The sequence below is a fragment of the Microtus oregoni genome, unplaced genomic scaffold, assembly GCF_018167655.1.
Source record: "Microtus oregoni isolate MIOR12 unplaced genomic scaffold, Mior012 000027F_ref0000203, whole genome shotgun sequence".
Lineage (NCBI taxonomy): Eukaryota > Metazoa > Chordata > Mammalia > Rodentia > Cricetidae > Microtus > Microtus oregoni.
In genome coordinates this window covers 17,595,829-17,717,724 of record NW_024543086.1, presented here as the reverse complement: position 1 = coordinate 17,717,724, position 121,896 = coordinate 17,595,829, and the positions used below count along the sequence as shown (strand labels likewise).

General features: G+C 49.4%; 8 protein-coding genes and 1 pseudogene across 16 annotated transcripts; 3 read left to right on the top strand and 6 right to left on the bottom strand.

The window, feature by feature from the left end:
• Positions 1-3,791: 3,791 nt before the first annotated feature.
• On the bottom strand, positions 3,792-4,869 carry LOC121463749 (hemoglobin subunit theta-1-like). 2 transcript variants are annotated; one of them, XM_041676201.1, is made up of 3 exons: positions 4,563-4,869; positions 4,248-4,452; positions 3,792-4,136 (listed from the first exon to the last, which is right to left on the bottom strand). In XM_041676201.1, exons 1-3 carry the CDS (start codon positions 4,655-4,657, stop codon positions 4,008-4,010), a joined length of 429 nt encoding a protein of 142 aa, XP_041532135.1. In that variant the 5' UTR covers positions 4,658-4,869; the 3' UTR covers positions 3,792-4,007. The 2 variants fall into 2 exon arrangements, with proteins under 2 accessions (XP_041532135.1, XP_041532134.1); XM_041676200.1 differs by having other exon boundaries at positions 4,248-4,869.
• Positions 4,870-7,425: 2,556 nt separating this feature from the next.
• Positions 7,426-8,283, bottom strand: LOC121463913 (hemoglobin subunit alpha). The gene is made up of 3 exons (XM_041676479.1): positions 8,128-8,283; positions 7,807-8,011; positions 7,426-7,661 (listed from the first exon to the last, which is right to left on the bottom strand). The coding sequence occupies exons 1-3, from the start codon at positions 8,220-8,222 to the stop codon at positions 7,533-7,535; spliced, it is 429 nt and encodes a 142-aa protein (XP_041532413.1). The 5' UTR covers positions 8,223-8,283; the 3' UTR covers positions 7,426-7,532.
• Positions 8,284-14,137: 5,854 nt separating this feature from the next.
• Hbz (hemoglobin subunit zeta) lies at positions 14,138-15,641 on the bottom strand. Its single transcript, XM_041676234.1, has 3 exons — positions 15,547-15,641; positions 14,375-14,579; positions 14,138-14,266 (listed from the first exon to the last, which is right to left on the bottom strand). The coding sequence occupies exons 1-3, from the start codon at positions 15,639-15,641 to the stop codon at positions 14,138-14,140; spliced, it is 429 nt and encodes a 142-aa protein (XP_041532168.1).
• A 10,043-nt stretch (positions 15,642-25,684) lies between these two features.
• Positions 25,685-64,541, top strand: Nprl3 (NPR3 like, GATOR1 complex subunit). 4 transcript variants are annotated; one of them, XM_041676129.1, is made up of 14 exons: positions 25,685-25,898; positions 31,316-31,385; positions 35,170-35,208; positions 38,550-38,679; positions 40,273-40,347; positions 44,521-44,674; positions 46,836-46,917; positions 52,743-52,880; positions 54,795-54,951; positions 59,769-59,875; positions 60,249-60,378; positions 62,095-62,284; positions 62,904-63,096; positions 63,760-64,541. In XM_041676129.1, the coding sequence occupies exons 1-14, from the start codon at positions 25,781-25,783 to the stop codon at positions 63,923-63,925; spliced, it is 1,749 nt and encodes a 582-aa protein (XP_041532063.1). In that variant the 5' UTR covers positions 25,685-25,780; the 3' UTR covers positions 63,926-64,541. The 4 variants fall into 4 exon arrangements, with proteins under 4 accessions (XP_041532063.1, XP_041532064.1, XP_041532065.1 ...); XM_041676130.1 differs by lacking the exon at positions 35,170-35,208; XM_041676131.1 differs by lacking the exon at positions 52,743-52,880.
• Positions 64,542-64,686: 145 nt separating this feature from the next.
• Positions 64,687-70,706, bottom strand: Mpg (N-methylpurine DNA glycosylase). The gene is made up of 4 exons (XM_041676133.1): positions 70,463-70,706; positions 69,216-69,413; positions 67,083-67,287; positions 64,687-65,124 (listed from the first exon to the last, which is right to left on the bottom strand). The coding sequence occupies exons 1-4, from the start codon at positions 70,646-70,648 to the stop codon at positions 64,736-64,738; spliced, it is 978 nt and encodes a 325-aa protein (XP_041532067.1). The 5' UTR covers positions 70,649-70,706; the 3' UTR covers positions 64,687-64,735.
• A 4,308-nt stretch (positions 70,707-75,014) lies between these two features.
• On the top strand, positions 75,015-87,676 carry Rhbdf1 (rhomboid 5 homolog 1). 5 transcript variants are annotated; one of them, XM_041676597.1, is made up of 19 exons: positions 75,015-75,133; positions 81,215-81,355; positions 81,425-81,555; positions 81,813-81,917; positions 82,364-82,577; positions 82,873-83,082; positions 83,168-83,290; positions 83,363-83,520; positions 83,964-84,221; positions 84,304-84,415; positions 84,518-84,592; positions 84,678-84,839; positions 85,430-85,530; positions 85,659-85,722; positions 86,077-86,171; positions 86,363-86,438; positions 86,507-86,557; positions 86,747-86,866; positions 87,042-87,676. In XM_041676597.1, exons 2-19 carry the CDS (start codon positions 81,239-81,241, stop codon positions 87,459-87,461), a joined length of 2,592 nt encoding a protein of 863 aa, XP_041532531.1. In that variant the 5' UTR covers positions 75,015-75,133; positions 81,215-81,238; the 3' UTR covers positions 87,462-87,676. The 5 variants fall into 5 exon arrangements, with proteins under 5 accessions (XP_041532531.1, XP_041532530.1, XP_041532535.1 ...); XM_041676596.1 differs by having other exon boundaries at positions 86,507-86,607; positions 86,713-86,866; XM_041676601.1 differs by having other exon boundaries at positions 86,713-86,866; positions 87,042-87,428.
• Positions 87,677-88,541: 865 nt separating this feature from the next.
• On the bottom strand, positions 88,542-91,650 carry Snrnp25 (small nuclear ribonucleoprotein U11/U12 subunit 25). The gene is made up of 5 exons (XM_041676419.1): positions 91,437-91,650; positions 90,330-90,420; positions 89,756-89,861; positions 89,127-89,201; positions 88,542-88,837 (listed from the first exon to the last, which is right to left on the bottom strand). Exons 1-5 carry the CDS (start codon positions 91,476-91,478, stop codon positions 88,780-88,782), a joined length of 372 nt encoding a protein of 123 aa, XP_041532353.1. The 5' UTR covers positions 91,479-91,650; the 3' UTR covers positions 88,542-88,779.
• On the top strand, positions 91,477-106,867 carry LOC121463990 (interleukin-9 receptor-like). Its single transcript, XM_041676582.1, has 11 exons — positions 91,477-91,655; positions 96,355-96,465; positions 97,844-97,971; positions 101,894-102,007; positions 102,330-102,441; positions 102,532-102,713; positions 103,475-103,620; positions 103,965-104,175; positions 104,612-104,717; positions 105,618-105,702; positions 106,433-106,867. The coding sequence occupies exons 1-11, from the start codon at positions 91,477-91,479 to the stop codon at positions 106,865-106,867; spliced, it is 1,809 nt and encodes a 602-aa protein (XP_041532516.1).
• Positions 106,868-112,098: 5,231 nt separating this feature from the next.
• LOC121463989 lies at positions 112,099-118,820 on the bottom strand (annotated as a pseudogene).
• Between the last annotated feature and the right edge of the window lie 3,076 nt (positions 118,821-121,896).

The following is a 121,896-nucleotide window of genomic DNA, read 5'->3' as shown; positions in this document are numbered from 1 at the left end:
TTTGTTTAGTTTTGTCGTTTTGTTTTTGTTTGTCTATTTAAAAATTTGTAATAGGCAGAGTTACAGAGATAGCTCAGCATTTAGGAGAATTGACTGCTTTCCACAGGACCTGGGTTTGACATCCAGAACTCACATAGCAATTCACAGCCATCTGTAACTCCAGTTCCAGGAGATCCAAGCCCCTCTTCTGTGCTCCAAGGACACTGCATGCACATGATATGCAATAGACAAACAAAACACCATACAAGTAAAAAACAAAACAAAACTCTATCTATCAATCAATCCATTTATCTATCTATCGATTTATAGATATAGCTGGGCATAGAGGCACACACCTCTAATTCTAGTGGTGGAAAACAGAGACAGGTGGGTCTCTAAGTTTGAAGCCAGCCTGGTCTATATGGTGAGTTCCAGGCCAGCCAGAGCTAATTATAAGAAATAGGTATCAGTCTAAGTGTTGGTCTGTGCACATGTGAAAGCCTATGGAGTTCTGAGGGGACATGGGGTCAGTGCCTTTGAATCTGGAGTTATAGGTGGCTATTGAGCAGCTGATGTTCAATTCTGGGAGCTGAACCCAGGTCCTCTGCAACAGCTGTCCAAGCTCTTCACTGCTGAACCATCTCTCCAACGCCCTCTCCTGCCATTTTGACTCTGTGATTATCTAAGTGCGTTTGTGCTACAGACACAACTGTATCTCTGTGTAAATGAGTTCAGACACTTACTTAGATGAATATAGTCGTATAATTCCCCACTGCTGGTTAGGAGTCTCAGTTAATTGTATTTTATTCACTAAACTGTGTGGGTGTCCATCTTTTGGGGAGTCTCTTGGTGCCATTCCAGTTCCTATGGATACTCTGTATTTATATGTCCCTGGAAAAACCACACTAGAGCCTTAGTGTCAGAAAATGGCAACAGTCACCTGGGTACCGGCGCTGGGGACCCACAGCTCAAGAGATGCACCAAGAAGGAAAGATACTGTGCTTTGAATTTCCCAGAAATACCCGTTGCTGAGGCCAGCCTAGCCTCTCTCTCCCAACAAGCTGCTCTACTCTCTGGGGGTCAGTGTATTGGCAGGTCCTGGACTTGTCCAGCTGAAAAAGGCACGAATCAGAGAGTATTTCTGGCACTGTCTCTGTGTCTTCAGCAGTCTAGTTTGTGGTTGTGAGCCTGGCCTAGGTAATGCCTGAGCTAAATGTCTAGCCAACAGCCTATTTTTATGTTTTTACTTTGCTTTTTGTTTGTTTGTTATTTTGTGCTACTAATGATCAAACCTTTGCCTATGCAAGATAGGGACCCCATTTCTGAGTTCTATCCCCAGGCCTGTCTTTGTGTGTGTGTGTGTATGTGTGTGTGTGTTTCTGTTTCAAAGGTGAGTGTGTTTACAGCTCCAGGAGTTTTTGTACCTAAGATTTCCCTGACTCATGTTAGGAAGTAGCTCGAATCCAATGTTTTGATCTGTGGCTGTAGGTTTAGCTGGTACTGGTCAATCTTGTTTCTTCACAGCATGGAAAGTCCTAGGATTTGCTACCTGTGACCTGGGTGGCCAGGAAACCTTCTGACAGGATCAATTCCATGTGAACCTGAAGGACCACGAGCCAGGGGCCGATGATATTCATACTGCTTCATGTCAGAGTGCCCAAAGCCATGGCACAAGATATGGAAGGGTTCCTGCTGGCCTGGTACCAGAGAGTTAGCAAGCACTGTCCCCCTTTACCGCCCCTACCTGTGTGTGTGTGTGTCTGCTGCTAGTCATAACCCACCCACACACTCGGCCATACCTGGCCTAGCTATGGAGTTAGCACCCAGCCCTAATCCATCCTGTGTGTTGTAGATGTGAATCTTGTCGTAGAGTATCCCGTGGATACAAAGCCCATGAAAATCTTGGTTGGGGCAATGGGCAAAATGGTGTTACCTCCTGAATCAGGTATTTGCACTTAGCATTATAATTTTGGAATCTTCATTCAGATTTTTTTGAGCATACGGACATCTACTAGATAAAGTGTAAATATAGGGAAAAATAAAAATGCCATGGGTTGAGGGAAAGCTTCAGTCCAGCGAGGCGGGGACTCCTGAGGCCACAAAGGCTCAAAGTGTCTCTGAGTCTTCATTTCAAGGACCCACACGAACCCACACATGTGTGCTGCAACATCCACGACACACAGATGTCCAGGTTAGGAAAATATGACCCTTTTCTTCTTCCTGGCCCCTGGTGGAATGGCGAGCGCCAGTATTGTTCTAGGAAGTGTCACTATGGGTGCCAGTTCAAATGCTTCTGTTTTGGTCCTTCCCAGACATTCTAGAAACAGTTCTTCCTCAGCCTCCTGCGTCTACCCGGTCCAGGCGGTCTCAGGTATGACTAACCATTATGTGTCTATGGTTTGTTCTTGATGTAGTTCCACTGTCAGTGTTTCCCCCATGTCAAGGAACGTGTGTCCTGCATGTGCTTTGGGAGATGAAGTCACTGTGTCTTCTGTTTAATTCAGGAGTTTCCCTTATGTCGAATAAGAACTAAAAGACTGAGAGACTTAGAAAACCAGTGAAGGCCAGGTTGGAGGTATTCTCGTTCCTTTTCTATATGACAGGCTTCAGTGCAATCATCTCATCCCAAGCAGTTGAGTCTTGCACGGAATGCTTTAACCACAGCCTCCCTGATACCCGAAATTACACACCCACATACCCACACACCCTGGGCATGGCTGGGCTGAGCAGGCAGGAGTTCGTGACTGTGAGTTTCTCTGGCACAGTGCCCAGTGTATCCTGGGCATCCATGCTCACCCTCATTGACCAGCATCTAAAGCTGTGATCTCCATGTATGTATCTAGGCAGGTGACTGCCTTGCAATAAGACTTGGCCCTGAGCAGAGTCTAGAAACAGACCAGAAGCCTAGGTGGAGGGCACAGTTTTTCTGTCCTGACTGCCACTCTCTGTCCTTGCACTGTCTCCAAATTACCACACAGAAACTAATATTACTTGTAAATGCTCGGCCAATAGCTCAGGTTGTTACTAGCTAACTCTTACATTTAGATTAACCTATGTCTACTAATCTATGTATTGTCATGTGGCTGGTGGCTTTACTTGTCCTCTAGCATGTCTTGCTTTCTGGGCAGCTGGCTGGTGTCTCCTCACTCTGCCCTCCTTCTTCCCTGCTTTCTCAGTTTGACTTTCCAGCCTGACTTCCTGCCCAGTCACCAGCCTGTCAGTTTTTTATTAGCAATGGCGATCGTACATAGTCATAGTGTAGAAAAGGATTCTTCCACAGCACCCAGGGGAGGGTGATGCCTGGGAAATAGGGTTGTTTTGAACATTGTCCTTTATGCTGACCTGTGACCTTTGTACCTGTCACCCCTTTGAGACACAAAAGTGACCATTCTGCAACTGATGCGGCCAAGGCTAAAGGCATGCATTTGTGAGTAGGGGCCATAGATGCTCCAAGGTGGAGATGGCTTGAGGCTCCCCAGATGCTTGGGGACATGTGGAGGTACAGGCCCTCCAGCTGCAGGTGGTCTTCCTGCTACCACCCGGCTCTTTACTCTTCGCAGTGTGTTACACAGATCCTGTCTTCCTGCTCTAAAGATTGAATTCATTCACTACCTGCCCGTATTTTCTCTGGCAGCTACACTTTCTACAGCTTAGAGCACTTCTGCATGCAGGAGGCCCCTCTTCCCACCTCCAACACAGAACACAGACAAAGGGTTAAATTAAAATAAAAAGAGTCTGTGGAGCCAGGTGTGGTGAGGCAGGCATGCTTTGTAATCCATGGTGGGTGGGCATAGGGCAAGGGGTAGGTTGGAGATGGGAGTTCAAAACCAGCCTAGTCTAAATTATGGATCTGAGAGGCCAGGCTGGGTTACACAAGACCATTAATCCTATCAAAAAACAAAAACAAAACAAACTAAAAACCAAACCACAATACAAAGACCTGCCCGCTTTCACGGGAGGTCTATGACTCCAGCTTGGCTGAAATTCCAGCCTCTTGGAACCTTGCTTTGGGATCCCAGGATTCATCCTCAGCGATATTTGGAGACCAGTGCCAAAGTCACAAGGCTCAGGAACTTGTCTAGGGAGGCGTGCATCATTGGGCTGAAGTCCCCAGGATAGTGTCGGGCAAGAGTCACCAGCAGACAGTGGCTGAAGAACTGGATTAGAGAAAGAATCGTCCCGCCTTGCTTTTATCTCTCCCTGACACCCAGACTTGAAGGCACCCTCCTCTGCAGCAGCCACCAGAGCAGCTCCGTCCCAGAACCCACCTGAAAGTTGGCGGGGTCTATGCGGAGCTTGTGAGCATGCAGGTCGCTGAGAGCAGAGAGAGAACCAGGCAGGTCGTCCAGGTGGTGGGCAGCGAGAGTCAGAGCATCAGCCACCTTTTGGCCATGGGCTTTAACCTGCCTAGAGCCGGGACTCAGGTCGAAGTGTGGGAAGTAGGTTTTGGTGGCAGGGAAAGCCATGAAGGTCCTGTGGGAAAACTGAGTTGGGTGCATCCTGGCCGGGAGGTGTAGAGAACCCGCCTTTGCCCGGCCGTCCATTGGAAGGTGAGCCCGAGGGCGCCCGACGGGGGCCTTTACCTCTCCAAGGCCTCGGTCGTGTAGATTCCAACATTGGTGCTCATCTTTTTCCATAGCGCGAGAACCAGAGCGCGCTCAGTCTGGGACAGAGACATCTTCACTGAGCTGTGTCCTCTCTCCAGGCTTCCCGGCTGTGGGCAGATTCCCGGAAAGCCAGGGTGCCGCCAGGGGGCGCCGCTGCGTTCGAGCTCGCCTAGGTGCTGGGTTTATCTTGGACTTACAGCCCTTTGTCCCCCTGAGCCCCAAAGCTCTATGGACAAATGTATCTAATATGTACTACCACATTACAATTTATGTGTATTTTGGCTCTGCCAATTTAACCTGACCCCCGAGTCCTTAGGATATTTCATAGGTGTCCGTCCCTTTCTCATTCAGTAGTGAAAAGGATTTCTTCTTGGCGTAACTTTCCCTCGAGTAGTCCCATAGCCTTACTTGGGTCTACCTTAGTTTTCCCCTGGAGCACGTCTCTTTTTTATTAAATTTCACGTAGTTCAATCTATATTTAAAGGGGCTGGAGAGATGTCTCAGCAGTTGAGAGCACTGGCTGTTTTCCCAGAGGACCTGGGTTTCATACCTACCACCTACAGGGCAGGTCACAATTGTATAACTCCAGATCCAGCGGATATGATTCCTGTTTCTGTCCTCCGCGGGCTGCATTCATGCAGTCAAAACACCCATGCGGATAAATATAGAATATAACAAATTCAAATCTACCTTAAAAAGCCCTTTAAACCTGGTGTGGTGGCAGAGGCACAGGTTAATCCCAGCACCCAGGAGTGAGAGGCAAAGAGATCTCTGTGAGTTCAAGACCATCCCGGTCTACATAGGCATTTCAGACAAGCCTGAACTACATAATGAGATCCTGGCTCTACACTCCCTTCCCCCCCAATGCAATCCCTTTTAATAAATTCCAAATTTATTAAAATTTAAAAATGTGTTCTTCTTAGAGTTACAATAATAAAGTGGATGAGAAGTAATATATGCCTGGATCCCAGGACAAGTTCCTTTGGGGACAATAGCTTTATGGATGCCTATACTGTGTCAATGATGATAGCAAGGGTAGTGGCTCACTCACTTGGTGCTCTGTGTCAGTCTACACTAAATGTGTGTGTCTGTGTGTGGATATGCTCTACCTCCCAAGTTCTGGGATTGCAGGCACGTGCCACAAAGCCCCGTGTATTCTGCTGTCTTTGATGTGTACAAGTCACTGATCTTATGTCATTTCCAATGTTATGCAGTCATCCCTTATACCCATTTCCTGAATTTTTCCTCACCTAAATAGAGCCTCCAGCCCCCTAGCATTAGTTATCCAACCCTTCCTAAAGCCCCTGCCAACCGGGAGGGTGCTTGCTGTCCCTATAGATTTGCTCACTTTGATATTTTACAAACATAAAATCATGTGCTGTGTGGTCTTTGCTCCATTGCTTCTTCTGCTCAACATTTTTTTTTAAGCTCACTCACATAATATACAAAATTTACTCTTTGGTGTCCATGGCTGAAGAATATTTTATTGTGAGGTACAGACATAGCTCTGTTGATAGAATGTTTGTGCAATACGTGCATATGCATGCATGTATGTATACATTTGTGCATGAATGTGTGTATATAGTATCACACACACACACACACACACACACACACACATATATATATATATATGAACTTATCCAGCCCTGAGTACAGTTCCTAAGCACTGCACAGACTGGACATGAAGGCACACATTTTAAATCTCAGCACTCAGGAGTTAGAAGCAAGAGGATCAGGAGCTCAAGGTCATCCGTGGCTACATAAGGTATTTTAGTCCAGCCTGGGCTACATGAAGCCCTAAAAAGAGAAAAAAGAAACCGAAGGAAGGATAGGAGGAAACAAGCAATGGAGAAAAGGAGAGCAGACATTTTTGGATGTAGGCCACCTGTTGCCTACCATCACGGTTGTGGGAGGGTGCTCCATTTTTAGCTGTTGTCTAGTAGGGCCCACCCTGATGTACAAGGGATATTAAGGACATCATTACCTGAGAGGGCCTGAGATAGGAATTCCTAAAACATGATTTCTTGATTCGGAGAGAAAAGCCAGAGCTGTCAGCAGAGGGCTTGGATGGACTGCTGCCAAGCCTGCTGCTGCTCCAGGCTCAGAGCCTGCTCTGTAGGAGAAGGCTTGTGTGTGTGGACACACTCGCTTGTGCTCCATTGCCTCTGAACCTTGTCTCTACTGTGGAGAGGGGCGTCAGGGCGGGGCTGGGAAATGAGTGCCAAGCCTGTCCCAGTGATTAAGTTTTCACCTCTTTATGGTCCTCAGACATGACTGTCCAAAGCGTGGGCATGAGGTGTGGCACCTACCCAGACTTGTCTGGTGTCTGCATTGGCACCATTCATCCCCCCAGCTTCATTCTTGTTTCTGGTCTTCAAGGGAGTCTAAGGGGTGGGTGAATGAGGATTCAATATCACTCTGAAAAAAGGGAGGACTGGAGCAGTCACCTGATGGGGAGTCCTGGAAATTCTGGTCGTGTGTGTGTGTGTGTGTGTGTGTGTCTGTGTGTGTGTGTCTGTGTGTCTGTGTGTGTAATGAAAGGTAGCAGTAGGAAGGACATCGTAGTCCAGCAAATTCATGTTGAACCCGGTGGGAAACCCAGGGTAAGAGTAACCCAGCCAGGGACTGCAGAACAAGAGGTTGTCCAGAGACCCTGGGCAGGAGACTCTGCTTGCCCCTCTTCCCTCCACTTCTCCTTCTTTTTCCTCCCTAGTCTAGTCTGGCATTCTGCCTCAGCACAGGGGACCTGAGTCCCAGGCTGGGCATATGACCTCCCCCAGGCTTCCCCATGTCAGTCGGGCACCTGTGCAGATGCAGACAACCCAGGCACACAGGCTTCTTCCTACTTAGGCTTTATTCAAAGACCAAGAGGTACAGGTGCAAGGGAGGGGAGACTGCCTGTCCAGAAGGCAAGCCTGGCAGGAGACGCCCTGAAGCTCCAGTTTAACGGTACTTGGAGGTCAGCACGGTGCTCACAGAGGCAAGGAATTTGTCCAGAGAGGCGTGCACTGCAGGGGTGAAGTCGGCAGGAATGTGGTTGGCCAGGGTCACCAGCAGGCAGTGGCTCAGGAGCTGTGGAGACAGGAAGTTTCAGACCATGGAGTAGACACCTAGTCCCCTTGTCATGAGGGGCCCCATAACCTCCTTGCTTGTCCCAGATGCTGTCCTATCAGCCGCCGCTCCCCTATTGCTGCCACCATTCAGCCCCAGCCCATACCTTGAAGTTGACAGGGTCCACACGCAGCTTGTGGGCGTGCAGGTCACTCAGAGCAGACAGGGCACCGGGCAGGTCATCCAGGTGTCCAACTGCGGTGGTCAGGGCATCAGCGACTTTCTTGCCGTGGGCCTTGACCTGGGCAGAGCCGTGGCTCACATCAAAGTGAGGGAAGTAGGTCTTGGTGGTGGGGTATGCCACGAACATCCTGTGGGAAGAAGGTGGGGGGAGGAGTTGAGGTCACAGGAAAGCACAGTTAAGGGCTGTCCTCTGTGCACCCTGTCTGCTTTGGATTCCATGGCCCTTACAGAGCAGAGGTCTCACCTCTCTAGGGCCTCGGCGCCATATTCACCAGCATGGCCGCCAATCTTGCCCCAGGCAGTCTTGATGTTGCTCTTGTCATCCCCAGAGAGCACCATGGTGATTCCTTCCTGAGTCTGTCAGAATCAGAAGTGTGTTGGACCTGCAACAAGCAGCACTTAAATACCTGCTGTGTCTGGGACACGCCCTTGGGGTGGCCCTCTTTGGCTGACTAGGGTGGTTCACTGCAGAGCAAGGCAGGCAGGGGGCGCCCGAGGTTGGGGAGATAGCAATAGGCTTCCACTGCCTGTAGGAAATCCTCATCACCCTATGTGGTGCTTCTTGATCATTTTCTTTGTCTTCAAAGATGTGTGTTTAAGAAAGAATTAGGGTCCCAAAGCTTTGTGCAGAGAAGGCAGTTGCTCAGAGCAGCCTGAGCAGTGCCCACTCCTCCACCTTGCTCTGGGTCCCAGCTTCTCACTCTCCTTCCTAACCCACACACTCCCTGCTCTGCCCCACACTCTTTTTTTTTTTTAACTTATTTATTTATTAAAGATTTCTGTCTCTTCCCCGCCACCGCCTCCCATTTCCCTCCCCCTCCCCCAATTAAGCCCCCCCCCCCCTCAGCCCGAAAAGCAATCAGGGTTCCCTGTCCTGTGGGAAGTCCAAGGAACCCCCACCTCCATCCAGGTCAAGTAAGTTGAGCATCCAAACTGCCTAGGCTCCCACAAAGCCAGTACGTGCAGTAGGATCAGAAACCCATTGGGTAGATGCTGGGCACCCACAGAGGAGCCCTTTCTCCCTGTATTTTCTCCCTCCTCTCTCTCATCCCTTTGTCTACTTCCTCCTCTCCTGGCTCCTCCTGGCTTTTCTTTTCCCTCTCTCTCCTTTTCCTTGTTTTGTGTGAACAGGTTTTGCTCTGATGACCAGGCTGACCTGGATCCTCTGGCTCAAGTCAACCCCCTGGTCAGCCTTCTAAGTGCAGGGAACTGCAGGAACAGGGCACCAGATTCTCTGATTTGCATCTCAGCTGCCCAGGGCTCCCATGGATGCAAAGGAAAGATGCTGAGAGCTGACTTTGGTGTTGTACAGGAGGAACCTCGGGTCCTAGCAGGCTGAGGCAGGAGGCTTGTTTGATCCCAGGAATTCAAGGTCAGTCTCTGCAAAGAGAGACCCCATCTTTCTAATATGAGCAAACAATAGCAAAGAAGCTGGGGTGTAACTGGATGGCAGAATGTTTACCCAGTTTGAAGAAGGTTCTGGATTCACTCCCAGCACTGCAAAAATAATTGGACACAGAGCATGAGGCTGTGTCCAGTTGAAACTTCTGGGCTCAGTTCCAACTTCTTTGACTTGGGGTGAGGATGACTGAGCAGAGGGACTGACTTCCTACTGGAATAACACAGAAGTGTTTGTGAAGTTTAAATGACTGTCCATGTCTTCTCTCCTCTTCTCTTCTCTCCTCTCCTCTCTCTTCCTTTTCTTCTTTCTTGCTCTCATTTCTTTCCTCTCCTTCTCCCTTTTCTATGTTTCCCTTCTGACTTGAGACAGGTGGCCATGCAGCCCACTGGCCTTCATAGCTCACACAGATTGCTAAGACCAGATGAACACTTCTTTTCTGTGCTTCCACTGATCTTTTTTTTTTTAAATATTTATTTATTTATTATGTATACAATATTATGTCTGTGTGTATGTCTGCAGGTCAGAAGAGGGCACCAGACCCCATTACAGATGGTTGTGAGCCACCATGTGGTTGCTGGGAATTGAACTCAGGACCTTTGGAAGAACAGGCAATGCTCTTAACCTCTGAGCCATCTCTCCAGCCCTCCACTGATCTTGAATGTATGACCTTCCTGCTTACACCTCTCAAATTTTGGGGTTACAGTTTGCACCAAAACACCTAGCTTAGTTTTTTTTTTTTTCAAGCTGAGCCTGTCCTTGAGTTAGTTATTCCCCTACCTCAGTCTCCGCAGTAGCTGGGACCACTACCCTAACGATGTGTTCTGCTGTGATCTGTGTTGCATGTTCAGCTGCTATTGGTCAGTGACATTTCCAGGGAGAAAGCACATCTCAGAACCTTCCTTCTCAGTCCCCCGAGACAACCAGCCTCAGGAGGCTGGCTTTTCCCAGGCTTTGGGAACGGTTCCAGGGCCCTTCTCTCTGGATGCTCACACTGACTCCCCTCCCCCACTGCAGCTTCAGAAAAGTCCTTGGGCCAAGACAGTAGAAACATGGCCGCTGCTAACATGTCCGTGACAGAGAGAACCCGGACACATAGGTTGCCACTCAGACTGATTTTATTCGGACCAGGGCATGCAGGTGTGGAATGGAAGGAGAGCGAAGAGAACAGGGGTCGGTCCCCAAGGTTCTGATTTAACCTTATCTAGAGGCTTGTTCCTGGCTACAAGTCTCAAAAGCTGTCTCGAACAAAGAGCCACCTCAAGAGAGATTTTAGCTAGGTGGAGGCTGGTGTCATCGGATGCCATGAAAAGAGCTACCATCGATCATCTGTCATCCAGGCCGTGCAGAGCCCCCAACTTCATTTCCTGGAACCCTTGGGGTTGGTTTCATGTTCTGGGACGACCTCTGCCCCTTTATCTTTCTGAGCCCTGCCTGCTTGCTGACTCTGAAGTTGGCCTGGGACACACACAGCTCAGTCCACTCAGGACTGCCAGGAGCCCGGAGAAGCTGTTCATTTGGTCCTCTTCATGGCTCAGCACATGGGCTCGCTTCTTGCCTCTGGTCTTGACCCGGACAGAGTCAGGGTTCTGGGTGTAGCCAGGGAAGTAGGTCTTGAGGGAGTTATTGAGCAGCCTGTGAAGAGAAGTGGTGGTAGTGGGTAAAGGGGCTTGGGAATGGCTAGGGAGAGTTCAGTTAGAGACTGTAAATAGGACTGAGGGGTGGCTTTCATTGTTCAACCCAGAAGTTAGCGCTAGGGAGAGGGTAGGAGAGTCCTCATCTCTGTAGGGTCTCCTAATGATAATCCGCCTTACGCTTTTTAACCTTGACCCAGATAGCCCCCATGTTGGTCACCTTATCATCAACAGAGAGAACTATGGATTCTTTCTGAGTCTGCGTCTGAGCCAGAACTGCTGGATCTGGCGAGCCCTGTGCATTTGTGTGGTGTTGAGGAGACTGTGGAAGGGTGTGAGGGCAGCCAGGCTCCGCGGTGAGCTCATTCATCTGAGGAGGCTCTTTTCTGGGGAAATGCAGATGGGAGGGGTTAGGGCTCTGCTCTCAGGGCTGCTTTAAGTCTTGCAGTACTGTACAGGCAGAGACCAGGCTCTACATGCTGTAAATCGTGTCTCGTGGTTCTTGCACAGTTTCTAGAAGCTGCTAAATGCACAGCCCATCCTTTATGGGTCCCAGACTGAGGCTGGCCTGGGAAGAGGAGTCCAGTATTTACAGTTTTAAATTACATTTATGTATTTCTTTGTTTACTGTGTGTGTACATGCACATGTGCCATGGCACACGCGTGGAAGTCAGAGAACAACTCGTGTGAGTCATCTTTTCCTTCCACCACTGGGTCTTGGGGATTTAATGTGGGTCCTCAGGCTTCAAGGCTGGTGCCTCGACTGGCTCATCCATTCCCCGGTTGGGCAATATTCTATACTATCTTCTATCATGTTTTCCTAAGGACTAAAGCTGTTCCATGTTCATGTAGCAGTGGGGAGGGGGATGTTAACTTCCCCTCCTCTCTTTGCTCAACTAGTGCTTAGGCAATTCAGGGCACCAAACAGGCCCTCAGCACCAGCTACTGGAGGAGTTCAAGCAACCATGGATAGAGCATTCCTTTTCAGATCTGGCATTGTGCTGGACCAGGTCAAGTGCTCCCCACACTAGGGGATATCTTCCTGGAGACTGCGTGCATTCAGTGTTTACAAAGCTCCAGAATGGCCAGGCAGTGGTGGCGCACGCCTTTAATCCCAGCACTTGGGAGGCAGAGATAGGCGGATCTCTGTGAGTTTGAGGCCAGCCTGGTCCACAGAGTGAGTTCTAGGACAGCCTCCAAAACTACAGAGAAACCCTATCTCGAAAAACCAAACCAAACAAACAAACAAAAAACTCCAAGAAACCCCAACCCCAAAGCTCCAGAATCTTGCTCTCTTTAACTTTTCTTCTTTGCCAGCAAACCAAAGAAGCCCCGTGATCTTTGCCCCCCCCCCCAACATGGGAATGTTGAAGCAGCTTGTGGAAAGGAGCCATGAAGTTTAAGTACCCCAGATGGGGTGGGGAGCTACTGTTCCGTGTCCCGCCATGTGCTGTGATCTCAAAATAATTTGAAAAACCTAGTAAGTTCCTGGTTGTCCGCCTGATAGTTCAGGCATGCACAGACTCAACCAGCTTGTCGATGTGATCTCTCTCTGCCACATTGTGGCCACCAACGATCACACTATGAAGTTCAGAGAAGAAGGTCACCTGTTCCGGGTCTAGGACTGCAGCAGGGAGAGCATGCTCAGAAGGAGCCCGAGTGGAAGGGGACAGAAGTGAAACCTGGGCCAGGCCGGCTTTACCAGAGATCAGGTTATGGCTTGATCTCAGGGGCTTGGCTCTGTTTGTTGGTATTTGTTTGCAAAAGACCAGGGGATTTGCTGCTGGAAGTACCAACAAAGGAGGAGATGAAGGAGGAGATGAAGGAGGAGATGAAGGAGGAGATGAAGGAGAAAATGCAGATCTGCTTTGGGAACAGTGAGACTAGCTTTGGTGCCAGATTTGACTTGGGAAAGAATATACTCCCCTGCCCACTTCCAAACTCTCTCTCTCTCTCTCTGCCCAAAGCGGAATGGATATTTAAGAATTCTAGGAGACTCTCTCTGTGAGGGATGCTGAACTTCTTTGTCCTGTAACAGAGATGTAACCAGTCTAGTTCTCAAAAATGTCACAAGGCATTCTGAAGTCTCTCTTAGTAAATATGCCCACACAAGGGGGTCCAGACGGTGCAGAGTACTAACAGCGAGCAAGCGCAGCCTGAGACTTAGCACCCATCTGACAGGCATTTAGTTGTGGGGAAATCTTGGTGTTGGGGTACCACGTGAATAGCCGGCCTCAGCAGGTCCTGAGCACACAGGGCAACCCAAGTGGTTCCCACTAACCCCAGCACTGTTCAGCACCCCGGGGAAACCTCAGGTGAGCCCTGTGCCCCACATCCCTGACATGGTAAAGCGGAGGGATAAGATCTAACCAAAGACCTGTGTGGGCCGGACCTGAGCTGCTTACTAGAGGCCGTGGAGACCCCCGTCACTCGAGTGGCGCAAAGTGAGCTGTAATGTGACCACACTCCTGGGTGCTGAGTTTGGCACAGACCTAGGGTGCTCAGGGGGTCACGAGCCCCGTCTCTTCATCAGAGCCTCCCTACCCAGCTGACCCTGATCCGCTAAGCTCAGCAGGAACGCAGACCCTCTTTGCCTATCCACAGAAACAAGCCCAGAGCGAGCGAAGCCTGCGGATGGGCTTCTGGCTGGGCTCACTCCTGTGTCTGTCTGTACCTTTGTTTCAAACTCTCAGAACCTGTAATTTACTCCTATGAAAGGCAGTTACTGCTCTTGTTAGGAGGGAGCCAAAAAGAATCTGGCCAGGAAGTCCTCTGCTTCTTTAAGGACAGGGACACCCCCTCCCCCAGTTGTTGGGGTGGCGGGAGCTGTGATGTCAGACTTTGGGGAATTCCTGACACCTACCCACCACTCTGTGCGCAGCGGTTTAGGAAGGCAGGAGAAGCCCAGCTGTGCGTCTGACCCCGGGATGCTCTGCTTCCTGCGCGCTGTGACTCTGGGGGTTCTCAAGCGCAAGACCCTCCCCCAACCACCCTAGGAATGTCCTCCAGGCCGTGTGTGGCATTAGGATCCACAATGTTCCTTAGAAGCCCCCGTGTATACTATAGTGTCCCCATCCCCATTTTCCTCCAAGACTGAGAACACAGGACCAGTTATTTCCGTCTTCAACCATTTATTGGGGGCTACGGGAAAGACCTGGGGGGGGTTTCATTGAAGGGTAGGAGAGGGGTCGTAGCCCGTCTGGGAGGCATGACGGTGGCGCTTAGCGGTACTTCTCAGTCAGGACGGAAGACAGGATAGACATGAACTTGTCCCAGGCTTCATGGACCTCAGCGGTGAAGTCGGCGGGGAAGTGTGCGGCCAGGGTGACCAGCAGACAGTGGGACAGGAGCTGCGGAGGCAAAAGGGAGGTTCAGTGCACAGTGCAGCGGAGACCCTGCTTGCTTTCCTCCCTTGTGTCCTTCCCTCCTGAGGTCCCCCTCCATTCTCACAAACCCACCTTAAAGTTGACCGGGTCCACACGCAGGATGTAGGCGTGCAGCTCACTCAGCTTGGTCAGAGCACCGGAGAGGTTGTCGATGTTCTTAACCGCGTCACCTATGGCGGCCAAGATCTTGGAGCCGTGGGCACGCAGCTGCTGGGACCCGTGGTGCAGGTCGAAGTGCGGGAAGTAGGTCTTCGTCTGGGGGTAGCTGCAGAAGAGCCTGGGGGTCGGGAGAAAACATTAGTTTTGGGGGTGGTCGTTAGGTGGACGACTCTTCTTGCCTTGGGCTCAAAATTTAAGGGGTCCTAAAGACTTACCATACAGAAAAACAAAACAAAACAGTATTTTACCGCAGTGTTCAAAGAAATGAAATTAGCGGCTGGAGAGATGGCTCAGCAGTTAAGAGCACTGACTGATTTTCCAGAGGACCCAGGTTCAATTCTCAACACCCTTATGGTAGCTCACAACTGCCTATAACTACAGTTCCAGGGCTTTTGACACCCTTACACTCATATACTTGCAAGCAAAACACTAATGAACACAAAATAAAAATAAATTATATATTTAAATAAAGAAATTAAATGCAAAAAAAAGCACATTGAATAGTGCAAAACACAAAACAAAAGCCAGGTCTAGAGAGATGGCTCAGCGGTTGAGAGCACTGACTCCCCTTGAAGAGAACTTATAACCTCCAGTAACTAAGGTGCAAGGGAATCTCATGCCTCTGGCTTCCAGTGGCACCTGTTCTCACAGGCAGGCAGGCAGGCATGCACGCAACACAACAACAACAACAACAACAACAACAACAATAATAATAATAATAAATAACTTTTAAAAAAGTAGCCCAAGGTAGATATTACCATTTCCTGTTGCCCCAGGCCCCACTGCACCTCCTCACTGACTGTCCCTCGCTCATTCATCCGTTCCTACTTATTCAATAAAGACTTGTGGAGCCACGTGGAGGACTTGGCGAGGACCATGACTGCCAGTTCACCTCCTCTAGCGGCTCATCCGTCCTCCTGGACCCCCTCCTTACAAGCACCGCTCTCTCCGTCCCCTTCATCACCCTGTCTTCTTCCTCATGGCCTCTCTCAGTGGCTTCTCCCCACCAACTTCTCCTTGTCACTCCCTTCCTGTTGACCTCTGGCTTCTGACTCGGTGACTCAAGCCACCGTGCCTGGACTTACCTCTCCAGAGTCTCAGTGCCGATGGCCTCAGCCTGCGAAGCCATCTTGTCCCACATGGACATGATGATAGCTCGCTCGTTCTTCATCAGAGACATGGCGGTGGCGGTGAGGGCTGGAGGCTGTGCTGGATCTGAATGCACTCAGAGCTGGCCTGATGCTGCTTGTCCCCAGTGTCCTCTTATATATACAAAGTCAGGGGCCCTGACAGGCTATGGCCACTGGTTGGTAGAGGGGAGGGGGCTTGTAGGGTGTGGCTTGTTATCAGACACAATGACCAGCAATGGGAATCAGGGCCTGGTAGGACTGAGGGGGTCTAGAGCTATCGCTCCTGCCCATTCTCCTTGGTCTAAGGGAGGTGGGGTGCTGGTCACAGTCCTGCACTGAATGCAGGAGAGATAGGGGCCCAGCCATGTCAGGAGGTCATCTCTGTGTCCAGAGCTACACTGCCTTTCCTCATTTCAGAATCACAAAATTGTCTGTGCCATCTCTGCTACTTAGTTTCTGTGACTCTTGAGTTTCCGCCAAGGAAGCAGGAGTCCCTCTCACTTGGCACTGAGGGAAGAATATGGAAGTCTGCTCCCACCGGGAGGTGACAGGTTAGCCAAAATAAATAAATAAATAAATAAAATCAATAATTTGCACCATAGCCCTATGGAGAAACACATATTTTTTTTAAATGAAGCGCACGATTCTTCTAGCTTAACATGCAGTGAAGTTGATTTGTCCATTGTCCTCTGAACTGGCACATATATAGGCTTATGTATCCTAGTCACAATCAGGATATAGAATAGCCCATCATCCCAGAAAACACCACGGTCACCCATTTGCTGTTTCATCATCCTCTTGTTAATCCATCATTTTCAAAAATGTGTGTGGCTGGGGTCATACAGCATTGTATCTTTTATGGCGGGCTTCTTTCACCGTGTCTACTATCCTGTGGATTCATCTACAGTATCAGCAGTTGGCTACATCTCATTTTAGGATGCGACTATGCAGCCGTTTACCCTTGCAGTCCCTGAAGGACTCTTGCGGTTTCTAGTGTGGGGTTATTACAAACAGACACGTTGACCATGCATGGAGAAGGCTCGCATGAACACAGCCTTCTATTTCTCTATCTCCGTATCTGTAGATATCTTTACCTAGGAGTAGAATTGCTGGCATATGCAGAGGGCAGATTTAGCCTCATAAGGAAGGCCAAGCTTTTCATGAGCGTCTTTGCTGTCCCGTATTCCGATGAGTATCTTTGCCAAAGATTTTGAATCTTAGCTGTTTTGACAGTAAATAGGGATGTAGCATTGTGGCTGAGGGCTGTATTTCTCCGGTGGCCAGTGATGTGGAAGATCACGCCTTGAGACTATTCATTATCCATATGCTATCTTTGGTAGCCTCTTTGCCTAAGTACTTTGTCCCCTTTTAAACTGGGCTATTCTCTTACTGGTGGCTTATGGGCATTCTGTATGATCTGGGTACAGTTGTTTGCAAATACCTTCTATTAGATTTTTTTTTCTTTTTTGAGACAAGAGTCTCACTGTGTAGCTTTGGCTGACCTAGAACTTGCTATGGAGGCCAGGCTCACAGAGACACACCTACCTCTACCTCCCTAGTGCTGGGATCAGAGATGTGGGCTATCACTCCCAGATTAAGAAAGAATTCTTAAGAATTCACTACGTAACTACAAAACACAAAGGTTTTTATCTACATTTTCTTCTAAAAGTTTCATAGTTTGTTTTATGTTTGTATTGGTGATTCATTTTTAAAGAAATTTTGTGTGCGTTTGGGTATGTTAGGGCTATGCTAATATTTTTGATAATGGACATCTGCTCCACAGTTACCTGTCGCAAAGCCTCTAAGCCCTCTATTAAATTCACTTCTCACACTGATTAGTAAAAGCTTGACTGGCTAGGCTGGGGATGTGTGCTTGCCTAGCTTGTGTGAGGCTCTGGATTCAACCCTCAGGCTTGTATCCCCACCCTATGCTAATTAGCTCTCACTTCTCGGCAACTCGGCTGAGACAGAGTGTAAGCATTAATTAACTGTATTTTCATTACTTTTCATTTACTTATTGGGTGTGCAAGGGCCAAGGCTGGAGGCCAGAGGACAACTTTGAGAGACAGTTCTTGTCTTCTACCATCTGGATCCTAGGGATGGAACTCAGGTCCTCAGGCTTGGTGGCAAGTGCCTTTATCCAGCGAGTCATCTTGATGGCCCAACTTAGTCTTGTGTGTGTGTGTGTGTGTGTGTGTGTGTGTGTGTGTTTGAGACTTGAGACAAGGTTTCTCTTTAGCTTTGGAACCTGTCCTGGAACTAACTCTAGTAGACCAGGCTGGCCTTGAACTCACAGAGATCCGCTTGCCTCTGCCTCCTGAGTGCTGGGATTAAAGGCGTGCACCAACACCGCCCGGCTAGTCATTTTTTTTTTTTTCGAGACAGGGTTTCTCTGTGGTTTTGGAGCCTGTCCTGGAACTAGCTCTTGTAGACCAGGCTGGTCTCAAACTCACAGAGATCCTCCTGCCTCTGCGTCCCAAATGCTGGGATTAAAGGCGTGCGCCACCGCCGCCCGGCCAGCTAGTCATATTTTTATAAGACAGTTTTAGGACTCTATTCTGTCCCATTGATTTACATGTCTATGTTTAACCACAATGCGTTGCCTTGATTACTACAGCTTTATAGTAAGTCTTAAAGTTTGATAATATCCTACAGATTGAGAAAAATAACTTTTTTTTTGTTTGTTTTTTGAGACAGGGTTTCTCTGTGTAACAGTCCTTGCTGTCCGGGAACTAGCTCTTGTAGACCAGGCTGGCCTCAAACTCACAGAGCCCCACCTGCCTCTGCCTCCCAAGTGCAGGGATTAAAGGCATGCGCCACCACCGCCTGGTGAGAAAAATAATTTTTATTTACTAATTGATTTTTAGTTTTTTAAAATTTAACTTTAATTTTTTGATTATTCAAGACAGAGTTTCTCTGTGTAGCCCTGGAACTTGCTCTGTAGACCAGGCTGGCCTCAAACTCAGTGGTCTGCCTGCCTCTGCCTCCCAAGTGCTGGGACTAAAGGTGTGTGCCATCACTACCAAGCTATTTTTTTTTTTTTGAGAGAGAGAGGAACTTGTATGTAGTTTATGCTGGTTTGTGATCCTCCTACCTCCATTTCCTAAGTGCTGGGATTACAGATGTGTGTCACATGCCTGGTAAAACAATATTTGACAATCATATATCTAAGAAAGAACTTGTCTAAACTAAGGGACTCGGTATAACTCAGTAATAGAGCCCATACTTAGTTTAGCATGAACAGGTCATGAGTTTAGTTCGTATACCAAAGCTAAAGCAAAACCGAAATTTGAGGCTGGGCTACATAGTGAGTTCTTCAAGCTAGCCTCAACTACAGTGTGCGACATTGTATCAAAAACAAGCAGACAAACAAACATTGTAGAGGCACCACTTCATAGCTACTAGGATGGCCATAATTAAAATGACAAAATAAAGCCAGTGTGGTGGCACAGGATTTTAGTCCCACAACTCAGGAGATCAGAGATAAGCAGATCTCTGAGGAGTTCCAGGTCAGCCTGGTCTACAGAGCAAGTTCCAGGACAGTCAAGGCTACCCACAGAAACCCTGCCTCAAAAAAACATAAATCAAAAAAATAGATAGATACTATAATTTAAACTGGGAAGTGATGGCGCATGCCTTTAATCCCAGATCTCTGTGAATTCGAGGCCAACCTGGTCTACAAGAGAGAGTTCTAGGATAGCCAGGGCTACACAGAGAAATCCTGTCTTGAAAACAAACAAACAAGCAAAAATATAGAAAATAAAAATGCTCGTGGAGATTTAAAGAAATTGGAATCTTGATAAAATGGAACAGGGAGCAATAGGACGGTGCACACTGGAAAGCAGTTTCTCAAAGAGTTAAGGCAGCTGGCTGGTGGCGGCGCACGCCTTTAATTCAGCACTCGAGAGGCAGAAGCAGAAAGATCCCTGCTACTTTGAGGCCAACCTGATCTACAAAGGGAGTTCCAGGGCAGCCTGGGCAATATAGAGAGATCCTGCTTGAAAAACAAACAAACAAAAATACAAGTTAAAGGTAGTGTTGCCATATGGTCTTACTGTTCCATTACTGCATATACACGCAAGAGAAAGGAAGCATAAGTCTAAAATAACAGTGGGAGTATGTTCATAGCAACAGCATCACTTTTTATTTTTGTGAACTGTGAGTTGTTTCATTCAAACATGATAGTCATTCTCTTTGGATAGTTTTTTTTTTTTTTTCTTTCTGAGACAAGGTTTCTCTGTGTAACAGCCCTAACTGTCCTATAACTTGCTCTGTAGACCAGGCTGGCTTTGAACTCACAGAGATCCATCTGCCTCTGCCTCCCGAGTGCTGAGATTAGGCCTCTTTTGAGTTTAGAACAGCCAACAACCCATAAGAAGACAGCTCATTAGGCCTCCCTTAAACCAACAGCTGTAGCATAACCAACTGCTGATCTCCAGTTAGGGCCTTCATAACATTATTATTGATGATAATCTGAAGTGGAAACAACCCAAATGCTCTTTTTCCTCCCTCCCTGATTTCTCCACAACAACTCCAACAGGATCTCACGTATCCTAGCCTCAAACTTTCTAGGTAGCCATGGATGACCTCTGAATTATCTCCTGAGTGCTGGGATCACAGGCACATGCTACCACACCCAGTTTACGTGGTGCTGGGGTTTGAACCCAGGACTTCCTGCGTGCTAGGCAAGTGCTCTGTCAACTGAGCTACACCCCAGCTCTGGCGCATGGACTTCCAAAGTTATGAAAGGAACACCGGACTCTTCCAAATAACTGATCAATTTATATTTCCCCTGGTGATGTGAGTTTCCCTCCCAAATAGCCAGCACTGTTGGTATTCTAGTCTCCTTTGATTTAGGCTTTCTAGTCAGGAGTGCAGTGATTTCTCTTGTGGGTTTCCTGGTAGTGAGTGAGGTTGAGCCTTTTCACACCTTCACTGGCTGTGGGATTTCCTCTTTCTCAAGTATCCTGATGCTCATTTTTCTGTTATGCTGGTCTCACTGATGTATCAGAATTTGGAAAGTATATGAAATTACATATGGATTATATATCGGAAAATACATATGGATATATTTTCTTCGTCAGTTTTTCCTTCCTTTTTATCTCCCCGCTGCTCTGTAGTTTGTAGCACCCCTCCTAGAACCGCACATCAAGCTTCGGGCCTTGCCCATGCCGGGTGGGTGCTCTGCACTGAGATACATCTCCAGCCCTACCTCATTCTGATGAGCAATGATGACATGTTCCTCATCTTAAACCGTGGGTGGTTGCACACAGTTGTAACACCAAGCATTGTAGAGGCTGAAGCAGGAGGACTGTTTTGAGTCTGAGGTCAGACTGAGCTCTATAGTGTGTTTCAGGACAGAGAGCTTGTCTCCAAGAAGAAGAAGAAGGGGAAAATTTGTGTAATTTTTTTTTTAAAGTTTTTCAAGACAGGGTTTCTCTGTGTAGTCCTTACTGTCCTGAAACTTGATTTGTAGACCAGGCTGGCCTTGAACTCACAGAGATCTGCCTGCCTCTGCTTCCCAAGTGCTGGTATTAAAATTGCGCCACCACTGACTGGCCATAAGTTTGTAATTTTGATGAAGTAAATTTGTGAATTTGATGACTTGTTGGCGAATGCCACATATTTCTCTATCTGATATACCCTGAGGCCGGAAACACCTTACTTACCCATCAATGTATGACAAACAAATTATAATTATGATATTTCCATTCAATGAGACACTGTTCAGCCATAAAAATGAAGTGATGACACACATGGTAACATGGATAAAATTTGGAAACATCATCAAAAGTGAGAGAAACAGATTCACAAAGTTATGCCTTGTGATTCCTCGTCCAGCAACTATCTGGAAGAGGCAGATTCTTACAGAGTAGATTATAGTTATCAGGCCTGGGGTGGGGGGAGAGGAAATGGGTGCTTATAGGAAGATTCTTTTTTGGGGTGATGACAATATTATAGCACTAGAGAGGGGTGATGGACATACACTATCATGAATGCACAAAATGGTACTGACTATTAAATGCTACTACCTTTAAAATGTCATATTTTGATTTTTATATTTAAAAAATAAATTCTATCTTATTTGCTGTTTTTTTGGGGGGGGAGGAGGGGTATTGTTGCACGACATGTGTGAGATCAGAGGACACCTTGTGGGTACTGGCTCCTTCCACCATGTTGCTCCCTGGGATTGAGCTCAGGTTGTCAGACATGGTGGCAAGTCCTTGACCTACGAAGCTATCTCACTGACGCTGTTTCTGTGGTTTGATTTTTTTTCCCCTGGTTTTTTGAGTTGAGGTCTTGCTATATAAACCTGACTCCCCGGGAACTTGCTATGCAGCTCATAATGGTGTTGAACTTGCAGCGATCCTCCTGTCTTTGCCTCTGAGTGTTATAGGCATGATACTACCCAGCCTGGCTTTTTAATTTATTTTATTTTTATTTTTTGAGACAAATCCTCACTGTCTACTCCAGACTAGCTCAGAACTCATTATGAAGCCAAAATCATCACTTCCTGCTTTGACCGCTGGGATGCTGAGGTTACTGAGATGTACCTCCCTGACCGCTAGGATGCTGGGGTTGCTGAGATGTGTCCCCTCGACCTCTGGGGTGCTGGGGTTGCTGAGATGTGCCCCCTCGACCTCTGGGGTGCTGGGGTTGCTGAGATGTGCCCCCTCGACCTCTGGGGTGCTGGGGTTGCTGAGCTGTCCGCCATGCCTTGCTGCCTATGTTATTTTTTTATTCACTCACTTTTATTTTTGTTTTTGGGCAGGCAGTGTTTTGTGTGTCTAGAACTGGCCTCAAACTTACTATATATCCAAGGACGGTCTTGAATTATTTATTTATTTATTTTTTTATGCATTGATGTGTGAACTGCGTAACTGTGTGAGGGTGTTGGAGCCACTGGAACTTGAGTTGCAGACAATTGTGAGCTGCCATGTTTGTGCTGGGAATTGAACCCGGGTCCTCTGGAAGATCGGTCAATGCTCTTAATCGCTGAGCCATCTCTCCAGCCAGCCTTGAAGTTCTGATTCTCAGGTATCAAAGCAAATCAGACTATAAAATACATAAAATAAAAGTAAATAAAGAGTAGTTGAGTTTGGCACACACTGTTAATTCTAGCACTCAGGAGGCAGATCTCCCTGAGTTTAACTGGCCAGCCTGATCTACTCAGTGAATTCCAGGACAACCAGAACTATGTAGAGACCCTGTTTCAAAACAAAACAGACAAATAAAAAAGAATAAAAGCATGTCCAAATATCAGGATTAAGAGAGATTCTAAGCGGGTTGGAGAGATGGCTCAGGGGTTAAAAGCACTAGCTTCTCTTCCAGAAGGCCTGAGTTCAACTCCCAGCACCCACATGGTAGCTCACAACTGCTTATAACTCCAGTTCCAGGTGTCTGGCACCCTCACAGGCAAAACACCAATGCATATAAAAATAAATAAATCATAAAAAAGAGAGATTCTAAGCACATTTTTTTAAAGCTTCCCAATGCTATCGTATGTATTTGGCAGCAGGTTTGTACTGGATTGCTTTTGTGTGACCTAAGATCAGTGACATTTATCAAGTGCTTTCCAAGTTCTTCACACCAAACTCTCTCTGTAAGGGCAGTTCTATCATCACTGGGGTTTTTAAGGTAAGGAAATAGAAGCTCAGAGGGATTTAAATGTGCCTATGGTTCCAGCGGAGGAGGGAACCAGCTGTATGGTGGTGTAGGCTGGGGTGCTGCCTGGGGAAAAGCCAGTCTTGGTTTCTCCACCTGTGAACACAAAGAGCCCAGACCTGTGCAGAGTCCAGGATGCTGAAGCTGCTGATCTGCTGTCAAAATTGCAAGCTCCAGGTACATCCTGAGCTTGAGTAACTGGGCTGAGATGTCTGTCGGGTCAGTCAAGTAGAAGGCTGGGGGATCTGTAGAAGCCCCCAAGAAAGGTGACCGTGTTGGGAGGGTAAATTAGCCTTGTGAGTTCAGTTTCATTGTTTAAACCTCTACGATGGAGTAGGCTTAATTTCCACTTCAGTGCGATGAAGGGTCGCCTCTAGTGACAGGAATTCAGGACTGGCATTTAAAACTATCCTTTTGCAATTCTGGGCAAGTGGTGCTTTCTTGAAGAGGCAGGAACACCCAGTGGAGAAGGTGGCTCCCAGATAGTGTCTGTGAGCCCCACCCAGGCCCCTGGCTGACCAAGTGACAGGATTGATAAGGCCTGGCATCCCTATGGCCTCCTACTCGGCTCAAGGGAGACCCTGGGGGCTGGGGAGTAAGGTTCCAAAGTTCGAGTTTCCAAAAGTCTACTTCTTCTATAAAGAAGGTTATGAAAGCACATTGCTTAAATTTGAAATGAGGGCTCACTGGGACTGGAGGGATGGCTTACCATTGGTCATTCTTCCAGAAGACCCAGGTTCAATTCCCAGCACCCACATGGCAGCTCACAACTGTCTCTAATTCAGGTTCCATTGGTTCCAACTCCCTCACACAGACATGCAGGCCAAAGACCAAAGCACATTTAAAAAAAAAAAAATGAGGACTCACTTCTATGGGTCTTAACTCAGCGGAGTCTGAGGCCATGCCCTGCAGAGTGTAGGCTGACCCTGGTGCTTCACTGAACAGTTTCCAGTCCTACTCCTGGTGAGAGAACCGGGGTCCACAGTGGTGTTCATGGATCCACAGACCACAGTGTGACCATAGTTTCGATTTCTGTAATAGCAGATGGGGTTTCTTAGTAATGATGTTGGCGGTGTGTGTGTGTGGGGGTGTGTGTGGGGTGTGTGGGGTGTGTGTGTGTGTGTGAGATGCTGCACCTTGAGATGATGCCCCTGAGGTGGTCCTGGGCTCTCCTCTTCCTGCTGTCAGCGCTGGGTGAGGCCGCCTGGGAAGGAAGTACACCAGACTGCTGCAGTGGTCTGGTCCTTTCCCTGCACTCAGCACCAGTTATTTCCACCGCTATTTTAGAGTTAGCGGTGGTAGAAAAGATTGAGCCCAGGGCTTGGTGCGTGATGGCCACGTGCTAACTACTAAGCAACACCTGCAGCCTTCTCTGTCCTCCAGAAGGTTTCTCTGAGTTGCCCAGGCTGGCTTTAACTTTCCCCCTACGTTGGTCTCCCTTGTAGCTAGAAACACAGGTCTCCACCACTAAGCCTGGCTGTCACTAGTATTTACATAGAAGAGTAAACCACGAAAGCTCCCGTGAAAGTTGCTGGGAAAAGCGGGACCTAAGGTAGTAACAGTGGAAACCCTGGGCTCTTTCATTAAGGCCCTTCCTGTCCCAGAGATGACCATTGGAGTCCCAGGGCCCTGTCGAACGGAGGAAAGCCTGGACCACAGCCCTTCCTGGCCCAAGCGCCTGGACACCTAGTCACTCTTGCCATCTTGGTGGGAAGGTCCCACGACTGTCTTTTAACCGTCCCCAGGAACCCAGTCCCATATTCCCATCTGCTTCCCTCCCAACCTCACTGCCCCTTCCTACTCCTGACTCCTAACTTCCATTCTAGGGACCCCTGGTGGGTAACGTGGGAGACCTCAGTAACAGACAATTCAACAAGACTGGAATAAAGGCTTGCAAAGCGAGCAAAAACGTCCCTTTCACACCACACATCCAAACCATCAAAGGGCAAATGTAAACGCAATTCTCAGACACTGGCAAATAATCTTCTCTCTGAGTAATAGTTGAAAAAAATGTAATAGGAGTACTTTTTGTCTTAATAAATTTTAGAAAACAAATAAAATAAACGAATGCGTCTTTGTTATGTGATACCCAGACTGATATGAGCCCGACCTCTCTCTCTATATATATATAAAATGTATATATATAATGTATGTATGTATGTATGTATTTGTTTGTTTGGTTTTTCGAGACAGCTTCTCTGCATAGCCCCGGTTCCTTCTTGTACTTTTAAGTTTATACGCTCTGGTCAAATCAAGCATATGAACTACAGACACTTCTTTGGAGAGCCCCAGCAGCTCAGAGAAGCCTGCGCTTCCGGCCGTCCACGCCTGCGCAGAGGCCCTGACTGATGGTATTCTCCGGCTCTTTTCCCCGGCACCGGGGAAGTCTCGCGAGAGTGAGGACGCGCGCGCGTTTGGGTCCCGGCTGTGGCGCCGGCTTCCTCCGTGTCGGTGCGGGGCCGGTGCCTGGCTCCGGCTCCTACCCTCAGTGTTCACTTCAGGCCCCCGCCCCGGCCCCCGCAGCATGGGGGACAACACCAGCCCCATCAGCGTGATCCTGGTGAGCTCAGGCAGCAGGGGCAATAAGCTGCTCTTCAGGTACCCCTTCCAGAGGAGCCAGGAGCACCCCGCGTCCCAGACAAGTAAGTGGCGCCCGGCGGCCACCCGCCCTGCCCGCACGTCAGGGCACCGTGCCGAGGAGGAGGAGGAAAAGGGCCACGGCATGACTCCGGAGTCTCCAGCCTATGAAACAGTTTATAAATACGTAAGAATTGCAGGCGCTAGCAGTGGTGCACACGTGTAATCCCAGCTCTCAGGAGGCGGGAGTATTGCCTTGAGTTCAAGGCCAACCTTTTCTCCGAATAGAAACAAAGACACAAGATTTTACACACAAACACGAATTTATTATTTTATAATAATTAATATAAATATAAAAAAATATAAATCATTGTAAGGTCTGAAGTTGCCCTTGAGCTCTGCTCCTTACCTACTGCGGGGACAATCGCTCACCGTTTTGATAATCATCCCCCCCCCCCCCCCCCCGCACATAAACTCCAAAAGGGAACCCACCGAACAATGAAATACTGCGTCGCTCCCTGAAACCCCCAGCAAATCGCAGGACGCTTGTTTTTGTGTGTCCTCTGCCTTGAATCTGCTTCCATCTGTTGAACACATCCTTAGTGGTAGTGCACCTCTGTATGACAATGTAGGCTTCCTCTGGGTGGATGTTATTCTTAAAACTTGGTAATATGATACAGAGGTGCTAAACTACAACAACAAAGCTGGTATGCTCTCAGGACCCCCTCCCATAGCCCCTAAAGGGCTTTACCATTCTCCAGAACCTTCTGGGAAACAAGCATAAGCACATAGTATGTTCTAAGTAGAAGTGAAGCTACACTCTTCATTTTTATTTGTACTTTGTATCTTGAACACAGGATCAACCTTTGTAGAGGCCTTGTTCTTTAATGACTGCAGCGGAGTCCTCGAGATGAGCAGTCTATGAATTGTTCATCTGGTCCTCCGTTACAGTTTTTTCAGTCTTTTGGGGGCTGGGCAGGTGGTTCAGTGGGTAAGAACACTTGCTCTCCAAGAATGAGGATGTCACTTTGAACCCCCAGCATCGATATAAAAAGCCTGGCATGGCTGTGGTGCCAGTAATGTCGCCATTGAGAAATGGGCTGATCCCGAGAGCTCCCTGGCCAGCCAGCCTAGCCTGCAGGGTCATGTTCTGATTCAGTGAGAGACCCCATCTCAAGGCAGTAAGATGCCAATAAAGGAAGACACTTCACAGTTTGTTCTGGCCTCCGCCTGTGCTTTTAGGTGGCACACCATGCCCACTACCACCATCAGCAGCAAAGCCCCCTCAAACTGTGCATGTCCTTTCTGGATGTTATTCTTTTGTAGAATATCTGTGTGAGCAAGTCTCGAGTCACATGGTTGAGTCTGAGGGCTAATGGCCATGTCCTAAACAGGTTCATTTTCAGTCTCTTAGTCAGCTGCATCTGATAGTGTTGGTTTTGGTTTGGTTTTTAGAGACGGGGTTTCTCTGCTTAGCTCTGACTGGCCTGGAACTCACTCTGTAGATCAGGTTGACTTCAAACTCACAGAGATCCTCCTGCCTCTATTTTATGAATGCTGGGATTAAAGGCATGCACCTCCACCGCCTTCCTGTATCTGATAGTTTTATTGTGAGTTTGTCTTATTGAGAACAAGCATGCTTTCCTTTTTTCAGAGCCATTTGAATTTACTTTTCAGGTAATTCATATCCCATGCCTGATTTCCTCTTGAATACTTAGTTTTTCCTTATAGACTTAAGTTATTTATATATTTTAGTTAAACGTAAGAATTTTGCTGGGCTGTGGTGGTGCATGCCTTTAATTCCAGCACTTGAGAGGCAGAGGCAGGCGGATCTCTATGAGTTCGAGGCAGTCTCGTCTACAGAGTGAGTTCCAGAACAACCAGGACTACATAGAGAAACCTTGTCTTTAAAAACAAAACAAAGCAAAGTAAGACTTTTGCATCAGGAGTGGTGGTGCATGTCATGAATTTCAGCCCTGGAGATGCAGAGATGGCCGATATCTCTGAGTCCCAGGCCAGCCTGATCTATATAGTGAGGCTCTGATTAGTCAGAGCTACAAGGTAAGATCCTGTCTCAGAAACACAAAAAGGAATTTTTTTTTTAATAATCACAGTAAGTAGCTAGTTTACTTTTTCAGTGTAGTTTTCCAGAATTTTGATTTTTACAGAGTCAGGTTTTCAATCTAGTCCCTTGTGGTTTCTGAGTTTTGCTATCTCTAAGGCCTTCTGCTCTGCTAGAGGAGGGTGATGTCAGTTTGTTTCGAGTCCGGGCTTAACTCTATTCCAGGCTGGCTTGGAATTTACTGTGCACCCTTTTTCTCTGGTTCTAGGGTGCTAGGTTAGCAAGTGAGAATTTCAAGATTATTATTATTGTTATTATTATTTTGATTTTTTTGAGACAGGGTTTCTCTAGCTTTGGAGCCTATCCTGGAACTAGCTCTGTAGACCAGGCTGACCTCGAACTCACAGAGATCCGCCTGCCTCTGCCTCCCAAGTGCTGGGATTGTATGCGATACCACCGCCCACAAAATTATTTTTGCATTTCAAGATTATTAATAGGAGAAAGCGCTCCTGAGTTTTTCTTTAGGACATTTATTGTCTTGCTTTAAAATGAATTCATTTCCTTACTTAAGATAGGGTCCTGCTGTGTATCCCTGGCTGCCTGGAGTTAGACCAGACTGGTCTTGAATTTATAGAGATCCTCCTACTTCTGCCTCCTGAATGCTGGGATTAAAGGTGTGAACCACCACTCTTGGTCTTAAAATTTATTTATCTTGATCTAAGGTAGAGGCTCCTAAGAGCTGTTAAGAGTTTGGGCACTTGCCGGGCGATGGTGGTGCACGCCTTTAATCCCAGCACTTGGGAGGCAGAGGCAGGCAGATCTCTGTGAATTCGAGACCAGCTTGGTCTACAGAGCGAGTTCCAGGACAGGCTCCAAAGCCACAGAGAAACCCTGTCTCGAAAAACAAAAACAAAAACAAACAAACAAAAAAAAAAGAGTTTGGGCACTTGCTGAGAGTTAAGCGTATGCTGCTTGCTTGTCTCTAGATCCCTATGGAAGGGAAACGGAGACAGGCCAGGATGTGGCCATATGGTTGCTGGATTTCCTTGGATGTTGGCCCTAAAAAAACCAACATAATTCAATTTTCCATATGGCTATATCATCTTATTGAGTAATTCACCTCACCTCTACCATACGCTAAATTCCAGTGTTTATTTTTTCATTTTATTCTTTGACACAAAGTCTCATGTAGCTGAGGGTGACCTCCATGCATCCAAGGCTGACTGCCAGCTCTCACTTCCGGAGTGCTGTGATTACAGGCATGTACCATAACTTGCTTTTATATGGTCCTAGGGCTTCGTACATGCTAAGCAAGTACCGTACCAACTGACTACATTCCTACCCCTTTCTTCTCTCTTTAATGGCCTCTTTACATGTGAGTCTCTCACTGTTTTGTTTTCTGTTTACTACAGATACTGCCTTTTCTGCTTCAGTATTATCCTGGGAAATTTTGACTATTTTTCACCAGAAACTTTGGTATCAATTGTATTAGCCTCTACCTTCAAATGGTTGGTGTTTTGTTGGAGGTGGAAGTAGAGGCAGCTTTCTTCCCCCCTAGTTTTTAGAGCTAGAACATTATTATATGACAGTTGAAATTCGTAGTGTGAGCCAGATGCTGCCATAGCCCCTTCTTGGGTTGAGATGTTGCTCCTTCACAAAATTCAATCCTGAATCTGCAATAGATACTTTGTATTTTTTTTTTTTTTTGACACAGGGACTTCTTCCTGGCCCAGAAGCGCTATGTACACCAGGCTGGCCTCAAGAGAGATATGCCTACCTCTGCCTTCCAAGTGGTGGAGTAAAAGCACAAGCCACTATGCCTGGCTGCTTCGTTTGCCCAGTACTGTCTATGTTTTGTCTCTTAGTCTTGGCACTCTAGACTTTCACTTGTGCTTGGTAGGGTAGGCATGTTCGCCACAGGCTAACTTCTTGAGGTGGTAGGCCTCAGAAGGCAGCACAATATCTGTGTAACAATGTTTGCAAACACTGACAGTACTTTCAACCTCTTGCTTCTGCCTCTGAGATCAAAGAGCAGGGTTTCTCTGTAGCTTTTGGTTCCTGTCCTGGAACTAGCTCTTGTAGACCAGGCTGGCCTCGAACTCACAGAGATCCGCCTGTCTCTGCCTCCCGAGTGCTGGGATTAAAGGCGTGCGCCACCAACGCCCGGCTTTAGTTTATTTTCTTAACAGGATCACACTGAATCTGGAGATTAATGTCTTGGCTTGACTGGAGCCCTGCAGTTCACCTGTCTGCATCCCTAACATAAGGCTATGAACACATGCTGCCATTTCACACTCGCATAACAGGCGCTGCCCACAAAGATGTCTCCTTAGCCCCTGGGGTTAGTTTTTGAGAGAGGGTTTCACTGTGTAACAGCTCTGGCTGTCCTAGAACTCGCTCTGTAGCCCAGGCTGGCCTTTAACTCAGAGATCTGCCTGTCTCTGCCTCCTAAGTGCTGGTATTAAAGGCATGCGTCATCATCCCTGATTTATCATATGGGTTTTAAACCAAGTTTTTAAACCAAAGTGTTCTAGTAAAGAATTGTTTATGTGTATTGTATGAAGGCTATGGTATGTACTTTTAAAAATTCTTTTCTCTTTCCTATCTAATCACCATTTCACATTTAGGATGTTTAAATGTATATTCCCCATGCATATAATTATGTTTATATAAATTTTTATGTAAGAAAATTAAGGGCCATAGCTGGGCATGACAGCCCACATCTGTAATCCCAACACTGTAATATTCAAAATTTAGGAGTTAGTTTAGGAGTTCAAGTCCAGCCTTAGCTGTATAGAGATTGAAGCTGACCCTGGCTGCATAGTAAGATCCTGTCTCAGTCCCCTCCTCCAAAGAGCAGCAAAGCCATTTTCTCACATTGTCATCACTTCTTGGAAACCTTCTTACAATCTTTTCTGTTCTCCAGATGGGCCCTGGTCTCGCATGCTGATTAAGCGCTATCACTGAGCTACATGCATCCCTAACCCTGAACGTTTTTTATTGTAACGCAAGTCTTGCCATTTAAACCACGTTAAGTACGTGATTTCAGTAGCATTAGCTACATTCTTTCCATTGTGAAACTGTCACCATTATGCATTTCCAAATGTTTCATCATTTAAAGTGAAGTTCTGTAATAAGTAATAGTTCATTTTCCCTTGTTCCCAGCCCTTGCTAATGTCCAGTTGCCTTTGTATCCCTGTGAATTTGCTTATTATAGAGTTTTCATATTAAGTAATGTTTGGCATTGTGTATCAGACTTATTTCATTCAACCTACTGTTTTCAGGATGTATGAGTTTGTTCCTCTTTGTAGCTGAATAATAATTGTGTAGACAGTGGAAGCCATGGGTTTTAATAGCCCCACAATCCTGTGTGTGGAGAGATCCTACTTTCTTAGCCTTTCTTCTTTTGCCCTCACTCAGATAAACCACGCAGCAGATACGCTGTCAACAATACGGGTGAACATGTTGATGACCAGGATGGTGACTCCAGGTAAGGGCTCACCAGTCATTCTGGGCAGGAAGCCTGGCCAGAGCTCCACCCTCCTGTTGACCCAGATGTTTGTGCCTCTGAGAAATCTGGTGCCCTTCTCTTCCATGTAGTGAATGCTTTTGGGTAGTGAAGAGCGGGTTGTACTGCCTGTCTCTGACTTACTCAGAGATTTCAGCCCAGCGGCAGCTGTGGCTGGTAAAGGAGTCAGAAGATGGCCAAGGCATGTCCATGGGTTACATTGTTCCCAGTGAGATGTCCACGGGTTACATTGTTCCCAGTGAGATGTCCACGGGTTACATTGTTCCCAGTGAGATGTCCACGGGTTACTTTGTTCCCAGTGAGATGTCCACGGGTTACATTGTTCCCAGTGAGATGTCCACGGGTTACTTTGTTCCCAGTGAGATGTCCACGGGTTACATTGTTCTCAGTGAGATGTCCACGGGTTACATTGTTCCCAGTGAGAGGCTCTGAGAGGAATGCAGATCCCTTAGCTGTCCTAAGCCTGATTCCTTAGCCCATGCCTACTTGGGGACAGTACAGCCTGGGCACATTCTTTCTCAGGTGACAGTGCCAGCTAGGGCTGCCATGACTGACATTCTTTCAGGCCTGGGTGAAAGGCCAGTCCTTCCCCCTGTGTTTGCTTTCTCTGTGTCTGGGAGGACTGTCAGGTCTACATTGTGAGCAACCGCTTTGCCTTTCTTTTTTTAAAATTTATTTTATTAAAGATGTTTTGCTTGCATGAATGTTTGTGTGAGAGTGTCAAATCCCTTGGAACTGGAGTTACTACAGTTGTGAGCAGCCATGTGGGTGCTGGGAATTGAACATGGATCCTCAGGAAGAGCAGCCAGTGCTCTTAACCAATGAGTCACCTCTGCAGGCCCTTTCTGCTTTCTTAGGTGCACTTTAAAGGTTAGTAAGAGAGAACATAAGTCTAGGAAACAGAGAAGATAGTGACTTACTTGCCCTGGATCCCCTGAAGCATAGACAAGGCCTGTGGGGAAAAGGATAGGGCTTCCGCTGTCCCAGGAAAAGGTAGCTGAGACTCCCACGCTGGGTCTTTGGGATGTAGTGAGTCAGTGCTGTTTCCTGTCAGATCTTTGAGGAGGCACCATATTCACCTCTGTGATTGCAGTACCCAAAGTATGTGGACTTTTGTTTCTTTGTTTTTATTTTATTTCACTTTTAGTTTTTGTGGCAAGGTTTCATGCTGACCTCTGTGCAGCTGAGGATGATCTTGAACTTCTTATCTTCCTGCCCCTGCCTCTCAAGTAGGGTGACAACTCACCTGGGGTGACAGGCATGTGACACTATATTTAGTTTAATGTGGCTCTGGGGATCAAACCCAGGGCTTCATGTGTGCTAGGCATGAACAACACAGGAACCATATTGATCTATGAGCCACATCCTCAGCGTCCCAAGTGTGGTTTGTATTCTCTCCTGTGTGCATGGTAGGAGTGGGGGGGGGGCAGGTTGGGGTGGCTGGGGATAGAAAATTGCTGGTCTTTTTAGAGAACATTTTTTTGATAGACAGGCCTATGGGATTCTCCTGCTTAAGGATGGTGGTTTGAAATAAATGTGTCACAGGCACACAGCTTTTGCTTCAGCTGACTGTGATGGTACCTACCTGCGATAATAGCACTTGGAAGGTGGATACAGGGAGGATCAAGAATTTAAGGTCAAAAAAAAAAAAAAGAATTTAAGGTCAGCCTCAAATCCTTAGTAAGTTTTGAGGCTACACTGGCCTACATGAGACTGTCTCAAAACAACAAAACCAAACAAAACCCCTTTGCCCCCGCATACTGCGTAGGTGTGTCTTGTTTTTCATGGGTGCCGCAGACTGCTGTGGAGCAGGACTGCCCTCACGGTCACCTCCCAAGTTCACTGGAGAGGAGACTTTCAACAGCCTCATTTGCTTTTATTTTTTTTTTTCTTTTTTTCCTGGGTTTTTAAGACAGGGTGTCTCTGTGTAACCCTAACTGTCTTGTAATCTCTGTAGACCAGGCTGGTCTCGAACTCACAGAGATCCATTTCCCTCTGCTTTTGCCTCTAGAATACTGGCATCAAAGGACAGCATGCCTGGCTTTGAACAGTCTTTCATAGAGAAATTTCCTAGGGATGACAACAGCATCTAATTCCTGCAAGTGAATTTCAGAGATTTACAAAGATGTTTTCTAGGGACTCATTTCAAAATGTATGTAGCATGATTCAAAAGAGAAAACCATGGGAGGAGAGGGCTTTTGTCTGAATTCTTCAATGAACTTGAGAATTGCTTCATTTGGTAATTTTAACTTTATTGTATTTGCTGGCCCTTGTCTCCGTGATTACAAGATGCAGATGAATTCCCTTTAGGGCCCAGTTCTCTGCCAGGCACTAGGTCCCCCCCAACTCTCCAGCTTCTTTTTGAAGCAGTGCTGCAGCAAAGCCATTCTCTGTCCCTTGGCTCTTCCCAGACGTGCTCTCCTTTTCGGACCTACAGGATATTCCTGCAGTCAGCTTTCCAGGTGCAAACAGCCAGTGGGGCTGTCTGCCTTTGTAATCAAGGACCAGTCAGGATCATGGGCACTGGCCAGTGGGGCTGGATTCCCAGCACTTCATAAACTGGGCATGGTGGTGAGTTCCTGTAATCCCAGAATTTAAGAGGTGGAGGCAAGTGGATCGGAAGGTCAGGGTCATCCTGGACTTTATAGTGGATTTGAGGTTACTTTGGGATATGGGAGACCCTGTCTCAAAACAAAACAAGTAAACAAAACCAATAAGTCAATAAACAACTGTGAAATTAAAGAAAAATAAAAGAGTCCAGCTCCTAGTGTCCTGTCCCCTGTGTTATCCCCCTACCCCCACTTCAGGTATTCAGCGGCTTGCAAATTATAGATGCATGCTTGGAATGTATCCGTTGCTGTAAAAAGTTCTGTCGGATAGCCCATTGTGACTTGTCTAGTTGTAGGCGATAAAGCTGAGTGAGGCTTGAGCTGCTAGGATGCTGGGTGAAGTCTATTAGACATCACCCTCAGTGCTATCTAATCTGATGAACTTAAGTTTGGAACTGCTAGGGAAAGGCTCCTTTGATATCCGTTTCTCTTATGTGGGTCTTTAGCCATCCAGCAAACTGGACTGGGAGCCACAATGGGTGGTCCAGGTAGGGCCCTTATGTAGCTTTCCATGGTTGCTTGGAACACAGCATGTTCTAGAATAAAGTGCTCTTCATAGGAACATGAAATATTAAACTCCTAAAGACCAGGTCAGATAGTACAGAACCCCCAGTTTTCTGACAAAAGCATGCTTGCTTGATTCTATTGTGACCTCCTTACCAGCTGGGGTAGAGGCTCAGGGAGGTCAATATGCAGGTGTCCACAGTGTTTCAGGAACTGGGGCTGGACCATACTCATATGACACCCCAGTTTGGAAGACTTTTCTGTCTGGGCATCTTATTTGGTCTCTTGGAAAGATCAGATACTTGTCCCCAGCTGTTCAGTTGAGTCTGTGGCACTAGGGTCTAGCCTGTTGATGTTGTCCTGGGTTCTGAACAGTGACTCTCATCCTCTCCTGGCCTGGATTTGTTTGTGAGAATTTGAGCTTTAGTGAGAAAAATCCCATGTAAGTGTTCATCTGGGGTATGTATGTCTTCTTTCTCATCTGGTAAGTCGCTTAATTCAGCTAATACTTTGTAATGGTGCTTCTGCTAGACTTTAGTACTGTTTTTATAAAACAGCCTTATAACATAACTTTTGGTGGTTTTGAAGAAACAGTGTTTTGTTTGGTCTTGATGGTCCTGTTCCCATTTCAGCAAGCCATGTCCTCCAACCGATGAGCAATTGGTTGCAGGGTAAGACCAAGATCTCTCCTCTCTTTTTTCTGTCTTGATTCTGGCTGCCTTCTCTTCTTGTAATTGTGCTTACTGCCTAATTTCTCCCAATGTTGAAGAATGACTAACGAGGTGCATAGGCCCTAGCTTGGAACCCTCCCTGCCTCTCAAAAGCCCAGATTTCCCCACAGCCTCTGCCCTTTTCCCACCCAGAATTAGTTAGCTATTTCACATCCCCCGAGAACCTAAAGCATGGTTGGCTGGCACCTGAGAGAGACTTCTGGACCAGGTGTACTGTGCAAACCTCCTCCCCAAATAGGAGCTAGTAGCCCTGTGGTGTTGGGCCAACAGATGTGGATTTCTCATCTTCCTGTTCTACTGCCACAGCAGGGGGCCATGATCATTGCTTCTTGCCTTTAGTTTTGAGAGGAAGAGGAAGGGAGGGAGAGAGTCAGACAGACATACTATTTACAGCATTTGAGTATTCTGAGTGTTTAGTTAGGTACTCAGGATTAGATGAAACTAAGTAGTGACAAAAATGTCCCCTTGAAGGCGATATGGAGCTTCTGCAGGCTGCACTGTCCTGCCCCCTAACAGGCGTCTTGTGTGGGCTGTGGATGCACAGACAGTGTATGTGAGTTTCCATCAATAGGTGGGCTGAGAGGCTGAGGAGAGGTCCAGTGCTTAAGAACACTTGCTCTTGAGAGGACCTGGATTCAATCCCCAGCACCCATATGGCAGCTCACAACTATCTGTAACTTTAGTTTCAGGGGATCTAGTGACTTGTTCTGGTCTCCATAGGCCTCAGGTGCACACTGGTTACATACATACATGCAAGAAGAAACATTCATATACATTAAAAAAAAAAAGGAGGGCAAGTTGAGGACATAGAGTTGAATCCTTTCCAATCTTTCTCCCTCTCTATTTTTGGGTAACCCTACTCCAGAATGATTTATTAAAAACAGAATCCTGGCCTGTTTTCAACTGGACTGTCATGTCTTCCTAAATATGCTTTTCTTAGATGTTCAAGTTAGAAATTTTTCGTTTTTGTAGCAACTGTTTTATTGTCTTATATTACGTTTACTATGTTTTTATCAAAAGGATTTTTGTAAATTTTGGAAACGGTAAACCTTGTCCCTCGGAATTTGCTGTGTTTAAATTGTACCCCTTTCCTGGCCTCAAGATGACTTTATCTTTGTGCACATTATGTCATCAAACACTATGTGAATTCCACAGCCAAGCAGGTGAGTTTTCATCATAAATGTATAATGGTAAGAGGTAGCATGCAGCTCAGACCTGCTTGGATGAACAGAAAGGTCAGCTACGCAGGAACTTCTATGATAGCCCTTAAGGCATTGTGGCTTAACTTAAGCACACACAGCTCTGTGCCTCTTACTGGGGAAAGATTTGATTTGATTCCTTCAAGGGCTTATTTGGATTTTGGTATTTATGAATGGAAGCTGGGATACCACTGCTTCCTCTGGGAATCCATGGCCTGAGCTAAGGCATGTCTGTGGCTCTTGATGACAGCAGGGTTTTTACTGGAGATTTTTGACTGTGAAGGGAGTTTTGTTGTGGAGTAGTTAAGGTCATTCTCCCATCTGCTACTTTTGTGTGCTAAGTCACTGGATGGTAGAATGCCGGGTGTTGCTTGTCTAGATGTGATGTGAAATGTTGGCTGGATCAGAGCTGAAGTGTTTGAATATCCTGATGTGTCCTTCAAACAGATGGAGTAGGGCAGAGAGAGCTATGTAGACTCCCTGGTCTGAGATGCTGGAGTCTTCCATATCTGTTTGTTCACCCCAGCCACTAATGTTCCAGAAAAGCAGGAACTAAGGACTTGGCTATGGGTCCTGCAGGTTCCAGAATGTCAGTGTTGAGACTGGTGCTAAAAGGTTTGACCAAACCCTCATTGCAAAGGGCAGAGAAGCCCTTTCTGACCAACTGTCTGTGTCTGGTGTATTTGGGGGCCCAGAAGCCCTGTAGCAGCTGGAGGATCCTGCTCATTCTGCAGGGAGCCAGTGCAAGCCCTGCAGGCCACAGCAGCCTGGACTTTTTTTTGCTGGCATGGGTAGAAGTGGGAGAAATGCACAGCTGCTTGTCTTACATGTTGGCCATGGCCAGGCTTCTGTTCCCAATTGCCTCTAGGTCACTCTTCTTATGGCCCTGCTCTGTGTAGGGTGGCCGGGAATGGATGCCCCTCTTAGATACGTCCTATCTCAGCGTCATTTGCTGCTTTGGATTGAGCCACATGAGGTGCTTAAAGCTGACCTTCCTTTTCCATCTTGCAATGGAGGAGTTGTGATGTCAGTCTGTCTCCCTTCCTACAACTGAGAATGTCTCTAGAAGAAACAAGACTAAGATCCCACAGTGGAATGTCATCCCAGATAGACTCTTTCAGGACTGAAGGGTCCCCCTGCCGTATGGTCTTGATAGTGCTAGAGCTAGCTGTCTTCCCCAAACTACCCTCCTAGATATTAGAAAGCGTTCCTTAGTAGATAGGTGAGCGTAGGTGCTTGCTCTCCTCAGGGCTAGATCAGAAACAGTGCTCGTGTGTCTACAGTGGAGGCCCTCAGTCCCTGGTCTTGGAGATAAGCAGCAACACCAGGCCCCAGTGCTCTCCTCCCTTCAGGCAACTCACTTATCCAGATCCCCCAGACATGGAGGACTAGGCTTGCCAGCAGGGCACAGATGTACAGATGCATATTGGAAGGGGTGAGCTCTCACACCCCAGCCATTCCTACTTCCCCATGACACTTGTTTCTGTGCATCCCGTGTTCCTGTAACAGTGTGTCTGCATGCCTTGTATCACAGTCCCTCAAGAAGAACTGAGAAGTTTAAGTATTCAGGATAAGGGAAGGGCTGAGCAGCTATGCTGAAAGGGATGTAGTTAGCATACTGCATGCGTCTTTGAGCTCTGTCCCCTGGTCCTTTTTGTGGCCCTGTTATGGATGGTTTGGGATCACGGAGATTGAGAAGTACAGTTCCACAAACCAAAGTACAGTCAGGAGAGGCCCTTCTGCCTGTGAGCCTCAATGAGTGGCTCCTGAGGGCAGTGCCAGCCCCAGCTGATCTTTTAAATGCAAACCACAGCTGTTTCTCTTCTAATTTATACAGCATGCAATAAATGACAGCATGTGCCTTCAGCCTGTGCTTCTCCTGCCTTCCACCTGTAATTCTGGTGACTTCACATCCCTAACCTTGGGATTGCTGCAAGAGAGCCACTGATGAAATGCCACCCACTGGGGACAAGTAGCTCCACAGAACTGTCATTTCCTGAGCCACTCCACCCTTTCGGGTACCTGGGCATGGTGCTGTGATTTTCATTAATGCATCTCCATCTACCTTTTTAAAATTTTAAGGTTCTCGGATGTTATTCTGGCAACAATTTTGGCAACCAAGTCTGAAATGTGTGGCCAAAAATTTGAACTGAAGATTGATAACGTACGGTTTGTTGGGCACCCGACACTGCTGCAGCATGGTCTGGGGCAGGTATGGCCCTCAGCAGGTAGGATCTTTCTAGGGTGGGAGGGGCTGGCTTCTGGCCCTGAGGGTCAGGACTGTGCTGACATCGATGCTGGTGAATGTGCCCTTGGGGCAGCAGACCTGATCAGCTGCTTGCCATGAATTGTGTACCTTTGTAGGTCCTGGGAATCCAGTAGAGAATGACAGGGGGTACTTGCCCTGTCTATAGTCCCTGCCACTAGTTGTTTTTTTTTTTTTTTTTTCCATTTAGTGATGAATGGTACTCAAGCCTTTCAATGTGCTATGCGGTTGTTGGCCCACTGGGCTCCATCCCCAGCTCTCTGTCACTAGCTTTTGCTGACTACATTCTGTGCCTCCTCTGTGGCTTTTCCTCATGTATAAGGTATTTGTGTCCAGAAAAGGCAATAGAATGAGTTAACTAACAATTGTCTAATTCCTGCACCTTCTAAAAAATGGTGCAAACACTTCTGTTAAATGATATTTTAATAGCCAACATATGTATTGTCATGCTAACCTTTTTATATTTGTTTTCTGATAAACGAGTATTTGGGTACTGAGGAGTGTTAGCAAGGTGGAATGTGCTGTTACCCAAAGGAGCCTGTCCACTAGAGCCAGTCAGCTCTAAATCCAGGCAGGATCCATAGCAGCATCACCTAGATTCAGAAGGTGTCGGTATGCCGTACTAAACAGGAATGTATAAAGGGCTGTGCTGTGACTTGTAAGCTTTATCAATGTGAGGAGCTTCTGAGGGCAACGAGAAGTATCTTGCCCCTTTGATAATACCTTCCCTCCTTACAATGGTATTTAATGACCGGGCTTGGGTTCCTATCTATGGGTGAGGAGAGTTGATGGTCACTTCCTGTAGAACTGCGGTGACCGGCAGGGATGGGTACGGTTCCTGGATGTTATAGGGAGAGTTCTAACTCCCTCTCTAGGCAGCACTTGTAATTGGGCTTGAAGAGCTCAGGGTGGTACCTTTGGATGCTTTGGTGTTTGTGACTGGAGCTGCCTGGATGCCAGAATGGGAAGAGAGAGCAACTTGTTTCTGTAGCAAGACTGGCTGCCCCCTTTCATCAGGGCTGCTGAGCACTGTCCTATCTCTAAATGTCCTGAGTACTTGCCATGGCAACAGAGGCATGGTCTGGGTTCTCCATCCACTTACATCCCTTTCTGTCCTGTCTTTTTTGGGCATTGTCAGTTGATTCCTTCAGTCATGGAACTCCAGCCCCAGCCATTCTTCTCCTTCCTCACATGAAATTCGTCGGTTTGTATGGATGACTGAGCAAAAGCACCAGCACCTCAAAGACCCCAGGGAATGTTTTTCTCTCATTTTACCGTGCTCTGGAGCCTTTCTCCATGCCTGGAGTAGAAAGATCTAACAACTTCCTGTAGAAAGTTAAAGCTGTCTGCTGGCTGTGGTGTCTCATCCCTCCAATTCCAGTTAGAGAGCCTGAGGTAGAATCACTGTGAGTTCAAGACCAGCTTGAATCCATAGTAATTCTAGCGTCACCCTGTAGTTCATAGTGATAGCCTGTCACAAACAAATAGACAGACTGGATGCTGTGTCTTTGGATTTATTAGAATTATGCTCTTTTACAGGTCTCCAAGACAGACCCATCTCCAAAGCGGGAAGCACCCACCATGATTCTTTTTAATGTGGTGTTTGCACTCAGGGTGAGTGTTTACATGAGTGTTTAGATCAGGAAGGGAACCTGAGGGAGAAGAGCCAGTTTCCAGTGAGTTTTTCATTGGCCCAGAGCTCAGACCATGGGCATGGCACTTACCCTTTTGGTGTGTAGGTGGAGCATAGCTCATCGTGTTTCCTTCCTCTTCCTCCTTGAACATTTTTGTAAAATACATACTTATAACAAAATTTACTTTATAAACAGTAGTGATGAAACCCAGGGCCTCATGCATGTTGGACAAGTACTCTGTTATTTGTTTTGTTTTGTTTTTTTTTTGTTTGTTTGTTTTTGTTTTTGTTTTTTTCAAGACAGGGTTTCTCTGTGGCTTTGGAGCCTGTCCTGGAACTAGCTCTGTAGACCAGGCTGGTCTCGAACTCACAGAGATCCTCCTACCTCTGCCTCCCGAGTGCTGGGATTAAAGGCGTGCGCCACCACCGCCCGGCAAGCACTCTGTTATTAAGCTATATCTCTAGTCCTGAATGTTTCCCATTTTAAAGTGTGTGGTGGGGGTTGGAGAGAAGGCTCAGAAGTCAAGAGCACTGGCTGCTCTTCCAGAGGACCCGGGTTCAATTCCCAGCGCCTAGGTGGCAGCTCACAATTCTTTGTAACTACAGTTCCAGGAGATCAACACTCTCACACAGATAAAACACCATTGCACATAAAACAAAATTAAATAAATTTAATAAACAAAAAGTATGTGGTGGCACACACCAGTACTTGGGAAGGTGATGCAGGAGAATTGCTACAGATTTGAGGCCAGCCTATGCCACAGAGTGCGATCTGTCTGAAAAAGACAGATGAGCACTCAGCTAGAGCAGGCGGTGCATTTCTATAGCCCAGCACCTGAGGAGCTGAAGCAGGACAAGTAGGAATTCAAGGTCACAGGGAGCTTGAGACCAGCATGGGCTAATGGAGCCCTGTTTTAGTGCCCTATTACCCTAAAAAGATAAAAAAATAGACAATTTATGTCAGGCATAACTGCACATGTGTTCTACTGTATAGTAAAATCCTGACCTAAAACATCAAATCATAAATAAAACAAAGAATTTAATTATACCTAATACATTTATAATATAATTCACTATGTATCATTCATCTTATTTATCACAGCTATCTAGATTCATATTTTATCCCTCTTAACAGGAAACCCATGAGAAGTCCAATGGCAGTTTTTATGCCTCTGTATCTTTTTTTTAAAAGATTTATTTATTTTTATTTTATTGGTGTTTTGCCTGTGTGTAAGTCTGTGTGAGGATATTGAATCCCTTGGAACTGGAGTTACAGACAGTTGTGAGCTGCCATGTGCTGGGAATTGAACCCAGGTCCTATGAAAGAGCAGCGGTGCACTTAACCACTGAGCTATCTCTCCAGCCCCTTGCCTCTATATCTTAAAGCAAGTCTTGGGCCTCATGTCCATTCTTTTGTTTTAGATTTATTTTTATATGTGCATGAGTAAATGGGTATCTGTCCAAGGCCAGAAGAGGAGTCAGATCCTTTGGAGCTGAGGTTACAAGCAGTTGTGAGCCCCTTGATGTGTGCTAGGAATAGAACTCAGAACCTCTGGAGGAGCATAAGTGCTCTTAACTACTGAGCCATCTTTCTGTCCTGCCCCTCCCACACCCATTTTTATTTTGAGATAGGTGTAGACCAGGCTAGCCTTAAACTCAGAGATCTGCCTGCCTCTGCCTCCTGAGTCCTGGGATTAAAGGTGTGTACCACCACGCCTACCTTTTGTTTCTTTTTAGACATGGTCTTACATATCTCAGGCTGGCCATAAGCTCTTATATATCTGAGGATGACCTAGAACTCCTGATCCTTCTACTAGGATCACAGGCATGTGCCTCATGTCTGTTGTATTTTTATTCATTATTCCTTTACTACAAGACTTATCTATAAAGTAAAAAAATTTTTTTTGTTTTTGTTTTGTTTTTTCGAGACAGGGTTTCACTGTAGAGCTTGTCCTGGAACTCACTCCATAAACCAGGCTGGCCTTGAATTCACAGAGATCCACCTGTCTCTGCCTCCCAAGGACTGGGATTAAAAGCTAAAGTAATGGTTCTTATTTTATGCCGTAATCCGCTTTTCAATTTGATAAGAATTCACCACAGTAAGTTGGTATTAACTAGTACCTGGTCTATTAAAAATTTCTGATTGAGAACATAGTTTTCCAGTTGGCCTGTGTGAGCCATGATGCAGACTCCACTCAGTGTGAGTGGTGTATCTTTCTCTTCTAGTCTTGGCTGTCCCATTGTCCCATCACATTTTCTACATCCAGATTTGTCTGATTGAGTAGACTGTGAGACTTGCTTCCCGACATTCTGCACCCTGCAGACTGGAAGTGACTATGGAGGTGTTTCATTTGGATACAAGCTTTTGGCAGGAAGCCCCATGGATGATGACATAGTCACTTCGTGCTGCTTCCTGTTCTGTACTGTGAAAGTTCACTTTGTTTCTTTGTTTGAGATGGTGTCATGTAGACTAGGCTGGTCTCAAACTTCATATGTAGACTTAAACTTGATCCTTCTACCTCTGCCTTCCAAGTGCTAGCATTATAGGGATAAGCTATCACGCCTAGCTGCAAGTATGTACTTTATAAGCATTCGTATTAAAGTCTGGCATGTTCTGGGTGGCTGCTTTCTCAGCATGTCCCTGCATAGCTTGGAGCTGAAGGCAGCTTGCTCAGTGTTAGCCTGTGCAAACAAGACATACCAGATATCCCTTCAGTGCATGTTATTGAACCTTTCATGGGTGGGGAGAAGCAAAATTTTACTTTGTGCCACTTTGCACAAAGACGAAATATAAACAGTTGGTCCCCAGCAGCTGATGTAGGGATGCTTTTGTGCCTCAGCTAGTGGCTCCTCTTCAGTCCTTCCTCAAAGGAGTTTTCTGTGTCCAAGATTATTTTCTTCCTGCTTTTCTAGTGAAAATGTTTTCACTCAGACTCTCTTAAATGTGTGTTTTATTTTGAGGCAGTTGCATATATCCTGTAAATCATCCTGTTTAGGACATGGTCAGGGGATGCTGTAGGCTTGCAGAGTCAGGGCAGACAGCCTGATTGCAAGCCTGCCCATGTGCTAGTTCTCTTTGTGAAGATGGGACTTACTGACAGTATGGAAAATCTCCAACTCCAGGTGAACAAAGTGTGGTCTGGGTAAGATTTTTACTTAAAAGTAACAGGCACAGAGTCATCTGGAAAATACACAGGATGGGAAAACAGCATCAGAGGGCCTAATCAGTAGTGCCATTTGTCCCTCTTCCTTCTAACCCTGTACCCCAAAGTATTACTCAGCAATCCTTGTGGCCCCTAGAAGCGCTGAGTCATGCTTGGCTCAGTTATCTGCTCCTTCAAGCATCTCCATAGATCCCACAGTGGCCTGCTCCACCCTTGGTCTGGGTGTGTACACCTGCTGGTTGACTGTGGTCTCTGATAGGTTTCAGAGGGGTGAGGGACACTTCTAACCTGAGAACTTTTGCATGCCACTTTGACTTAGTCAGTGTGGATGCAAAATGGGGGGTGGGGAGGCAGGATGATTGGACCTGGAGCCTACTGGTATTCTGGTTAACTAGGTCTTCTTTGCTAGGAAGAACTCACCCCTGACAGATATTCAGAAAATAGCATAATACTTCTGTATTACATGTTCTGTAACAATGCAGCCTGTTGTGAATGAATTCCTATATACTATAGGCCAGACATGTTCCTGAATGGTCAGTGCACAGCAGTGATTGCAGAAACCTCCAAGATTTTGCTCAGGGCAGCCTCTGTTCTGAGTGCTGTATGTGTTTGACTAGCTTTCTCTGCTCAGTTGGGTGTCCTTCCTCAGATGACCTGTGACCCAGATCACATAACATACCCTTAGCTGTCCCTTCTTTTCTATATAGTCCTAGCATAGTGGGAATGTGTTCCCCTTAGAGGACTCCCATAGAGTCACTACAGTTGTTCCTGAGATATAAAAATAAGATGGGGTGTCAGCCAGCATTTGTGTAGGTAGGCTGTAGACATGTACAGGGATTCTGGACAGTAATTATTATGAGGAGGAACCTAGTGGAGGAAATGGAGAGGACCTTCTTTGTGGTCTGCACTTTTGCTATGCACGTGTATAAGCTCCTTTTAAATAATATGTCTCTGTATACATATTTTGAGCGTTTGGCCTCTCTCACACAGGCCAATGCTGACCCATCAGTGATAAACTGTCTACATAACTTGTCCCGGCGCATTGCCACTGTCCTGCAGCATGAGGAGCGCCGCTGCCAGTACCTCACTCGAGAGGCCAAGCTGATACTAGCACTTCAGGATGAGGTATCTGCTATGGCTGACGGTAAGTGCGGCTGCCTGGTGAGCATGGGTCTGCTCTGGCTGATGACTTCTTGGTGTCGTATCTCTAGAGGACAAATTGGTCACTATGCTTTGATTCGAGGCAGTTGCAGATAGTGCTACTAATTGGCTCTCTAGTTTCAGGGACACTATTGAAGAGAACTTCTATGTAGAAAAGGCGGGCTTGCTGCCTGATTGCAGGTTTGAGCACATGCCAGTTCTCTTTGTGGACTAAGAACAGAGAATCTTTCTACCTCTCCCATACCACAACAGAACAGTCAGAAGCTAACCAAAGCTTTGGCTTTTGGTGAACTGGACACTGGAGAGGAAGTTCTTACAACATCTGGTAAGCAGAAACTGGTCAGAGAAGTTACAGTGTCTTCACACTGAGCTGGTCATGACCAGGGGCACAGGAAGGCTCTTCCAGGCATTTGCATATGGATCTACTTCCCTAAATGGATGGGTCTGAATTGATATCTATAGGAAATACCTCCCACCCTGCTGTGAATCTCTGCCTGGCATTGGTTCTTCTAGACAAATTTGCCCTGGGTTGGGAAACTCAGGAAGGGGTTAAGATCATCAGCTGGTAAAATGGGTGATTTCCATATTTTTGGCTGTTAAATTGAAGAAGAATCTAACTATATCTCCTAATCAATTATAAGAAATAGTCTTTGCTGATAGACATGGTAATGTTTGTTGTGCTCAAAAGATCAAATACAGGAGAGAAACTGGTAATGACCTTGGCCTCCTTTCGATAAGGTTAGCAGCTACAGAAGAAAGAATCCACCTGCCTTTGCCTCCTGAGTGCTGGGATTAAAGGTGTGCACCACCACTGCCCAGCTAAAGTGGTGTATACCTTTAATACTAGCACTTGGGAGACAACGGCCAGTGGATCTCTGATTTCCAGGCCAGTCAGGGATAGAGAGACCCTGCCTGAAAAACAAAATCACTTGTATTGTGGGCCTGAAAGTAGTTATAGAGTGGTTGTTTAGTATATGTGAGGCTCTGGGTTCCAGCCCCAGGACCCAAAACAGAATGACAACAAACACACACACTTTAAGATTTATTGATTTATTCTATATAGTGTTTCTCCTGCATGTCTACCTGCAGGCCAGAAGAGGGTTCCAGATCTCATTATAGATGGTTGTGAGCTACCATGTGGTTGCTGGGAATTGAACTCAGGACCTCTGGAAGAACAGCCAGTGCTCTTAACCTCTGAGCCACCTCTCCAGCCCCCACTTATATTTTGTATTTTAGTTAATTATAATAGTTAACAATCCAGAAATTTTATTTCATCTTCTTCTTTGATGGTACTTACCTTTAATTTGGGGAGGCAGAGGCAGGTGGATCTATGTGAATTTGAGGCCAGCCTGGACTACATAGTGAGTCCCAATCTAGCCAAGACTACATAGTGAGACCCTGTCTCAAAAGGAAAGAAACAGACAAACTTACAAACAACAAAATCTGTTAAAAAATTAAATGTTAAAAAAAAACACATTCACCAGGTGATGGTGACACACACATTTAATCCCAGCACTTGGGAGGCAGAGGTAGGCAGATCTCTGTGACTTCGAGGCCTACTGAGTAAGTTTCAGGACAGCCAGGGCTACACAGAGAAACCCTGTCTCAAAACAGCAACAACAAAAGAAAGATCTTAATTGTTCATATTTTTATTAGTGATTCATGAAGATTAATAAAAGATATTTCAGTCATAAAAACAAATCTCACTATCATTCAAGTGTGGGAAGAGGAGTGGGATATGCCATGGGAGTACCCGTCACTGCAGCAAAAGGTGGGGTCTGATGAGTTAAGAGACACTCTTTCCATGGCAGGCTCCTGTGGCTGCAAGGCTGTGTAGGCCAGTGACAAGTTTAAATGCAGATATTTCATATAGAAATAATTTCACAGATCACCTGAGTCTGTTTTTATTTTAGAGGGATCAGGGATACATTGATTTGTTATTATTGTTATTATTATTACTGCAAGGGGTTTCTTGATGTTAGTTTAACATTGCTTTAACATTACTTGTTAATGTTGAAATGTTGAATTTGTTCTAAAGCTAGTTCCTGTTCTGGCCGGTGCATGTTTATTTGCTTTGTAAAAACAAAAAACAAAAAAACAAAAAACAAAATCAGGTAAATCCTTACCTATTGTGATTCTTGTAGCAAATGAAGGTCCTCAGTCCCCGTTCCACCACATCCTGCCCAAGTGTAAGCTGGCTAGGGACCTCAAAGAAGCTTACGACAGGTAAGACAGGATTATGCTTGTCTAATCTCCTCTTCCTGGGTCTCCTTCCCCCAGTCTCCAGAGCTGCCATAGGCTGGGTGATGCTGTGGTGTGTGTGCTGGAGCTCTGCTGAGGTAGAACAAGGGAGGGCAGGGAAGGGACGGCTGTGTGGCCACTCTTCAGAAAAGTCACCTTGGTGTCCATTTTTCAAGCGTCAGCCCCTTTGTTGAGTAGTGTGTAATCAGCAGGGATACATCACTCCGGACCCCTTTTAAAACAGAAGATTGTGCAAAGTTATGCACAGAAGCCTGAAAGGTTTTTTTTAAACCATTAAACATTTTATTGAGCTTAACTTGCTATCAAGTTCTTTGCCATCTATATTGAGGTGAGTCTCACATGAGGTGAGTCTCTTCACACATGAGGAAATCAAGGTTCAGTGGGTAGAACTGGTGTCATAATCTGGGCTCCGGGAAAGCTGGAGTTTGAGACACTGACTATATGGGGTCAGCAAGTATTGGGGACACAATGGAAACCTCATGTTGATTTGATTATATTGGTGGCCGGATACTCTATTAAAATGTAAACAAAATACTTAATTGTGTGTGTGTGAGTGATAGAGTCTCACTAAGTAGTCTAAATTCGTTTGATACTTCAGAACCTTCTGCTGGGATTACAGGAGTGTGACTCTAGCTTTTTCTCTTTTGTTTGTTGGACTGGGTTCTTTTCTGTAGCCCTGACTGGCCTGGAACTAACTCATTTATGTAGACAAGGCTGGGCTACATAGCATCTAAAAAACAAAGTAAAAGGAAAACCAGGGACCTTAGGTTTCTAAAGAAAAAAGAGTGGACCGGGATTGTGGTGGAAAGTTGGAAGGAAATAAGACCTTTCATAGTTTTGTCATCCACCAGGCACAGCTCAGGGCTTCATGCCTCCCAGCGCCACCTAGTGGACCAATTTGGAGGAGCACAGGAATTTGAGCTTTTGGAATTTCTCACCAGAAAGGCTACTCAAGATTCTTCTTCTAGCCAGATAACCTGTTTGTTAGTACGCAAGGTCTCACTCTCCAGGTGAACTTCCACACCAGCCAATCCTGGGTCCTAGAAGCTGCCTTGGGGAGGCTGAGAGCAACACTTCCTGGCAGGATGTGGCAGGTGTGACCTCTGTTCCCACCCATCTGGTATTGGCACAGCTCTGTAATTGCCTAGTAGCCCTCTTGGCTTGATTTTCCCTCAGCCTCATCTCACTAGGTCTGTGGTTGGTCTCAAGGTCCTGTTCTCTCAGCAATGAAAAGTTGTGGCTACTGTACATTAGCTGGGTAATTGTCTCCTGAAAGCAGGTTCCTGCCAGATTCCTGAGAAAGATCTTCTCAGAGAAGACCTAAAGGACAGGAAGCTGTGAGCTTAATTGATGTAGAGCTTTGAGAGCATCTTTTCAACAGAATTGTTCTGGATTTACTATCCAAAGCCAGGGTCCCTATGTGTCTGTGAGTATAGACTGGAAGTAGGAACCTCTTAGGAGGTCACCCTGACTGTCCCACTACCTGTCTCCTTACGGAACTCACGAGCCTATGTGACCCCTGGGTTCCATCCCTCAATAGGGCAGGGGTATCCCTTCACTTTCTGTACATAACCCTTTGCCTAGCTCATCATCCACTGAGAGTTAAAGGAATATGTAATGGCAGGAGAAGTGATGATTTAAATCCCTTGGGGTGTTAATTCTCTGAGTTAACGGACTGTGGTAGAGTCTGGGTGGCTTATCTCTTGGGAATTCTGTCTTAGGCCTGGCCAGGCACTGCTCAAGAGCAAGCGCAAGCCTGTGGATGCCTCTGATATTCTGAGAGTCACGGTCTTTATTTCATGAGAGTGTACCTATATGTAAAGTTTCATTTGAAGTCTCAAGGACTTTTGAAGCCTACCCATGTCTCCTGGTTTGTGCAGCATCCTACCACATGTGCAGGAAGATTGACTGCTGCTGTGTGGGTCAGAGGACAGCACACATGACAGAGTCTCAAAGGAGGAAGAGGATGAGCTGAGCTGAGTCAAAAAGTGACCTTTGGTTCTTAGCCAGAGGTAGGAGTTGAGATGAGTTGAGTGAGGAGTGAGATAAGCTTGCACAGGGCGCATCTTGGGTGTGGGCCACAGGGTCCTGGTGCTCTGCACAGTCATGGTGTGCAGATGCAGGGCTCTGGCAGAAGCATTATCTCTTGTTACAGAAAGGGCTGGATTCTTCTGCTGTGAAGACTGGATAAGCTTGGGGATAGTGTTTGTCTGCAGGGTGTTTTCAGACTAAATAATTAAACACCTGCAAAAAGAAACACAAACTTAGCAGGAAACTTTTCTGGTGTAGACCCTGGTTTTGTCTTGAATTGCAGATTATAGAAGTAGGGACAGTCCTGTTTCTTCCCTTCTTAACGGACGCTAGTGTGTTCCCTGGTTTTCCCTCTTACTGTGAAGGATTCACCTGACTTTCTCCAGAGCTACAGGCTAAAGTTGGGCATTTCTGATGTTCCTTGTCCTCCAGTGTACTCCAGAGGTTTGTCTAGAAGTGCATCTGGTCCTCGGGGGACTCCTAATGGCAGCGCTTAGTGTCTCTGCCCCACAGCTCCAGCTCAGCGCAAAATATTCAGAGGGAAAGTCACAGGTTGGGGATCCAAAGTCATCTGTCATGAGGATGGCAGAGACTCCTGAGCTGTGAAGGTATTATGAAGGCCTTAATGTGTCCCTGGTTTCCCTCATGCCCACAGCTAGCATTTAAGCCTGGCCTATACACAAGTCTCTGATGCGCCTTTTTCTGTAACTCTGTGGTTTATACAACTTGCTGAAGGTTGTCTTTCTTAGTGCCAGCCAGAGATTCTCCCGAGTGCAAGGCTGTAATTTGTTTCCTTTCTTGCTGTACTCCAGGAACCTGAAACAGTACTTAGAGTTGCACCTACCAGATGGTTGTTACAGCACCACTGAGGTCCTTGGTGGAGCAGAATCATTTGTATTTGAAATGATAGGAGTCTTGGCATTTAATTCTGATTCCATGTTGTTCCAACAGCTACCCTGTGCTATCCCCTAAATAAGAGAGTTCAAAAATAGGACCTATTATTTCTTCCCTTTATGACCATGAGTTAAGCTAATTGGAGGAGGCAGGCTAGTGTTTACATGGGCGTGACTCCATGCAGTGTACTCTAACCTTCTCCTCTCTTACCCTTCTTTTTCCATCTGTGTGTGGATGCTGAGATCTTATCACAATGCAGTGTTTCCTTAGGTGGTTTCTCAAGGTTGGTTGTGAGCTTTCCATGCACTCAGACATGCTTTGGTCAGGGCCCATTTCTAGAAGAGACCAAGAATATTGAGTTCCTCAGAGACAGGGTCTCTGTATGTCCTGACTGTCTTGACTCATATCTTGACACTCATTAAGCCATCTAGTTTGTTTCTCCCTGAGGGAATGTGAACCACAGTTGCCCTCAGCCACAGCGTGGTACCCATCCTCCACCCTTCCTCAGAGGTGCTGAGGCTCTGGGAGAAGCACACATAGAAGTTTGGGAGCCATGGCCTGCTTTTCATTGAACAGTCGGTGCTGCAGGGATCCGGGGGAGTGAGGGCTCACAGATAGTTCTTCCATTTTCCTTTCCTCGTGCTTAGTCCCTGCTTGAAGGAGAAAAGACCTAGTTTGCTTTTGAAACTGTTGGCTAGAGTTCCTGGAGAAATTCAGGAACTTAAGGCTCTTGGTTTATTGCTGGAGGCTTTAGGGAAGAGGCTGTAATAGTCCTCGGCAGCTATATTGTGATACATGCTGAGAATCTCGGCACTTTGGAGGTAGAGGCAGGAGGAACACATATTTGAGGTCAGCTCGGGGTCACACAGCAAAATCCTCTCTCAAAGCAAGGCATGGGCATGGTGACACACACATCTTTACCCTCAGCTCTTGGAAGGCAGGCAGGCAGAGTCTGTGAGTTTGAAGCCAGCCTGCATATTGAGACCTGGGACAGTCAGGACATACAGAGACCCTGTCTCAGGAAAAGAATTAGGAGTGGGGAGAAAAGTGTGTTTTCTCGGGCCTGAAGCAAGGACCTTGTTTCTCCCACAGTACCCGACATTTACACCTTTGACCTGGGCAGGAAGAACTCTTGCCACACCTCCTTGAGCTGCTGGCCTGCCCTAGGCTTGGCCATTCCCATACTGGGCGCTGAGAATAGCAGCAGGGTGGGTGGTGATGGGAAAGTATTTCTTGGCTGCTCTTTTGGGTAGGAGGCAGCAGAGAAAACAAGATGGGGGGAAGGTGCTATAGAAATTGGCAGTTTGAAAACCAAGTGATGTATCCTGTATGCTTGTTTGAGAACTGAAGTTACCATGAAGCTTTAGGTTGTATTTCCTACATTGGGTGAAGGAGGCTACCTGCCTGGTTTGCTCTGAGCTTGACTGGGTTGGGGCGGATGACCAGAAACAGCTTTCTCATGCAGAATAAAGTCACAGGGACTTTGCCTAAGCAGTTGCTTTTCTTCCTTTATGTCATTCAGCTAACTGCAGAAATGTGCTATCATGCTTCTTGCCCACATAGCATATAGACCTGAACAGATTCTGTTTAATAAGCACGTGCTGTTGGCGTTTAACACAAGGACTGTATGGCTGAACCATGGGGCGGGTCTCCCCCTTTGCACAACCCGTTCCTCCTCTGTGTGTGGTTCTTCCACATGTCCATAGTGGAGCCTGTTCTCAGCAAGGGCTTTCTGGGCAGACAGTTCTCCTGAAGAGCATTCCCCCTCCTCTACTCATGAGTGCTGTGCTTTGTATGTATAGGGTGTGGTTGGTCAGGACAGCATTAGGTAGCAGACAGGCCATGAGCACATGGGTGCAGGGTGAGGGCTTAGAGTGAAGGTGGGACCCGGGAGTACCTCATGGAGAAAGTGGCTTCAGTTGAGACTGAAGTCATGAGAGAGCCGCGAGTGCCAGGGTCCTGAGAGTGGCTAGACTTGAGTGATGGGGCAGGAAATGAGAGCAGGAAGTGTGTACAGGACACAGGTCCTCTATGTTGGAAGACCTTGGATGGTACTACCCAGGTAGAACCTGTGAGGAAAGTGGACTGGGTGCTGGTGGTCCGGGCAGCTCTGGTCTGGTGTTACTGGAGAGGTCTGGATTTTGAATGTCTTTGCACGTAGAGTACATAGGATTTATTGATGGTTTGAGCTAGGGACATGTCCCATGCTGAGCTAGGGACAGTGCTGCCATGTTTGACCTGCACATGTCAGTAAAGGTTTGCCGTGGTACATGCTGGGGCTGCATGGTCCCTTGTTTCTCTTCTAACCTGCGTCACTCCCACCACCAGCAAGGGTCATGGAGGCAGGTGCTTTGTGCTTCTTACCATTAGTGTTCTGTGGAACTTGGCAGCTCCCCTCCTCTACCATCTCTTCTCCTTGGAGATAGGTCCTTTCTTGTCCAACTGCCCACCTGTGCCTGGGTCATCTCAGAGAGGATGGGCTGTGGATGCCAGGTGTCTGTCTGCCATGGGCTCAGGCAGGCAGCCAATGGCTCTGCTACATTGAATTCCCAGGAGAGACAGAAGCACTTTCCTTTAGTCATGACAGGCTGATTGGATTATATTCCAGGGAAGGAAGGAGGGAGAGGGAGGGAGGAAGAAACGGGGGCTCGTGTGTGTGTGTGTGTGTGTGTGTGTGTGTGTGTGTTTATTCTTAACATGTACTTAGGCTTGCTAAGATCTGAAAAGATCCTCTCTTACCCCTGAGCTCTCCCTTATGTCTTCCTATAGCCAGCAGGGCAGCGTGTAAGGCCCGCATCTGTGAATAGGGTGCTGTTCTAGGGAATGGGCAGGTGGCTGCTGTACTAACGGTGCCACTTTGACAGCCTCTGCACATCTGGTGTGGTGCGGCTTCATATTAACAGCTGGCTGGAAGTGAGCTTCTGTCTGCCCCACAAGATCCACTATGCAGCTTCAAGTCTGATCCCTCCTGAGGCTATTGAGCGGAGCCTGAAAGCCATCCGGTGAGAGCCAACCCCATCATGCCTTTCCTGGCAGCTGCTGCCTGGGACTTTACTTGTTACTTTGTTCCAGAAATTCTCTTCTTCCTGCCACAGAAGTTGGTAGGTAGGACTTTGCTGTTAGTAAAACCACATGATTTTATATCCAGTTCTGCCCAGAAATGACCCATCCCAGTTTTTTTTCTGGGCCCTCCCAGCATAGTCTGGGTGAGTAGAACTGGCCAAGGGCCTCGCCCAGGCCTGCAGGGCAGCATGGGTCTAAACTAGGACTCTAGCAGATTGCCTTCATGGTACTCTACACTCAGTAATGGTCAGCATTTCAGTCCGAAATCATGGGAACCCAGGTAGCTTTTTAGATCAATTGATTTCCTGCAAGGACAATCTGGAACATGAGCACTACAAAGAAGAAAAAGATGGAGAAAAATCTGGGCGCATTCCTCAGCACCGGGAATGGCAGAAGCAGAGCATGCAATGCCCAGTCCTCCCACCCTCCCACATCTGTGCTGGAGTCAAATGGCCTTCTTTCTCACTGTGCATATTTGTGTAGTTCTATTCATAGTTGGTGGATGCTTTGTTTTTCCTATTTTAGAAAGATCCCCCCTTTCTTTTTTTTTTGTGGTACTAATGATTGAACTTTTCACAAGCTAGGCAAGCACTTTACCACTACATGCATGCATGCACGTGCACACACACACACATATTTCTCCCCTCATGAGACAGGGTCTCTCTGTCTTCCTGGCTGTACTGAATCTTACTATGTAGACCAGGCTGGCCTTGAATTCACAGAGATTCACCTGCTTCTGCCTCCCAAGTATTGGAATTCTTTTTTTTTGGTTTTTCGAGACAGGGTTTCTCTGTGTAACAGCCCTGGCTGTCCTGGAACTCGCTTTGTAGGCTGGACTCAAACTCACAGAGATCCTCCTGCCTCTACCTCTCTACCTCCTGAGTGCTGGGATTAAAGGTGTGCATCACCAACTGGCTTTTTTTTTTTTTTTTTTGAGACAGGGTTTCTCTGTGGCATTGGAGCCTGTCCTAGAACTAGCTCTTGTAGACCAGGTTGGCCTCTAACTCACAGAGATCCGCCTGCCTCTGCCTCCTGAGTGCTAGGATTAAAAAAGGTGTGCCACCACCATCCGGCAGTTTTTTTTTTTATTTATTTTGTATGCATTGATGTGAAGGTGTCAGAGCCCTGGAACTGGAGTTACAGACAGTTGTGAGCTGCCATGTGGGTACTGGGAATTGAACCCAGGTCCTTTGGAAGAGCAGGCAGTGCTCTTAACTGCTGAGCCATCTCTCCAGCTCCCCTTTTTTTACTTTATAATATTGTTTTTTGTTTTTTTTTAAATATTTATTTATTATGTATACAGTGTTCTGTCTGTATGTATGCTTGCTGGCCAGAAGAGGGCACCAGATCTCATTACAGATGGCCGTGAGCCACCATGTGGTTGCTGGGAACTGAACTCAGGACCTCTGGAAGAACAGTTAGTGCTCTTAACCTCTGAGCCATCTCTCCAGCCCCAATATTGTTTATTTATATGTGTATGTGCATGATGGTGTACACAAGTATAAGGTGGCAGAGACAGGCAGATCTCCTCAAAGGCTTGGTGGCTGACCATTCTAGCCAAATTGGCAAGCTTCAGGTTCAATGAGAGGTCCTATCTCAAAAGATAAGGTAGAGAGCTGGGCATAATAGTTTTGTTCTAATCCCCACCCCTACCCCAGGACAGCAGTAATCCTTGCAGATTTTGTAAAAGCTCCTGGACACATCACTGTTTTCTCTGATTTCTCCCTTAGCCTCTCCTGCCCACAGTTCAGTGCCTATGAACTCTGACCATGCCTTGGTGTTCCAGGCACTTACCTGGTGGTCCAGGGCCTATGGTCCTTCATGTTCCGCTGATGTGTACTTCTGTCCTTCAGCCCGTACCATGCCTTGCTGCTACTCAGTGATGAGAAGTCTCTGCTAGGTGAGCTTCCCATTGACTGCTCTCCGGCTCTGGTGCGGGTCATCAAGACCACATCTGCTGTGAAGAACCTGCAGCAGCTAGCCCAGGACGCTGATCTGGCCTTGCTGCAGGTATGCCGGGGACCTGGAGAAGTGGGAAGAGACCTATGGGTACATTTAGGGAAGCAGCCTGCTTGCCATGCTGAATCTCCAGGGGCCCTTGTCTAGCACACAAATAGATACTACATACATGACCTGCCACAGATCAGGGTAGTCTGGGTGGGAGGCCTGGGGTTCTGACTTCTGAGTCACACCTGGCTAGAGCTGTCTTTGTGAGCATTGGCATGACTCCCTTCTTTGTTGAGCAGAGGTGAGACAAGCCATGAGAGAAGGAGAGAGATGGTCCCAGCAAAGGCCTGGAGGACAGCTTGGGGAGGGGCAGCACATAGCTCAGGACAGTCGCATGTGTGTGGGAAGTGAGAGCTTGGACCTGAGCTGCTAACTTGTCCTACTGTGTGTGCTTCTTTCCTTTGCACATTTTCCCACCTTTTATTTATTTATTTTTAAATAAAGCATGTCTTTAACAAAGAGACATGCAGAGATTCAGCCTTATTCTAGAGATCATTTAAGTCCAGTCAGATGTTCAGAGAAAGCCTTCCCTATAGGACTGAGAATTTGTTTAATTCACTCTCTGATGCCTGCAGGACTAGTCTCTAAGTCCATTACTGGTCCACATGTATCCCTTTTGTTCCACTGCCCCCACCCCCTTTTTTGTTTCTCATTCAGTCCCAGACTCATCAAAATACCCTCATTCTCAAAGAGGCTGTGGGCAGAGCTGTAGAGACAGGAGAGAAACAACTGATGAGGTTGTCCTCAGAAATGTACTCCACCTGCAGGGTAGCACTGTGTCCCAGATCACGTGCTGGATCCCACTCTGGGCTCAGAGGGGGGCCCCTCAGTCTTGTCTGTGTTTCTGGCTGAAGTGTGATGGAGGAAAAGCATAGAAGAAGCCAATGTTCAGGGGCTTGGAATGCTTACCAGGTTACCTATGCCAGGGCTGTAAGTGCCATCCAGGTGATCTAAGGCAGGACCAAGTGAATGGATGCCAATATTCAGATCTGGTAGTGGTGTGCACCCTGTGGCCACCAGGGGGTAGCAAATGCTCACCCGGGGACCTCTGTTTTCTCAAAGGCTAGACTTCTCAGTGGAATGAAGTGGCCACAGGTCTGAGGCAGGCCCTCTTGGACCCCTCTAGCTAGGCCTCCTAGCTCTGTGTGAGAAGTGAGTTGGCACTGCAGGTAGTTTTTGCTTTATGGGCCTATTGGGTTACTTTTTTTCAAAATCCTTTCTATTCTCAGAATAAGTTCATCCCTTCTCTCTATCTCTGGCTCTCCCTGGGCTCTGTGAGAGCACTTAGCATATCCTGCCTTTGTATTTCACCTTGGCCTCCTAAGCTGGACAAGACCTGGCAAGGACCACATTCTGCTTCCCTCTGTAGCATCTAAGACTCAGAACTTTGAATATATTTATTGCTCTGAACCTCCACAGAGAGGGGTTGTGCTACTGTTGTAAAGAGTTCAGGCTACATGGGTGATGGTGTATTTTCACTTCCTAGTCCCAGTTTGGATAGAGTCTGTGCTAGGACTGGGCCTGACCCTCACCGTCACAGTCCTCTTTGATAAACCTTTGATGTCTCCTCCATTTCCTTGCCTGGGCCTTGTCTGGGATCAGGGAGGAGGGTGTTGTTTCCTTCCATACCAACTCCCTGCTGAACCTGATATAAATAGTTCACTGCCGCTGTGCTTGTGCGAACCCCTATGAGTTCTAGCCCTGGTGGTTCTCCTCACATGCTCTGGGCTGCTCTTTCCTGTAGGTGTCCCTGTGAGTACAGTAGCCCCAGGGTGGTGCTGGACTTTTGGGGGAACATCTGCCTCGGGTATGAATGTCACACATACTATAAGATCACTCTGATGGGCCTTGTGGTACATGTGTATAATTCTGGGGTGGGAGGATCTGAGTTCAAGGCTAGCCTGGGCTACAAAGGGAGACCCTGTCTCCAAAAAGCAAGACAAAACAATTAGAAAATCACGCATACCATATCAATCCAGAGAATGTAAACACTTTGGGAGTTTTATTTTTAATTTATTTATTTATTAAAGATTTCTGCCTCCTCCCCGCCACTGCCTCCCATTACTTTGGGAGTTTTGTCTTGATAAAATTACTAATAAGTAGGACTGGAGAGGTAGTTCATTGTGTTGTTCTTGCAGAGCACCTGAGCTGCATTCCTAGGGCCCAGATCAGGCAGCTTGACCAGAACTCTAGTTCCAGGGGATCTGATGCCTTTGGTCTCTGAGGACACCTGAATATACACACATATACATGTAATTAATACAAATGAAAAATTATTAACAGTCATGAAAGTTCAAATATAACATAAATTACAGATCAGAAAGTCCCCACAATCCTCTATTCCAGAGATAAACACTGAAGATCCTGTCAGTATTAAAGTTGTTTGTTTGTTTGTTTGTTTTAATCAGCATCTTCCTATATAGCTTGGACTGGCCTAGAATTTAAGAGATTTGCCTGCCTCTGTCTCCTGAGTGCTGAATTAAAGGCCCTTCCAGACTTGTAGTTTTGAGATGAGATAGGATGTCTTCTCTGTAGCCTTAGGTGGACTTTTTTGTTTTGTTTTGTTTTTTGGTTTTGAGGGTTTTTGATTGGTTTGTTTGTTTGTTTTAGAGACAGTTTCTCTGCATAGCCCTGGCTGTCCTGGAATTTGCTCATTAGAACCAGGCTGGCCTTGAACCCAGAGATTCGCCTGTCTCCCGAGTGCTGGGGTGAAAGGTGTGCACCCCACTGCTTGGCCTGCCTACTGTATTTGCAAGCTGGTAATTTCCTGCCCAGCCTCTTTGGTATGTCACCACACTCAGTTCTTCTCTTCAGGGTATTTTGTTTATTTGTTTGTTTGTTTTTTGAGATGGGGTTTCTCTGTGTAGCAGTCCTATTTCTCCTGGAACTCTCTTTGTAGACCAGGCTGGCCTTGAACTCACTGAGATCTGCCTGCCTTGGCTTCCCAAATGCTGGGATTAAAGGTGTACACCACCACTGCCTAGCCCTCTTCAGGTTTTTAATGTATACCCACGTGGTTTTTGGCAGTATTGGAGACTGAATTTAGGGCCTCATGACTAATTAGGCAAGCACTCTACTACTGAGCCTCAGATATCCTGCATATTAGATATTTTTAACAGTAGCAGAATTACAGTTACGAAGTAGCAGTGAAATCATTTTATGGTTGGGGTCACCACAATATGAGGAACTGTATTAAAGGGTCGCAGCATTAGGAAGGTTGGGACCCTCTCATTGGCTTAGAGGTTTAAGAGTACTTTGTGTTCTTCTAGAGGACCTGAATTTGGTTCTTAGAGGTTTAAGAGTACTTTGTGTTCTTCTAGAGGACCTGAATTTGGTTCTTAGCACCCAAGTTGGTCAGCTCACAGTCTCCTGTAACTCCAACTCCAGGGAATCTTACAGCCTCTTCTGACTTCTATAGGTACATGAACACACACACAAAATAAAAATATTTTTAAGAAGGGACTTGAAGGAAAGTTGACTACAAAAGAGAAGGAGGCTACAAACCAAGAAATGACAGCAGCTGGAATAGACAAAGACAAATTGTTTGTTTGAAACCCACCAAGGGGGCACAGATTTACTGGCACCTTGGTTCCAGCCCTGTCATGCTGATTTTGGACTTTTAGTCCCCAAAATGGTGTTCTGGCTGCCTAATGAAAAATATTTTAGGGGCGGAGGGAGGATGGGAAGGGCAGAAATAGAGAAAGTGGGCCTGGCTTTGCCTGAGAGCTCATGTCAGTGGCACTTGGAGAAACAGTGTGGAAACAACCATCTCACTGTTTCCTCCATGTTTGAGCTGGTTGCTGGCAGATACCTGCCCTCAACAATATAACAGGCACTGTGTTCAGGCAGGAGAACTCACCACCCTGGGCCCATCTGCTGAAAGGATGGAGCGGGGTGTTGGTGATCTAGGTAGAATGTCATTGCTTGGATTTCACACATGTTCTCATGAAGGGCTAAGGTGCTGTGTTTGCAGGTCTGGCGGCCTCATGAAGTTAGCATGTATTGGAGGCCACCCCTAGAAAGGATTTCTGGTGTCTGTATTTCCTGGTATATGAGAGCCTAGCAGGGCAGGATGGTCTCTGGGGAAAGCAAGGTGCACAGGGATGAGTTGGAACTTTGAGTACACTGGAGTGGATACAATAAGAGACTCCATAATCATTACTTTGGAGAATGGTGCTGGAGTTCTAGTCGACATGGGAATGCTATGCTTCTGGGATCATCCAACCCGGGTGGGCTGATCAGGTTCCCCAGCACTTCAGTGTCCCTGTGTTCATGTGCCAACTGCCTAGCAAAACAGTGGTACCAGGCAGCACAGGGAGCTGTGAATACAGAACCAATGCTATAGCCAGTCTTTCTCTGTCCCACCTGCCAGTTTCCAAATAACCACACAGAGTCTTCTTATTAATTATGGAAGCTCGGCCTATGGCTTAGGGTTGTCCTACCAGCTCTTGTAACTTAAATGAACCCATTTCTATTCATCTGTGTGTTGCCATGTAACTCGTGGCATTTACCTTTTGTCCTACATGTCTTACTCCCTCTCCATCTGGCTGGTGACTCTCTTCTTCTTCCCCCCAGCATCCTCTTTGCCCTCAAAATCCTGCCTTGCTATTGGCCATTCCCTTTTTTATTAAAGCAGTCAGAATGACAGTTGTTCACAGTGTACAAAACAGTGCACAACACAGTGCTGGTGGTACTCATTGGCCCCGAGGCTGGGGTGGTACAGTGCTACTTTAGGTTGGAGGAGTTCCAGAGTGCATCCTTTCTAGGCAGGAAGACCATGGCCTCCAAGTTCAGTCCTGCCATCTCCCCTTGGTTTGCAGGTCTTCCAGCTCGCAGCTCACCTGGTATACTGGGGCAAGGCGGTCATCATCTACCCATTGTGTGAGAACAACGTCTATGTCCTGTCTCCCAATGCCAGTGTTTGCCTGTGAGTACCTTTGGCTGCCAACATCTAGAGCTAGAGCTAGGAAGACTCTAGCAGGCCCTTCTAGTGGCACCCCCAGTGACCAGAGGCCTTGAAGCCCCGAGGCCAGCTCTAACTGTATCCTGATGCTGCCAATGGCGTGCTTAGGTGTAGATAAATCCCAGTCAGGTTTGGTGCTGCCCATGTTAAGGCTGTCTCTTCCTGGCTGAGATCAGAGGGGTTCTATGGTTCCTGACACATCTTAAGGGATGATGCCTGCAACTCTGTCCATCCGAAGGCCTGCCAGGTCACCATACTTCATTCTGTTGTCATTATGCCCACCCAGACAGTTGCTGTGAGCATGAGACTGCACTGTGACCACGGTTGTTTGCCCTAGGTACTCCCCACTGGCTGAGCAGTTCTCCCGCCAGTTCCCGTCCCATGACCTGCCATCCATCCTGGCTAAGTTTTCCTTGCCTGTTTCTTTGTCGGAGTTCAGGAGCCCTCTGGCTCCCCCTGCACAGGAGGTGAGTCACTAGAGCCCCCCTTGACTCAAAGGCCCTTAGCACTGTTGACCTTGGGCTTGGTTTGGGGGACTTGCTGGTGAATACTGCAGGCTTCCTGTGGTCCACGGAGCCACCATGGGTATCCTCAAGTCCATGACTGGCTTAAGTTTGCCGGAAGAGCATTGGCTTTTCCTTGTGCTACCCCTGGACAAGGGGCTTCTTACAGATGGAGGCTGCAGACGGCTTTGTTTTTCACTAAGCCTAGGCCCTGCTTTCCCTTCCTCTGGGGGCTTGGAAACCATGGGATCTTGGTGTGGAATCCTAGGGTCTCTGGGCCTATGGTCCTTTTCCTAAGACCTACAGTACATCAGGCTAGGACTGTGTCTTGCCTGGCGGGCCTGGGTCAGGGCAGGGGCTGGTAGCTGGAGGCTGGCTGTAGTGGGTGCTTCTGAAGGTGCAGTGTGCTGCAGGTCAGTCACTTTTCACAGCCCCATGCTCAAGAGATGGGGAGTGGTGACTTGGAGCAGAGGCTTTGCCCCTCCCCTATATTAAGTGCTTTGAGCTCTAGGAGGGGACCCAGGGGAGAGGACAGGTGTCTGAAACAGGCTGGGTGATCTCTGTGCTTTATCTTCAGTAGATGCCAGATACACTGGCAGAATCAGTCCTTAAAGTCAAATACTTCCCCTTCTCAGATTGTGAATGGGAATAAGATCCTGGGTTTTCAGCTCATTTACATGCTGAGTGTGCCAGAGTTTAAAGCTGCCTTTCACAGAGCCCTTGGTTTCCAGGAACTGAGCCAGGAGGATGAAAGATACACTTTACATCTGTACCCTCCCTTCTCTCCCCCAGGCAGTTCTTGGGGGAGGGTCTGGCAGTGCTCCCATCCCAGCAGAAACTTCCCAGTTGTCTGGATAACGGCTGATCTTCCATGCTGAGCAGCTGCTTCAGGCCTTTTTGGGGGCTGGGATGGAGCTGCTTGGTTTGCCATATCCCAGGGAATACTGTCTAATGCTTGCAAAGCTTTTGTGTTTTAGTTTTTACGTTTTGTGTTTCAATAGCTTGAATTCCAATAAAATTTTATTTGGTTTTGACCATGGTAACCCAGCCCCGTCCCATGAGTGACAGAAGAAGCTCTTCTGGGCCTTCCAAAGATGAGTGCACTGGTACAGTCTGCACACACCTTGCAGCTTGGTGTCTGCCTGAGGATGCTTTTCCGTGGTGCTGGGTACTGCCTGGCCAGTGCTCACAAGGCTTGAATGTGCCTTATCAAGGAAGAGCCAGCCACTGGCTGCATGCCGGAGCAGTAGGTCCCCTTCCCATTTTCTCTGGAAACATCTCTGTTCTCGGAGCAGACTTTCAGGAAAAGCCAAGGACTCATAGGGCAGTTGCTTCTCTGAACAGTCTGTGGGCTTGCCTAGCAGTGGACTGTCTAATGGCAGCAGGTCTCAGTGGGCTGGAAGGAGGGAGGTAAGAACGGACCTTGCTGTAGGGAGAAGGGAGGGAGCCCAGGCGTGTGATGGGAGCTAGTGCCAGTGTGGTCTGGGAATTCTTCTAGCCCATTGCTTCCCCTGGACTGAGCTGACCTTCCCAGCAGCTGAGGGTCCCTTCTTCCAAACAGGAGGCCTTCATACTTAGGTACTGGGGCTGTTAAGGGCCTAAGCTCTCTCACCCCCTAGGAACAGGGTCAAAAGTGGAGTAAGGGAACCAGCCCACACTGTCTGCCCTGCTCACCCACAGACCCAGCTCATCCAGATGGTGGTGTGGATGCTGCAGCGCCGGCTCCTCATCCAGCTGCACACCTATGTTTGTCTGATGGCCTCACCCAGTGAAGAGGAGCCCAGACTGCGAGAGGATGATGTCCCCTTCACTGCCCGAGTTGGTGGCCGCAGCCTCAGCACGCCCAATGCCCTAAGCTTCGGCTCGCCAAGTAGGATCCCTATCCAGGACACCTGTCTGTTAGTGGGAGGCTGGGAGACTTTGGTGATGGCATCCAGGAAGCCTGGGCACTGCTGGAATAAGAGATGTCTTTACATGTCTCTGTCCCTGCCTCCCCTGGGTCTGAGGGGAAGGCTTCACCCACAAGCGGCTGGCTGTAGTTAGGGGCAGCCTTTGCCCACTGAAGCACAGCTGGACTCCCCTACTCCAGCGAGTGCTCAGAGCAGGGCCTCATACTGTCAACACAGGGACCACAGCTGTCTGTTGTTAGGTCCATGTGAACTCTGTTGAGTGCTTCATCCCCATGTTGGCTGAGGTGGGACATGATACCCATGCCTGCTTTAGGGGATAGTGAGCATGCAGCATTCTTCTATTCTGGGCCCTTGAAGCTGTTCCTGTGGGGCAGCTCCTTGTGTTCCAGGTTAGCCACATAAAAGGCATACTACACACTTAGGAGGTGGGGTGGCAGTGAGTTCTTGCATGAAGGTACATGGTACAGTTGGGCACCAGAAGGGGAGTGTGGCAGTGACCTCAGGATCTGGATGCTGTCAGTGCCTTCATTGCTCCCCATCTTGGCATAATTGACATCAATTGGCTGTTTCAACCCACAGCCAGCAGTGATGACATGACCCTTACCAGCCCCAGTATGGATAACTCCAGTGCAGAGCTGCTCCCCAGTGGGGACTCGCCACTGAACAAGAGGATGACAGAGAACCTGCTGGCTAGCCTCTCCGAGCATGAGCGGGCTGCTATCCTCAACGTGCCTGCGGCCCAAAACCCCGAGGACCTCCGCATGTTTGCCAGGTAGGGAGCAGGCAACTGAGTGGGACATGGTATAGGAACGCTGGTATCCTTACACAGCTCATGGTGGGTCTCCACCTAGGATTGGTGTGTGAAGGGCAGGAGCTATTGTCCAGGTGTGGGGATGCAGGCTCTGGCCAAGCCCCTAGGTCTAGTGGGCAGCTTACTCAGAACTTCTGGATGTACTTTGTCACTGCTTGAGAGGCAGCTACTCTCAAGTTCTGACCCGCTTGGGGCTTGGCACGAATATGTCCTAATTCTTGGCCCTGGGGAAAAATTAAGTAGTTTAATGTCTGCCATGTCCATCCTGACTTAGTTGTGGTAAGGGCATGGTGTTATGAGAGAGGTCAGGTTGTCATGTTCAGTGTTGAAAATCACACTGCAGATTGTTGGAGGACCATTTACAACTCTTTCAAGTGCTGATCCAGGCCTGACCTGTTCCCTGGAGCAGACTGAACCCAGTGTCATAGGAGAATAAAGAAGCCTTTAGCACTTCTCCCTTCATCGGGTGCACAGCCGCGCTGCTTTGTGGACTCCCTTCAGGCCCAACGCCGGTCACATGGCTCTTCACAAGCTTGCAGGCAGCTTACAGATCCACCCATCAATGGCTTTTGGAGTCCTTACTCCTTGTCTTGGGTTAGGCTCATGCCACCCTCTCTCTTCCAGGCTCCTTCACTACTTCCGTGGCCGTCACCATCTGGAGGAGATCATGTACAATGAGAACACACGGCGTTCCCAGCTGCTCACGCTCTTTGACAAGTTCCGGAGTGTGCTGGTGGTGACCACCCATGAGGACCCTGTCATTGCTGTCTTCCAAGCACTGCTCACATGAGCCCAGGCAGCATGCCCAGTGGGAATGGGAACTAGCCTACTCCCTGCCCAGGGCTTCTGACTGGCCTTAGGAGGACGGGCAGCTCTAGTCTAGTAGAACCGGTTCTTGTTCCAGCTGTCCACCTGGTCAGAAGTAGCTATGGGGCAACCACTGCTGGACTTTCCTTTTTTTTTTTTTTTTTTTTTTTTTTTGGAGACAAAGTTTTATGTAGCCTAGACCTCACATGTGCTAGGTAGCCAAGGATGACTTTGAACTCCTGATCTTCTTGCCTCTGTCCCCATATGCTAGGATTACAGGCATGTGCCACCAACGTTACTTTAAAAAATACATGTTTATTTATTTTTATTTATGGTTTTGTATGTGTGGGTCCCCAGAGGTCAGAAGAAAGCATACCCTGGAGCTAGAGTTAGGGAGGTTGTGAGCCCCTGGGTGTGGAGTTGAGAACGGAACTCTAGAAGAGCAGGAAGCTTTTAACCATTGCCATCTCTTCAGTCTGGTCCTTTACAGCATCTTAACATTGCTGAGCTGGAGGATGTGTCTCTGAAGTCCAAGTCCTTCACACACACACAGTTGTGTCTTTCTGACCCCTTTCCCAACCTGCCTCTTCTGCAGTCATCTTTGAGAGTGTCCAGAAACTCATTTAACTCATTCCTGCTCCTAGGTGTATATGCCCATACACTGATGATACGGGCTTCCCAAGTTTCCTGACCCAGATGAAGAATTAACTTCATGCACACAAATTCTGGCTGAGACTTGGACAGTTCCCACAAACAAGATATTTATTCTACTTTAAAAAAATAAAAAATCCCATCAGGCTGTTTGCTGAGGCTGATACATCTGTTCAGCCACTCTGTCAACCACACTGACCCACGGGCTGCCCTGGATATAGAAGCGCAGGGGCTTCTGGGTCCACTCCCCTGCATGACCAATGCCTATGCGAGCTGCTGCCACCACAGCTGGGCTGCTGGACTCCACAGGGCCACGCTCCAGCCACACAGCCTCATCTTGGGCCAGGTCTCGCTGATCAAAACTCTTATCAATGGCCAGGGCCTGGCACAGCTTGGACGGACCACTACATAGCTCACGGTCCTTGAGTGTACGGCCAGCAGTGCTTTTCCGGAGGTTGTTGCGAAGCTGCCGCATGGTCTCCAGGCCCTCCAGGGGCTCTAGTGCTCGTAGCAGGACACAAGCCCCAGCCCCTGTGAGACAGACAGACAGCCTGGAAGTAAACTTTAGATCTCCTGCACACACCCACTGGCAGTGGTGCTGCCATCCTCCTGCACATGTAACCTGTACCTACTGCATCCAAACATGCAGACCCCTCTGCATCTGCACTCCCTTCCCTGTAGCACCAGCTAGGCTGCTCTGCCTTCCCTGAGTTCCTTGGGAAGCCTCTACCTGGCAAGACTGACAGCGAGACTCCCACCACTGCTCTCCAAAGTCAGAACTATGATCATCTAGTGTGAGTCAGTCCTTTCTGTAGCTTCTCCTAGTCTTGACTGGTGGTGGCTATTAGGATGGCATAGGAAGCCCCAGAGAACCAGCACCTCTGGGGCAGAAGGGATGCCATTCTACTAGAAAATGGTAAGTCAAGAAAGACTAGAAGGTGCAGTCCCGTGCTGTACCTAGCTCACCAACTGGAACCGCCTCTGCCATTTCAGGGAGAAGCAGGACACAGAGTCCCTGTGAGTGCAGGGCACATGATCCCTACTCTCAGCTCCCAGGGCCACTTTATCATCCCGCCTTATCCTGGCTCCCTCTCATCTTCATGCAAACACCTTTGACTTCCATGTCCTTGCCTAACTCCCAAGTGCCAGTGACATCCGTGTCCTTAGCCTCTCTCAACATGGATGACCCTCACCAATACCATGTACACCCTTGTGGGAATTTGCCTCCAACCTGTATGTTCTTGGGGTGTTTCAGTTACATGTTCACCCCTGCCTCTGCCTTGTTCACCACGTCTCAGGAACCTGCATTTTCCCCCCTCAGAAACTATAGCACTAACATCTCTGGTTTTGTTTCCTTAGTTAAGCCACACTAGCGGGGTTGGTTCTGTCCAAGAAGGCTCTGTCATCTTTTTCTCTCTCTCTTTTTAATTAAAAAAAGAAGTGTATTGAAATTCTGCTTATGTGTGTCTGTACACTTGTGCACCTGGTGCTGACAGAGGCCAGAAGAGGGCACTGGATCTCCTGGAAGTGGAGTTATGGTTGTGAACTGCCATGTGGAAGCTGGGAAAAGGACCCAGGTCCTCTGCAAGAACAGCCAATGCTCTTAACCACAGATCTACCTCTCCAGCCTCCTCTCATAGGGTCCTCAGTATCAGCTCTGTGGTCACCTCTAGTGTCCAAACCCCATGCACTAGACACCTTAGCCTTCTGCTAAGGCCAACCTGCAGTACAAGTACTTGTCCAGCAAACCAAGAACATTTGGTCACTGTGGGCAAGCAGGAGGGTATTAAGCACATATGTTGAGATATGCCAATCATGTTCCTGGCCAGTGGTGGCTTTGGTAGGATGATACTGGTTCTTCAGACTCTGACCACTGGGGACAATGCTACATGCTTGTCAAGACAGAGCTGGACCCCAGAGGAGAGCCGGTTTCTCTCAGGAACACTGCATCAGTAACCCTCCACAAATGCTATCTGGGGCCAAAAGGTCCTCTGTGGTTACTGTAGGGTTTCTAGAAGCATCCCTGCCTTTACCTAGCCAGCTATGATAACCAAATATGTCAGCAAACATTGCCTGATGTCTCCTAAGGGGCAGAAATGCTCCTGGATGAGAATGACTGAGCCAGATCCCATAACAGGACTTTCGGCAAGGTTCCTGTATGAGCCCAGATTACCCCAAACCAGTCTCTTGCTTTCCCCTTCCCTACCTGCTGGCCCACTCCAAATTTAACCCAGAATCAAAAACATCCTTCTGAACTCTGGCCACAGAACCTGACTGCTCTGCATTCAAGCTGTCCCTGTAGCCTCTGTCTTGTGGAAACTCAGCTGCTTTAGCCAGGCTTACCTTGTCAAGAGCAGTCAAAGCTCCTGAAATCCCAACTTAACCCCTGGCAATGGCATCGCCCTGCTCAAATGCCTGTCTACCTCAGTCTTCCAAGGGAGTTGGCCAGCTGCTGCCCTGTCTGTTTCCCCAAGCCCAGTACCACTAACCTTGACTGGAGACATTCAAGCAAAAGTACATGCCATAGATGATGTACACATATAGCGTCCCGGGTTTCATGAACATGCCACGGTTGCGGGGAGTCTGCCGGCCGCCCCTGGAGTGAGCAGCTTCATCTTCTGGCCCCAAGTATGCCTCAGTCTCCACAATGCGCCCACGGAGTTCCGTTCCGTCAGCGAGTCGCCGGACAAGGACCTGTGGGCATTGAGCCTGCTCAGACCATAGGGATGGGGGTCAACCCACCTGGACAGTCCCTACCTAGACCTCCTCTCTTAAGTTCAAGATGGACCAGGAACCCAGGCCCAGCCAGACCTAGCCACCTGGCTCTCCATTCTGCCTCTTCTGCTCCTGCTTGGAGCCTGGATGCTGCTGTTAAGGTGACTAGCCATTCCTGACCAACTACAGTTGTTCACTCGGGGTTCTGACCACATCTCGAGCTTCACTGTGCAGGCTGACCTCAAAGTCCCTTCAGTATGTTCTCTGCTTTCCCACATCCTCTCCCAGAGTTCCCTTGAGAGCCTTAAATGTTCAGTGGCCCCAAGGGGTCCTTACACAGCTTCCTGGGAATTCCAGATTCTGTGGTGTGCTTGTTAAAACAGGCTAGCCACAAAGGATCTACATCTCAGATTGTGCCCACGAATGCTAAGGCCTTAATGAGAAACAGGGCCAGTGGGGCCAGCTCATGCAATGCCTAGCCTGGTCCACGAGCCTAAGAATGGCCAGCACTCTTAGCCAGGGCTCATAGGAAGATTTCAGGATCCATGTCCACAGCGCTTCATATCCGTAGGGTTGAGGGATTATTTGGTCGGAAGGCACCTTTATCTCAGTCCAGGTAGACCCATGGTGCCTCAGGGTTGGTATAACAGGCAGGGTGGAGGAAGAGGGGCCAGAGCTTGTCATGGAAGCCTGGAAATCCTTTCAGGAACCCAAAACACTGAAGACAGGGATGAGCGTTTTGGAAGAGAAAAAAGGTCAGGGAGTGTGCCTTCAACCATACTCACATGCTCCCATGTCTCCAAGGGGCACATTGGAAACCCCAGCTGAGCTGGAGGGAGCCCCTAGCACTTTTCTGGCGGAGGGCCTGGGAAGGCAACATGCTCCTGAGGCCAGAGCAGATGGCTGTCCCAGCAGCTCACTGCAGAACCTTTACTGAGCTTGTGACCCACGCCTGAGTTTTCCCTGACCAAAGGGATAGATACACAGGCTAAAATACCCCTTGCCCTGTTAGACATCATCTGGTCTACCAACGTGGGCTCAAGCAGGAATGACAGGGAGCCAGCTGACATGCCCAAGATGCTGAATAGTGGCAGATGTACGGTGGTGGCGTTGGGCCACCTTTGGGTCCTCTACCTAAACCTGGGATGAATCTGTGCCATGTTTTGTTATATCTTAGATGTTGAATACTCTGGTGCTTTTAGAAGGAACACAGAGCCTTGCAGCTTAAAACAGCCTGGCAACAGAATTAAGTGCCTTCTGCTGTAGGTCAGGGTCTGTTCCTGTTAACATGGACTCTCAGCACCATCTTTTCTATTAGAGAAACTGGCTGTCCTTGGCCATGCTATCCTAAAGGGAAGCTTGTCAAAGCTCTGGCACCTAAGAATAGTGGGTGCTCCAGATGAACCCGGCCAGCTCCATGATGTGCACTTCAGAAGGTGACAGGCTGTATTATAGGGTACACCAGGCTGGACCTGGAGTAGTCCCCATTCCCACTCTAAGCACGCCTGGCACAGCCCAGATCCTGCAGCGAGAAGACCAGCTCTTTCAAGGGATTCAGACATGCAGCCTAATGGTATCCCTGGTCCCAGCCATCAGGGAACAGGGTTTACCTACCTAATATCATCCATAGTCCTTGCAAACAACCTGTCCTAAGGGGATTTTAGACAGATGGGAAAGGCTAACAATTGATTGCCAAAGCAGGAGAGTTTCCAGTGGTCCTGCTACCTGCACCAAGAAACACCACTATCATATTTCCCTTTGTAGTGATCCTAAGCAATAGTCACACTGTCCCAGGCCAATGTGGACAAAGCAGCTACTTATGTGAGCACGAGGAAGGCCGTATCACGGATGTGAACAAGTAGTGACAGGACTAGGGGTCCTGGAACCCGCACCTGCATTTACATTACCTTCCCCAGAAATGCACGGGCCAGGGTGACTGCTGGCTGGTCAAAAAACTCTGGCCCCAGCCGGGCAGGGTGGTCCTCGGAACTGGAGAAGTAGATGCTCCGTTGCAGGCCTAGGGCTGAGGGTGGCCTCTCTTTAGGGATCTGCTGCTGCTGGGATTCTGCTAGTCGCTGCTTTTTTTGCCCAATCTTTCGGGAAAGCTGTAATGGGGGGGGGGGGGGGGAAGTAAGCATCTGTCTGCCTGCCTGGGTTTCTTTATCAGTAGAGTGGGGTTCCCGTTGTGTGGTTCATTCTGAGGCATAAACAGAATACCACAGCTGACACAGCCTCAGGGGGCCTTGGGACATGGTGCGGGTAATGACAGGCCGTTAGTGGTGCCAGGTGGGTGGGCATGCTCTACCCACACCTGCTGCACACAGAAGCTTGGGTGCCCGAGTCTGATACAGAAGGGCTGGCATTTTCTGATTCCCTTACATCACACCATTCCCAAGGAAACTTGTTTCTGGAACCTGACTCCTTGTTCCTAATCCTGGCCAGGAATTAAAATACAGCCAGAACCTGGGAAGGGCCTAGCTGAGAAACAGACTGAGTTTTGTCCTGTCACGCTCAAAAGCTAGGTCATGAGGCCCCCTCAGTTTCGACCGGGGCCCATGAGTACACATGGGGATGACCTGTTCTAAGTGTTCAGGGTACAACCCTTCTGGCTTCCAACTGACCTCTGACTGGCTGAATATGAGAATAACTAGGAACTAGAACAAAAAGTCTATGGGTCAGTAAGACACAGCAGGCCTTAGTCTACCAAAAGCCGGATAAACGAAGTAGGGAAATCTGACTACATCCTTCAGCTTTTGTGGTACAACAGACGGGAGATGAAAGGGACAACTGGGCCGTGAACCTGGGGCCAGAGCCAAGACTTGTCCTCAGCCCAATCTGGACTTCAGCTATGACCACGGCTCCGTAGCTGGGTTAAAGAGCCATTACTTTTCTTTAGACAAGGTCCCATGTAGACCACACTGGCTTTGAACTCCCGATCCTCCTGCTTTCATGCACTTCCCATGTATTGGAAATACAGGCGTGCACCACCACGCCCGGGTAAGACCCATTATTTTTATCTGCTGTGTTGACGTCCAGGTTGGACCGAGGCTGCCAGGCTGCCAGGAATGGATGCTGACGTGACCGTCTCTGCAGCTCGACCCACTGTGCCAGCTCGCCGTGGGCTCAGACTCCGCGACGCTGCGCCCCCTCTCACCGGCGCTGGCATCTGACCGGCCTCACGACATCCGGTCACTCGGGATCCTGCTCTGGCACTCCCAGGGCGCCGGGCTCGTCCAGGAAACAGAGGCTGGTCGGTGTCGGGAGGCAGGGTCACGGACACCGGTTTTAAAGCTCCTCGGCCCAGGCGCGTACTCAGACCGGCCCGGCCGCGGGCTCGCATCTAGCCGCCTACAGGATCCGCCGTGCAGCCGGAAGCGCGAGGAGGGCGGAGATTGGAGCCTGCGCAGAAGGCACACAGTTCGGGGGTGGGGCGAGTGTGCGAAGAGGCGGAGCGAGGAGTCTAGGGGAGGAGCGGGGCGGGTGTCAGAATTTACCTTCACCACTCTGGCCTGAGCCCAAGTACCCCAGTCTGGTTCTATACTAGTGGCCGAGTGCCGTCTACTTCACCCCCCCACAACCCGATCCTGAACTGAATTTTCGGTGGTCCCGGGCCGGAAGGCCTTGTTTTGGGACGGGCTGGGTCACAGCGGGTGCGGTTGGTAGTGTGGAGAAAAAACATGAGGCTTTGGAACCTCAGACGGATCTCTGATACTGGAACTCTCCTTCCCCAACTTTATTGGGGGGCGGAAGGGGAGAACTGAACGGAAGTGGATGCATGCCCCATCTGGAGGCCCCTGCCCTGGTCATCACAGTTGATAGAGAGGAAAGAAAGGGAATCCTGCCTTGGCAGTAGACCACCGCTTACATCCCTGATACCTAACCCATTGATGCCTGGGATTCCTGCGAAGAGGGCTCACCACCTAAACTGAGCCAATTTGTAGGGCAGGGCCAAGGCTGCAGGGACCTGGGAATACCCATCTAACTGGGTAACAGTTGCTCTGCACCTCTAATGACTCCCTCTCCAGGACCTAGGCCTGCTACCCACCCTATCTGTAGCCTCTCAAATGAGATTGCGCACCGGTGGCAGAGATTTGAGCCTCGAATGGGAAATGACTGGCCCAAAGGAAGGAATGGTAAGGGAAGGGAGGTCTTAGGACAGGGTAAGATGCTCCAGGATCTGGCTTACCGCGTCGGCTCCGTGGCATCCCCCACACCCAGCAGAGCCACCCTCACCCTCTTCTACCATTCTAAGGGTAGTCTGGCTCTGTTTCTTGGCAAACACAATCTTACCTCCCCGTTCACATTCTGCCCCTGCCTTGTCAGAACCCTTGAGGGCTTGCTTGTCACAACTGTCTGATTTCTTTGACCCTGGCATGGAAGAGCAACTAACTGGGTGTGAGAACAGGAGATCTAGACAGCACAGAGGGACAGGTCGCATGTTTGTGAACCTTAGATGAACAAGGAACTTAGCCCAGCCCAAGGCTAGGCTATTCATCAGGATTCTGGTCCCCAACTGCTTCTCCACTGGTCAGTCAGGCTGGGGCTCAGCCATCCCCTCTCATGGGCCTCAACCAGAACTTCCTGGGGAGGGAGGGGCAGCCTCTCTGCCTGCCCGCTGCCTGCTGGAAGTCATCCAGCTGTTTGTGGCACTCTGTGCTGTTTCCGGGGGTGGGGTAGGGGCAATATGTTGTAAATTTGAACTAATGAGATTGGCCTGGATGTGGCTCCCACCCCCTTCCTCCTTATCCCCTACAGCCATTCTGTCCAAACAATGACTCTCCCTTCCTGTGGGAATAATGCCCCTTCCCAATCTAGGAGGAAAACTGAGACCCTAGTTGGGTTCTTGTTCCCTGATAAGGGCAGGAAGAGGGCATTGTGAAGCCTCCTAGGGCGCTAGCTCATCCCCCACCTTTGTGTGAATGACAAGCTTCTCTGGTGGGCAGTCTGGCTTCTGCCCCAGGAGGAGATGGGGGTGTTGCCAGCATCCTATGCTCCAGATGTTCTGGCCTGAGTGTGGGATTGCGCAAGGTCTGCCCCCTCCTCCCCACTTCCTGGTTTGTGGTGTGAAGCTCCCACCACAGGCTGGAAGTGTGGGGTTGGACTTCCCTGCTGTGTTTTGCCAGCAGGCTGGCCAGGAGTAGGAGAATGTCCAAGAGGAAGGAACCGAAGGAGCTGGGACCTCTTCTGTTCCCAGTGTGTCTTACTGCTGGTTGGTGGCAAAGAAGCCATTGGGAAATTTTTTGAAAGGGGTCAAGTCTGGAGTTGACACTGGTGTGAGCTGTTTTAAGCCCCCCACAGGTTGTGGGGACGTTGGAGCTGCTTCTAGCAGCGGTGGTGTGGGCTGCCAGTCCTTGCTAGCTCTATAGGCTACAGATGCCAGGCTTCAGTTTCACTGTCTCAGGGGCCCAACACACTGGCTCGGTCTCTTTCTCACATGGATAAAGGAGGAGCTGGGTTGGAGCCAGCTGGCTCTTCATTTGGAAACTCGCATCCTTTCAGCAGCGTCTCAGCAGAGTGACTGCTGACATCATGACAGGCCTGGGTGGGTGACTCTCTCTAATGGGGGCGGGCAGAGGGCAGACATAGGCAGGCCAAGAGGAGGTACACTGTCAAGACTGCTAGGCTCTTGGCCCAGGACCTTAGAGGACCCCCTTGCCAAGTCCAGGACTATGGGGAGGGGGTTGCCTCAGAAATAGCTGAGGGTTTCAGGCCTTTGGCTAGCTAGGCCTTCTCCCCAAATTGCCAGGGTCCTGGGTTCATCCCTACATCTTCTCTCCGTGTAGGGCCTGGAAGCTTAGCTGAAGGTCCCAGAAGCAGTTGTTGGGAGTCCTCTGACTGCTCAGGGATCCACACAGGTGTGGGAGAGTGCTATACAAGATCTGGAGGCCGTGTCCACCCTGACCACCTGCTCACCAGCTCCCAGAGTGTTCAGGAATTGCAGCCAACTTCCTGTTCCGCATAGCCCACGAAAGAATGAGAGAAGTCAGGGGCTGGGATGCCAAGTACTAGGCTCTTGCACCCAAAGCATGGGTCAACAAGGCAAGCAGGAGGTACTGGGACTGGACATTCGTCCATACTCCTCCGCTCACACTGTGCTCACGCCCTTACTCGGGAGGCCAGGGTGGGCTGTGTCTGGGAAATCCTGAGGTTCCCCAAGTGCTGAGGTGGGCATTCGTCTGCAGGAATCATGCTCTTGGGAACAGCACCTGTGTAAGTGGACGGAGATGGAAGGGTTTGCAAGAGGCTCCCCTGGAGCGTGGGAACTGCAAGGCCTCTGGGGCAATGAATCCTGGAAAGCTGTTTTTCTGTCACTGCACGCAGGCAACCTTCTCTGTGGAATGGCTGCATTGAAGGTGACTCAAAGGCTGGAGAGATGCTCAGCCGTTAAGAGAGCTTGCTGCAAGTTTGATTTTCATCCCCCAATCCCCCCCCCCTCCCTGTACATGGGGCAACTCACAACTGTCTGTAACTTTGGTTCCAGGGGGAGCTGGTGCCCCTTCTGGCATCTGTAGGCACCTGCAACCACACACACACACACACACACAGAGATATAAATAAACAGATTTTTTTTTTTTTGTAAAAGGATGACTGAGTTGTGGAACTGGGTGTGTCTTTACCGTGGATCTCCTGTAGGACTTTTTGTGTCTGGGAATAGGTTTCTATGTCTCAACATAGGTCTAGGTGGACCCCTGAAGCATCCATGACAGGAGGAGGGACCTACAGATACCAGATGCCCAGCTGTGGCCAGTTCCTGATTGTCCAGAAAGGACATCATCCAAGCTAGCCCAGTCTGGGCATCCAGACCCTGCTTATTCCTAGCAGGGGCCAAGAATGCTAGGTATGGAGACTGTCCCATCTCTGGTCTGGCATCTGTGGGCTACAGGAGTCCAGAACCCTGCATCAGGACAGCTTCCTCCCTCAGCCTGTGACTTTAGCTGAGGATAAAGGAGCATTTGTGTCCAGTTTACAGAGGAACGAGCGAGCTTCTACTCCAGAGTTGACAGCTGGGCGCTGAGGCAGAGGGAAGAGAAGGGTGTGCAGAATGTTGCTGTCACTATGCACAATGGCTTAAGGGGTGGCAGGTGCAGTCTGGCCCTTGTACCTGCAGGGAAAGAAGTAGGGGAAGGGGTAATTGCTGGGCTGGGGTAATTGCCGAGCTAGGATTCCCGGGACACAGTGTATCAGGGTAGGAGTGTTAGTGTGTACATGAGTAAATGCGTTAGGGTGAGAGTATGAGCCCACCATGAAAGTACATTTGAGATGCACGTGTGCGCATGTGTCTGTGTAAACAGGTGTTTAGGGGCCGAATGCCTGAGTGTTTACTAGGAAGGATCAGGAGGGTGTGCATGAGGGAAGTGTGGGTTTCCGGACGAGCCTCAGTGATTTACCAGTGAGTGCCTTCCAAAGAGGCGTTCAATCTTTAGGTGCCTCCCACCCCCCACCCCCCTCTCTCTCTGGAGCTCTCCTCCCTCCCTCCCCAGGTACAGTTAGGAGCAGCACTAGGGGAAGGCGAGCCCAGGACCAACAACGATCACTGGCGAGCTCGACTCCCAGCCACAGGTGTCTCTGAGGGACGCCTGGTAGAGCGCTGCCGGCGGTCTTCCCGGAGGAGGTGCCCGGGGCGGGCGGCGCGCATTCCTCAGCCCTGAGTCAGGCGGCCGCCCCTCTACCGGGCCCGCCTCCGGCGCGCACGCCCCTCGGCCCGTGGCATTCCCAGGCGGACGGGCCGGGCCAGCGCGCGGGCGGCGCAGGCAGGGACTAGGCGCGGGCGCCCTCCCGGCCGGCGGCGGCAGCCGGTGCAGACCCCTCCGAGGACCCCGCGGCGGTGAGTGGCGGCCGGGCTCTCGGCGCGGGGCTCAGGGCGGGCGGGTGCGGGGTTTGCGTTCTGGCGCAAGTGTCCGCCGATCGCTGCCAGACGGTGCGCGGAGTTTGCCGAGCGCCCGCGGAGGCGGCGCGGCCCGGATTCCAGCCCGGCGCCCCACAGAAATAGCCGTGGTCGGATCGGCGCGGCCTGGCGGGAGGGGCAGACGGACACCGGCCCCACTGGGTCGTCGGGACCGGAGGTCCTCGGTCCGCAGCCGCCCAAAGCGAGCGGCGCCTCGGCTGCCAGCCCCTCCCCCATGCTCTCCTTGCCCCCGACCCCCCAAGGGTGGCATCTGAAAACTCTGCGCAGAGCGCGCGACTTCGGGCCACCCGGTCCGTGTCCTCCCAGCTCACGGAGTAACAGCAGCAGCTGCGGACTGGGGAGCTCGGCTGGGCCTGCTTGGCCCGTTCCACCCCGGTTCACATCAACAAACCCGGGAACTGCCTCCAAAGACAGCTCCTGCCCTGTACAGTGACCCCTAGGGCCACAGTCGGGTTCTTGAAGTATGCCTGGGCGCGGTGGGGTGACCGCGGACCCTAGGTGCTCAGGGATAGGCGAGAGGGCCTGTCTGTCCTGCTGGGAGCATGCTTGAAGAGCTGGGTGGAGAATGGACAGGGGACTCCCCCTAGGCTTTCTTTCCGCTCAGTTTGTCCCGATCAGAGTTCCTGCTCCGTGTGCCTCTTGGGGTAGCGTGTCTGTCTGCGTGGGCGGGGCCTGGATCTGGAGGCCCCCCGCTCTGTCCTGGGACAACCCCCCCCTCCCCACTTCCTGTTGAAGCTGGGAGAAGATTCTAGGATGAAACTGGCTTTTCAGGTTTAGACCAGCTAGAAGCCGGGGCAGTCCCAGGCTAGGTGCTCCCCACCTTCACGGGCGGGCGAGCCTCAGCCCCTTGCCCCCGCCCTTAAGCCTGGAGGATGCTGGGGAACTCAGCAGCTGGCCGGTTCTCAAGAGGCTCCAGAGGCTGAGTCCTCTGCTACCAGGTCATTCTGGGCGTGCTGGGTTCTTTGCTTAGAGACTTGCTAAGAGGCTATGTCGGATAGGCCTAGACTGAAGGTACAGATTCTCGCACGCTCCACAGACCTCCAGGCAGCCTCCAAGGCTGGCCAGCTCCTCTGCAGGAGCCCTACTGGGAAGTCCGCTTGGGTGAGCGCTTGATTTCCTTGGGGAGGTGGTCTAGTGGCCCTGGTCTTGGTCTCCAGTTAAAGAACCGTCAGAGCCCTCCCCTCCAAATTCCCTGGCCCCATCCATCCCTCTAAGCTCTCAGCTGTCCTCAGGGTACCCTCCTCCCAGACGTGAAGCCCTCCCTCAGGATCAGATTTTTTGCCTTCTGACCATTTTTTTTTGAGTTTGTTGTGCTTAGGGGTGACTCCTTCCCTCGCCTGAGGATGGGGGTTCACCCAGAGAGTCACAGCAGCCTCCCTCAGCCCCAGAAGCTCTGTAGCGGCTGGATCCCTCCCAGTTCCCTGGCAGACCTGGCCGAGGTGCTGAACTCCCTCGAGGCCCCGTGACCTCAGGGTGTGAATGGCCCCTGCGAGTTAATCTGTAAAATGGACAAGACTGACTTCTTCCTGCCCTAGGTTATACTGTCAACAGGATTAGTTGGGATTGGCTCTGAGGCAGGCGTCCTAGACTTTTGATGAATGAAGCTGTTGTTGCAGACTCAGTTTACCCCTGTGAAGCCTCTCTAGTCTTGTCCTGCTTTCTGTGGTTCCTGGGAGGGGTTTCTGAGTTGTAGGATATCGGGAGACAGTCAGAGCAATTCTGGGGAACTCTGTGCCTCCTCCCTCCATTCAGAGACTCAAACGGACTGCAGATTGGGATGAGAAGTGTCCGTCCTAGTGGTCACAGCTAACTTTTGACTCCAAGCCCCTTTATGACTGGGTGACTTGGTCAGGGCCCCTTTTCCCTCTGAGCACCAACTGAATTAGGGATTTTGGCTGGCCATCGGAGGCCCCTGGACTGCGTGTGGTTTTGAGCCATGGCTGGTGCCTCTCCCCAAGGAGGGCCTCTTTCCTCCTGTGTGCTGCACCACCCCTTGGTTCCTTGGGCTCCAGGGCTTCCTGCATCCCTAGGACCAGGAGCTTCCCACAGACTGTCTGCAGGGGAGAATACCTTGCTCTGCTGCCCGCTCTGTGTATGCATCTCTGAGATGATGACAGGTGAGGGAGGGCACTGTAAAGGTCTGCCCCACCGCATGCTGAGCCAGGTTTCCCCTACATGAAAATGGAGAAGCCAGAGTGGAGGTCGCAGTCTCTTTAGGGTTCACAAAGGGCCCAGCAAACACACGATGTGGGCGAGGGAAGTCACGGTGGCGAGTGGCGATGGGCCAGCATAGAGGCTGTAGAAAGCTGTGACCACTAGGATGGACACTTCTGGTCCCAATCTGCAGTCCAGTTGAGTCTTTGAGTGGAGGGAGGAGGCACAGAGTTCCCCAGAATTGCTCTGACTGACTCCCGATAGCCTACAACTCAGAACCCCCTCCCAGGAACCACAGAAACCCTCTCCCAGCTTGAGGCTGGGTATTAGATTAGAGAGAGGACAGGTTTCAGGTGGGATGCTGGAGTGAGAGGCAGCCGTAGCCCACATCGAGGATTCAGTTTCACGCCAGCTGTGGGGTCTTATGTCTTCCTACAGTCTACCTTTGTGGGACGCATCCTCAGGTCCCTCTCCCATCTGCAGCTTTGCTATCTTGTTTTTTTGTTTGGGACAGGTTTTTACCATGTAATCTGGACTGGCCTCAAACTCAGAATCTTCCTTTGCTGAGCTGAGTGCTGGGATTGCGGGTGTGTACCGCCATCATACCCGGCTACACCTCAGCTCTGGCTGCCTTCTCCCCACTCAGGCAACCTCCCCTTCTGTCGATTCAGCTGCCACTTATCGAGCACCTACTGTGTGCCAGGCACTTTTGCCACCCCTTTCAGATGAGAGAATGGAGGCTTGCCAGGTGTGGTGGTGCGCATCGGTACTCTCAGTACTTGGGAGGTGGAGGCAGGAGGATCATTTCAAGGCATTCCTCTAACATTCCTCTAACTACAGAGGGAATCTGAGGCCAGCATGGGCTATATGAGACCCTGTCTCAAAAGCTGCGAACAGAGAGTCTAGGCATGTTCGTGCTTGTAAGCGGTGGGGACAATGGTGTGGGCATAGAGTTTTGACTCACGTTGCTCTACCTGCCTTCTGACTTCCTGGCTCTAACCATACTGATGAGCAGGGGCTTGCCCGAAGGGTCCCCAGTTCTTCTACAGTTAGATAGACCCCTGTCTCCTCCACAGCCTCCCACGGGCAATCGGAGTGGATTCGATGTGCGCTGCTTCCTTAGCTCCCTGGTCCACCCTGTCCATCCCCCTCGACTGGCATCTCACTCAAGGTCCTTGGAGCCCTGACACGGCTCTGCTGCCCGACCTGACTCCATCCCACCTCTGACCACTGTGCTTGCTTTCCACCACTTCCCACTTAACTCTAGTTCCTTTTTGGGCGGCTCCTTATGCTTCTGGGGTGACTCATGGTGTGTGACCCCAGGCAGTCAGTCTCTCCATGGGCCATGGTTTCCCACTGCACTGGGGCCAGCAGAGGAGAGAGAAAGGAGAGGGAACAAGAGCCCACTGTGTGCCTGGGGAAGATGTAGACACTGAGCCACTGTGGGCCGACAGTGTGCTGCTCCTTGGCCTAGACTCTTTGTCTGGCCTGGAAAGCCCCTCCCCCAGGCCTTGTGAATCCCACTAGCTTGAGGCCCTGGTAAGAACAGAGCATAGGGTGGGGCAAGTTGGGAACTCAGCGCCTGCCTGGGTAGGGTGGGTGTCCTTTCCCCAGACTGCAGGCCTGGAGTTGTATGTGGCTTTCCTTGTGTTTTCCTTCGCTGTAGCATGAAGATTTGTAGATGGGGACCCCGGGAGACCCAGATGCTCAGGCAGAAGCAGGTTATGGGGTCAGATTCCCAGAGCTTATGATTCTCTTAGCTTATGCTTTTCCCATTCACACTCACCAAGACTGGTTAGCTGCTGTCTCCAGGTCTTGCTGAAGGGTCAGCTCCTTCCAGAGTCCCCACATCCCCACACAGGAGAGCTGGTGCTCTCTATCTGTGCTCAGGTGAGGCAGCACCAGTGGACAGATAGTCCTGGAGGCCAGCATGAAGCACGTTACAGGACTTCGATATTGGAGAAAGGGAGGTCGAGGACAGTCTTTGGTCAGGGAGGGGAAGCCTTGGCTATTAGTAGCTGCTGGGAATGGCAGCTTGTGTTCCTGAGAAAGGCACCATTTCAATACCTTGGCAAAGGTACCCAGCTTGTTGGAAAGGCCAGTCCCCAGCTTTCGGCATTCGCCATGGTCCTGGGACCACTCTTGCCCGTGGTCCTTCCTGGAGCTCCTGAGTGGCAGCTCAGGATGGACCAGAGGTAGCTCGTGTAAGGCATCCTCCATCTTGTCCGATACCTGCCCCTTATCCAGTGGGCCTCACAGGACCCAGCCCAACCTTAGGGGTTCACTGCCTTCCAGGCCGCATTTCCCCTGTTTGTACAGTGAGGATGAAGCTTCTGTGTCCTCCAGGTATGGAGAGGGAGAGACCTGAGTTGAAGCAGGTGGGTTACAGAGCCCAGAGCCTGCTCAGGTCTGCAGATAAGAAGGTCTAGAATTTGTGTCTTCTACCCTCTGAGTCCTAGTCAGGGAGCCCTTGCCCGCACTCTCAGCCCTGAGTCCTAGTCAGGGAACCCTTGCCTGCACCCTCAGCCCTGAGTCCTACATCGGGGAGCCCTTACTCGCATCCTTAGCCCTGAGTCTTACATCGGGGAGCCCTTACCCGCACCCTCAGCTCTGAGTCCTAGTCAGGGAGCCCTTACTTGCATCCTCAGCCCTGAGTCCTACATCAGGGAGCCCTTACTTGCATCCTCAGCCCTGAGTCCTACATCAGGGAGCCCTTACTCGCATCCTTAACCCTGAGTCTTACACCGGGGAACCCTTACCCGCACCCTCAGCCTGCTTTCTCTCCGCTTTCCGGACACGTGAGACCTTTCACTTGGAGCAGGGTCAGGTGCACATCTGCTGTGACTGTCCTTGTAAAGGGGGAAGTAAGAGTCCCACAGAGGTCAAGACTTGCCTGACAGTCTTGAGCAGGCCTTTCTGCACTGATAGCCTCAAACGCACAGATATCTGCCTGCTTCTGCTTCCCAAGTGCTAAGATTAAGGGTGTGCAACAGTATGCCTGGCTCAGATGTGTGTGTGTGTGTGTGTGTGTGTGTGTGTGTATAATCAGATTACTTTGTGGATTCATTTTCTGAGCTGTCTGGAGGGCCCAATTGTGTGATAGGTTTAGGGTCTTAGGTGTTCTGGGAGTTTTCCCCTGCCTAGCAACTTCATAGTCTTTTTTTGGCAGCTGGCGCCACCTCATGGTCATCCGTCGTGTTTTCTGCTGCTTGGACATGGTCTCTCCGTCTAGCCCTGTCCCTTTGGCACTGGGATTACCCAGCACCAAATTTTGTCAAGTCCTTTGCACACAGGAGTCTGGTGTCCTAGCTGTTGCTCTGAAGCCCGAGAAAGTCATCTTTTTCTCTAAACATGGGGAGTCTTCTGTGTAATTGATCACAAACCCCACAGTGTGGGAAGTGGAGGTCATAGTGGTTAAGATGGCCTGGGACAGACGGCTAGCGCTCTGCTGCTCCTGTATGTGCCCGCCGCACACTCTCTGCTGTATTCCCTGCTGCTTCTAGCTGCTGGGGAGTCCTCCTTACCCCCTGCCAAGCTCCTGTAATTTGCTTTCTGCCCAACACACCGGGCATTTCCTTATTTATAAGGCTATTGTTAACCAGGCTTTAAGTTCAAGAGGGTGAGAACCCTCTACCAGCATGTGCCAAGCATCACGTCTTGCTCATAGTAGGTGCATGCAGTATTGCCCCTTGGATTCCTACTGTCGGGGGACCTGTCTGTGATGAGATCGGGCACAGAGCATGCCAGCATATAGCAGGAGCTGTGAGCACCTCTGCTGGGCTTGTACTGCTCCTTCTAGGTTTGGGACTTGTCAGGGTTGTCGCTCAACAGAACCCCCTCCCCCAGGCCTGCCTCCCTGCAGCTGGAACCATGAGCGAGGCCCGAAGAGACAGTACTAGCAGCCTGCAGCGCAAGAAGCCCCCGTGGCTCAAGCTGGACATCCCAGCCGTGGTGCCCCCAGCAGCAGAAGATCCCAGCTTCCTGCAGGTAGGTTCTGGCCTGTAGGGGCTTTGGGAATTCCCTGGCCAGGCTCCTCACCAGGACTCTGTTGTCCAGCCCCTGCGGCGGCAGGCTTTCTTGCGGAGTGTGAGTATGCCAGCTGAGACAGCCCGTGTCCCATCACCCCACCATGAGCCCCGGCGGCTGGTGTTACAGCGTCAGACATCCATCACGCAGACCATCCGCAGGTACCACACCATCCTGGCTGTTCTGCAGACTGGGGCTAGGGTGGGGGTCTAGAGGTAGGCATACGGGATCCCCCTAGGTCCTGGGGATGGGAACGGGGCAAAGGTCCCTTCTCTCTCAGCTTTGTCCTCTATCTTAATCCCAGCAACACTTCATCATCCTCCTGTTCTGGGGGCTATGGTGGGCACTCCATCTGCCTCTCTGTTCCCCGGGCATGCGCTCTCCCTTCTCCCCACCCTAATCCCCTGGCTCCTCACAGCCGACAGGTACGCTTTGGGCGTGTCCACACTCTGCCTCTCCTGGGGTCTCGGGCTGCTTGCAAGGCCCTCCCACAGCGCCAGTCTCTCTCTTGGTCCTTGCTCAGGTACCTCACGCAGGTCTTGAGTGTGCTCTCTGGCACGTGCATGTTATGTAGCCTCTTGGGGCTGTTGGAGCGCTTGACTTGATGGTCCCTGGCTGCTGATGGCAGGGGCTGGCTGTGTATTTATTTGCATGTCTAGAGACCGTGGCCACCTTACAGCTCCTGCTGCTGGATTCTGTAGTGCCCTGGGGTGGCGGTGGCTGCCTGAGGCCAAGGTCTCTCTGGACTCAGGGTTGGGAACCTTCTGCTGACAGGCATGAAGAATGTTGTCGTGGGAATTGGGGTGGCCAGAGTTGGAACTCCCATGTCCTTATAATTACATGTTGCCAACTAGACTGGGTCCTTGGGGTGACTGGAGGCCTGCCTAGGGGGTTGGCCTTTGAGGCTTGCTGTCTGGTGTAGGGGGACAGGATCCATGGCTTCCCCTTGCTGAGTCCTTCCTATGCCAGGGGGACAGCGGACTGGTTCGGAGTGAGCAAGGACAGTGACAGCACCCAGAAGTGGCAGCGCAAGAGCATCCGTCACTGTAGCCAGCGGTATGGGAAGCTAAAACCACAGGTCATTCGGGAGCTGGACCTGCCCAGCCAGGACAATGTGTCGCTGACCAGCACCGAGACGCCACCGCCGCTCTATGTGGGGCCATGCCAGTTGGGCATGCAGAAGGTGTGCTGCCTCCTATTGGCTCCTCATTCTGCTCCTGTAGCTGGTGGGGAAGGGTTGGGAGAGAGTATTCCTACAAGCCTGTGTGCTTAGGAAGGCTCCTGAGATACTCCCAGGTAAGAGGAAAAGTGTCCTAAGATTATTGTACCAGTTCAGATTCTGGATTGCCAACGTCAAGGAGAGAGGGACCCCTCTAGGTGTCGTGGATGAGAGTGAGGCTTAGTGTGTTGGGAGTGTCTGTTATCACAGAAGGCTTGCCTGGGTCTGTATACTGATGTAGCGTCTTTGACCCCACCAGATCATCGACCCTCTGGCCCGTGGCCGGGCCTTCCGCATGGCTGATGACACTGCCGATGGCCTGAGCGCCCCCCACACTCCCGTCACACCAGGTGCCGCCTCCCTCTGCTCCTTCTCCAGCTCCCGCTCAGGTTTCAACCGACTCCCTCGGCGGCGCAAACGTGAATCAGTGGCCAAGATGAGCTTCCGGGCTGCTGCGGCGCTGGTGAAGGCAAGTGTCCAGCACGGGTGGAGGTGTGAGAGCTGAGCCCACCCACGTCCACTTCCGGATCCTAAGGTCACCTCCTTGTCCTCAGGGTCGGTCTATTAGGGATGGCACTTTACGGAGGGGACAGCGTCGAAGCTTTACCCCAGCCAGCTTCCTGGAGGAAGACATGGTGGACTTCCCTGATGAGCTGGATACGTCTTTCTTCGCCCGGGTAAGAGGAGCCTGGGGTGTCGCCCCATCTCCTCTGTCTCTGGGTCCACCCTGACCTCACATATTTGCTCAGGAAGGTGTCCTCCATGAGGAGCTGTCCACATACCCAGATGAGGTGTTTGAGTCCCCATCAGAGGCAGCGCTCAAGGACTGGGAGAAAGCCCCAGAGCAGGCCGACCTCACGGGTGGGGCCCTGGACCGCAGCGAGCTTGAGCGAAGCCACTTGATGCTGTGAGTACGGGCAGTGGGGGAGGGGCTCAGAGGGAGCATCTGCCTTATGGGGAGTAGCTGGGCCCTTGGGTGCAATGCTGCCGTGGTCATAGCTGGGGCTGACTAGAGAATTGGGAATATGGCCTGACCACTGTGGGTATGAGGACCCGGGGGAGGTTCATCCCTAGACTCTGATGCCCAGCTACAGAAATTCCAGAGCCCAGAGGCTAGAGTCTAGGTGGGAGGAAGACCATGGTCTAGTAAACACTGTTGAAATATAGAGCCTCAGTCTTGGCTTCCCGTTCCCTCCCCGCCAAGCTGTTGGGCTTGCTTGTAAGGAGGAGAAGGAAGAGGGGTGGCTAGTTGGTGCCTCCACCCCTGGGAGGGCAGCAGTGCTCTGGCTCTGCCCGAGGGAAGGCAGTTGTAGGGTCTAGGCAGGAAATGAATATGCTGGCCCCCTCCAGGCCCCTGGAGCGAGGCTGGCGGAAGCAGAAGGAGGGTAGCTCGTTAGCCCCACAGCCCAAGGTTCGGCTTCGCCAGGAGGTGGTCAGTGCAGCTGGACCCAGGAGGGGTCAGCGCATCGCTGTACCAGTACGCAAGCTCTTCGCCCGGGAAAAGCGGCCCTATGGTTTGGGAATGGTGGGAAGGCTCACCAACCGCACCTACCGGAAACGTATTGACAGCTATGTCAAGCGGCAGATCGAGGACATGGATGATCACAGGTAGGCTGTGTTGGGATAGAGGCTGGGCTAGGATTAGGAATCCAAGTCACGGATGCCCCCTCCTGATACCTCTGTCTCACAGGCCCTTCTTCACTTACTGGCTCACCTTTGTGCACTCACTGGTCACCATCCTGGCTGTGTGCATCTACGGTATTGCGCCTGTGGGCTTCTCGCAGCACGAGACAGTGGACTCGGTGAGCTCAGCAACAATTCCTGCACCCAGATAACTAGAGTCCAGGATCTGTGGGAGGATGAAGCCCTCCAGATTTGATCTGATCTCACTCCCTACCTTCCAGGTACTAAGGAAGCGGGGTGTCTATGAGAATGTCAAATACGTTCAGCAGGAGAACTTCTGGATCGGCCCCAGCTCGGTGAGGACAGGGCTGGAGGTGGAGCTTGGGGTTGTTCCATCAGTGCCTGGGCCTGAGGCCACAGCTTCTCTCTCCCCCTTCACAGGAGGCCCTCATTCACCTGGGGGCCAAGTTTTCACCCTGCATGCGCCAGGACCCACAGGTGCACAGCTTCATCCTTGCTGCCCGGGAGCGTGAGAAGCACTCAGCTTGCTGTGTACGCAATGACCGCTCTGGCTGCGTGCAGACTTCAAAGGAGGAGTGCTCGGTGGGTGTCTTAGCGCCTGCTCTATCTGAGCTGCCCATTCTTATTTCAGATTTAGGCCTCACAACATCTTTACTCTGGCTTTTGGCAGTGTGTGGTACCTCACTAGGCCCCTCTCATCTTGCTCTTCACACTCAGTTCCTATAGAGGATAGCCATTTGATTTTAACTTGGCCTTGATTTGGGTCTGCCCTTTCAGCACCTCTGTGCCTTCTATCTTAAGTGAATGTTGCCTTATTTGATGGTGCATGCCTGTAAGCGCAGCCGTAAGAGGTTGGTTAAATTCCAGGCCAGCCTGGGCTATGCTCCATGGTCCCAAAAAAAACCAAGAAAAATGCAAGACTCACCCAGATTTTGGCACCATAGTTGATGTCACTTCCCTACTTTAGGACAGAGGCTGTGTCTCTTGTGCCCCTGCTATGCCGCTGGGCACCTTTTAACACTCCCCTGTGTGTCTGGGGTTTTAGCCTAACAGCTGTGTGGAGGCAGAAGGCACTCATGGGGCCTTGTCTTTGGTTCCTGGCTGAGTCAGCACATTGCTCTGAGCTGAGCAGTGCATGGGATCTGACTAGGGCTGACCCTGTGTCCCCACAGTCTACGCTGGCAGTGTGGGTGAAGTGGCCCACTCATCCCAGTGCTCCAGACCTTGCAGGCAACAAGAGGCAGTTTGGTTCTGTCTGCCACCAGGACCCCAGGTGAGCACTGCCAATTACCCTCTTAAAATACCTTTGGCTGTGTCTGAGGGGTGTAGAGGATTCCTAGTTTGGGGCAGAAGGGTGACATTGCGGTGGGACAAAGGCTCTAACCGTGTGGGCTCATGCAGGGTGTGTGACGAGCCTTCCTCTGAGGATCCTCATGAGTGGCCAGAAGATATCACCAAGTGGCCGGTGAGCTGGGGTCTCTGGCTTGCTTGTTGAAAGGGGGAGGTGGCTGCACCCTGCCATTAATGGTGCTGCAGACTCTCATTGTTGGATCCCCCACAGCTTTGCACTGCCCTAGCCTTTGCCTCACCTGGCCGACAAGGCTCGCCTCTGTAAGCAAGGGGTCAGGGCAAGAGAATGGGGTGGAGACTTGAGAGATCAAAGTGTCATTAATCTAGTTTGCAGGCGGCCCAGCTCGGGCTTGGGGTGTTATCTGCTGGTTTCTATCCGAGTCTTGCTTCTGTGTTGGTCTCCAATAGGCCAAGAGTTGGGTGTGTGAGGAAAATGACCCCGGCCCAATTGTTTTTCTTTCTCACCTAGATCTGCACCAAAAACAGTGCTGGGAACCACACTAACCACCCTCATATGGACTGTGTCATAACAGGCCGGCCCTGCTGCATCGGCACCAAGGGCAGGTGGGTGCGCATGCGCAGCTGGCTTGCAGCAGCGTTCTTCTCCCTCACTAAAGCCTGCAATAATCTGATTCCAGCAACCGGGACTTAAGACTGGGCCAGTGGAGGTGGGTGGGGATGAAATCTGCCTGGGGTAGATTGGGTAGGTACCCGTAGACTCTGGGCACCCTCCAATCTTTGGCATGACCCTTTAGGTGTGAAATCACCTCCCGGGAGTACTGTGACTTCATGAGGGGCTACTTCCACGAGGAGGCCACACTCTGCTCTCAGGTAGGCCTTAAGGGCACGCCCCTTTTCACCTCCGGCCACTGTCGAAGCTGACTGGCCACTTTGCACAGGTGCACTGCATGGACGATGTCTGTGGCCTCCTGCCTTTCCTCAATCCCGAGGTGCCTGACCAGTTCTACCGCCTGTGGCTGTCCCTCTTCCTGCACGCTGGGCAAGTGGGACTGGGGGCTGGGTGGGTGGCCTCATTCCCCAGGAGCGGTGGGCTGGAGGTGAAAGAGAAGCCACCTTCCTGCTGAGTGCCACTCGCTCCCCACAGGATCCTGCATTGTTTGGTATCCGTCTGCTTCCAGATGACAGTCCTGCGGGACCTGGAGAAGCTGGCAGGCTGGCACCGCATAGCCATCATTTACCTGCTGAGTGGTATCACGGGCAACCTAGCCAGTGCCATCTTCCTGCCATACCGGGCGGAGGTAAGGTGGCTTCCCAGGGTGGGGACCCTCGATGTGTGCCTGTGGCTGTTGTGAACCCATCTATGTTGAGATAAAGTATGTTGAGAGGTGGGCTGGGAAGATGAGGGCCTGAGCTTCAGGGGGGTGGGGAGATGCTGCAGCCCACTAGCCCACAACTTCCAACCCCCAACACCAGGTAGGTCCGGCTGGCTCGCAGTTTGGTATCTTGGCCTGCCTCTTCGTGGAGCTGTTCCAGAGCTGGCAGATCCTGGCTCGACCCTGGCGTGCCTTCTTCAAGCTCTTGGCCGTGGTGCTCTTCCTCTTTGCCTTTGGCCTGCTGCCCTGGATCGACAACTTCGCCCACATCTCAGGCTTCATCAGTGGCCTTTTCCTTTCCTTTGCCTTCTTGCCGTACATCAGCTTTGGCAAGTTTGACCTGTACCGCAAGCGCTGCCAGATCATCGTCTTCCAGGCGGTCTTCCTGGGCCTGCTGGCTGGCCTGGTGGTACTCTTCTACTTCTACCCGGTCCGCTGTGAGTGGTGCGAGTTTCTCACCTGCATCCCTTTCACCGACAAGTTCTGTGAGAAGTACGAACTGGACGCTCAGCTCCACTGAAGCAGCTGTGGGCACCCCAGGACACCCCAGCCTCCCGGGGCTGAACACATGGTGCTCCCTGAACTCTGACCTCTGTGCCTTGCTCGCTCCTGTTGAACCCTTATACGGCTGGACATTTACTACATGAGTTCCCATGATAACCTTCTAACTAGTCCCCGACGACCACTTCATGTGGCCAATAAATGGGCTGGGAGCGTTTTAGCTGCCACTAACTTGACCAGGGCTGTTGTTGCCTTTCCTGATTTCTGGCTGGGGCTGTTGGGAGAGGCCACAAAGACCTTGGACATACAATTCCCTTTGTCAGTGGTTCTCAACCTGTGGGTGGCAACCCCTTTGTCAAACCTGTATCTCCAAAAATATTTATATTATGGTTCATAACTGTAGCAAAATTATCATTTTTTTGGTTTTCTGAGACAGGGTTTCTCTGTGTAGCCTTGGCTATGCTGGCACTCACTCTGTAGTCAGGCTGGCCTCGAACTCACAGAGATCTGTCTGCCTCTGCCTCCCAAGTGCTGGGATTAAAGGCTCATGCCACCACCACCTGGCCACAAAATTAGTTCTGAAGTAGCAGCGAAAATAATTTTATGGTCGGGGGTCACCACAACATGGGGAACTGCATTAAAGGATCATACCTTTAGGAAGGTTGAGAACCACTGCCCTGCATCAGACATCACTGGCTGTCACCTCTCTGTGAATTTCCATAGTAGCCAGTGTTGAGGCATGAGCCCAGGGGAGTGCTGCTGTATCTCTGCAGTGGGGAGCATATTGCACCCCTGTGATTCATTCTTCATCACTGTCTTTTTCCACTGAGCCTGGGAGAAACATGGCTATTGGGAACCTGTAGGTGGAGGCTAGAGGCCTCCACTCCCACTGTCACCTGCTAGGTCCTACCACAGGCCCTGGGATGCAGGTTCCTGTGTCCACCCTCCACCCCCAGAAACAAAGCTTTCGACTCAGCTTGGGTCACTCCATGTGAGGGCCATGGCAGAGAGGTGAGCAGTGTGGATGGACCCAGGGCTTAGGTATGTCTGCCCTCACCTCCCTCTGGTATGGGAGTCACCTACACGGAGTGACTTTCTGATTTTTCCAAATACAAAGCAAACAGATTTATTCAGTAGGTCAGGCCCACAACCGTGTAGGACCTTCAGGCCGAGTTCACAGGAAAGTGCGGGACAGAGGAACTTTCTGTCTTCTGAGGGCTCTAGGTCTCATGCTGACAGTTCCAACCCGGGCAAACTAGGGATACAGCTAACCCAACACCCTTTTCTGTGAGGACAAGGGGAGGGCGCCATCTTGATGTGATCACTCTGTCCGGGGCTCACTTTTGCCTTAGCTTCTTGATGAAGGAAACCTCATCTCGATTCCGGATGCCATAACTGAAAAGGACAAAGGTATAGTGCTTGATCTACAGAAGGACCACCTGGGCTTATGACGGATCAGGAACAATCAGGTGAAGACGGCCAGAGCCTTCTTCCTCCTCAACCTGGTCTCCTTCATGCAGCCCCAGACCACTGTGAGAACAGCAGGGCTGTTTCCCTGTCTAGCATTAAGTGGGAGGCCCCAAGGAAACATCCACCGGACAGTCAGGCCAGTCAGGGACCTTCCCATCAGAGCCCTTTGGGGGCACACAGGCCACCTACAGCTCAGGAAGTGGACAAGACTTACTCTCTGAGCTTCTTCCTGTCCTCTGTGAGTTTCTCCCCAGCTGAGGTCAAATGGTACGTCCGCCACACGTACGACCTGCGGAGGAGGACTTAAGTGATGCACACGCTACCCCTAGGAGGGTGGGCTGAGCAGCTGGGATGACAGAGGCTCCGGCACACAGCCTGTGGCACCCAGGACAGATTATTCCCCTTCTGGACGTTTTCCCTACATGATACGGTCGGCCCAAGGCAGTCGTAGGACTACTGAACTCATCTGGCTAATGAAATAGGTGATACAGGGGGAGAGTCAGAGCACAGGAAATTTGATCCAATACGAGAGGCAGGGCCAACAGCGCCTTGGTGAGGAGGGAAGGAGGCCACTGACAGGTATTCCATCTATAACTAGGGAGACATTGAGGTGTCAGGTGTTCCCAGTGAAGATAGCCAGCAGTGCGGGTAGGGTAAGGTCTGTGAAAGGCTATGTCTAGAAAGGACAACTGGGGCAGGACCCCTAGGCACAGAATTGCCCAACCATCGCTCCTTGGTAGCGGAGCCCTGGCGGTACACACAAAGGAGCTGAAGCTGCCTCCTTGGAGTGCCCCCCACGCAATCCCAGGGACGGCACAGGGAAGGCACAGCTGCCCCTCTCACCAGCTGATGTGCTGAATGCCTCCCTCCCGCTCCTGCTTGAGCTGCATGTATCTCTGGATAGCCTTCTTCAGGTCCAGGACCGTGGCATTCTGTACGACGACCACAGCTGCATGAACACATACAGGAGAAAGATCCGTGTGGGACGCACACATAAAGGCCCAGGCGATGGGAGACACCCAGGCCTGGCCCGAGTTTCTCACAGACGCTCCGCTAGTATCCTGCTGCTGTGAATGCTCAGGTTTACAGAGAGAAGGATGGCTGTGGTCTGAATGACAATGGCCCCCAGGGGCTCATGTATTCGAATGTTTGGAAATCATAGGCAGTGTGGCCTGGTTGGAGGAGGGGACACTGGGGGTGAGCTTGGAGGTTTCAAAAGCCCACACCACTGCAGTTAGCTCGCTCTCAGCTACTGTTCCAGGACCATACCTGCCTGCTGCCATGCTCCCTGACACGAAGGTCATGGACTCTAGCCCTCTGCGACTGTGAGCCCTCACAGACATTTTCCTCACTAAGCTGTCTTGATCGCGGTGCCTCTTTACAGCAAGAGGAAAGCAACAACATCCATGGTACTTACGCATTACCTCTCCATCCATCTTGCACACCCGGACAGTCATTGCCTGGCCATACTCCAGTGCGATCTGAGAGTTGACCTCTTCTAAAGTGACCTGGGAAAGACCAAAGGGAGGGAGAGATACTGACTCTTACCACCCGAACAACAACAGAAATCAAGCTCATGGTGCCCCAGAGTGGTGCCCTGGATTAATGAAGTGTTCTTGCCTGCTATGCAATAGGGTTTTCTATTAGAAAGTCCCCCAAGGGGGTAAAGGAACAGGCACGGAGATGGAGTTGCACAAGAGGAGAATATTATAATTCTGAGAGCCCTCCATAAGGAGCATTGAGCACTAGGTTGAGTAAGGGCAGGGGTGCAAAATTTATCAGCTACCAAAAAGCAGTGATGACAAAAATCTTTTTGTTTGTTTATTCTGAGGCAGAGACTCACTATGTTAGTTACCCTGGCTGGTCTGCAACTCTAAGTGGGTCAGGCTGGTCTTCAACTCACAGAGATCTGCCTGTCTCCACCTCCCAAGTGCTGGGATTAAAGGCCTGCGCCAACACCGCCTGGCGACAAGAGATGTTTTAATAAAACACTGAGGGAAGCCAGGCGGTGGTGGCGCACGCCTTTAATCCCAGCACTTAGGGGGCAGAGGCTGGCGGATCTTTGTGAGTTCGAGGCCAACCTGGTCTACAAGGGTTAGTTCCAGGGCAGGCTCTAAAACTATAGCGAAACCCTGTCTCGAAAAACCAAAAGCACTGAGGGACGTGCAAATTGAGAAAGTGGTGTAACTCCGTGGTAGAGCACTTGCTTAGTATTCAAAAGGCTCCAAGTTTGATGCCCAGTTCTGTGTGCACACAGATATTAAATTAAAACACCCACTGACGGGTGAGGTTAAAAAATACACTAAAGAATTGTGCCCACGCATATTGACGCTTGAAGCAAATGGAAAAGACGGGTCACACTGTTTGTGAGCTAAAATCTTAGGATTTGTTTAAATCTAACTTTTTACGCTGCGAGGGAGTGTTTTGGAGTCCCCTCACCCAAAACTTTCGGCTTTTGAGCAGGAGCGTCTTTCGCTGGTGGGACGACGGGTGCCCATCCACACCCCAGAGACCTGTCGCGTACCTGGATCGGAAGGTCGCAGAGCAGCGGGTCTTGCACCACCATGGCGAGACCTTCTTGGAACACGTCCACGGCTTCGGAGTGTGGCAATGCCTCCTCATCGTCCTCGTCGTCTTCAGGCACTTCCGGCCGATCCGCAGGCTCCAGGTCCTCCAGGGCTGCCAGCTACCGGGAAGCCAGGCTTTCCCGTGGCTCCTCCAGCCCGCCCCTGCTTTCCCGCGCGTGCGCAGTGACTGAGCCACGCCCCCGGAAAGGCAGTTTGGTCATTGGTGCACTGCGTGGCTTCAGTGTCCAATGAGACGTGCGAGACACGGGGTAGGCTGGGAGCGCGCGGACAGCAGGCGATTGGCCGGATGGGCAGGTCACATGCGTGGTGTGGGCAGCGCGGGTCGTTTGTTGTACAATTCAGTCGGGTCCGTAGTGGTCGAGCGGCAGTCAGACTGCTCTTCTGGGCTGGTCATCAGTAGGGGACGGCACTGCCAACCCTTCGCTCCCGACATCTGCCCCTAAGCACAGCATTGCTCACAATGTGACTCTAGGAGGTGGGTGCCTCCTGCTGCTCGGGGCCAGTCGTCGCTACCTCTGTGTCTTTGCCCCAGCCAGGTCTCAGTCACTCAGGGTTTCCTCCTCAGGCTCAATGCCAAAAAGTGGCCAGAAACCTAGTGAGATGGAGCCGGGCGTTGTGGCGCACACCTTTAATCCAAGCAGTTGGGAGGCAGAGGCTGGCAGATCTCTCCCTATCGCTGAGTTCTAGGCCAACCTGGTCTACAGCGCTAGTTCTTGGACAGCCAGGGCTACAAGAAGTGAGTAAACCCTGTCTCGAAAAACAAAACAAACAAAAAATCCAGGCGAAACCCTTAGTCCTTCGTGCATGGTGGCAGTGCCAGGCTCTCATTTGCTCACTACCTTCTCCGGTCTCCCTGTAACACCTCTCTCTCTCTCTCTCTCTCTCTCTGTCAGATCACGTGTGTATGGGTGCTTTGTCTGCATTTATTTCTACTGTGTACTATGTGTGTTCAATGGCCAGAGGTCAGAAGAGGATATCAGATCCCTTCAGGCTGGAGTTATAGCCAGTTATGAACCATCATGTGGGTCCTGGGAATGGCTCTGGGTTCCCTAGGAGAGCAGCCTTGGGTCCTTACTGCTGAGCTATCTCCCCTCTTCACAATTTTTTTTTTAAAAAATGATGATCACCTTATTTAAAACTTCAGCCCTTGCTGGGTGGTGGTGACACATGCCTTTAATCCCAGGACTCAGGAGGCAGAGGCATGAGGAGCTCTGTAAGTTTGGGACCAGACCACTCTACAGAGCAAGTTCCAAGATAGCCAGGGCTATGCAGAGAAAACCTGTCTTGGAAAACAAAAAGCAATATATAACAAAAAAGAAACTCCAGTCCTTGTCCCAAGCCTGTTGTACACCCCTAATCCCAGCCCTTGGAGAGACTGAGGCAGTGGAATCTGTTCAAGGTCCACCAGGATTGCATAGCAGATATGAAGAAAGTTAAAAAACAAAAACAAAAAAGGTTACACGGTGAGACTTTGTCTCAAACCAGATTAAAACCAACCAAACAAACAAACCCTCTTCTATTATAGAGTAATTTGGCCCTAAAGAAGCACAATTTCTTTCTTGTCTTTGACATTTTCGTTTGCAATGTCTCCTCTCAAACCTGTAAGGGGCCAGCAATCTTGGCTTTGTTAGTTGTGTCAGGTTTTCTGTCTTTTTGTTTGTTTGTTTTTTGTTTTTTGAGACAGGGTTTCTCTGTGGCTTTGGAGCCTATCCTGGAACTAGCACTTGTAGACCAGGCTGGCCTCAAACTCACAGAGATCCGCCTGCCTCTGCCTCTCAAGTGCTGGGATTAAAGGCATGCACCACCACCGCCAAGCATTGAGTTTTCTGTCTTTATCATCAGAAAAGACCAACCAGATCTTGAGATGGTGGCTTCTTTTTTTCCCTTGTTTTCCTTTCTCTGCCACCATAGTTTTCATCTCCTTCTGTCCTGCCTCATGTCTGTATTTGTATCTCCATATGTCCACATCCACACACATTTGTTAAGCAGAGTCAGTATCCATTACTAAGTCTTGTAAATATTTATTATTGTATTTGCCTTTTGGGACACTACAAGACTAAGCATTAAAGGGACCCTGACCTACTTTGAGAGAAAGGTAGTGTGTTTGTGGTTGTACTGGGATTGTTACGTCAGGCAGAATTACAATCTTGTCTTCGCTTGGAAATTAAGCATGGTGTAAGGGTGGATATGTATTTGGGTGTCAAGTTGACAAGGGTGGCCTTGTAATGATTAATATTGATTTTCAGCTTAACAGGACAGGGAATCGCCTGTGAGACAGGTTTGGTTTATCTGTGAGGTCTTATTTAGATTAGGTCAGCCTTTGGGCATGCCTGTGATGGATTTTCTTAAGTCTGATACCTTAAGTATTTGGCCATTCTGGTATCTGGGTTTTCTTGGTTACACTGATTGAGATGGGAAGGCTCCCCTGGGATGTGAGCCACACCTTCTGGTGGCAGCTTAGATGCTCATATGAAGTAGTCTGTAGGGAAAGATTTTTGCTTTTTGCCTGCTTGCTTTTGTGTTTTGTGCATGAGTTTGTCTATTCTGTGGCTGTCACTATTCCAGGGACACTGGGACTCAGCCTTTTCAGCTTCCCCATATCGACTGAAGACAAGTGACCCTCCAAGAATTCTCCTGACCTTCAGCATCAGATTAGAATTGCTGAGGCATCCAGCCCTGAGGACTGGGCATCTGCTGGGCTCTCACCTCTCCAGTGTGCAGGCAGCCATTGTTGGATACCAGGAAGGTACTGGGTAAACCAGGCTAATACAAATCCCTTTATTATGTATCAATTCTATTGGTTCTTTTCCTCTAGAGCCCTGACTGATATGGATGAATATGTTACCTTTTCTTGCATAAAAACTCTATTATGTATTAGGCAATGAACAGTAGAAAAGTAAATAAAACAAAGGAAATGAAGAGATGGTACTGATCCATTTGGCCAACAAATGGCTTTGAGAGCCCAAATGGCTTTGCTCTTTCTTTGTGAGTTTTCAAGGAGGACCAAACTAACGATGCTAATACTAATTCATAAAAATAATAACAAATGTAGTCCTCACAGAAGGCCTATAGCAAAATTCCAGAAGATATATTTTAGTTAATGCTTCGTGTAATATGATTTATTCCCTTTTTCTGATCTTTTTCTTCTTATTTTTGGGACAGGGTTTTATTTCAGGGCCAGCCTAAGATGGTCTTGAACTCACTCTGTAGAGGAGAATAAGGTTGCACTCTGAGTCTCCTGACTCGCTCCTGGGGTTCCAGGCACAAGTCACCATACCTGGCCCACTGTCTTCAGGGTGGCTTCTCCAGCTCTGGTTTCTAATAATCTTGTGTGAGTTTAAACAACTGTGCTTGAGGCTGGAGAGATGGCTCAGCGGTTAAGAGCCCTACTGTGTTTGGGGACTGGAGAGGTGGCTCAGCGGTTAAGAGCCCTACTGTGCTTGAGGCTGGAGAGATGGCTCAGTGGTTAAGAGCCCTACTGTGCTTGGGGACTGGAGAGGTGGCTCAGCGGTTAAGAGCCCTACTGTGCTTGGGGACTGGAGAGGTGGCTCAGCTGTTAAGAGCCCTACTGTGCTTGGGGACTGGAGAGGTGGCTCAGCTGTTAAGAGCCCTACTGTGCTTGAGGCTGGAGAGATGGCTCAGCAGTTAAGAGCCCTACTGTGCTTGGGGACTGGAGAGGTGGCTCAACGGTTAAGAGCCCTACTGTGCTTGGGGACTGGAGAGGTGGCTCAGCGGTTAAGAGCCCTACTGTGCTTGAAGCTGGAGAGATGGCTCAGTGGTTAAGAGCCCTACTGTGCTTGGGGACTGGAGAGGTGGCTCAGCGGTTAAGAGCCCCTACTGTACTTGGGGACTGGAGAGGTGGCTCAGCGGTTAAGAGCCCTACTGTGCTTGGGGACTGGAGAGGTGGCTCAGCGGTTAAGAGCCCTGACTGCTATTCCAGAGGACTCTGGTTTGATTCCTAGCACCCACATGGTGGCTCACAACAGGGATCCAACTTCTTTTGATTGACCTCCAAGGGCACCAGGAACACAAATGCAGCAGAGACAAATGTGCAGGCAAATATTCATACACGTAAAAACAAAAACCAAAACCCCCACTAAAATCGAGTGTGGTGGTACGCACATTTCATCCCAACACTCAGGAGGCAGAGGCAGGTAGATCTCTGTCAGTTTGAGGACAGCCTGCTTCCAATGAGTTCCAGGACAGCCAGAGTCATAAATAAAGAGATTTTGTCTCAAAAAACAAAAAAAAAAATAAAAAACAAAAGCTAAATAAAATTTACAAAAGTGTCCTTTCTCACATGGGCACTTGTGAGGAAGGAGGTAAAGATCTCATGTTTTGAGATCCCTGTTGCCTGTTGTACTGTTAGGTTTTCTTTGTATTTCTGTGAAATTTTTTTACCTACCTACCTACCTATGTATTGTTTTTTGAGATAGTATTTCTCTGTGTAACAGCCCTGGCTGTCCTGGAACTCGCTTTGTAGACCAGGCTGGCCTCCAACTCACGGAGATCTGCCTGCCTCTACCTCGAAGTGCTGGGATTAAAGGCGTGCCCCCACCCACCGCCCAGCCTGTTTGTTTTTCTTGACTGAGGTTTTACTTAGGTTTAGTACTCACACTCACTGCCAGTGCTGTGTCTCAGAAAACTTCGAAGGGGAAAAACCTAGAAGGTTTCTGCTCAAGCGCTGCTCTGTCCCACGTCCTTGCTGTCTGTGCTGCTCCTGTGGGGTTCCTGGAGGACACCGCTTACGCTGGCTGTCCATTCTTAGATGCATGTCTACCGCCCCTGTTTGGCGATGCTCAGTGTCGTGGAGTGAAATCTCATTCCTCCTCACCAGTCTCTGGCGTGCAACAGGTGGCGACAGGCACCTCTCAGCTCCGTGGAGGACAGTAGCTCTGTGATGTGCTTGTGGTTTCAGATGTGGGTGGCCCGTGTCCGCCTGCTCAGACTTATCTCCTGGATCAGGTAAGGGGCTTTGCAGTTCACACAGAGACAGTTGGCAGTAAGTCACCTCCTGGCTGGGGTTGCCTGCAACGCTCTATGGCCCTGAGAAGATGCTCCTCAGAGGGTGAGTAGTGCTTGGGGCTCCCCTCTTCTCAAATTAACATGAGCTTCAGGAGGCAGAGAGGTGCTGTGTCCCTGGTGACGTGGGTGACGCCCTCGTTTGATCTTGTCTGGTGCATTGGTCTTGACCATCTCCCAGAGATGGCATTTTTGCAGAGGTAATCGTGAGATGCCAAACTGCACTGCAGTGTTCAGGGCTGGGGTGGTGGTGGTGGTGTCAGTGTGTCCAGGCCCCGAGGCAACAGAGAGAAGGACAGGAAGTATTGGTGCTTGTGGAAGAAGCCTTGCTTTCTCAAGCTTCTTCGATTGAGCTAACTTTCTGGGGGGACAAAACTGAATGACCTAGGCCCAGGGTTGGTAAAGTCCCCTAGACCTCCAGATCTTTTGAAAGCTTCATGGCAGAAGAAGGTATGGGAGGCAGCGTATGTGGGTGGAATTCCAGGTTAGCTCCGTGGGGTTGGGAGAGGCTGGTGCTGAGGTTGGGAGCAGGGAGAGGAGGGAGTGTGGGGGTGAGCAGCATACTCTGTTTCTGGGTTACTGGGCTGCAGGAGGCTGTTTTGCTGGGATTCTGCCTTTCTTCTCTAACTTGATCTTCCAGGACACTGATGCTCCTCTGGGCTTATTCTTGGCCAGGCCTCAGCCTCCTAGGAGTGAACTAGAACCCATGACTTCCACTCTGGTGAAAAGTCCTGGATACCCCCTGGGGCAGGGTGGCTTTGGTAGTGATGTGGGAATGCATCTTTGTTAAGGAGTTGGGCTGGGGCATTATCAGGCGCCCCGAGCTGCCCATTTGGCTTAGTTGGCTTTGCCTGCAGGTGGCTTCAGGGGCGGCCCCTGCTGCAGGGCCAGAGGCACTTCCTCATGAAGGCAGTGGGAGTAGTGGGGCACCATTTCCTCCCACCCACCCACCCACTCACCCTTCAAGTGTACTTGAACCCGCCTTAGCCAGGACCTCTTGTTCGGGTGCCGGGTGCCGAGAGACACAGCTGGCCGAGCCTGGGTTCGGGCGAGGAAGCTAAGATAGAGGGTGGGTGAGTGCTTTCGGATGGGTAAAAAAGTCATTGGAGGGACAGAGTGAGAATTCCCGGAGGAACTCCCTAGCCACCTCCCCAACAGCTTCCCTGTGCTAGTCACCCACTGCTTCTAGATCCAGCCTCGTCTGAGTCCAGCCAAGTGTGCCACGGACGCCTGCCCACTAGCTCCCTTTCCTGCAGGAAGTATGCGGGAAGGTGCTCCTGGGGGGCTTCTTTCTTTGCCTCAATGTCTCTGCTCCTTCCAGTCTGTCACCTTGGCTGTCACCCAGCTGGTCCACTGGCCCCCATCCTTCCGGCTCTTACCGTTCCTACTCCATCAACATCGTGATTGTCCTCACACACCCTGTGCACAGCAGGCTCTGGGATCCCCCTGGTGAGAGAGGAGGTCCTCACACTCTGTGGGGTTTTCCAAAGGGGAAACTCGATGCTGTGTCCACCTCTAGCCCCGTTTCCTGGCACAGCTTCCATACGCCACAGGCTCCTGCTGCCTCTGGAGAGCGTGGTGTCTCCCTCCAGAGAGAAGAGAAGACACTACTGGACAAGGTTTGCTTAAAGAGCAGACTCCTACCATCCTCTTCTGTGGGCTTTGTGAGTGGGCAGGAGAATAGGGAGTTCCCCTGCCTCTGTCAGACAGAAAACAGGGCCTCGGGATGTAACTCAGTTGGTAGGTGCATGCCTCCTAGCATGCCAAGGCCCTGCCTTCAATGCCCAGTGCTGGGGAGAAAAGAAAAGAGGAGATGGCGAGATGGCTTAGTGGTTAAGGACACTTGCTTCTGGCTGGGCGGTGATGGTGCACGCCTTTAATCCCAGCACTCGGGAGGCAGAGGCAGGCGGATCTCTGTGATTTCGAGGCCAGCCTGGTCTGAGTTCCAGGGCAGTCAGAGTTGTTACAGAGAAACCCTGTCTGGGTGAGGGGGACGGGACCTGGAATACAGCTCAGTGGTAGTACCTCATGAGGGCATGTACGCGCACACACAAACACAGACGCACACAGAGCAGGGCTTGGGTGTGTCTTCTTGTAGAGTACTTACCTAGCCGTGTTCTTGCCCATAGCTATATTGTTGTTGTTGTTAATATTACCTTTTTTATATATTTTTAAAAGATTTATTTATTTATTTATTTATTTATTTATTTTTGTTTTTCGAGACAGGGTTTCTCTGTGGCTTTGGAGCCTGTCCTGGAACTAGCTCTGTAGACCAGGCTGGTCTCGAACTCACAGAGATCCGCCTGCCTCTGCCTCCTGAGTGCTGGGATTAAAGACGTGCGCCACTATCGCCCGGCAATTTATTTATTTATTATGTATACAGTGTTGGCATCAGATCTCATTATAGATGACCATGAGCCACCAAGTGGTTGCTGGGAATTGAACTCAGGACCTCTGGAAGAACAATCAGTGCTCTTAACCTCTGAGCCATCTCTCCAGCCCAATATTAGTTCTTTTGAGAGTCTGGGAGGCTAGGGCTATGTCTTCACACCTGATGTGGTGGGGTGTGCTGGGCAGTGGTGGGGGCTTCACATCAGGGCTACATGCCCGGGAGCATCCATTCCAAGATGGTGGGTATTGGTTCCTCTAGGTTCTCACAGGTTCTATAACCTGTGCTGTGGTCAGACATTTTTGGGCCCAGGCCAGCCTGTCCTCAAGGACCAGTGAGTGTTCAGTTGCCTACCTCAGTCCTAAGTACCTGGCCCAAGGTCTGTCTGTCAAGGAGGGGAGACCTCCTGTCAGTGCCAGCCTGTGCTGGTAGAGCTTCGGGAGAGAGAGGCTTGTGATGCCCAAGACTTTGGCCTCCTTGGTGAGGCCAAGCCCCAGGAGCCACACAGTGCACTCAGAAAGTTCATGGGTGCTGTGGCAGTTTGTGGGACCCCTTCCTAAAACAGAGAGGCCTATAGTCCCATGCTGGATTAGTCTCTGGTTTCTCTGGGTCTGTTTTCTCATTATTAGAAGGGTAGTGACCCCACCCTCCCGGAGTCACCCAGTGCAGATAGAGATGCCCTGCGCAGAGGAAACACTCCCCGCCCACACAATAGCTACATTGTATCAGGCGGATCCGATACATCAATTCTGGTGTACCTGCCTCTGATGTCCTTGGCTAGAAACGGGATACACTGGGCTGGAAGTCACTCTGCTCCCTGCTCTCAAGCCATCTGCTCGTGGGCCAACCTGAGGCTGCAATGAGCTGATTCTCTCCAGTGGCGACAAGTCCCTGAGTTCTGTGGCAGTACTGTGTAACTGAAGGTTTCTCTCCTGCCAGCCAGCTCTGGAATAACCACAGTGAGGTTTAATATTAATTACAAACTGTTTGGCCTATTAGCTCAGACTTTTACTAACTAGCTATTACAACTTAAATTAACCCGTTTTTATTAATCTGTGTATTGCCATGTGGCCATGGCTTATCGGTGATGCTCGGACATCTTTCTCCTTTGGCAGCTGGATGGTGTCCTTCTGACTCTGCCTTCTTTTTCCCTGTATCTCTGCTTCTTTTTCCCTGCTGATTCTATTCTGCCTTACTACTGGCTAAATCAGCTTCTTTATTAACCAATGGTAATAAAAACATGTTCACAGCATACAGAAGGGCATTCCACATTCTCCTTCCAGGTTCTGTGAGTCTAGGATCCTGTTCTCAGATACCCTGGGAGTATATGAGAATATATACTTTGTCCCCACTTTGCCAATAATCACCACGAGAGGAGACATACAGTGCCTGGGAGCTTCGTTTTCATGTCCTTGGTGACCCAGGCTGCATGCTCCATCCTAAAGCTTCAGTCGTTTGTCTAGAGGTGCAGACAGACAGACAGACTGCTTGGCGGTGGGTTGGAGTTAATAGAAGTCTGTCTTGGGCCAGGTGGTGGTGGTACTTTAATCTCAGCACTTGGGAGGCAGAGGCAGGTGGATCTCTGTGAGTTCAAGGCCAACCTGGTCTACAAGAACTAGTTCCAGGAGAGGCTCCAAAGCTACAGAGAAACTCTGTCTCGAAAAACAAAAACAAAACAAAAAAACAAACAAAAAAGAAGTCTGTCTTGGATTGTGTAGACAGGCTTCTGGGTCTGTGGGTCAGGGTGCTGTCTGCTGAGGTGGCATTGGCTTCTGGAGGACAGCACTGTGGTCTCCGTGCATGGATGTTTTCTTCTTTCTTATCACTAATCAGGCTTGTATAACCAGGGTGGCCCTGCTTCCTGCTCAGGGGCTATCAGGAGCCATCTGTAGATGTAAATGGGGTGACAGGGCCTCAGTAGAGTCACAAAGTCAGGCACTTCCTGAGAGTCAGCTTCTGGTCCCCATCCACTCTGGCTCCTCAGGGATCCCAGAGCTCAAGGTCTTGCTCTTCTCAGGGACTTCCCTTTGTGGGACAGCTGAGGACAGTGCATGCCATGCTGTTTGGGAAGAGCTGTCTCTTATATAGACATTTGCTGCTGACTTCGTCTGTGTCCCCAGGGAAGAACCCCGGGATAAGTCTGTTTCAGGAGTAGCAGGCCAGAAAATGCACAGAGGCTTGTCCTATGTCCCTGAGAAGAGCCCTGGCCCTTTATGTGACTTCACTTTTGCATTGTGAATGAGCAGCCTTTCCTTGGACAGTTGTCAGAACCGAGGCAGAACTGGGCGTGATGGCGCATGCCTTTAATCCCAGCATCCCAGCACTCAGGAGGCAGAGGCTGGAGGATTTCTGTGAGTTCGAGGCCAGCCTGGTCTACAGAGTGAGTTCCAGGACAGCCAGGGTTACATAGAGTGGCTCCATTTTAAAACAGACATACAGATAGACAGACCAACAAGAGCCAAGACAAAGCACAGGTGTTGCAGAGCCTAGGGTACCACTCTGAGATGGATGGCTGGCAATGTGGACATGATGCTGTCTGAGCCTAGGATTCAGGAGATCTGAGTCTGAGGGGACAGTTTAGTGCCGAAGGCACCAGTCTTTGGTTGAGTCAGCTGGCTTTTCTAAGCTTCAATTAATCACTGAAGCTGCAGAGCTGTGCTCAGTCCTGTCCACCGGACACGGTAAGGGCATCTGCGGTGCAGAGCCCTGTGGGAAGCAGGCTTCCCATGGGGTGCCTAGCACAGGGGACACCTTGCACAGGGGTGCTTAGCACAAGGGATTCATAGGGGTGCCTAGCATGGGGGACACCTCCCATGGTGTGCCTAGCACAGGGGATACCTCCCACAGGGGTGCCCAGCACAGAGGACACTTCACACAGGGAACACCCAGCACAGGGGACATCTCCCACAGGGGACGCCTCCCACAGGAGACGCCTCCCACAGGGGACGCCTCCCACAGGCCCTACAGTTCAATTTTTTGCAGGTTGGCCCCTGCAGAGGATGGCAATAAAGCAGGTCCTGGTCCCCTGGTTCCTGATCTACACCTGTGTCTGCTTTTGCATCTGCTGGGGAGTCCCTGTCCCAGAGCAGGGAGCAGGTGAGAGTTTGGTGCCACATCTCCCTGAGGTAACAGGATAGAGAGGGGATTTGGAGACAAGTTGTCATCTGTGACAACCTAGGGGAAACATGGGCCCAGACACTGCTGGAACCTGTCCTCTAGTGTCCCACCGCCTCCCATCCCACAAAGGTTTCAGGTCTGAATGACCCTGCTACCGTGGTTACAACCCAGCTGTCCCTAAGCCTCTCATCCTGCCCCTGACACATTCTCTTGGTACTTTCTTTGGAAATGTTCTGGCCAGATCTCCCCCACCTACCTCAGCTCTGCCTTGAGGCCCTACTGTGTGCTCCCCCATCCCCAGGGCCGAAGGCTGGGACGTTCACCTGCCTCAGCAACAGCCTCTTCAGGATTGACTGTCACTGGTCAGCTCCAGAAGTGGGCCTGGAATCCAGGGCCTGGCTCCTCTTTACCAAGTGAGGACGGAGGGCCAGGCCTGCTCAGGGAGGGTACAGGGTCCCCGTGGTGGTAGCAGCATCCATGGTGCTAACACACGGCCTTTCCAGTAACCAGGTGAAAGATATCAAGCACAGGTGCCCATTCCAGGGCAGTGTGTGCACCCTCACGCTGCCCCTTGAGGAGGTGTTGGTGCCCACTGATGTCTTCACCATCACTTTGAACCGCTGCGTCATGGGGCAGGAGGAGCAGGTCAGCTTGGTGGACTCGCAGTTCCAGCCGTGGAGGCACAGTGAGTAGGACAGCCCTGCCGCCAGTGCCCTTGTGAGAATCCTTACCACATAGTCCTGGAAGCAGATAGGACCCTGGGAAGTGGCATAATGGCTGCTGCAGAGCCAGGGTCTGGGCAAAGAATGAAGAGACGTGGTTAGGTGGGGGTAGAGACTGCAGCCTGAGAGCTACTGGAAATGCCCCTCTGTTGGAGGCAGGGCCACTTGTTCTTCCTGCCTGAATAATCACACAGAAACTGTATTAATTTAATCACTGCTTGGCCCATTAGTTCTAGCTTCTTATTGGCTAACTCTTACATATTAATTTAACTGTGTATCGCCACGTGGCAGTGGCTTACCGGCAAAGTTTCAGCATGTCTGATTCTGGCAGCAGCTCCATGGCGTCTCTCTGACTCCGCCTCCTTTCTCCCAGCATTCAGCCTAGCTTTCCCTACCTTCCTAAGTTCTCCCCTGCTACAGGTCCAAAGCAGATTCTTTTTCCATTAATGGTAATCGCAGCACACAGAGGGGACTTCCACACCAGCACTCCTGTCACAACAGGAATTATTCCGGAAGGACACCAGGAAGAACTTCCTGCAGCCAACTGTGAAGGAAATTACCTTGCTGCAGGGACTTAGGAAGTCATTGACTGTCTTTCACCAAGCAGTTTTCCTGACGTAGTCTCCAGATGAGGTCCCCGGTCTGAATGTCCTTGGTCCTGGTTCTGGCCATGCTGAGGGACACAATGGTAGCTGCAGCCACACTGGGCCCCTCTTTGTTTCAGTTAAGCTGGATCCCCCCTCCGATCTGCAGAGCAACATCAGCTCTGGGCGCTGTGTCCTGACCTGGAGCATCCATTTTGCTCTGGAGCCCTGGAGCTCAGACCTCAACTATGAGCTGGCCTTCAAGAAGCAGGAAGAGCCCTGGGAGGTAACTTGGTGGTAGATCTCTGAGGTCTCTCTCCTGGGACTGGCTCGAGTCAGTGGTGAGGACAGAGGAAGTCAGAATCAGATGTGCATGTAGGTGCTGGCTACATACAAACCCATGTTTGTGTGTGTGTCTTTGAACATAGTGTGTGTGTGCCCGTTTGTACATGTGTGAGTAGCTTTGCTTTGTGCGTCTCTGGCTGAATGTTTTTTAACTGGAGAGAGTGTGTAAATGTGGTAAAGGTGTACATGTACCCACTGGTGTGTGTGTATATATGTGGGCTTGTGGGTACATGTATGTCCATTCTTTAGGGCCCTGCGCTCAGTCAAATGCCCCCAACCCTGCAGCAGGCCCGGCACAAGGACCGTATTGTTGGAGTGACCTGGCTCAGCCTTGAAGCCGTCGAGCTGAACCCTGGCTCCATCTACGAGGCCAGACTGCGTGTCCAGATGACTTTGTTGGAGGAGGATGACATGGCAGAGGAGAGATATTATAAGAGCCATTGGAGTGAGTGGAGTCAGCCTGTGTCCTTTCCTTCTCCCCAGAGATGGAGACAGGGTAGGTGCTGTGTGGTGGGTGCTTTGTCACAGCCTGGGCTGAGTCTCTGTTCCTTGGTTCCTTCTGCCTCTCCTCTCTTTCCTCAACCTACAGCCCCTCCCCTTGTTTCTGGATGTGCTAGTTCATAGCTAGTGGCCACCATGAGGAGCAAGGGTGTCTGGGACTGCACACTGGCTGCTTCTGTTTGAGGCTGGACAAGACCTGGGTTTCCTTTGTGCAGTGGTGACCACTGCCATATGGCAAGTGGGAAAGGAGGGGTGCAGATGAGGTCACCCCAGGAACATCAGAGGTTTACAACACAAGCCCCAAGGCCCATCCTAAACTCTTTCTGTTTCAGCTTGGAGAACTAACAGTGACTTCCCCCCCACACCATGTGGTCTTAGGGGAACATCCTGGCACTTAGGCTACTCACAGCCATGGACCTTTCTGCCCACAGACTTCCTGCTCCCATCCTGGCGGTGGTCGGATAGCGTCCTTGTTGCTGTGTCCATCTTTCTTCTGCTGACCGGCCTTATTCACCTTCTGTTCAAGCTGTCACCCAGGTAGGTAGCCAGTGTGTGTGTGTGTGTGCATGTACGTGTGTGTGTGTGTGAATGAATTGTGGACATGTATGTAAGTGTGCTGGGATACACGAGTGTTGCCAGAAGTTTGTGTCCCACCTGGTCCTGCCCCAAAGAAACACACAGAGGTCTATATTAATTATAAACTGGTTGGCCTAATAGCTCAGGTTTTCTTATTAATTAATTTTACGTCTTAAAATAGTCCATAATTCTTGTTTGTGCTAGCCACGTGGGTTGGTACCTTTTATCAGTGAGGCATTCTCATCTTGCTTCCTCTGTGTCTGGTTTCCCCTGTGTCTCCTGTTCTCATCACCCTGCCTCTACTTCCTGCCTGGCTACTGGCCAATCAGCATTTTATTAAAGCAATACAAGACCGTTGTCCCACAGCACACATGTATTAGTATGTGAGACCGGGGAAACACGACTGCCTGCTGATGGCACAGATGTTATCTTTGGAGCTATTGGCTTCATCTGAGAGCTAAGGACACAGCTGGTTGCTTCCAGGCCCTGAACCCACTATTGGAGAACACACACAGGCTGTGGTGTAAATATGGGCATTAACCAGAGAGGTCACAGTGAACCACATTGGCTTCCGTTCTGGGATTCATTCAGAGGTTTTATTTATGTATTTATTTTTGATTGATATTATTGCATTGCTGACTTTGGCCCTTAATAAATGGGCTGAAGTGATCTCATGCTTTAGCCTCTTGGGTAGATGAAACAATAGGCATGTGTTGCTGTGCTTAGTGGCCTTTGAGGACAGGTTTGTGTGTAGTGAGCTGGCATCTGGTAGGTAGAAGGTCCAGTCTTGGCAGTGACCTTAAGCCTTCTGGAGTGTGGCATTAGGTCCCTTTGGTCCTGACTTTTCTATTTTGGTTTCAGGGTGAAGAGGATCATCTACCAGAACGTTCCCTCTCCAGCACCTTTCTTCCTTCCTCTCTACAGTGTGTACAATGGGGACTTCCAGGTGTGTTCCGGGGAACTTCAGGGAAGCAGGGCCAAGTCTGGCACTACAGGGGCAGGATATGGCCTAGAAGTCTGCCTTGTGTAAGCAAAGTTTGGGCTTAGACTGGGGCACACGAGCAGTGGGGGCCTGTCTATGCTCCGAGTCTCTTTTGTATATAGAGTAGGTTTACATTTGTACCCCATCTCTAATGGGCACATATTTTGCTGTATTTATGTGATGGTGTTGTGGGCCAGCTTTCCCTGGCACAGCAGTAGTGGACTGTGAGACACAGGGGAGGCTTCTAGTTCCGCTGAGAGACAGCATTCTTCGGGAAGCTCAGCCCTCCTGTGGCTCTGCAGAGACTCCGGACTGTGTCTCTAGTTTTGTGTGTTGCTGCATTTTTTTGGGGGGTGGTGGTGGTGGTGTCCTCCATCTGCCCCTGCTGTGTGGCCCTGGACGATCGTTCTGCCATGGTTTTGTCTTTGGCACCTGTCACTCTTCCCCTTTCTCCTTGGCACCTGGTTCTGTGGCCTCCGGCTGAGGGGGAACCTGAGGGGCCTGGAGAGACTCAGTGCTTCATGCATGAGAGGAAGGTAGAATGCTCTGGGCTCAGGCACGCCTTGGCTTTGGGAGCGCATGTTAGAACTTCCTGGAGGAGGAGATCTGGGCTGTCAGGGGGGGTTCTGCTGCTCCCAGGGTAAGTCCAGAACATACTACCTAAGCCCTTCTCCTGCCTCCTGCTCTGATGCAGACCTGGACAGGGGCCCACAGAACCGGACTGCAACCAAGACGGAATGATGCCGGCACTCCATCAGGAGGCTCAGAGTCCAGCATCTGGGAGGCCATTACATCCCTCACCTACAGCCCAGCGTGCCCTGTGCAGTTTTCCAGCCTGCCGTGGGAAGGCGCAGGGCTTGGCTTCTCAGGGCCACCAGGCTTGGAGCATGTGCTGCCCGCAGTGTGTCTGGAGCTGGAAGGACAGCCGTCTGCCTACCTACCCCAGGAGGGCTGGGCTTCTCCGGTCTCTGTCCGGCCCCCTCCTCTGGACTCAGACGGGGGCGGCAGCGACTATTGCATCTTGAACTCCTGTGAGGAGCTCCGCCCCTCAGCCTTCCCAGAACACACCCAGAGCCCTGAGCTCACACAGACCCAGCCTGTGGCCCTTCCTGTGTCCAGCAGGACCTGACCCCTACCAAGGGATGTGGGCGTTTTCTTTCCTCCTACCCTGGGAGGGCACTAGATTCAGTCTCAGCCTGTCTCAGCTGGATGAGCCATTTCTGCTTTGGGGAAGTGAACTAAAGACCCTGGGACTGACCCTTGGGTGTCTGTGGGACCCCAGAGCGGAGGCAGCTGTGCATTGGTCAGAGGCCATGTGGATGGAAGCAGCAGACTGTTCCTCATGGCTCCGTCCTGCCCTTTGGTGGGGAGGCCTCCACACTCGGCCCCTGAGTCAGGCTTCCTTCTCTCCTCTTCTTGGTTTTGTCCCAGTCCGGAAAGGAGCATGTGGTGGGTAGCCTGGTCTGTCCTCATAACCTTTAAGGGTTAGCCTGGGCCACGGGGACCCTGCTGAGACAGTATGAACAGGTTAAGTGTCTTTTTTTTTTTTTTTTTTTTTTTTTTTGTCCCTTCCTGAGGTGCCTTCCCCACTAGGACTGAAAGGGATATTTTTGACTGTTCCAGACTATGGATGGCTGGGGTTGGGGCAAACGGTGGAACTCTGAGCGAGCAGGCTGTCCATCTCTGAGATCAGCAAGATGGAGTCTCGCTGAATGATTCCAAGAAGTCTTACCATCTGTATTAGTCACTGTTTGGTTAAAACACCGTGACCAAAAGTGACTAAGAGAAGCAAGCGTTTATTTTGGTTTTAGGTTCCAGAGGCCGAGGAATATATCAGTGCAGAGACGTCCCAGCAGGAGCAGGAAGCTGAGCGCTCACATCTTAAAAGTGCGAAGCAGGCTGAACGGGAAGTGATGTTTTCTTCCTCAAGCAAGGCTTTGCCTCCTAGGTTCTGCTGTCTACCCACACAGTGCCTCCTGCGGGGGACCAAGTGTTTGCACACATGAGTGAGCCTGTGGGGGACGTTCTCATGCAACCCACCTCACTGTTCCTCACTGTTCCTAGGAGAAAGACCAAAGCCACTAGACAGATTGGAAGTGGCTACTCCTCAGCCACTGTGGCCTGAGAGGAGCATCAATCCCCTACTGCCTTGTGGAGTGCTCCAGAGGGGATGACGGACAGATGACGGGCAGTCCAGACTGTGGCTGTTAATTTCCTAGGCCTGCCCTGACAGAGCAGCAGGAACCCAATGGCTAAAGATTTGCTTTCTCGCTGACTGAAGTTCAGGGGTCTGGGTTGCAGATGCCAAGAGCGCCATGCTCCCTCGGAGGGAAGGGTTTGCTTTAAGTCTCACTTCGCATTTGTTTCCTTATGAGCGACCTCTTCCGTACTGGGACGAGATGCTACCCCAATGGGAGGGCGGGGTCTTCCTGAGACCCTCGTAGTGAGCAGAGATTGTGGTCCAGTGGGCAGAACTGAGCTGGTGGACGCGTTTGCACAGCTGGGACCTTAAAACACTGACCCAACAGGAGCCCTCTTGATCCTTTGAGATTTTTAAGGGATAAGCTTAGAAACAATGGTAGTGCGAGGATGATTTCTGAGGCCATAACAATGTGCAGGAGATAGCGAAACTACTGCGTGGTGGGCGTGGTGAGTGGGTAGGAACGAGGTGTTGTGGGTCAGAGCTGGTGCTCTGGAGGGCTCACACAGCTGACCTAGGGAGTGTTGTTGGCTCACAGGATCCTCCACGACATGATGGCCTAGTTAGAGCTCAGAGAGCTGGGATCTCCCTCCAGTCTGGTTCCCTGCCTTATCTGTGCTGGCGTGCAGAGATTTTCAATCAAGGATTAGGCTCCAATTTAGAATAAGTCCTTCAGCGGAATAACAATTTCTCAGGTAGAGGAGATTTCTAATTTTACCTTTTAATTTTATTTTTAAATTTATTTTTCATTTCAATAATTACCCTTTTTGAATAGACACAGCGTATACACTTACATAAATACTACTCTGGCCTCTACCATCTGCTTTTTCTTCTTCTTCTTTTTTTTTTTTTTTTGGTTTTTTTGAGACAGGGTTTCTCTGTGGTTTTGGAGCCTGTCCTGGAACTAGCTCTTGTAGACCAGGCTGGTCTCGAACTCACAGAGATCCTCCTGCCTCTGCTGGGATTAAAGGCGTGCGCCACCACCGACTGGCCTGCTTCTTCTTTTTATATATTTATTTGTTGTTGTTGTTGTTGTTTTTTTTTTTTTTTTTGAGACAGGGTTTCTCTGTGTAGCTCTGGCTGTCCTGGAACTCGCTTTGTAGATCAGGCAATCCTCGAACTAAAGTTTGTGTGTTTTATAGATCATGGAATGATCTGTGAAAACAATTAACTACTAAAATTTCACAAAAGATAATTTAAGATTCTGGAATCTGTGATTTTTTTTTTGTTGTTGTTTTGGTTTTTTGAGACAGGGTTTCTCTGTAGCTTTGGAGCCTGTCCTGGAACTCACTCTATAGACCAGGCTGGCCTTACTCACAGAGCTGCCTCTATCTCTGGAGTTCTGGGATTAAAGGTGTGTGCTACCACCTGGCAATCGGGACTTTTTATTGTACCTCTGTAATAACATTTCCATGACTGTCACTGCTCTCACAAAAGGAAGCAAGTTGTAATTGATGAAGATAATAGTCACCAATTATTTCAAGGTGTAGTAACTAACCCTAGCAATGGTTACTAGACAGCCGTCACTCCGTTTGCCTGGGTGTGTGATTAGTATATGTTACTTAGAAGTTTGAAGAAGGATGGAAAAACTTAATGCCCATGGCAATTCACTCAAAATACAAAGGTAACAACTCATTGAAAAGATTTATTCTGCCAGGCATAGTGGCCGCACACCGTTAATCACGGCATTTGGGAAGCTGGGGCAGATAGATCTCTGAGTCTGAGGCCAGCCTGGTCTACAGAGTGAGTTCCAGGACAGTCAGGGCTACACAGAAAAACCCTGTCTTGAAAAACCAAAAAACATAAGAAAAAACAAACAAACAAAAAAACCCAAAATCAAAACAAAACCCAAAAACAACTAACATGAACAAACTCATCCCACCCCCCAAAACACAACAAAAACAAACAAACAAAAACCAATCAAAAAACCCAGAGGAGGAAAGGTTGATCTTTATTTAATGAAGCTGTACATAATCTGAATAAAAGCATTTCAGAATCCACTGTCTGGGCTGTGTTGCATACAGACGGCAAATTCTCAGGGATGAATCTTGTTGTTTGGTTATAAAGAGCCTATGTCAGAGTTTCCTCCAGTGACAAGGAGCAAGGCTATCGAGAAACCTCAGATACATAATACAATCAGATCATTTTAGAGGGAATGTCTGCATAATTCTCTGAGTCTGTGATGGTTTATTTACATCAACTCATGGTATCTAGAAAAGTTAAAGCAGTGGAGGTTTTTCTGGGCTGGGTGTAGCCGCGAAGCCCGAGTTAGCCCTGTCAGATGGGAAGCCCATGTTGGCGCAGTCAGACGCGTGATCCCAGAGTCCTGTGTGTGCGGTTCATCTCCCGTAGCCCTTAGCTTAGGGTCTGGAGTGGACAAAGGCTTTCTATACCCTTACATATTTAAATAATTATTTTGTCTTATAAATGTATATTTTGCTTTTCTTTTATGTGTACATTTGAAAAAAGTCTCTTTTTTTTTCCATTTTAAAAAATGTTTGTGCAGTGCCCTCAGAGGCCAGCAGAGGGCATCAGGTCTCCCAGAGTGAGGCGCTATGTAGGTGCAGGGCACCAAATCCTGGTCCTCTGGAAGAGCAGTTGGTGTCTCTAAGTGATGAGTCATCTCTCCAGCCCCAAAGAGGCCTTTACTGTCAGCATATCTATAAGAATTCTTTCTAAAATGAACTCTGATGTTGAAAGGTTTACACTCTCATTAAAGCCACAGCCTCTCATTTGTAGGGTCCTCTCCAGTATAAATCCTGTGGTGTTCTGTCAGATTTGAACACTGGTTAAGGTTTTTGCCACACTCTTTGCCCCTGCAGGTGTCTCTGTTGTGTGGGCTTTCTGCTGTCTTGTAAGGGCTGAACAGTAGTTGGAGACTTGGCCACACACCTTGCGTTTCTCCAGTTTCTGTCCAGATTGAACTCTTCAATAAAGTTTGAACTTTGAAGCAAAATCCTCTGTCTCAATCTCCCCTCTAGCGAGGCTGGCCTTCAGTGTGAGTTTATTGAAGAAGAATACATTTTGAAGGTTGATGAAGCATTTTTTTTCTGTAGTGGTTCTTTGAAATTTTTAATATACTGGTATTTAGGGTTTGAGCTGTTGTCAAAGTTGTTATAGATTTTGTTACATTGATAAGTATCCTTTGCAATATAAATATTCTGAAATTATTTACGTTAGATCCATTAATAAAAGCTTCCTTGGGCTGGAGAGATGGCTCAGAGGTTAAAAGCATTGCCTGCTCTTCCAAAGGTCTTGAGTTCAATTCCTAGTAACCACATGGTGGCTCACAACCATCTGTAATGGGGTCTGGTGCCCTCTTTTGGAATGCAGGCATACACAGACAGAATATTGTATGTATAATAAATAAATATTTAAAAAATAAAATAAAAGCTTCCTTATTTTCTTTGCATGTGTATTGGGTTTTCTGAGTATCCGTATCTCTGAAAATCCACATCATTATTAATTTTCTATTTGTGTGTGTGTGTGTGTGTGTGTTCTGCCTGTACAAATGTCTGTGCACCATGGTTGAGTAGTGTGCCCAAGGAGGCCAGAAGAGGGTATCAGGTCCCTGGAACTGCGGTCACAGACTGTTGTGAACCACTGTGTGGGCACTGGGAATCAAACCCAGTTCTCTGCGAGAGCAGCCAGTGACTTAGTTCTGAGCCATCTGTCTAACATCTGAGTTTGGAACTGATAGTGGGTGTGTTGCAAATGTCCATCACTGTTATCTTGGCACAGGGAAGACCCGTGTGCTGACGGCAGGCTGGGAACTCTCCCTTGCAGAAGCAACAGATCACATTTGCAGACTGGCCCTTGTTTCTAAAGCTCTTGTCTACAGAAACGCTTGAGTGGAAGCTGCTCCCAATGACACGTTGTTCAGATTATTAGCCAAAGGGACTGGGATCCTTTTGTGGGTTCCTGAAATTCCATTTTAGAGGAGGAGCAGTTACAGAATGGCCGTGACACGGCTCATCAAAGCTAAACTGGCCAGACATGAGCGTGTGTCTCAGATTTTCTGTTCTTGGTCTCTATTAGCAGTGACACTTGCTTTTGTTAGCAGCCGGACACAGGTTATGTCCACCACAGAGGGAGTGTTGACTGCTCACCTTTCAGTGTGCCTGGAAAAGCCGCTGTTCTAGGTCTCGGGAAGAGATGCTCTATGCTCCGTTCTTGTGAAAATTATCCCACTCAGTAGGCTGTGGGTACACTTTATGCTCTAACACATAGAGCTGTGCCATGCCTGGGACACCAGTAGAAGAGGGTAAAGCAAAGGCCCCATGGTTTAAGTGGTACATGAACATCACAGCATACAGGCCAACGTGACCTGAAAGCTTCCAGAGCCGGTCAAGAACTCACAGTGGCCAGGATGGCGGGGGAAGCATAAGGGAGCTGAAGCCTGCAGCCCTTGTCCCTGGGGCTCTTTTCTAATACTAGGAGAAATCTCTGAACTTCCCACTTCCTCAGGAGCCATGGAAGGGAGGCCCTCCCACACATCTGTGGCTTCCTAGTGTGGGCGTGGGGCGTCTGCGTCTGCCCTAGCACAACGGTAAGAAGAGAGGACTGGTGTGACCTAATACTAGATGAGAGGGTCCAGCAATCTCTGGAGCAGATGAATGCTAGCAGTCTTGCCTGGATGAAGGTAACCCACAGATATGGGGGTCAAATAACTTCTTTTGAGATTAAGCAAGTATCGATTTTGTTGGAAAATTACCATATGCAGCACGTTCAGAGCATATAAGTGGTTATAAAAGCTAAATCTAGCCACTTAGCCCTTACTTTATAATTAGCGCCCGGTGTTTAGAATGTGCTGCTCCCAGTCAGCCAGCTCATCTCTTAAAACATTTTCCTTATAACTCCCAAAGTCCAGTTGAAGAGTGGGAGGGGTGAGAATATGAGCAAAGAGGTCAAGACCATGATAGGTTCACCCACTGAAACAGTCTACCTGAGCTAATAGGAGCTCACTAACTCCAGCTGGACTGGGAAGGAACAAGCATAGGACCAAACTAGTCCCTCTGAATGTGGGTGACAGTTGTATGGCTGGGGCAGACTGAGGGGCCACCGGCACCAGGATTTATCCCTACTGCTTGTACTGGCTTTTTGGGAGCCTATTCTCTTTGGATGGATACCTTGCTGAGCCTAGATATAGTAGGGAGGGTCCTGGACCTTCCACAAGGCAATGTGCCTTACCCTCTCTGAGGATTAGACGGCAGTGGAGTGGGAGGGTGTGGGGGGGAATGGGAGGAGGGGAAGGAGTGGGAACTTGGATTGGTATGTATAATAAAAAAGATAGTTTGTTTTCTTTTTAATAATAAATAAAATAAAAACAGAAAAAAATTTCCTCTTTTCCTTATAAGTATTAATTTTATTTATTTATTTATTTATTACATACCAATCCCAGTTCCCCCTCCCTCCTCTCCTCCCACTCCTTTCCCTTCCTCTACCCCATCCCCCATCAGCTACTCAGGGAGGGTAAGGCTTCCCCTGGGAAGTCTAAGCCTCCTATCACCTTGTTGAAACAGGACCAAGGCTCTCCCCCCATCTCCTGCCACCCCTCTTACCTCACACCCCCATCCCGTGCCTAGACTGAGCAAGGTATCTCCATAGAGAATGGTCTCGCCAAAGTCAGTTTATGCATTAGAGTTAGATCCTGGTCCCACTGCCAGTGACCTCACACACTGTCCAAGCCACACCATGGTCACCTGCATTCAGGGGGCCTAGTTTGGTCCTGTGCAGGTTCCCCAGCTGTCAGTCTAGAGTCAGTGATCTCCCACTAGCTCAGGCCAGCTCATTCTGTGGGTTCCCCCATCATGGTCTTGACCCCTTTGTTCGTATTCTCCCTCCTCCCTCTCTTTGATTGTACTCTGGGAGTTCTGCCCTGTGGTTAGCTGTGGATCTCTGCATCCGCTTCCATCTGTTTCTGGATGAGGGTTCTGGCTTCTCTGGGGTTGTGGGCTGTAGGCTGATTATCCTTTGCTTTATGTCTGGTATCCACTTATGAGTGAGTACATATTGTATTTGTCTTTCTGGGTCCGGGTTACTTCACTCAGGATGTTTTTTCTAGTTCCGTCCATTTGCCTGCAAATTTCAAATTGTCGTTGTTTTTTTCTGCTGAGCAGTGCTCCATTGTGTAAATGCACCACGCTGTCTCCCTCCACTCTTCAGCTGAGAAGCATCTATGTTGTTTCCAGGTTCTGGCGATTACGAGTAATGCTGCTATGAACGTGGTTGAGCAAATGCCTCGTGGCGGCCTCTCGTCTACTGCTTTGACACTGAGATGGATAACAGGTATCTCAACCGTGACCATTAATGTCTGTTGCCTAATTCAGCCTTGCCAGACTTCAGCCATTCTATTTTTAGTGCTTTGAGAAATTTCTATCTTATCCTTAATTTTCCTCATGAGATATACTGCTGATTGGTTTTCAAATGCACACATTTTCATGAAGGATAACACAACACACAAAGAAGCAGAGACTCATGCTACAACCGCACAGCGGCCATGACACCAAAACACTAGAGACTGGTCAGCAGGAAGCTAAGGTTTATGAATTGCTTAAAGAATTGAAAATAGCCATTTGAAAGATGCCCACGGAGCTGAAACACAGGAAACGGAATAAAACGAAGACTATAAGCAAGGAAATAAACAGTCTACATGGAGGCAAGCAGTAATTAATTGTACAGACAATAAGTCAGTAAGAAATAAGAGAGACAAAGTGGGAAACGTGATGGAGAAAATAAAAACGCAAGAACGCTGGGCCAGTGAGATGGCACAGCAGTTAAGAGGACTTCGTGCTCTTGCAGAGGACACAATTTGATTCCTATCGCCCGCAGCAGATGCTTACAGCTTCCTGTAAGTCCCGCTGCAGGGAGATCTGATGCTTCTGTTCTCTGTGGGCTTCTGCAGCCGGGTGTGCATGCCGCTGCTGTCTTAGCTGCTGTCCTCTTGCTGTGCAGAGACCAAGGCAGCACTTCCAGGGGGAAGCATTTGAGCAGGGGTTTGTCTGCAGTTCAGAGCAGTGGTTCTCAACCTCCCTAGAGCTGCGACCCTTCACCACAGTCCCTCATGTTGTGGAGACCCCGAGACCCCCAACCATAAAATTATTTTTGTTGCTACCTCCTAACTGTAGTTTTGCTGTTGTTGTGAACCATAATGTAAATGTCTGTGTTTTCTGATGATCTTAGACAACCCCTGTGAAAGGTTTTTTTTTTTTTTTTTTTACCAAAGGGTCATGAACCTTGAGAAACACTGGCTTAGAGGCTTAATTTATGATCAACATGGCAGGAATCAGACAGGCATGGTGCTGGAGCGGCGGCTGAGAGCTTTCCATCCTGATTGGACAGGCAGTAGGAAGAGAGAGACACGGCCTGGTGTGGAGTTTTGAGACCTCAAAGCCACCCTCAATGGCACGCTTCCTTCAACAAGGCCACACTTCCTAATCCTTCCCAAACAGTCCTATGCCCTGGTGATTAATCATTAGTGTATATGAGCCTATGTGGGCCATTCCCATTCAAACTACCACATTGTCCCTCATATACAGATAACTAAAACTAAACTAAAATCTGAAGAAATTCAAGGAGATCGCTTATCTGTAGCTAAAGACACATGCAAAGTGAGGCAGAGGCATATTATACCTAAGGTTCTACAAGTCACAGTCAGAGAGAGTCTTGACATGTCCCAGGCCAGCAGGATGGCTCATTGGGTAGAGTGTGGACACACACACACACACACACACACACACACACACACTAAAGCATTAAACAGAGGGCTGGAGAGATGACCCACAGTTAAGAACACTGCTTCTTTGCTTCCCAGCTCCCACACAGTGGCTCAGAACAGTCTTAATTCGAGTCCCAGGAGACCCAGGCTTCCTTTTGCTCTCCACCGGCACGAGGCATGCTCATAGAGTACAGTCACACAGAGAGGAAAAACACCCATGCCCACGCCTACACATGCAAGAAATCTGTCCAATTGTGCAAAACGCACGCATATATTTGGAGATGATGCCGTTGTGGTTTAAAAAAGGATACTATTGAGACACATTTAAAGAGAAAAATAAAGAAAAGCTATAGTTTTCTATTTTTCCATGTTTTCCTTTTTATCATTTTTTGGCAGTTTAATTTCTAATTTTAATACATTTGGTAGAATATAACTTTTTGGTTGAAAACGAAAGATAGTAATAAAATACACGTTTGTGATATGGAGGTAGGATGAGGTGGAGTCGACGGCAGTATGGTCCATCTCGGACAGTCAAGTCCTAAAGCCTGTATCTCAGCCCTGTGGGAGATCCTCTGTTCTCTGAGCAGAGAAACTAAACAGTGGGGTTCCGTATTGGACGTGATGGTGCACCCACGTTATGATGAGAGAGAGAGAGAGAGCGCTTTAACTAGAAAGTGACCTTCTCACCTGCATCAGGATGCTCTCCCCGAACAAAGGACACATCATCCCTGCTGTGACAGCTTCAGAGGCTAAAGGAAAGCAAAAATGTATCCTAAACTCCAGGCTGTGGGTGTAGCTGAGGTTTGCACTGCTGCGGGTATTAACAGACACTTGTTACTGTTCTCTCTCCTCTTTACAGATAGCCTCTTAGTGCATTCCCTGTAACCTGGAATAAACCATTCCGTTCACTGTGGTGAGATCTCCTGAGCCGTTTGCTTTTTCCCAACTGTGGACAGTTTGTTGAATGCCTCGAGGCTTTATTTCTCTGGAGACTCCCACACTCTGGACTGTGTCTACATCTTCCTTAAAATCTGTGGAGTTTCAACCACTCCTAGAATTCCTGACCCCCTGCTCTCTTCCTTTCTGGAATCAATATAATTAAACAAATTTTTATTTATCCGGTGAAAATTTTGTACATATAGACAATGTATTTTGATCATATCAGCTCCCCACTACTCCCCTCTAGCTCCTTATGAGATCCCCCCAACCTGTCTCCCTCCCAACTTCACATCTCTATTTTGTGTGTATTATTAATATCTCCCTGAGTTCTTTTAGGGTTGACTCTGTGCACACACGTGTGGGGCCCCTGACTGGGCGTGGGCAACCTCTCATAGCCACATCAAATAACAATGTCTCTCACTTTCCCAGGGGCTGCCAACAGTGCCTCCAATGGGGCTGAGGCCTCCTCTTCCATCCCTGTTGGCAGTTTTGTTTGTTTATTTAGTTTTTATTTTTATATTCCAACCAAAGTTTCCCCTCCCCTCTTTCTAATTCCTTCCCCCACCTCTTCTCTATCTACCCCCACCCAGCCCACTATTCCTCTACTGCTTCTCTTCAGATACAGGCCTGTTAAGATTTTTTTGTTTGGGGGCTAGAGAGATGGCTCAGAGGTTAAGAGTATTGCCTCCTCTTCCAAAGGTCCTGAGTTCAATTCCCAGCAACCACATGGTGGCTCACAGCCATCTATAATGGAGTCTGGTGCCCTATTCTGGCCTGCAGGCATACACCCAGACGGAATATTGTATACAATATTATACAATAAATATTTTTTTAAAAAAGATTTTTTGTTTGTCTGCTCTTTCTTTCTTTCTTTCTTTCTTTCTTTTTTCTTTCTTTATAAGACAGAGGGGTGGACTATCATGCCTTCCAGAATTTTTTGTTTTGTTTTGTTTTTGAGACAGGGTTTCTCTGTATAACAGCTGACTGTCCTGGAACTTACTTTGTGAACTGGGCTGGCCTTGAACTCACAGGGATCTACCTGCCTCTGCTTTTGGAGTGCTGGGATTATAGGAGTGCACCACCACCACCTGGCAAATCTTTAAAAACCAACTTAATTCATTTTACTTTTCTTCTACAAAAACCCTTATGTGGCTGGGTGGTGGCAGCACTTCGGAGGCAGAGGCAGGCAGATCTCTGAGTTCGAGGCCAGTCTGGTCTACAGAGTGAGTTCCAGGACAGTCAACTGTACACAGAGAAACCCTGCCTTGAAAAAACCAAACCAACCCCCACCAAAACCAAACCAAACCAAACCAAAAAACCAACCAACCAACCAACCAACCAAACAAACAAACAAACCAAAATCCCTTATGTGGTGGCCATAGCTGGAGCTCTGAATGGAGACTCTGGTGTGGTTTTCACAAGATGGTCAGTGCCAGTGAACTCCTGATAAGGAGACTTGGTGAACACAGTCTCTTTCCAGAGGTCGGGGGGTCAGGTAGCTGTAGGTCTTAGAGATGGCATCAAAGGTGGCCTTGGCAAAGTTGCCCAGGGAAGCAGTACAGCCCCTGGCTGATGTGTAGCAGTCATCAATGCCAGCCATCATTAGTAACTTCTTGGGCACAGGAGCAGAGACTATGCCAGTGCCTCTGGGGGCAGGGATGAGACGCACCAGCACAGAACCACAGCGACCTGTCACTTTGCAAGGAACAGTGTGGGGCTTGCCAATCTTGTTCCCCCAGTAGCCTCTCTGCACAGGGACAATGGAAAGCTTGGCCAAGATGATGGCCCCTCGGATGGCAGTGGCTACCTCCTTGGAGCACTTGACACCGAGACCTACGTGACCATTGTAGTCCCCAATAGCAACGAAAGCCTTGAACCTGGTCCGCTGGCCTGCCCATGTCTGCTTCTGCACTGGCATGATCTTCAGAACCTCATCCATTAGGGGTGCACCTATAAAAAGTCAATAATCTCGGATTCTTGGATGGGCAGGGAGAACAGGCAGATCTCCAGGGACTCGATCTTCACGTCCTTGACCAAGTGGCCCAGTGAGGTGGCAGGTATCTTTGTCTTTACCCCCATGAGCCTGCAGCGTGAACCATAGCCACAGCTTTGACCATGACTGCAGCCCCTAAAACCACTGCCAAATCCTCCGTGGAAGCCACCGTGGCCTCCTAATTCTGCGCCCCATCCTCCAGGCCCTCCTGCAGGACAGGTGCCACCTGCCATTTGGTGTTTCCTGAAGAAGAAGGCCCTGTTGGAATTTTGACTTCCTGCATCCTGTGAAGGCCTGTACAGACGACAAGGCTACTGTGAGGTGATGTATGCAGCCATGACACGGAACAGCAGGTGGTTCTTCCGTGACAGGGTCCTGAGAGGGGACTGGGGGATGAGAAGTAAGGACGACAGCATCTCTGGGGCCTTGCAGGAGCTGATGGCTCCTGAGAGCAAGACATTAAGAAGTACAGCATCTTGTACATGGTGTGCAGGGGGCGGGGGAATGGGACAGTCAGCAGAAAGCCACCATACAACGGAACGGCGTCAACATGTAGCCAATCAGTCAACATTGCGAGAAAGGTCCACGGGATGTCTCAGGTGGGCCACAGACTGAGCACACAGCAGTCTCACGGGGACGTCAGATTTCCATGAATTAAAACCTTCACTCCTACCCCGCCTTGATGCTTTAACTCACGGATGCTGGCAGCTGCTGAGGCAGAAATTCTCAGTCCAGTTCTGCGTTTACACAGTGCAGGAGTTTATTTCTCAGCTTTTTGTAAGGTTGTATATATATTATTTTTCTTTTCGAGACAGGGTTTCTCTGTGTAGTCCTGCCACTCACCCTGTAGACCAGGCTGGCCTTGAACTCAGAGATCTGACTGCTCTGCCTCCTAAGTGCTGGGACTGGTGTTGGTGTTACCACTGTTCTGTGTTTATTTCTTATTAACAGCATGGGTTGCTTGATTTTGTTTAGATACATGATTTTTTTTAGATTTATTGTGCATCTGAGAATAATTATTCTGAATTCTTTGTTGGGTAATCCATAACAATGTGTTTCAATTTTTTTTTGAGACATTGATTTTTTTCCGACTTAAATTAATTTTAAAAGGAAATAAAAAACCTCACTTTAGGAGATAGACAACATGTAAAAATCAAATCGTGAGGCTGGAGATATGACTTAGAGGTTACAAGTCCTTTCTGCTTTGGCAGAAGAGCCAGGTTTGGTCTTATTACCCACATAGCAGCTTGCAAAGGTCCATAGGTCCAGTTTCAGGGACCAGATGCCTTCTGATCTCTGTGGGCACCAGGCAGGCAAAACACTCATACTCGTCAAATAAATACATCTAAAAACCTCCTGTCTGACCGGACGGTGGTGGCCCAAGCCTTTAATCCCAGCACGAGGCAGAGGCAGAGGCAGAGGCAGAGGCAGAGGCAGAGGCAGAGGCAGAGGCAGAGGCAGGCGGATCTCTGTGAGTTCGAGGCCAACCTGATCTACAGAGTGAGTTCCAGGACAGCTTAGGCTACACGAAAAAACCTTTTCTCAAAAAATAGAACAAGGCCGGGCGGTGGTGGCGCACGCCTTTAATCCCAGCACTCGGGAGGCAGAGGCAGGCGGATCTCTGTGAGTTCGAGACCAGCCTGGTCTATAAGAGCTAGTTCCAGGACAGGCTCCAAAACCACAGAGAAACCCTGTCTCGAAAAACCAAAAAAAAAAAAAAAAAAAAAAAAAATAGAACAAAATTCCCCAAACAAACAACCAACCCCCAAACACAAAAGCCAACCAACCCCCCCAAACCTCCATGTCATATCTGTCTATGTAGTCAGTCAAACACTTGCTATCCTAATATTTAAATATGTCTACATAACATTTGTAAAAAGTAAACTCTAGATGGACTTGGCTCAGCACAGTAGAAAATTTTATTAGTTTTGTGAAGTGATGTTCCTGGTTTGCAAATGCGATTCTTTTCATTTGCTTAGGTATTTTAACTGTTTTGCCACGTTAATATGTTTGGGGTAAGTTTCTGGATGGTTAGTTTCTTGCTTCCTTCACACAGGGACATGCAAGAGATTCTGGGGACCACAGATTCGTGGTGCAGTTGGGTCTTCTCTGTATTTTTTGTCTAATTTCTCCCAGCCTTTTTAATTTTTAACTCATGATCTCTGTCTCCCTCTAGTGTCTTCCTGTGGTAATGCATCACCCTGGGCCCCGGGGAGAGAGCGGACCACCAACCTCTGCGAGCTCCTTCAGGAGACCAGTTGTATAGGGACAGAGACTGTGTCCTCCCACGGTCCCCAAGTACAGGGCATTGACTGCACGTCACACCCCTATTTCTGTTCCAAGGAAGGAGCTGCGAGGTGGAACCTCAGTCTGCTCGCTAGAAGAGGAGACCAGTGCACAAGCGCAGGGAACTTTCCAGCAGACTTCGGCGTCATTCCCTGTCTCTGGGGTGCTTCGATTGGCCTTGTTAACTCCCTTTTTAAAATTTACGTTTTTGGGAATTTCACAACTGACTCGGCTGTATTTACATCACTTCCACCCGTCCTTCCTCCATCACCTCTTCCGTACCCCACACCGCCCTCTAGGGCTCATGATCACCTTTTGCTGTTGTTATTGTCAGATGCAATCCACTGAATACATTTTATCCTGCTGGTATGCACATAGGTTTATTGCTGACCCCTCAGGATGGGGAAACCTACCCGAGGTTTGTTCCTCCTCCAGCAGCCATTGACTGCCTGTAGCCTTTCCTCTGTACCCTCTCAAGTTCTCTGGCTCTTTAAAAAATACAATTCACCCTGATATTCTCATTATGCAGGTTTCTGTGGTGGGAAAAGGGCCTGGGATGTCCTGCTGACCATCTCAGGATAAATTGCATAAATTTTTGAGGACCCAGCCCTTCTGTGACAGGCTAAAATAAATGGAATATTAATGTACGTGTATACAAAGTCTAAGGAGCTGCAATCCAGGTCAGAATTCAGTGTGTAATTCTTTCAGATCTGCCTACTGACTACAAAGCAGTAGAATGACAATAATAATAATAATAATAGTGAGGTTAGCAATGATACCGGGAGACAGAATAGACCCCAAATCTCTAGTTGTCTACTAACAGAAAGGCCCGCCAGTCATGTAGCCAATGAATGAAATGCGATTATTGCAATGGAAAATATCTCTGATGAAGATATTGGCAAATTTCTTATTTAGTCGGAGAATATTACTCCTTTTTATCGCCTCTTGCTAAATAAAAAAAAGATACATTACTGAAAAGCTCTCTGTTGTGGACTCAGTTTTGGGGGGCAACTGTAGACTCCA

Excerpts from the sequence above, each read along its gene's own strand:
- LOC121463749 (XM_041676200.1), bottom strand. The coding sequence starts at position 4,616 with ATGGAAAAAGATGAGCACCAATGTTGGAATCTACACGACCGAGGCCTT. Across the intron at positions 4,137-4,247 it reads TAGACCCCGCCAACTTTCAG|TTCTTCAGCCACTGTCTGCT; the intron begins GTGGGTTCTGGG and ends TCTCTAATCCAG.
- LOC121463913 (XM_041676479.1), bottom strand. The coding sequence starts at position 8,222 with ATGGTGCTCTCTGGGGATGACAAGAGCAACATCAAGACTGCCTGGGGC. Across the intron at positions 8,012-8,127 it reads GGCGCCGAGGCCCTAGAGAG|GATGTTCGTGGCATACCCCA; the intron begins GTGAGACCTCTG and ends TTCTTCCCACAG. Across the intron at positions 7,662-7,806 it reads TGGACCCTGTCAACTTCAAG|CTCCTGAGCCACTGCCTGCT; the intron begins GTATGGGCTGGG and ends CTGTCTCCACAG.
- Hbz (XM_041676234.1), bottom strand. The coding sequence starts at position 15,641 with ATGTCTCTGATGAAGAACGAGCGAGCTATCATCATGTCCATGTGGGAC. Across the intron at positions 14,580-15,546 it reads GGCACTGAGACTCTGGAGAG|GCTCTTCTGCAGCTACCCCC; the intron begins GTAAGTCCAGGC and ends CCCGACCCCCAG. Across the intron at positions 14,267-14,374 it reads TGGACCCGGTCAACTTTAAG|CTCCTGTCCCACTGTCTGCT; the intron begins GTGGGTTTGTGA and ends TTGCCTCCGCAG.
- Nprl3 (XM_041676129.1), top strand. The coding sequence starts at position 25,781 with ATGGGGGACAACACCAGCCCCATCAGCGTGATCCTGGTGAGCTCAGGC. Across the intron at positions 46,918-52,742 it reads CTCAAAGAAGCTTACGACAG|CCTCTGCACATCTGGTGTGG; the intron begins GTAAGACAGGAT and ends CCACTTTGACAG. Across the intron at positions 63,097-63,759 it reads GACCTCCGCATGTTTGCCAG|GCTCCTTCACTACTTCCGTG; the intron begins GTAGGGAGCAGG and ends TCTCTCTTCCAG.
- Mpg (XM_041676133.1), bottom strand. The coding sequence starts at position 70,648 with ATGCGAGCCCGCGGCCGGGCCGGTCTGAGTACGCGCCTGGGCCGAGGA. Across the intron at positions 67,288-69,215 it reads CCCGTGCATTTCTGGGGAAG|GTCCTTGTCCGGCGACTCGC; the intron begins GTAATGTAAATG and ends CAATGCCCACAG. Across the intron at positions 65,125-67,082 it reads CTTGAATGTCTCCAGTCAAG|GGGCTGGGGCTTGTGTCCTG; the intron begins GTTAGTGGTACT and ends TCTGTCTCACAG.
- Rhbdf1 (XM_041676596.1), top strand. The coding sequence starts at position 81,239 with ATGAGCGAGGCCCGAAGAGACAGTACTAGCAGCCTGCAGCGCAAGAAG. Across the intron at positions 81,918-82,363 it reads CTCTCTTGGTCCTTGCTCAG|GGGGACAGCGGACTGGTTCG; the intron begins GTACCTCACGCA and ends TTCCTATGCCAG. Across the intron at positions 85,531-85,658 it reads GTCTGCCACCAGGACCCCAG|GGTGTGTGACGAGCCTTCCT; the intron begins GTGAGCACTGCC and ends GGGCTCATGCAG.
- LOC121463990 (XM_041676582.1), top strand. The coding sequence starts at position 91,477 with ATGGCGAGACCTTCTTGGAACACGTCCACGGCTTCGGAGTGTGGCAAT. Across the intron at positions 102,714-103,474 it reads GTTCCAGCCGTGGAGGCACA|TTAAGCTGGATCCCCCCTCC; the intron begins GTGAGTAGGACA and ends TCTTTGTTTCAG. Across the intron at positions 103,621-103,964 it reads AGCAGGAAGAGCCCTGGGAG|CAGGCCCGGCACAAGGACCG; the intron begins GTAACTTGGTGG and ends CCAACCCTGCAG.
- Snrnp25 (XM_041676419.1), bottom strand. The coding sequence starts at position 91,478 with ATGGTGGTGCAAGACCCGCTGCTCTGCGACCTTCCGATCCAG. Across the intron at positions 89,862-90,329 it reads GATGGATGGAGAGGTAATGC|CTGTGGTCGTCGTACAGAAT; the intron begins GTAAGTACCATG and ends GTGTTCATGCAG. Across the intron at positions 88,838-89,126 it reads GACAGGAAGAAGCTCAGAGA|TTATGGCATCCGGAATCGAG; the intron begins GTAAGTCTTGTC and ends TGTCCTTTTCAG.